This window comes from Convolutriloba macropyga, chromosome 7, assembly GCF_964194025.1.
Source record: "Convolutriloba macropyga chromosome 7, txConMacr16.3, whole genome shotgun sequence".
Classification (NCBI taxonomy): Eukaryota; Metazoa; Xenacoelomorpha; order Acoela; family Convolutidae; genus Convolutriloba; species Convolutriloba macropyga.
This window is the reverse complement of record NC_134474.1, coordinates 55,830,030-55,952,462: the sequence shown is the minus strand read 5'-3', so window position 1 is coordinate 55,952,462 and position 122,433 is coordinate 55,830,030. Positions and strand designations below refer to the sequence as shown.

General features: G+C 35.9%; 2 protein-coding genes across 2 annotated transcripts; both read left to right on the top strand.

Moving 5' to 3' along the window:
- The first annotated feature begins 23,087 nt into the window (after positions 1-23,087).
- LOC142342386 (ankyrin repeat domain-containing protein 16-like) lies at positions 23,088-24,914 on the top strand. The gene has a single exon (XM_075393701.1). It carries the CDS (start codon positions 23,599-23,601, stop codon positions 24,658-24,660), a length of 1,062 nt encoding a protein of 353 aa, XP_075249816.1. The 5' UTR covers positions 23,088-23,598; the 3' UTR covers positions 24,661-24,914.
- Positions 24,915-25,024: 110 nt separating this feature from the next.
- LOC142343171 (uncharacterized) lies at positions 25,025-116,398 on the top strand. Its single transcript, XM_075394872.1, has 11 exons — positions 25,025-25,267; positions 30,445-30,633; positions 44,656-45,143; positions 49,961-50,118; positions 50,661-50,785; positions 74,742-74,925; positions 91,428-91,618; positions 91,849-92,075; positions 107,019-107,199; positions 113,400-113,738; positions 114,232-116,398. Exons 1-11 carry the CDS (start codon positions 25,060-25,062, stop codon positions 116,181-116,183), a joined length of 4,242 nt encoding a protein of 1,413 aa, XP_075250987.1. The 5' UTR covers positions 25,025-25,059; the 3' UTR covers positions 116,184-116,398.
- Positions 116,399-122,433: the final 6,035 nt, after the last annotated feature.

Here is a 122,433-nt window from a genome sequence, read left to right as displayed (position 1 = left end):
ATCTCAATCTTTCATGTACAAAACGGAGAGCAATGATATTAACCCACGATGACGGAACATATTGTTAAATAGTCCTGCTGGAAAAAGATTTCCTGCTAACCATAAGTTTCTCCGAAATATTAGAAAGCAAGACACAGCTTGATGTGTGTTTGACAGAGCAACCACAACCTTGGATCAATTCAATCATTTAAACAAAATTAGGGCGCTCATAAGTTATCAAAAAATGTTCCAACCATGTTTCCTTTTCAGCAGTCATCACTTTTAGTAATACCACGGAGATCTTAAAATGGAAACTTAGATAGACATTCAAAACAATTGATTGGACTAATTTCAACCATAAGATTGATAAAAGTTCCCTTAAATTATATTTGCTATAGAATTGCGGATTTTTTCTTGCAGCAATGATGAGACTGGTTTAAATAGCTGTTTGACAAAAACGTAACAAAACTTACATCTTATCATGAGAACCTCTCATCTGGGTTTCAAAAGTTACTTCCCATCCAATTAAAGAGCTAACACTGACTTTATCAACAAAGGAAAATTCAGAAACATCTTGATAACCCGTGAGTTTACAACAATCTAAAGTGACGGCGACAAAACGTTAAACTTGAATTACAGACCAAACTAACTCTCCAAAATTTTTTAGAAAGAGACAGGTTTTGATCAAAGTTTTAAATAAAAAGTCATCACGTTCAAAAGTTGAAGCAAAAATCAGAATGAAATTGAAAGCTTTTACAGGTGAACCAAATGCACAAAAGTTGCTGATTACTAAAAAATGACTTAAAAATGAATTTTTGCCAAATAAAGAACAAAAGAAATCGATGACAAAGGCGTTCAGGTAACTGACGACCATGCTCAAACAAAAGTACAAGAAATTTTAATTTCCTAACTCATAACTGCAAATTATCTGACTGCAAACGAAAGAGTTCCTACAGGCAGGAAAAAAACCGGATAATTTTGGCCACACTGCCTACCAAGTACGAAATTCGGCTAATGCTATTATCACTACCTATGCTGAAAACTTCATAACCCCCATATACTCCAGAAAACATTTTCTGCCACAGGAAGAGCAAATGTTGAACATATTGTTCAAAAATCAAAAAGACCTGATAGACAAAAGTGTCTATAAGCAAAATTTGAATGTCAAAAATATTCGGTTAGTAAAAAGAGTATGATAACCAGATAAAAAGAGACTCTGAAATTGAATGGCAATTAATCCAATACCACAAAAAAAGAAACAAATATTCGAAATTAAATGTTCAAAATCTGATCTATATACAAAGACGTCGTTCATTGACAAATGCAAAAATGAATTTTGACTTGAAGTCTTAAACTTAACTGAAACCTAGTTTGTTTTGAACTACCCAGAAACGCCTTTTTTCATAAAACTGCACCATATTTTGAAAGGATCAAAGGTTTGATAATTGCTGTAAAACCTGGCAAAAATGTGTAAATATAGCTTTTAAAGTTCATCTTTAAACCAAACTTTTGAACGAATTGAAGAACGTAGACATTTTTAGTAGGAAAATGAATCTTGACAGCGCAAAAATAAAATTAGTTTTCAAATGCGATTCTCTGAAAGGAAGCACCTGCAGATGGGACCCTAAAAAACGTTTCAAATTCAAAATTTTTCGAGTTGACCGAGAAGAGATCTTATAATAAAGAAATCACCGAACCCCGAAATCTTCATCTTTCATATACAAAATGGAGAACAATGAAACTATCAGACGATGATAGAATTAAGTTTTTATTAGTACTGATGGAACAAAACTTCCCGCTAACACTAAATTTCTCTAATACATTAGGCAGCAAAACACAACTTGATGTGTGTTTGACAAATCAACATTAATTTTGGATCAATTCAATCACTGAAACAAAAAGTTAAGGCGCTTATACAACATAATCAAAAATGTTTCTAACCGTGTTTATGTTTGAGCAGTTATCAATTTTAGTAATACCACAGGAACCTTGATACGAAAATTTAGATACAAATACAAAACAATTGATTTGACTAAATTTAATCATAAAAGAGTCAAATTTCTCTTAAATCTTTTTTGCTATATTATTTTTTTCTTAACAAGCTTTTTGACAAAGAGTAACAGAATTTACATCTCATCATAAGAAGTTCTCACCTAGGGATCAAAATCCACTTCTCATCCAATAAAAGTGCTAATACTAACATTATCAACAAAGAAAATTTCACCAAAATCTTGATAACCAGTGAGATTACAACCATCTATGAAAACGTTGAAAAAACATCAATCTTGAATCACAGGCCAATTAATTAACAAAGTTTTTTCTCGGAAGCAACATATTTAGAGAAGCAATATACTTAGAGCATTAAGACGAGGGTTTGATCATTGTTCTAACTAAAAAATAACCACGTTCAAAAATTTAATCTAAAATCAGATAAAAATTGAAAAATTTACTAAGTAAACCAAATGCACCAAAATAGCTGATTTCAAAACAAAATTACCTACAAAATTGGCAAACTTAAGCCAAATAAAGAACAATTGAAGTCGGTGACAAGGACGTTCAGTTAAGAGCGGATCCAGCTCAACCGAAAAAATGAAAAGAAATTCTAAATTTCATTAATTATAACTGCAAATTATCTGAATGCAGCCGAAAAAGTTACTATGGGCAGGAAAAAAACCGGATAATTTAGAAAACACAGCCTATCAAGCTCAATATTCCACTAATGTTATTAACACTACCTATTCTGAAAACTTCATAACCACCATATACTTTTCTGCCACACGCGGAGCAAATGTTGAACATATGGTTCGCAAAACAAAAAAACCTGATAGACAAAATTGTTTACAAGCATAATTTGAAAATCAAAAATATTAAGTTAGTAAAAAGAGGATGATGACTGGATTGAAACAAACTCTGAAATTGAATAGCAATCAATCCAAGACCACAAAAAAATAAATTTTGGAAATTTTGATGATCACAACTTGATCCAATTACCAAACGATCTTCGTCGTCAACTGCAGTAATGAATTTTGACTTGAAATCTTGATCTTATCGGAAACCTGATTAGTTTTGAACGTACCCTGTAACGCCCTCTTTCATAAAAGTTTCATCATAGTTTGAGAGGATCAAAGGTTCGAGAATTTTTTTAGAACCTGGCTACGAATTGTAATAATAGCAATTAAAATTCAACTGAAAACCAAACTTTTGAACGAATTGGAGAACGTAGAATTTTTTTAGCGCTAAAACGAATCTTGAACAAAACAAGAAAAATTTTGCTTTGCAAAACAAATGTGTGAAAGTGAGCCCCTACAAATGTGACTATGTTAAATGCTTGGAATTTGCGATTTGAGTTAAAGTAGACCAGTTATTAATATAATCACAAAAAAACCAGAGATCTCAAGAGTTCATGTAGAAACTGGAGATCAATGATACTATTCGATGATGATAGAGACAATTGATTAATAGTCATCCTGGAAGACAACTACAGGCTTACGCTAAATTTCTTGAAAATATTAAGCAACAACACAAAACTTGATGTGTTTGTGACAGATTGATAGCAATTTTGCATCAATTAAATCATTGAAACAAAAACAGGTCTTATACAACAAAATCAAAAAATGTTCGCACCATATTGCCGTTTCAGAGGTCATTAATTTTAGTATTACCAAGGAAATAAGAAATTGAAACGTAATAACACAATCAAATCAATTGACGGGACTAAATTCAACCAACAGATAGTCAAAAATACCTTATATCTTTTGTGCTATGCTAATATGGGCTTTCTCCAACAGCAATGCTACGATTGCTTAACAAAGTGTATGACAAAAACGTAACAAATCTTGCATTTCTTCATAGGAAGCTCACACCTGTGTATAAGAATCCACTTCCCATCTAATACTACTTTTATCAACAAAGAAATTAGACAGAAGTTGAAAACTGTTTTGAGCAAACCAATAGAAACAAAACTGCTGCTCTGGACAAAAATTGAGCAAAAACTTTGACTAATTTAAGCCAAAAAAAATAAATGAAATTGATGACGAGGATGCTCATGCTTGAGCAAATCATGCTAAAACAAATGAGCGAGAATTTTTTTCCTAAACCATAACTGCAAACTATCTGACTGCAGACGAAATGTTACTACAGGCAGGACAAAAATCGGATAATTTTGGCTTCAAATACCATCGATTACGATAATATTCTATTGCTGTTACCGCTACCTAAGCTAAAACTACACGAACCCCATATGCATCAGCAAAGCTTCTCACGTACAAAAAGAAAATTTTAAAACTAAGGTTGTAAGAACAAAAAAAAACAGATTGACGAAGGTATTTACAGGAAAAGCTTGAATTTAAAAAATATTATTTTTTTTTAAAAAAATGATCTTTAATGGATTGAAATGAACCCTGAAAATAATTGACAATCAACCCACGACACCAAAAACAGATTGAAAATCCAAACTTTGAATTTTTGCTGCCTAATCGATTCGCCAACTATTTTTGTTGTCAAACGCAATAGTGTTTTTCAATTTATCATCTTAAGTCTGACAGAAACCTGGTTAACTTCTAATGTACCCAGTGATGCGCGCGTTCATTACTGTTTTGACAAATCTTAATAGAATCATATGAACGAGAATTGCTGTAAAACCAGACCTGGCGGAGAAAAAATTTTTAAAAATTATCTTAAGTCCAAAAGTCTCATTGAATTGGAGAAAGAAGATGATTTTCCGGTTGTACAATATAACCTAACCATCCTAATTAAAAAAGGAGCCGAAATTCCCATTGCACCATAAAGAGATCCCACCTGGGTAATAAAAATCCACTTCTCATACAATTAAATTGCTATTACTATTCCTCTTAACAATTATCCACAAATATCTTGATAACCAGCGAGAACAAGCAAATCTATAAAGACGGCAACAAAACATCAATCTTGAAGTACAGTCCAAAAATATGCTATGCCTTCTCTTGAAAGTGTTTGAAAAACTACTATTTGATAGTTTTCATAGAGCAGTAAATCATCTAAATTGGAATACCCACTAGGTTCGAATCACTAAATAGCAAAAAACGATCAATAGCTCTGAACAACAGTCTGAAAAATTTAGCAATCAAAAAGACGGAAAATTTAGAGAAGACATTAAACAGATTAATTGCGCCAAATATCACCTAAAAAGGACGACACACATCTAAACGTTGTAGCTCTTGGTGGTGTTTGCATAAACATAAAGCACAAAAACTTTCGAAATAAAATCAGCAGTACGAGCGACAAAACTTGTCATCCTCAAAAATACAATGTAAGGACGGTTTATTCGAGTGTGCTTGTTTTCAAGTTTAGAGCCAACTGTTCAAGTAAGGCACCAAAAAGTGAAATTTTTGCTACTTCTTTTGTCCGTAACAGAAGATGTTAGTATTGGTTCCGCAGTTTTTTTCCTTACAACAAATTTTCTATCAAGCGTTGCCACCAGTACCAGAAGTGGTTCCATAGGTTACGAACAACTTTACGTTAACGCTGATAGACTTTTGTTGTTATCACTACCTAAGCTGAAAAACTACACAAACCCATAAACAATTTTCTACCGAACAGAAAAATGTATGGTTGAAAGAACGAAAAAAACTCTATCAGTATTTTTTGTTCTTTCAACCATACACTCATTTTTGTGGGGTAGAAAACTGTATATGGGGTTCGTGTAGTTTTTCAGCTTAGCTAGTGATAACAGCAATAGTCTATAATCGTACTTGATAGGCATTTCGGCAAAATTATTCGGGTTTGATCATGTCTATGGAAACCATTTTGTCTTTATTCAGATACTTGAACGTTGCCTTTAACATTTAGAAAAAAGGGAATTCTTTACCTCTGTTTTGTTATAATCTGCTCGTGCACGAGCGGATTTATCATCACATTCTTTTATTCTTTGTTTTGCTTAAGATTGTCAATTTGTTGAGTTTTTTTTTTACGAACCCAGCTAATTTGAGTCTAATGGTTTCTTCAATTGCATTTTCAACTTCTGTTTGATTTTAGTTTAAATCATTGAACGTGAGGAAATCTTAACAAATCGGCAAAAATCACGTTTCTTGTTTTGTTTTACATTCTTATTGCAGATCAGAAATAGACGTTTTATGAATTGCATTACTACGTTAATGACCATTTCGTGCATTGGGGGCATAGTTTTGATTCAACAGACGCATTGAAGAGCAGCTTGATTTTTAGTGATTGGGATATTGAAATGGATGCTGATGCTCAAACATTCTCGAGGATAGTTGCTGTCTGAAACCTTATCGTTTCAACCCATTTCGGATTCTATTTGAAGCAAATTGTTTATTCATTTCTTCATTATTTATTGCAGTCAATTAACTGCTAAATAAATTTGGCACAAACACTGGTAGAGGTGGTTTTGGTTTTTGTTATTGTGTTTTGAGAGACCTATTGAACCAACGCTGTTATCAGTGTTAACGTAAATTTGTTGGTAACCTATGGAACCGGTTGCACTTCTGGTATCGGTGGAACCAAAACTAGTATCTTCTGTTACGGCAAGAGAAATAGGAAAAGATTCTCTTTGGGGCAGTACTGGAACAGTTGGCTCCAACTCTGAAAACAAGCACACTCCAACACAACCCACCACTTTTACATTGCATTTTTGAAAATGACAAATTTTGTCGCTTGTTCTGCTGAATTTATTTCGAAAATTTTTGTTCTTTATGTATATGCAAACAACACCAAAAGGAACAACGTTTAGATGTATGTCGTTGTTTTTAGGTGATATTTGGAGCAATATATCTCTTTACTGTCTCCTCTAAATTTCCTGTCTCTTTTTTTGTCAATTTTTCAGACTGTTCTTCATTTCTTTTGATCGTCTTTTTGCTATTTGTTGATTCAAATCTAGTGGGTTTTTCAATTCAGATGATTTAACGCAATATGGATATTATCATTTAGTAGTTTTTTCAAATACTTTCGAGAGAGAGAGAGAGAGAGAGAGAGCGTAGTGCTTTTTTGGTCGGTACTTCAGGATTGATGTTTTGTCGCCGTCTTTATAGATTTGCGTGTTCTTGCTGGTTATCAAGATAATTGTGGATTTTTTTGTTAAGAGGAATAACGATAGCAGTTTAATTGGATGAGATGTGGATTTTAATACCCAGGTGGGTTCTCCTTGTGATGCAATGGGAATTTCGGCTCCTTTTTTAATTAGGATGGTTAGGTTATATTGTACAATCGGAAAATCATCTTCTTTCTCCAATTCATTGAGAAATTTGGACTTAAGAAAATTTTTAAATATTGTTACTCTACCATGTCTGGTTTTATAGCAATGGTTATTCAAGGGATCTTTGTTGAAATATGTCAAAACTGTAAAAAAAAGCGCGCGTTACTGGATACGGTAGAATTTAACCAGTTTTCTGTTTGACTTAAGATTTCAAACTGAAATATACTATTGCGTTTGATTATAAAAATATTCTTGGCAAATCGGTTAGGCTGTAAGCATTCACAGATTGGAATTTCAATTCGTTTTTGGTGTCCTGGATTAATTGGGAGTTATTTTTAGGGGTTTTTTTCAATCCAATAATGACCCTCTCTTTTACTAATGTATTATTTAAATTCAACTTTTGCCTGTAAATACCTTCGTCATCAGGTTTTTTGTTCTTACAACCTTACTCTAAACATTTTCTCTTTTTATTTGCTTGAGAAAATTTGCTGATAAATATGAGTTTTTTGTAGTTTTTAGCTTAGATAGTGATAACAGCAATAGACGATTATCGTACTTGCTGAGCATTGAGGCCACAATTATTTGTTTTTTTTCCTGCCTGCAGGAACCTTTTTGTCTGCAGTCAGATAATCTGCAATTATTATTTAGGAAACTTGTATTACTATCAAATAGTAGTTTCTCAAACATTTCAAGAGACGGCATAGCATATTTTTGGTCTGTACTTCAAGATTGATGTTTTGTTGCCGTCTTTATAGATTTGCGTGTTCTCGCTGGTTATCAAGATATTTGTGGATTATTGTTTAGAGGAATAGTAAAAGCAATTTAATTGTATGAGAAGTGGATTTTTATTACCCAGGTGGGATCTCTTTATGGTGCAATGGGAATTTCGGCTCCTTTTTTAATTAGGATGCTTAGGTTATATTGTACAACCAGAAAATCATCTTTTTTCTCCAATTCATTGAGACTTTTGGACTTAAGATAATTTTTAAAAATTTTTACTCCGCCAGGTCTGGTTTTACAGCAATTCTCGTGCATATGATTCTATTAGGATTTGTCAAAACAGTAATGAACGCGCGCATCACTGGATACATTAGAAGTTAACCAGGCTTCTATCAGACTTAAGATGATAAATTGAAAAATACTATTGCGTTTGACAACAAAAATACTATTGCGTTCGCCAGTCTTGGCGACTCGATTAGGCAGCAAAAATTCAAAGTTTGGATTTTCAATCTGTTTGTGGTGTCGTGGGTTGATTGTCAATTATTTTCAGGGTTCATTTCTTCCATTAAAGATCATTTTTTAAAATAAAATAATATTTTTTAAATTCAAGCTTTTCCTGTAAATACCTTCGTCAATCTGTTTTTTTTTTGTTCTTGCAACCTTAGTTTTAACATTTTCTCTTTGTACGTGAAAAACTTTGCTGATGCATATGGGTTTCGTGTAGTTTTAGCTTAGGTAGCGGTAACAGCAATAGAAGATTATGGCAATCGATGGTTTTTGAGGCCAAAATTATCCGATTTTTGTCCTGCCTGTAGTAAATTTTTCGTCTGCAGTCAGGTAATTAGCAGTTATGATTTAGGAAAAAAATTCTCGTACAGCTCTGTTAGCATGATGTGCTCATGCATGAGCGTTTTCGTCATCCATTTCATTTATTCCTTAATTGGCTTGAGTTACTCAATTTGGTAGCTCATTATTTGTTGAGATCAGCAATTTTGGTTCTATTGGTTTCCGCACTAAAATTTTCAACTTCTGTCAAAATTTTAGCTTCAATATTTGAACGCGGTGAATTTCTGTTATTACATTGATCAAAAACGCGTCTCACTGCTCTAAATATATTATCAAATAGTTGCTTCTCTACTTTTTTGAGAGACAACTTTGTAAATTTATTGCTCTGTAAATCAAAATTGATGTTTTGTCGCCGTCTTTATAGACTGTAAATGTCTCGCTGGTTATAAAGATATTCGTGAAATTTTCTATTTTGATAAATGTATTAATGGCAAACTAATCAAATGGGGAGTGTTTTGATACCCAGGGTGGAGCTTCTCATGATGAGATGTAAGGTTTGTTATGTTTCCTTCAAACAACTTATTATACCGGTCGTACAATTGCTGCAAGAAAAATTTCACAAATATATACCAATTGTAATATAATATAAGGGAATTTTGGCCAATCTTTATCTCAATTTCAATCTTAATCTGTCAATGATTTCATTTGTTCTTTAATTGGCTGAAGTTTGTAAAGTCATTTTTTCGAGATCAGCATTTTTGTTTCGTTTGGTTTACTTGTTAAATTTTAAATTTCTGTGTTCTTCGTCAAATTTTTTTGAGAGAAACCTTTGTAAACTTATTGGTATGTAATTCAAGATTGATGATTCATTGCCTTCTTTATCGATTGGTGAAATCTCACTGGTTATCAAGATATTTTTGGAAATTTTCTTTGCTGATAACGTTAGTTTTAGCACTTTAATTGGATGAGAGGTGAATTTTGATACCCAGTTGGGAGCTTCTCATGATGAGATGTAAGTTCTGTTATTTTTTTGACACACAGTTTGTTAAAAAAATTAATATAGCAAAAACTATTTAATGAAAATTTGACTCTTTTATGATTGAATTTTGTCAAGTGAATTGTTTTGTATGTGTATCTAAATTTTCAATTCAAGGGTTCTCTGGTATTACTAATATTGATGACTGCTTAAACAAAACACAGTCAGAAAATTTTTTGATTCTGTTGTGTAAGCGCCCTTATTTTTTGTTTCAGTGATTGAATTTATCCAAAATTATTGTTGATTTAAGAAACACACATCAAGTTCTGTTTTGCTGCCTAATATATTAGAGACATTTAGTGTTAGCGGGAATTTCTGTTCCAGTAGTTCTAATAAACAATTAATTCTATCGTCGTTTGATAGTATCATTGTTCTCCATTTTGTATATGAAGGAGGGAGATTATTTTATTATAAGATCTCTTCTCGATCAGCTCGCAAAAATTCAGTTTTAAAACGTTTTTCAGGGTCCCATTTGAAGGGGCTTCATTTCAGAGCGTCGCATTTGAATACAAAATTTATTTATGTTCTGTCAAGATTCATTTTACTACTAAAAATGTCTAGGTTTTTTAATTCGTTCAATAGTTTGGTTTAAAGAGGAACTCTAAAAGCTATTATTACACATTTTTGCCAAGTTTCACAGCAATTCTCGAACCTTTGATCCTTTCCATATATGGTGCAGCTTTTAAGAAAAAAGGCGTTACTGAGTACGTTCGAAGCTAAATAGGTTTCAGTTAAGTTTAGGATTTCAAGTCAAAAGTCATTTTTGCATTTGTCAAAAAACACCGTCTTTGTATTAAATTTCAAGCTTTGAACATTAAATTTCGAACATTTGTTTCTTTTTTTGTGGTCTTGGATTGATTGCAATTCAATTTCTGAGTCTATTTTAATCTGTTTATCATACTCTTTTTACTAACCGAATATTTTTGACGTTCAAATTTTGCTGATAAACACTTTTGTTTATCAGTTTTTTTTTTTGATTTTTGAACAATATGTTTAACAGTTGCTCTTCCTGTGGCAGAAAATGTTTTCTCGGGTATATGGGGGTAATGAAGTTTTCAGCATAGGTAGTGATAACAGCATTAGCCAATTGTTCGTACTTGGTAGGCAGTGTGGCCAAAATTATCCGGTTTTTTTCCTGACTGTAGGAACTCTTTCGTCTGCAGTCGGATAATTTGCAGTTATGAGTTAGGAAATATAGAATTTCTTGTAATTTGGTTTGAGCATGATCCTCTCTTAATTCAACTTATTTGTCATCAATTTCATTTGATCTTTATTCGGCACTAATTAGAGATTATTTTAGCTCATTTTTTCTTGATCAGCAACTTTAGTGCATTTGGTTTGCCTGTAAAAATTTTTAACTTCTGTTTGGTTTTGGCTTCAACTTTTGAACGTGGTAATTTTTTATTTAAAACAATGATCAAAACCTCGTCTCACTGCTCTAAAAAGACTTTGAGAGACAGTTTTGTTTATTTTTTGGTCTTTAGTCCAATACTGATGTTTTGTCTCCGTAATTATAGGTTGTTGTAATCTCACGGGTTATCAAGAAATTTTTAAAATTTCGTTTGTCTATAAAGTTAGTAGTAGCTCTTTAATTGGATGGGAAGTAAATCTTGAAACCCTGGTGGGGGCTTCTCATGATGAGTTATAAGTTATTATTGTTACGGTTTCGTCAAACAGTTTGTTAAACCAGTCGCATCATTGCGGCAAGAAAAAGATCATAATGATATAGCAAAAACAATATGAGAGAATTTTGACTTTCTTATGGTTGAATTGAGTCATATCAATTGTTTTTAATGTGTACTTAAGTTTTCGTTTTGAGGTTTCCCTGGTATCACTAAAGTTGATGACTGCTTAAACATAAACACGGTCAGAAAATATTTTGATTATGTTGTATAAGTGCTCTAATTTTTTGTTTCAATGACTTAATTGATCAAATTAATATTGTTTCGACGACAAAAACACATTAAGCTCTGGATTGGGGCCTAATATATTGGAGAAACTTAGTGTTAGTTTGAAATTTTCTTCGAGGAGGACTATTAATTAGTTGTTTCGTTTTATCGTCGAATAATATCTTTGCTCTCCAATTTGTACATGAGAGATTGAGATCTCCAGTTCTTTGGGTGATTATATTTTTATTTGATCTAACTTTGATCTTTTCGCAAAATTCGTACGTTTTTCATGGTCCCATTTGTAGGAACTTCCCTTCAGAGAGAGGTATTTCCGAGCCAATTTATTTTTTTATTTTTTCAAGGTTCATTTTACTATTAAAAAATGTCTAGGTTCTCAAGTTATTTCAAAAATTTGCTTTTAAGTTGAATTATGAACGCTTTTACTGCCCCTACTTGTCAGGTTCTACAGCATTTCTCGTTCATTTTATCTTTGCAAAATATATTGAATTTTTTAAGACAGAGCGTGTTACTGGGTAAGTAAGAAACTCATCAGGTTTCTGTTAAATATAAGATGCCAAGTCAAAAACCATGAGTGCATTTGATAAATTAGATCGTCTTGGTAAATGAATCAGGCTGTGAACATTAAAACTAGAATTTTAGTTTTGTGTTTCTTGTATTGAATTGATAGCGAATCAAGTTCAGTGTCTATTTCAATCCAGTCATTTTCCTCTTTTCAACTAATTTATAACTAATTTTTCATTTTCATTTTCCACTTGTAAGCTTCTTCGTTTCTCAGTCTTTTTTCGATCTTTGATCATACGTTAAACATTTCTTCATCTTGCAGAAAAATTTTGCTGACTTATATTGGGTTTTTGTAGTTTTCAACGTACATAGTGATAGCAGCAGTAGTCAATTATTGTATTTGATAGGCACTGTGGCCAATCTTATTTGGTTCTCATCCCGCCTATTGGAAACTTGTTTTCGGTTGTCAGACAATTTCCAGTTAAACTTTAGGTGATTTAAAACTTCTTGTTCTGCTGTTTTGTCATGCTCTACTCTTGCACGAGCGTATCTGTCATCAGTATCAAATACTCAACCACTTTGCTGTATTTTCGAAACGAAGCAAACTCGAACACACCATGCTCACATTGTATGTTAGAAAATAGCTTTGGTTGTCGATCGTACCGTTGCTTTTCTTTCCACGAGTTCTGTTCTTTATTAGAGTGCAAACGCCCCTACGAGCTACAACGTTTAGATGCACATCGTTGCTTTTTAGGTGGTATTCGGAACCATATTTATCTATACTGTCTCTTCTAAAGTTCCAGTCGACTTTGTTTGCTAGCTTATACAAACCGTTACCGCTTTTGATCGTTTTTTGTTATCTATTGATTCACCTCTGATGGGTTTTGGAATATGCAAGGTTAAAAAATTGAGTTCTTCGGTGGCCTGTTTGTTCAGTGGAGGGCAGGAAACCTTCGAACAGATTTTTTCAACCAATGAACAACTCCTTAATATCCTACTGGCATGCTGGGTGTACGAACTGAGTAAGAGTTGAATTTTAAAAGTGTAGGTCACAACGAAATTACGTTAAAAAGAGTTGTTGAAAAAACTCCACAGTGAGGTTTTCAAAGGTTAAGCCAGTCGAAACTCACGCCAAGAAAGTCATTCAAATTCATTTGCACTATCAGGAATTTGAACTTTGTAAAGCTTTAATAACAATTTTTTGAGCACATTGTCGCTAGTTTTAAAAATCTGATTTCATTTCGTAATGAATTCCAATTTTTGACGTAGCATGGAAAAAAAGAGGTGACTAGAAAAGAACTTGAGATTATTTTTTAGAACAATCTTTCAGGGAAAATTTTGCAATTGGTAAAATCATCATCATTTTGAATACATTTTTTTCTCACCTGATATTTTCTGAAATAAAAAAATAAAATTGATCAATTTTCTGCTCAAACCCGATCACTTGGTCTCCTATTTTATTTTTAAGAGCCATTTATTTTAAGAGCAATAATAAATAGGTCTCCTATTTATTTTTAAGAGCAAAAGTTTTCAATTTGAGCGGAAAAACACTTTTTAAGACACCAGCTCAGCTGTTCTTCTAGAGAAGTCATCGTAGTATTTCTCATTGACCGAATAAAAAGAGCGGAGTAATTACGTTGCAACAAAAGAAATAAATGAATTAAAATTTCTAAGCTTGATGTAGGGAGTTGAGTACCAATTGAGTCTATAGTTTTTTATCCCCTGAGCCATCTCCGTTAACGTTTGTTTAATATCATTCATGAATCTGAGACTGCTGTCATTTGTTAGTCCTAGATATTTATAATCATTGCATTTTTGATTTTTTTATCTACTATTATTTTGTCGTTAGTTTTGTTTCTTTGATCATTGTGTTTGCTGAAACAAACAAACTCTGTTTTTGAGGAATTGAAAGTCAATTTGTGTTCTCTGAGGTAGTTTGCCTAATTAGGGATTTTTGATTCTATGGACTTTTTGCTATTTAAATTAATCCCGAGAGACCCAATACGGTTACTGGGGTACACCTCTGACGACTTTTATCCGGTTGGAGTAAATCGAATCTATTTTTACACGCTGAACTCTGTCAAACAGAAAATCTTTTAAACGTTTTGTGCATCGCTATCAAAGCCAATTATATTTAGTTATTCTATTAGTATATCATGAAATATGCAACCAAATGCTTTTGAGAGATCTAGACGTGCAATTTGGACAATAGTGTTTGAGTCAATACTTTTACGATCTGATTCTATGAAAGATAACAAAGCATCGGCTATGGAAACACTATTTCGAAAACCAATTTGCAGCGGATTCATCAATTCAAACCTTTGTATATGATTCGTTACATTGTGATGTAGTTGGTTGCATCCATCGGGTCAATCTTTTTGTAGATGGGGCTGATTTCCGCTTTTTGAAAAAGTATTTTTTAAAATGCATTCAATAATAATGTGAACAAGATTATCGTTTGACCATCTTTTATAGCTCAAGCAGAAACCGCATGGGGACATGATGGCTTTTGGGAACTCAACTCCCAGACAACATCATGAACTATTTTTTCTGTATCAAACTGAAAACTGAACGGTTTAATTATTTTGCTTCAGTTATTTTCGTGGGTGTATCGTGTTATATTCTTGACTATGAAAAATTGCCATGGTTAGAAAAAAACTATAATCCACTATTTCAAATTTGTTAGTTAGTAAGTCTTTGAACAAATTTTCAACGCAATTACAGTTGTGAAATTATTCTGTTTCCCTATAATTGAATTGTTGAAATTTCAGAGTTTTTTTTCAGTGTCCGGAGATTCAAAACAATACTTTGAATGTTCTGTCTTTTTAACATTTATTAAGTTTGATAGAGACTGTCGCTTTTTGTTATGAAAATTCCATTTGGTAGACTTTTTATTTCTCAGGTATGTCCTAAAGGCTTTTTATTCTCTTTGTAATACCGTTTTATATTCCTTGTCAAGTTATTCTGCTTTCAGCATGTTCTTGAGTTTGCGACATCGCATAATTTTTGATACAATTGAAGCGTGAGTTTTGAGTGCACGGCTAATATTTGATGTCAACATATTAAACAATACGGGAACATCATTGCAATGATAAATGAAGTGCTACGAGAAAAATGACAGGGCTTTCACGAAATCATTTGTATTGTACTGTTTTTTTTTGAACCAGTATATACTTTTCGCTTGGCATTTTATCAATTTAATATGAGTTACAACAACAAATGCTAAATGATCTGATTTGAATGACGTATCAAAAGAGTGTTGCCTGATTTCTTCTAGATTCAGCCAAAAAACAATCATTTTTAGATTCTGAGTTTTGTGCTAGTCTTGTGGGTTCAAGTACGTCAACAATTTGTAGACCATAAGGTGCTATGATGCTTTCCAAATTGTTTTTCTCACTTACGTTTAAACAGGTGAGGTTAAATTCACTCAGTACATGTACAGTGTTGCATTGTTCAAAAGCGAATTCTAAGTTGTCAGACAGTTCGCCCAGAAATTCTCTTGATGTTGTTTTGTGGGATTGTACGTTAGATTGATAAGCATTTTTCCAAATTTTTTGAAAAATTTTATAAACATTCAACCCAAACTGAGTCAAACACATTATCGTCAAACATCATTGAATCAGGTCTTTGTTTTTGTGGTAGTATCTTTGGAACAAATAGGGCCACACCTCCAACTTTTTTTTATCCTTTTGGAAGCGATCTTTTGGGAATAGTGCATGTGTGTCGTTTAAAACATTCCAAAGCTTAGAGCAATCTTTTCCAGCTAACCAAACTTCAGTTAGTGCAAAAACTGTGTGTTTCCCAAAATCCTGGAGGAGACATTTCAATGAGATTTTTTTCCTAACAATACTTTGCGTTCAAGTAGAAAGTTTTAACGTTTTTTGGACATATTTTTTGTCGCTAATATAGATTTGGAAGAAACTGTCAGTCCTGGATTTGACTCCACGTCACCACATGGCAAAAGATAAAATTGCATAATAAGACTTTGGAAGTCGGAGAAAATCAGATGCTTGGTCTCCTGAGTCTGCAGGAACAGAAATTTTGGCGATGACCTGAACGTGTGGGATCGCTTTGGATCTCCAACCGGCTTAGCTAGAAATTGAATGGCTTTGGATATACATATGGAAACAATAGTGGTACCGGCGATTGGTGATTCTTTCTTTGAGTGTCACGCGTACATAAAGAGAATACTAAAAGCCTTGGGCTTCAAGGTCAAAGATTTAGATTAAAAATTTATTAACTGGTTTATGGCTGACCCAAGTCTTATAGGTGTCAGGAAAACATAATACATTTGATAAAACAAAGCTCGGGCATCAAGCAATATGAGCGAAACTGACATATCATTATTGACTTGTTTAATTTATCACGGTGATAGACCCGATACTTGTTTCTGGCCAAAATAAAGATTTGTTCCTCGATTGCACACCAATCCTCATCCGTGTGAACCACTATCGACTCTTGATGTAAACGTTTGTGTGCATAACCTACTGACAAATTCTTCTTTGAAATTTCACAAAGTACCCCGCTCAATTAACAACACATAAGATATTGCGCGCAAGTTGTGGCTATTTTTGCTATCTTAATTAATCTGAAAATGAAAGTTTGCATGCGGGAACTCATTTAATAAGATTCTCGCAACATTTAGAACAACGTGTACATGTAGCAATCATGTATGTAAATTTTTATGAGTGGTCAGTGTGGCCTGACGTTCAATTCGTTTCATCTTTCTGAATTTTTCGTGTAGCCCAGTTTTACCAATGGGGCGTAAGTATTTAGCGAGGGGGCTCCGAATTCGTGAGGGCGGGCGAAGTGGTACAGACCCTCAGCTGATTTGTAATCGTGATTTAAAAAAGCAGATGAAAATTTCTGGAGGCGTTCTAGTCAACTTTTGAATATTATCTGTAAAATCACAAATTTAGCTAATGAAAGCGTAAGCAAAAGACGATTAACCGAATTATACTAGAATTATTTCTCTAGACATTATTCTGAAGCCAATTCTTGTACGTGGACCTTTGTGCAACTGCAATCCAGTACCGAAGTAAAGGAAACCAATTTGTCAAATTAAAATTACTTCCAAAACTTAAAACAAACATTTTCGAACTTTACGTTCATCGTCAGGATACAACTGTTTTACAACTTGTTAAAAGATAAAATGAATATGTATTTACATTTGTCTGAGACGACAACTAAAACAATTCTAGGAACTATTCTACAAAATCAATCTATTTACAACTCATATTTACATCTGTTATCAATTTATTCAAAAACATTCCTATTCCGGACTTTTCGATTTTGGCCATGTTCTTGTGTTTTTAGGGTTATGCCGAATTTGCCCAAACCATAAGCATCCCTCTTGTGGAGGTGTTGCAAATTTCGTTTTGTCGTGCACAAAATGTTTTTTGCCCTATGTATTCTCATCTAGTCGAAATTATGATATGAACCAATTTTTTAGCGTGAGTTCCCTCCCCCTATATTCATCGCGTGTGTTTAGTGCCGGCTTCAGCTTGCTGATATATATAGCTTCGATAATCATTAGGTTTTCTACTGTCCGACAGGCGTCCAGAATTTTACATTCAATGTCATTCGTGGCGCCACGACATTCAACCAGATGTTGACCCACCTGTGATTCCTTCTTTTGATGTTCTGTTGTCCTTGTGGTAACATGCCGGCTTGTTTGCCCAACATAGATGGATCCGCATCCATTACATTTAATCTCATATACCACGTGGGATTTCAGGTCTCTATCGAAAGATGATTTCAGGGTGGGGAGGCACGATCTTAAGTTCCGCGTTGTAAAAACTACTTGCAATTCGCATAGTTTCTTCAGTTTGCTTGCAAAGTTTTGAGTAAGGTTGCCTCTGTATTTCTGTATTGTAGAAAAATAGTTGGCTTATCAATTGATTTAGTCTTGCTTTTGGTGCTCTTTTGATGCTCTTTTGGTGTTGTTCTTGATGCTCTTTTGGTGTTGTTGTTGTTGTTGTTGTTGGGGATTTACAGTTTTCACTGAGGGGATTTTCGTCCCAGTCGTCGTCTTAGAAAATTGTCCTATTATTTCTGCAGATCTGACAGTCACAGCATAGATGCCAGTTACAGATGTTATTTTCGTCGAATCGCTCGTTTGCAAACTTCCACAAGAACTTTAAAACTCGATTTTTAAGGCCTTTTTTCGTATTAAATTCAATGTATTTTTCTATTGGATTTGCTAGTCTTCATGTACGGAAAAAGAAAGCATTTCTAGCGTTTTCAGTTCTGGTTTTCGGGAGCTTGAATAATTCATTTGTTCTCCTTTTTTCTGAATTTTGTTTCAGCATTGGTAAAAAGCTATCGTCTTCAGTCAATTTCGATAAAAGTAGAATGTCATTTAGTTGCATGAACATTGGTAGTGGTAGTGTTTTAAGAAGTCTCAGTTGATTTGGATACGGCATGACTTTTTGTCCAAGGATCCATTTGACTACTTTCGGATTTTTGCATGCAGAGCCATATAAGGGTACTCGCAAAATTAGTGACTTGTAGAGTGCGAGCTTGATCTCTTGTCTTCCTTGAAGAGCTATGTTTCGTCGAAGTAGGTAGAGTACTTTGTGCGCTTTTTCAGTTGTTCTTCGATGTGTGTCTTCCACGTCAAGTCATGGGAAACATAGGTGCCAAGATCTTTGATGACTTTGGATGACTCTAGTTTAGTGCCCATAAGCTCGTAATTTTGTGTTTGACCTCTTATGCTCAGCTTTGCACATTTTCCCATGGTTAATTTCATTTTATTTTCGTTTACCCACTGTTCAATACCATTGAGATCGTTTTGAACTTGCCAAAACGTTTTCTTCCCTGCAAGAATTTTTAGGTCATCTGCGAAGATAAATGGGTCAGTGAAAACTAACACATCAGGTAGGTCATCGATGAATATGCAAAACAGGAGTGGTCCGAGAAGAGAACCTTGGGGTACCCCACTTGTTACATCTAAAGTTTCCGATCTTGTGTTGTCTACCGAACGAATTGTTTCCTATTGTCTAAGTAGTCAATGATAATTTCTAATAGGCAACCTCCCACTCCAATATTTGCAACTTTTTGTAAAGCTCAAAATGCGGCACTTTGTCGAAAGCTTTGGAGAAATCTGTGTAGAACGCTACAATTTCAGTGCTTGATTCGCTATCGAGTGCGTCGCGAATTGATTTCAAGAAGGATAGCATATTTGTATTAACTGAGCGTTTTTTAACAAATCCAAGTTGGTGTTCTGTTAGGAATTTTTCGAAGTGAGCGTATAAAGCTGAACAAATGCATTTTTTAAAAACTTTACTGTCAATGTCTAAAAGAGAGACTGGTCGGTAATTTTCTACTTTCCGTCTGTCATCTTTTTTGTAGATTGGTGTCACAGTTGCAATTTTCCAGGAGTTTGGGATTTTTCTCAGTCGTTTTATCTGCTTGAAAAGTACATTTAAATTCTTACTTGTTTCGCGTGCTGTACGTTGGAAAAATGCAGGCGGTATGCCATTTGGGCCTCGCGACTTTGTGGCATCTAGCGAAAGAAGTATTTCGTAGATTGCTTTCTTTGAGATTTCGAAGTTTGTAATTTCAGGATTTCTCAATTTTACATCTTGTATACTGAAAGGAATTTTGGGTGAGAACACTGAGTGAAAGAAATCGTTCATCATGTTGACTTGCTCTTGCATTTTTGTGCTCTGTTGATTTTCTTTGATTTGTAATTTTGGAAGGCTGGGTGATTTTTTCAGGCTTTTCAAGTGTTTGAAGATTGTACCGGTATTTCTTGCACGCATGATTTTCTCCTGATATTCAATCCTGTCCAGTTCCAATGATTCTATCAATTGGTTTTCAAGTTTAAGAACTTCTTGTTTTCGATAACTAGCGGGTTTTTTTTGTCTTGATCCATTTGTCTGTCTTGTCGGTAAATGCAATAGTTATTTAGAAATAGTTCAGATGATGGAATGTTATCATTGAGCCAAGTTTCACATAGACAAATAACGTTGTAGTCTGAGTTTATTACAGCATTTGCAAAATTAATTCTCCTCTCTACGTTCACAAGGCTCCTTACGTTTAGTTGCAGAATGTTAACAAAACTTAGTCAGTTTGACTTGGTTTCTACGGAGGCAATTTCTACTTTCGCACCATCGTTGAATAGTTCTAAATTTCGAATTTTGAGTTTATCTCGAGGAACTCCTTCTGTCAACAGTTCTCTTCTCTTTTTCAGAATCAGGTTTTCTTTGAGGGCATCTTCTTTGCTGAGAGCTGGTAGCAGGTAAATATTTCTCTTTGCTAATTCCTCTCGATGTTCAATACTTTTGGCTAAGGCTAGCCTGTCTTCATGTTCGTTAGCGACCGTTACAAAAAAAAGAGTTCTTGGTTTCTTCCGTTCTCTCTTGAATTCACCTAGTCGTTTGAGTTCCTTCACTTCAGGCCTAACGCCTATTTCACTCAGTATTTCATTTACTTCGTCAGTTGTGGGGACAAGATTTTCAGTTTTTGTTTTGTTATGATCTTCAGGGATCGCTTGTATTCTGAAACTTTGTTCGATGTTGTCGACGCCTTTCTCTTTTTTAATTAACTTTCCAAGTTTCCTATCTGTCTCCTATGTGGATTCCACGGAGACCACGGCAGCATACGTTTTATCAACTTTTTTCACAAGTTGTTTTGATGGCGGTTTCCATCTTTTTGTCTACAAGCTCAGTCAATCTCTTTCCCATGTTTTTGAGTTGATTGCTAAAGTCAAAGTTTTCTATCTTCTCGGTCATGTTCGCCATTGTTCTGCATCTTATGAATTTATCTCGCTCGTTTTTGTCCACGCATTCATTGCAGAGAAGCATAATGTTGTTTCCAAGATCTATTATCCCGTTGAGGGAGGCCGAGGAAAGTCCTGTGCAAATTGTCGTCATGTGTATATGACAGTTGCAGGCAACGCATGTATATGTTTTCTCTTGTGCCTGTATTGGCTTGTTACAGGTCTTACAATTTTTTCCCATTTGTTTCATAAGCTCTGATCAATTCCAATTGAACTTAATCAGCAGGAGTTCCACAGAACTTACTACGTTGACTTAAAATTTTGATCAAGACCAATTGAACTTAATCAACAGGAATTTCACAAAATAATTTGATGAAGACTTAAATTTTTGATCGATTCCAACTGAACTGAATCAATAGGATTTTCACAAAAATTTTGAATATAAATTGCGATAGGGCCTAACAAAATCTAAACGATTTTGCTTAAATTGACGACTGGGACTGAAAACTGGTTTTGATCAATTCCAATTGAACTCAATCAATAGGAATTTACAAACCCAACCTAGTGCTAGACTTACTCAGACCTTTGGCTGCGTTTCGTTTCTTTTGCTTTTTCTTTCGTTGCTGTTGAGACGGGCTGTGTTTCTTTTTGATAATCGCTTTTAGGTTGTCGCCGTGATTTCGTACAATAGTTAGGGTTTTGATTTCGAGGTGTGGTGCGAGATGTAGTTGGCTGTAGCTGCCAACAAGTTCTTTGTCCCTTTGCTTTCGCCTCGAGAGAAGGTCCTTTACGATGTGTAGAACAGGTATTCCCGTTCCCTTCAGCTCTTTGTAAACGTCTGGTGCTCGTTCTTTTACGCAGTAAACTATTCCAACTACTTTATGCTTGATATTCTTAATTTCGTTCACAAGTTGTTCTGGGGTAAGTGGCTTTCTGGGATCTTTGCGGGGGCTTGTCACAGAGTTATTGATTAGATCGTGCCAAATAATCAACTGCTCGTTTTTCGGTATCAATCGAAGTCGTTTTCGAATATAGACTTATATTGAGCTCCTCGGTGAAGATTGTATCATGGCTTTGTGATCACTTGTCTGGATAATCGCTTCTTGATGTTTGTCCACCTCTCCAAGGAATGGTGAAGAGAACTTGCTCCAATAACAATTACCATTTACAAACAAGGGCCATCACGGCTGCCCTGAACAAACATTATAACTGAAACTATTTAATTGAAACTATTTAATTATTTAATTGAAACTATTTAATTAATTGTTCTTAATTTGTCTTTACCGCCACTTATTATCTTTTCTAGAGTCTGATTCACTATTTTTGAAGACCATTCCTCTGGATATTGATTTTTTTCCAGCAAGTTTTGTTCTTTTCAAGAGCCTGTTTGAAGGCCAACCATATAGGTTGCATTTAAAACCCTGTGAACCGCCCCTTGAATCACATTTTTCTTATGCTGAAGCGGTGCACAGCTGCGAAAATTCAGTATTAATCCAGTACAGAAGGTTAAATTAGCCAACCAATAAAGGGATGTCAACCCTAGTGCCAGGACACTAAAGCCTAAACAACTACTACTACTTAGCTTCCAAAGAATTTGCTCATTAAGCGGAACCGACCGCTTTGGAAATACCAGTGATCTTTGGAAATACCAATGAGATGTAACAAATTTGAAATATATTTTCATTCACTTTTACTTCTTTCAGTCGTACAATTTTTGGGTAAAATTGAACTGCTACCAGCACGTTGCGTTTTACTTGCACCTTGCGTTTTACTTGCACCAAACGGGACTTGATCGAATAGTGGAGAATTTTTGGAAAATTTCAAATTATGCATCGGTGCTGATGCATAATTTGTAATTTAATACCCCCCAGTGTTTTAATACCCCAGTTATGTTATATAGCACATAACTAATTAGAAATATTGCACGTGCTTCGGGGGGGGGGGGGCATAGCAGTTCTATGCCCACTAAGCGGGGGGGGGGGGGGCAGAATAGATGCCAAATTATGGTGGCAGCTTCTTGGTATTGATAAAACGGTGGAAGGATATAATTTCATTATGAAATTTAGCGGGCCTTTCCCTTTATAGCCCCCCTCAATGAAAATATAGCCCCCCCATCTTGGTATATTTACCATGATTTGGGGACTATAGGTTATTTGACCTCTAATCTGGGGGGCTATAATGGGTAAGACCCATTTTCCCATTTCGTCAATATGAACAAGTGCCATGTATGAACAAATGCTGCTTTAATCGCAACCTTCAATAGACAGCGATCTACTGGCGTTTTTGGGTTTTTTGAGTTATATTTTGCCGCTGGCTTCGTCTTTAATAGATCTGAAGTGCTTTTCTCGCGTAATTTTCTAAAATATGATGGCTTTGAGGTTTCAAGTGTTGAAAAGATTTAAAACTGATATTGAAAAGTTTAAAATTCTATTGTTCTTTATTGCCCCTATTGTTCCTTGTGAGCATCTGTAAGGAAAAAGTTCTGCCAGCGCAATCATTGTTACGGTGCTTACCAATTCAAAGGTCAAGAAGATTTGGAAAAGCTTTCATCATGGTCCTTTTTTGTGGTCTGCATCAGTAGATGATAATAGCTGAAGAAACATGGTGCATTCTTTGCAATATTAATGTTGAAACTATAACGGTTAAACATGTGTAGCAAAGCAGAAACTGAAAGCCATCAAGAATGTGCTGTTAATAGTTTTTAAACGCTAGAAAAAGAATTCAATGGTAATTCTAATAACCTTTTCAAAATATGTTGATTCAGATCTATGTAGATTTTAAAGAATTATCAATGAAATTAACGTCGCAGAAAGTGTTACAGCTCATAGCGCAACAGGGGAAGCACTGCGACGACGTACTTGCGCACGGTCAGACATGTCTTCACTTGGCATGCAGAGAAGGCGAAGTGTCTATTGTTGAATCCCTTTTGGGAACATACCATTCGAAGGCGTTGACTATTAAAGATCATGATGGGAAATGTCCATTGCACGAAGCTGTAATTTATAATAATATAGATTGTGTTAAAGTTCTTTTGAACTATGGATCGCCGGTAGATCCTCTTAAGAGAGCGGACTGGACGCCTTTGATGCATGCTTGTGAGAATGGAAATGTGGAAATATTTGAGGTATTATTAAACAATGGGGCTCGTGTTGACCTGTTGAATAAAGATGGATGGTCCTGTTTGCACTTAGCAACTAGAAATGGGTCATTGGCAATAGTCAAACGTGTAGTCGAACTCAGTTCTGACTTATGCCGCGGTCTTACGACTAACGGAAGAACTGCATTGCACTGTGCTGCTCTTCATGGAAGATTTGAAGTGTGTAATTTTTTTCTCCAATCCAAATTAATTGATGTGGAAATTAGTGATTCTTGCGGAACTACTGCTTTTTTAGACGCTATCAGCACAGATAGTGAAGATCTTATAGAACTTTTTAATAGCTTCTCAGCAAATATAAACGCTATCGACTCCAATGGAAATAATGCTGTCCACCTTGCTTGTCAGTTTGACTGTGCATCCTCTTTAGAAAAACTAGTTAAACTTGGGCTGAGCTTAGAAACAGCTTGCCTGTCGAAAAGCGCAAACACAGCAAGTCATTTCACTGTTTCATGTAATAGTTTCAAGTGTCTTGAACTGTTACGACAGACCAGACCTGAATTGTTTAATATTGTAAATGCGGAGGGATTTACTGCTTTAGATTTAGTTAATACTTCGCAAAGCCTGGACATTCTTCGTCAAACTTTTCCTTCTATTGAATTGTCTAAACCAAAGAATAAGTACAAATTAAATGAGTTTCTCAAGTATCAATTGTTTTAGTCTCAAAGCAAGGGATCTAGTTGTAAGCTCAGTGTAATTTAGTCGACGTATATACAGATTTTTAGTCGTTTTGAGCAAACATAACTGCTGCAAATTGAAAAGACAGAGGTTTAAGAATGTAGGGCTGTGACGAAGGTTAACGTTCATATAAACGAAGAAACCAGACTGCTAGAAATGTGAGAATTATCGTGCACTTAAGTGACTCTATTTTGAGAGAGAATAAGTTCTTGTGTTATGGGATACTATTGCTAGCCAAAATAGATCCAATAGATTTATGAAGTGCTTCATCCGTAAACTTAGCCTCTGAGTATCCGTTGTTATTTTAAGGGAGTCAGCTCTATAGTTTCACTGCATTTTCAGACTACCTAATGAAGTACAGATGCTGACGCGTAACAGGTGATGGGCCACCACGGGTCAAAAGAGCAGCAAGGTGGTGGAGGAGCAAATACACCAGATGGATCGTATTTCCAGAAGCAGAAGAGCAACAGTGCTGTGAGTGGATCTAAGAAGAATAAAAAGAACAAGCCTCCGCTCTCCTCAGCTGTCTCAGTCTCCTCCAATGACTCCTCGCTGGTGCCTGCATTTGTTATCGAGTCAGAAAACGACGGTAAGCGTTATTTCCATGCAATTTCCCTACAGTTTATATGAAGATGGTCGTAAAATTTTTTCGACGACACCGAAAATTAAATATTCCCATTATAGCTCCATTGTGGTATGTATACGCCGGGGGAGGGGCGGGGATGTGAGTTCTACGAGTTTTGCCCGTGGTTGGGCTGTAAGGGAAAAGACCCCGAAACACCTATCCTTTCTCGCGGCCACGGGGGCTAAAAGTAGGCTCATTCAGTTCTTCGTTACTAAAATATATTATAATTATTGATAGACGCAATGCTAGCGAGGCTAGTATTGGTATCATTGTTTTTTTTTACAATTAAAAAAATTTCAATTGTGTTTGCGGCTTCTTATGATCTGATTATCACACATTTTTTGAAACCAAATTGCAGTGATAATTTTGGTCACGCCGGAACACGAAGTGAAGGCGGCTCTCATGTTCTCAGCAGGCTATTAACGCTCTCCTATTTTTGTTTTATTTACTTCATTGAACAAAAGTTTGTTCAGCGATACCTCATTTTGCCGCTTTTTTAACATTATACATGAAATCTTCTCTAGGCTAGTTCTCTTCATTTTTATTCTAGTCAAAAGGATTTCAAACAGCAGTTGCTCAGCAAGGCAATTAAAAATAAATGGCGTCATAAAAACGAAATAAAGAATAGAATCGGGATAAACACGTAAAACCCAATTTTAGATGCCCGCTTCTTGAACTTCGTGTTTTAATTGTCATCTCGAATGGTAATTGCTTAATAGCCGCCCTCATCTTCTCAGCCGGCTATTATAGTGCTCCTATTTTTTTTTTACCTCGTCGAACTTTTCGCTTTACCCATTTTGCCGCTTTTTCGACATTTTGCGTGAAATCTTTTTGACTTCTCTAGGCTAGTTTCACTCTTCTGTCATTCTGCTCAAAGTCTTTTTAAACAGCAGCTGCTCAGCAAAGCAATTCAAAATGAAGAGAGTCAGTATAAAAAATCAAAGTCAAATAGAAACGGGATAAAACCCATAAAGCCCATTTTTAGATGCCCGGTACTTGAACTTTGTTACAATAAGTTTTAGTTACTATCTATAATGCTTATTGGTATTGACACTAGACCCTGTAGCCTCTCAGTGAGAGACAAGAGTATGTGCAATTACGAAATGACATCAAAATAAATCGCACTTAAAAATGTTTTTACACAAAAATCAAATTTTGTTGATATTTTCTTTTCTTTCAATCCCAATATAGTTATGGGAATCAACGGCGGCTATTTTCCGGCAATCTGCCGGGTATATCTTTGATACTAGCCTTTGTAGCCTCTCAACAAGAAGCAGGAGTATGTCTAACAGCAAAATGAATTCACAATAAATCACTCTTTATAAAAGTTTGTTTTCGTACATCAATCATTTTTTCCATTTCTTCTGTTCTGTTAATATTAAGCGGGGTTAAAACCAAATTCTGTCACTGTTTTTACTGGGTTGTCGCAGATTCCTCTTGATTCAAAACAGTTTTAGGTCAGTCTTTCACATAAAATTATTGTCAAATTCTTCTTTGATGATTTCATCAAAATGAAGCACTCCCTGATTTATTGGAAAGTTTTTCGTTTGAGAATGTTTTCAGAGTTGGAGCTTCCCAAGGTAATTAATTGGGATGATCTTAAGTCCCGGCTTAGTCATGAAAGCCCTTGGCATATTAATCAAGAGACGTCAAGCTAGGGCTGATTGTAGATCATAATCAGTCAAACCTGATTACTAGAAACATCAAAAATTCTATACAAATGATTCTATCGTCTATTTTTTATCATCATCGATTTATCTTCTCACAGATTTTATCATAAAATTTTTGTGCAGTGTCATCTAAAGCTGTTTTGTTGGTATCAGCTGCTGGAAAATTTTTAGTCTTCATATAGAATTTTGTTTCTGACCGATTTTACCGTTTGTCAAAATCATTAAAAAAGTGGACAATCGATAGAGGTGCATTTTTTACAGCATATAGTTAATGTTTGGAGCCTCCAACGTAAAGCTATTTTTACAGTTGATAGAGCAGAGACCAAATTCTTATTTAATGAGGAAAATAACTAGTTGGAAAATAACCCCACCCCAGTCTTCCGAATAGAAATCAACCCGCCCCATGGACGGAAATCCACTGAAATAAACCATACTAACATTGATCTTCGGTCGTGATAACTTGTTTGGTTTTAATAAGTCCCACGGGCAACTTAGGTTTGGCCATGGCCCGGGAGCCATTGCAAAAGAGCAGATATCCAGTAGTCAAATGGAGGTTCATTTCCTTGAGGGTTTTTTCCTATCTGAAAATGGGTGATTTTCGTGTTTTGTGAAACCGTCAAAGTTTTATTTTCATATTAGCAGGCTCCGATTAACTGTCCCTGCTGCTTTTGAAAATGCTAGAAAAACGTTTGTTACCATTTTGAGGATTGGTTGCTATTGAAAATTGATTCTATGCATGAATTTTTTTGATGGAGTCGTTAGTTTTAGATAGTTTTCAACTTTGTTGTCTTTGCTGTCTTCTGGTAAGTGTTTTCTCAGATTTATTAAATTTTCTCAGGGCCCTTTTTAATTCAAAAGCTAAACAACATTTTTTAAATTGCTCTCAAGCGAAATTTGTAGCATTTATATTAGTCGTGTGGTCTTTTCTTTTATGCTATGTTTTGGATTGCAGTGGAAAGTAAGTTTGTTGGGGTACTTATAGAACCGCTCCCAAGTCTTGTAGGGTTGAGCTCAACATTGAGCTGATACTTGTAACCCCACACGCTGCCCCAACTCCTTCTTATCCCGGGGCCCTCCGTTCCACCCCTAAAATTGAATTTTGTCTGTATTTTTAAAAAAACACTACTTTTATTAGTCCTTCAAATTTTTGTTGGTTCCTTCCTCTTGGATGTTTCTGATTTAGGTAAGATTAGTTTAGAGATTATATTTCGCGACTCTTTGAGTTGTTTTCGGTACTCTACTGCCTATGTGTTTTATGCTCTTTTCTGCCTGAAAGATTTCTGTGAGCATTTTGATTTTTCGTCCTCAGAAACATGACACAGATATAGCCGGTTCTTTTTGGCTCACCAGTTTCAAAGTATGTGATTTGGCGAAGCAGCTTAAGAGACATATATTCATGATATGAAATGCGGTTCTTTGAGTTTAGTTTGACCCCACCCACTCCACCAACCCTCACTACATCGCATTCCACCCGTAATCCCGAACACTCGCCCTCACCTGCGCTTCCAACCCTCTCCCTCCACCTCACACTCCCTCCTCAATTAAGCTAAAGCTAGCCTCCATGAGCCGCGCAGCTAGCTACTGTCGAAGCCAACTGCTCGCTAGTCGTTTGAGAGTAATTTGCCCGACGTTAATTGGTTATGTCAAGTATTTTGGCTCGAAGTTCCCTAAGTAGTAGTTAAAACATTCACGTGCTCATTTTAAAATGCCGAAAGTCTGCAGTGCCAGAGGTTAAAAGCCAGAAGTTGTTACTTATCCAGAAGTTGGATTTCGTTGACTTTCGTCATTTTAAAACGTGCGCGTTTCGTGTTTTAAGCATGGTTAAGTGACTCTGCAGAAGTCACTTCGAAATTCTGACTTAATATCTCGAACGGCTTCGCGGTTCTCAATAAACGCTAGAAGTTCTCAGTGACTTCAGGCAGAGTCACTTAACCATTACAACCGTTCACCTCGTCGCACAAAAGTAGTTTGGCTGAAATGATCGATGGTTTTTGGCGCATTTGAAGCGTTTTGTATTGAAGCCCGAAACCGTTTTTTTTCAGCGGAGATTCATCAGCAATTCGTTCTTACGTTTTTCATCAGACTGAAAATAGTTTCAGAGCTTACCGGGATTCATTTGAACCAAACATGCTTTTGCAGAAAAAACTGCTTTGGACGAGACTATACCGAAATTTTAAACATTAAGGCAATATTAAACACCGCAATTCTTCTTCTTTAACCGAGTATTCTACAACAAACTAATGGAAACCCCTAAAAGGTCTTGATGAAGTGAATTTTAAATTGTTTGTTATTGAATATAGTCCTATATCTAGACTACGCTTGCGTGTAATGAACAGCTTGATAATGAAAATGTTTCTGACGTATTTTAAACGATAATTTTATATTTTGTATTTGTATAATGTCGGGGGTTGCTGCAACCACTTTCGTGTGCGATTGTTAACTCATCTTCCTGTTATGAGGAACAAGTGTCATGGACACTAAATGAGTTTTTTAGGGCTATAAATCCATTTTCGTGAAACAGACCACGAAAGTTCTACCCTTGTAGTTACATTTGTTTGCGTTTATAGGTGTTTGTAACGACGGTTTGTAGGGATTCGTTACTAAAGGAAATGAAGCAGTACTTCTGAGCCATATGCTGATCACAGTATTGAAATTTGCTTCAAAGGCTGTTGATTATTAAAATGGATTATGTTCGAATATGATTTGAGCAAAATATTTACTAACTTTCGTTCACATTATTCAGATGTAACCAACTTTGAATGAAACAGTTCGGTTCCTACAATTGTTTTGTTTTACATTTCAAGATTATTCTTCGACTTTTATCATGAGAACATGAAAGATGCAGAAGCCAGGTAATCTATTTGAATAAGCTTATCTTGTCTTGTGTTGGTGACAGTTTTCAAATTCGCTTGTCGGTCGGTACGAAAATTTGCGAATAGTAATTTCCTCTTTGCTTGCTTAATTTTCATTGCAGAAAACTGACGCTAGTCGGCTTCCGGTATAAAAAATGGTACGCTTCCTTTGCTAATACTCGATGCACTCTCTACAGAACAAAATGTCTGTAAAAAAATTGCGAGTTAAATGCTCGTCTATCGTCTGTCTTACCGATCATTGAACTCGTGGGATAGTATTAGAGTGAAGGTTATTCAAACGTATCTACAAAGCTGTCGAGCAAATATTTGATGAACTGAACTGTTCGCCGATACATACGAAGTTATATTTTCCCCTGTAAAATCTTTAATTTGATTACCTGCTCGATACTAATGTTGATTTTGTCTTGTGAAGTCTTCTGAGATCATAAAGGGTGCTGAAATCTTTGGCATCATCTTAGTCTAAGATAAGATCAGTTACATTTTAAATAAAGCACTGTACTACTGACAAAAGAAATAAAAATTAGTAAATTGCTCCGGGAAGGGATAGATTACTGTGGAAAAAGTATTATGTTATGAGTTGTGTTGTTTCGTGTTTCAGTTGACTGTCGTGGCTTGACTCCCTGGTCATCGCGTGAGAACCTTCTCCAGTTCTCTTCCTCCTTCCAGTCAGAGCTCAACATTGGACCCAGTGGTCACCAGCAGCAACAAATCAATACCTCAGACAACATTCATGTCGCTCAATTCGACTACTCTACGCAGGCCAGCAACCAGCTATCATTTCACAAAGGTCAGTTTTTTGTTGGTTTTCATCATTTCCTAATGATTCTTCAAATTTAGTTTGACGAATGGTCAGAAGTGTAATAAAATGCTCTAAAATCGCGAACGGATTTGTTTGAATAAATTTACCTGCTGCTGTAGTTATCTAAGAATCTATTCACGTGATTGAAATGGCAATAAGCTGGATTCCATTTTCTTCGCAAAAAAGACACCAAGCGAAAAGGGCTGGTGACAACTGAGGCCTATAATCTTTTCGTAATCAATGTTAGTGTAGGTGCAAGTTGCAACTGAATTTGGCGGGTAATATTCTTCGATTTTTTTATCACTTCGCTGAGACCGACTCAGAGAAGAATATCTGGCATATATCATTATTATTTGATTTTATGAGATTCAAAAAATCTGTTCTTTTCAGTTGTCGTGCTTTTCAGTTTTTTTCAATATTTACAAATACTTTTTCAGGAGATATTCAACTGATTCATTAATCGTTATAATAGCGAAAGCTGAGTGGAGCTATTATTGGCCTTTCTTTTTTTAATGACTCGAAGAGGAGAGGAGTGTTGGTGTTTAATTGCTCTCAAACAAGTTTGCAGCAATTATATTAGTCCTGTCGGTCTTTTTAATGCGATTTTTCACTTGAGCGATTTTTCGTCTGATGCCTTTGACTTTTTGTCCTCAAAAAAGGGATAAGCAGGTAGCGCCCAGCGGGCATTAAGTGCTCTTAGAGACTTTCAGCTCTGTTCCAGCTCAAACTCTTTTTTAGACTTATACTTATTGTGTGAAGAGCGGTTCTTAGAGGTTGACAACCCCCCACACCACTGTTGCCCCCATCATCCCTCTATGCAACCCCCCCCCCCCCCCCCCGTGGATATCTACTGACAAACCACCGCTCGCTAAAAACACGCAAATTTATACTAATTTTCACAATTTTTTTCCTGTTTTTTGAAAATTTTTGTTATTTTCAATAGCCGCCCTCATCTTCTCAGCCGGCTATTATAGCGCTCCTATTTTTTTTACTTCGTCGAACTTTTTTTCGCTTTACCATTTTGCCGCTTTTTCGACATTTTGCGTGAAATCTTTTTGACTTCTCTAGGCTAGTTTCTCTCTTCTCTCATTCTGTTAAAAGTGAATTTGAACATCAGTTGCTCAGCAAAGCAATTCAAAATGAACAGAGTCAGTATGAAAAATTGAAGTCAGAAATAGAATCGGGATAAACCCATAAAGCCCAATTTTAGATGCCCGCTATTTGAACGTCGTTCCTATAAGTCTTAGTTACCATCCCTTATGCTTATTGGTACTTTTAGTAGCCCCTGTAGCCTCTCTCTAAGAAACAGAAGTATGTTCATTTACGAAATGCCATCAAAAATAAATCGGACTTAAAAATGTTTTTGTACAAAAATCGTTTTCAATATCTTCTATTCTTTCAATCCCAATCATGCTTATTGGAATCAACGGCGGCTATTTTCCGGCAATCTGCCGGGTATGTTTGAGTTTTTCAGCTTTAGGTTTCGAGGAGCCTGCTCTAGGTTTTCATAATAGGTTACTGATAATGGTTTCTATTGGTAATAGAATGGCTTCAACATTTTAACATTGTGAATTTAAGCATTTTTTTGACAGAACTTGAAATTTTTTCATTTTTTTGTCGTTTATTGTCATTATTCAAGCTTTTCTCTACCCAGGGGCAAGAAACCTCCTTAAGGGTTTGATAATGATTTACTAAAAGTTTTTTATTGGGCATGGATTATCTTTCAACTTTTTAATATCACAAATTTTTCATTCTTTAGATTTATCCGGCCTCAATAGCCAAGAACCTCCTCTAGGTATTGGCCATAGGTTACCATATATTTTCTAGATGTAATAGAATGTTTTTCAAGATTTTAACATTACGAAGCATTATTAATTTTTTTTAAATTTTTGGATGTAGTTTTTTGGATTTGTCATTCTTTTTTAGGTTTCTCCAGCTCCCAGAGCCAAGAAAACTCCTCTAGGGTTTGATAAATGGTTACTGCATAGTTTCCAGATGTAATGGTGTTTTTCAAGATTTTAATATCACCAATTCAAGCAATTTCAAAAAAAAATTCGAAAAAATGTTTGAATATTTTTTATTTTTCGTGCACCAGGGGCCCAGGGACGTCCTCAGAGGTTTGATAGTAAGCTGCTGCATAGTTTCTAGAGTTAAGGGAATGGTTATCAATATTTTAATGACTCAATTTATAGCATTTTTTTAATAAAATTTTAATTTAATAGAATTCGAATATTATTATCTGAAGATTACAATTATTGTTACGAATTTTAGCAAGATAGGGTTACATGACAGAAATCCAAAGAAAAAAATGTTTTTGAACATATTCTTCAATGCGTAATGCGGAAACTTTTTTGATTTTTGCACTTTCAGTATTTTTGTATATGATTTTATTACTAACAAGCATAGAAAATTGAGGTTGCAGAGTCGAATCTCATCATGGAAAATATGTCTAGCTCTCTCTCTCTCTCTGTTTTGCGTGGGATTTCTTTCCTTCTCTTTTTACGTTTTATCTCTCGCACACTCCTCTCTCTCTTTCTCCTTAGCTCTTTTGTTGATGCCTCACTTCAGCGGCTGTTGTGGCGGGATATCATCATCTATTATCCTAACCTCGCGACCCTTCAATCAAGCTAAAGCTTGCCTCACTAAACAGTGGCTAAGTACTGACGAAGGCAACTGCTCGCGGCTTGTCTGAGAGCAATTCGCCCGACAGTCGGTTATGTTCTAAAGGTTTTATTTCGAAGTATGATATGCTCAGGAGGTCTTTTGACCTATAATCAGAAGTGAGAACAATTTCTGCGTTGAACAAATTTTTACTGAGCGAGAGAAGTTTTTGTACATGCACTGCGTCTAGTGTATGACTTTTTAATTTGAATTTTCTCCGTATGGTTAATTTGTTTTTCTGGCTTTAAGTGCATTTGGTCCAATTGAGGCAGGAGTAGCATGTAATACTGTGAAGTTGATGATTACCGTGTTTTGAGAGCCCAAGGTGTTCAAATAAAATATCTGCTAAAAGGCAATAATAAGATTTCCAATTTTGGCTTTCTTAAATTCTTGAATTTTGAATCCTTGAATGGGCTGCTTTTTGTTAGTATTTGTGTTGTTGTATGTATATAAATGTATATAATAAGGTCATTTCTATGCGTTTCTTCATTGCATTTCAGAGTTATGGACGTGATGTTGTTTTCTTTTGATAAAATGTTAAATTTTTTTCTCGGTTTTCCTGGATTCTAGTTTGGCGCATTAAAGTAAGCCTCTTCATGAACCGCCAGGGGTTTAACAGTGTTATTTAGTGCTAGAAGTTCAATAAAATGTTGTTCTTTATTAGCATTTTAACAAGACTTCGGCAGAACATTTCCATTGGCTCTTTTTTATGTCTATGCGTTTTATTTAGATCGAAAGATGTATATTCTGTAACAAAAGCGCAAAAATAAAAACTTGAAAATCTGCAATGCCAAACGCGAGAAATTGTTCGGTTCTGTTGTGTATTGGAGATTTGGTTCTGATGTATAAAGAAGATTGATTGGAGAAGCGTAGTCTTTGGCGGTTTGATCTGTCTAAAGTTTTTGGCTGACGTTTGATATTGTCAGATTCCTACGCCAGTTTGGATGATTTTTTGTATGGTTCAATACTGAACGTTTTCAGTTTACACTTGTTTTTTCTTTTTTATTTCTGATCTATGGATAAGCAAGGAACAATTGGTGCCTGATAAACAAAAAATAGTTTTAAATATAGTAGCATTTACTTCTGTTCCTCCAAAAATTCAAAGTCATGCTCACTTCAAATTGTTTCTCTGTTCAATAATTTAGGCAATTATTCAAATAAATTGCGTTGGTGGAGTTAAATTCACTCATTGGATGGGTTTTTGTACATTCGCTTGAATAGTTAATTTCCTTTTAGTTTGTTCACAGACAATGTTCTGGCTCTTTTCATCCGTGCTTTCTATTTATCGTGATACCAAATAGATTGGGAATCTTTAAAATGAAACAATACCTTTTTATATATTGGCGCGTAAAAATTTTAAATGACAAATGAACAGATAAAGGCAAAGATAAGGAACCACGTTCACGAAGAAAAAAAGTTATAATGCATTTCGTTCCTTCGAATGAATTTTATTCTGGTTGCACGCAACTCGCTTAACTCTCAGAATGTTGTTTGCTAACTTTGGTTATGGGAGTTGTTGTCAATTGATGATTTCACAATAAGATTGAAAATTATTTGAGGTCAGCTTTACAGTAAAAAAGTCAAAATTGACTTATGTGTAAAATGTTCTTTTTAATAGCCGCCCTCATCTTCTCAGTCGGCAATTATAGGGCTCCTATTTTTTTTTACAATTCAAAGAATTTGAATTGTATTGGGGCGCTGTCTTTTTTTTTATTACGACTCGAAGAGGAGTATTGGAGAAGTCCTTTTTTACAATTCAAAGAATTTGAATTGTATTGGGGCGCTGTCTTTTTTATTACGACTCGAAGAGGAGTATTGGAGAAGTCCTTTTTTTAATCAATTTTTGGAGTGAATTTTGAAGCGGGAAATGAAACGCGTGAAAAAATTTGGAGTGATTTTGATGCTGAACAAAATTGAAGAGCGGAGCAAAAAGAAAGTGGTTTTTGTTCACACCGCTGTTTTTGAGAGAGCGAGAAATTGATGTAAATTTTTTCTAAGCGAGCGAAATTTTTTTGTTCACGTGCGGCATTTTAAAGCATTTTTTTTCATTTATTTTGATTAGGAGGTTTGGATATGATTTTGTTTTAATTTTAGGCTGGTTTCGGTAGTGGTTTGAAGGTTTCTGGAAATTCATATGAATTTTATGATTTTATGAATTCGGAGGTTTTTAATGTATTTTGCTGATTTTCGGGCTAATTTTTGAGTTGTTTTGACGATTATTTTGTTTTATCGGCTCAAATGGGTATTGAAGAAACCCCTTCTACTTGAGCAATTTTATGATAACAAATGGTTACAGTTTTGTGGGTAAGAATCATTTTCTGTTGAGAAATATGACAAAAAAATGGCGTAAATTGGAACTATTTTTCTAAATTTTTTGCAATTTTTCGTTTTTTTTTTCTGTTTTTAGCCAAGTTTCTTTGCCTATTATGACTTGCTTATTGTTTTGCAAGCATTTGGATACCCTATTGGCTGAAGGGAATTTTTCTTTGGGTTTGTATGTTTTTGAAATATTAAAAAATTTAGTAACTTTTTCCAGTTTTTCAGTGGAAGTTGTTTTTAAGAGCTCTTTTTTTCATACTTTTAGCCTAAGGTATTTTTTCAAAATTCACATAAGTGATTTTTGTAATTACTAATTGTTTTGATGAAGTTATTTTGGCAGAGATAGTTTTTTCGGGATCTCAATTTGTAACAAAATTTGATTAGATTTTTTATCATGTTTTAACAGATTTGATTTTATTGTTTTTACTTTTTTGTTTCATGACTTTGTTTCAAGATAATCATAAATAAATGAAGGCGCGTTTTGTGTGATGAGTAGTTGGATGGCGTTTAAATGGATTTTCACTTCGAGTCGTTTCCGGAATTCTTCCGGCTATGTTTTTAAGATCTGTTCACACATTTTCATGATTTTTGAAATCTAATTGGAGTAGTGATTTTGGTCACGCCGAAACAGGAAGTGGAGCGAAAAAGGGAGTGGTTTTGCGGCGTGAAATTGTTTCGCTCTTAATTTAACGTAGAGTGAGAAAACGGTGTTTGAACAAAATTTCGCTTTCTCGCTAGTGTTTTTTTGTTCACATGCGGCAATTTCACTTTGATTTTTACAGTTCGTTCGGTTTTTGGGTCGGATTTTGTTCTAAATGGTTTTCCTAATCCATTCATAGTCCGTTCTTGGTCTAGTTTTTCTGTTTAGTTTATGAAAATTATTTGAATTGTACGTCAGGACTTGTCCTGCTATGTTCTATGTTTCTTTTCGTCGAACAAAAAAATGTTTCGCTTTACCTCATTTTGCCGCTTTTTCAACTTTTTGCGTGAAATATTTTTGACTTCTCTAGGCTAGTTCCTCTCTTCTCTCATTCTGCTAAAAGTGATTTTTGAACATCAGTTGCTCAGCAAAGCAATTCAAAATGAATAGAGTCAGTATAAAAATTGAAGTCAGAAATAGAAACGGGATAAACCCATAAAGCCCAATTTTAGATGTCCGCCATTTGAACGTCGTTCCTATAATTCTTAGTTACCATCTCTAATGTTTATTGGTATTGATAGTAGCTCCTGTAGCCTCTCTCTAAGAAACAGAAGTACGTTATGTTCAACTACAAAATGCCATCAAAATAAATCGGACTTAAAAAATGTTCTTGTACAAAAATTTTTTTTTTCAGTATCTTCTATTCTTTCAATCCCAATCATGCTTATTGGTATCAACGGCGGCTATTTTCCGGCAATCTGCCGGGTATGTTTATTAGTTGCTCTCGAACGAAGTTTGTAGCAACTATTGTAAACGTGTTTGTCTTTTTTATGCAAACTTTTTACTTGACCGTTTTTGCGCTTTTTCGTAACTGACTTTTTCACAATTTCGTCCTTCATTTTTGATTTTTCTCTATTGCTCTTACTCCGAAGTAAAGATTGTTGCTAAAATAAAATCGACGGCAGCATAGCAACAAGAAGCACCTGATAGCCGAGTGGGCAGTGCTTCTGGTGAGAGATGGGGAATGTTTTGAATCCCGGCCTGGTTGATTTTTTTTTGAAACCAGGAACCCATGATTGCAACCCACGAAGAAAAATTTATGTAGGCTACAGCTCCTGAATTAATTTGCCTCGCCTGTCGTTCGAGAGCAATTCTTCCGACCTTAGTTGGTTAGTGTTTTTAGGTCCTACTATTCTCATTTTATATCGACACTACAGGTCCATGAAGATATCCAAGGTATTTTCTGGCAATCTGCCAACTATATTTTTGTTTTGTTAAAATAATGACTCTAGATAGTTGGTGGTTTTGTTTAATAGCTCTCAAATGAAAGTTTCAGCAATAATTTCTCTGATGCTGTGATTTCGGTGCTATTTAATGTCTGATGATTTTTTTCGGACCTGCACACAGACGACAGAAGTTTACTTTTTGCTGTCTTACTATTCGCGCGCATGTACAAAAACCTGTCCAATGAGTGAAATTGACTCCACGAATGCAATTTATTTGAATAATTGCCTAAATTATTGAACAGCGAAACATTTTGAAGTGAGCATGACTTTGAATTTTTGGATGAACAGAAGTAAACGCTACTATATTCAAAACTATTTTTTGTTTATCAGGCACCAATTGTTCCTTGCTTATCCATAGATCAGAAATAAAAAAGAAAAAACAAGTGTAAACTGAAAACGTTCAGGATTGAACCATACAAAAAATCATCCGAACTGGCGTAGGAATCTGACAATGTCAAACATCAGCCAAAAATTTTAGACTGATCAAACTAGCAAAGACTTCGCTTCTCTTATCGATCTCGTCTTAAAGATTCAAATCTGCGTTATTTACTTTCCGAACGAGAATATTAGGAATCATGAGAATGACAACTATTTAAGAGCTCCAATAAAAACCAAGTGAAAAAATCAAAGTTGCCAAACTGTATAGAATCAGAAAATGTTATAACAGAACATAACTGAGTATCAACATTGTATTTGGTATCAGTTTTGTTACAGAGGTCATCTTTCTATCAAAATAAAACGCTCAAAAATAATAAGTGACAAAATTGAAACCTTTTGCCAAAGTTTTGTTAAAATGCCAAAAAAGAACATTTTATTGAATTTTACCTAGCACTAAAGAACACTGTTAAACCACTGGCGGTTTGTGAAAAGGCCTACTTTACGCCAAACTAGAATCCTGAAAAACCAAGAAAAAATTTGTATCTTTTCATCATCGCGTCCATAACTCTGATGCAATGAGAAAACACTTAAAAAGGACCTGATTATAAAAGTTTTTATATATATTAAGAACAAAAAGCAGCCCATGCCAGAATACATAACACCAAAATTGGGCTTATTATTGTACTTTAGCGGATATTGTCTTTTAACACTGTCTTTAAAAATTCACGCCACAAAACCATCTACTTTTTTGCTCCACTACCGTTTGCGGCATTACCAATTTAAGTTCCTCAATTAGACCTCCAAAATCATGAAAATGAGTTGACAGGTCTTTTAAAAAGGATCCTTGAAAAAACTTCGAATTATAAAACATAGAAGGACAAATAGGCCTGGATTACAATCCAGAGAGCTCAATGATCTAATGACCTGACAATTATAATCTTTATAGCTACCTAAAACTAAGTATCAACAAAGCCTGTAATCATTTAAGCGCTAAATTGAGAATTTGAAACAAAAATCAAATACTATTTGGAATAACCATTAATAACAAAATTTTACCAAAATACTAGCAGGACGCTTTCTTAAAAAGAGTACAAAATAAAACAATATTGTGACAAGCCAAAAAGCAGGCAAAAACAAAAGTGGCAAACAAATTTGAAAGTCACGGGCGTCAGAGTGAGAGCCAAAAAATGCATGCAAAACATTTAAAATAACATAAAATACATACAGCCTGAATAGAAGTCATAGATTATCGTCAAGTAGTCTAATGAGTTAAAAAGGCATGATATAAATACAAATGAAGGCAATATTTACGAATACGCTTGAACATTTTGAAAAGATACGGCGTTTAACTCACTGAAACCGTTTGCTAAAGGTAAGAATCAACGAGATTAATCGCTAATACCACAATAAAAGCAACAAAAACAAGCAAGACTTAAATTTATTTTTTTTAAAATTATTTTTATGGATATACTGTCAAATTTATAAAAAGAATCAGTATGAACTCAAGCAACCAAATAGATTCACTTATGTCTTCTTAGCAACCAATGAAACCTGTCATTAATGAGAATAAGTAAGACGACATCAAAAAACAAACAATGAAACTTGCAGTTTTTCAAGTTTTTTTAAGAAATGTAATTTTTTCGAGTTTTGATGGGCTCATGGTCTACAAAACCTCCTCTAGAGTTTGATAATAGGTTACTGTATAGTTTTTTGTTGCAAAGGAAATGTTTTCAACATTTTAATATCATTAATTTTAGCAATTTTTTGTAAGTGTTATGAAAAAATTTGTTTTGTTTTTTTTAGTGGCCAATTAACCTCAAGGTGCTGCATAGTTTTGGGCGCAATGGACAAAGTTCGATTATTTTTTGAAATTTATTTTCATGTTCCTGATTCATTGACCTTTATAAATGAATGACATCCGTTAAGGCTTGAAATTGGGTTACTGGATAGCCCCAGGCACCTATGAAATGGTTCTGTAGAAAACTATTTGTTACATTTCATTAAAATTTGCTATTTTTTTCCTTCTCTTGATTTATCGATCTTTATGGGCCAATGAAACTTTTTATGTCTTGCAGATGAGTCACTAGACAGATTCCAGAGAATAAAATTGTTTTGTGTTTTTAATTATGCGAAATTGAGAAACTTTTAATTTTTCAATTTTTATTTCATGTTATTTTTCGCGATTTTGTCTATCAGTTTTGGCCAATAAACCACTTTCAAGGCTTGTGCGTGGCTGAATGATGTATTTATGGATCAAATTTGGCCTTCAGTGTAGAAGCTTCAAGAGTTTAAGGAATGATTATAATGTTGTTTTGTTTGTTTGATTATTTTAGTGTCTCAACTCTTGTGATTGTCTTTTTGGATTGCATTGTTCAATTGAATTGATTGTCAGGTACAGTAGTTGTAAGCTTTTCTTTCAATTCGTTGGATTGTAATTCAGGGCAATAAATGTTTTTTTTTTAAAATTTCGCTTGACTTTTTGATGACGATTTTCACGTTTGACTCATGACACACTCGCTGCTTCAACTGAATGGATTGTAATTTCTTTCACGCGTTGATTTACGCAATATTGCGAATACGGTCAATGTCAATAGAGCGAAATCAAAAGAAACGATATGAACCGATAAAACCCGGTCATTAGTTAATCAAAGTTCGAGAAGTTAAGCTCAAATTAACTTTAATAGCTTTTAGTTCTGAAGATGAATTATGTATAGTTTATGTAAAATGAACTAACCGTATTAGGATGACCGTAGACATAAAGGCTGACGAAGTTGTTGACGAACCAAAAATAACGGCAAATTTGCTGAGTTTATTTACCAAACACCAAAACTCACCATAATCTGATTTGTGATATTGTCATCGAGTTGAATTACTATTGGAATATGAATATGGTTAATAAGCGTGTTAGACGTGGGGCGAAAATTATGAAGGTGGTGGTAATTAGTACAGAGAATAAGTTGGCGGATAAGGAATTGAGGCGGCGGATTAAAGAATTGGATCGGGAGCGGTTGATACTAGTAAGCATGGAGCAAATAGCCCGCGGGCAACGGCTATTTGCTGCCAGGAGTAATGAAATGGTAACTGGGACGGAGTTGGAGGAGGAGATTATAAGTGAAATGATGGAGAGGGAGCAGACCAGGAGAAACTAAAACTAAACTTATATCTAGCTTCATCGTCATCATCATTGTATCTATTTTCATCATAATTATTGTTGTTTTATATATGTATATAGTCCTGATTTTATAATTTAATTTATTGTGGTTTTGGCTCCACTTTCCGTACGAGGTTAACGTGACCGAATCCTTCGTCATAACTTTCCCAGTGACCTTCTGGCTGTCCTGGTGAACTAACATAGATATAGATATTACTTGCGAGCGCTCGGGCAATCATCCGTAGGTCGGTCGAACTGAGCTCGGTAACATCTTCGGTCGAGTTACTAGAACGTACTCCATCGGGAAGGTCAAATAGGTAACGATTCGGTCCTGTTTGTCGCAAACGTTTCACCCAATCTTCGATAATCCCACCGGAATCGCGAAACCCAGTAAGTATGAGCGATAATGCTGAACATACGCAGTTGTAGGTGTAATGACTCGTACGTAAGGTCCTTACCTGAAACTGATTGACATCGAGAGAATCAGAATTGAAAGAAATGTAGCTAAGTGTTTTGTTAATAGGATATTTTAAATGATCGTGTTACATACTTTTGCAACACTCGGGAAAGTGGTATAGTTCCATCCAATTGGATTTCCAATTGCTTGCATATTCGCGCTACTCGGAGCCTGTTAATGTGAATCATAGGTCCGGTCTTACGAACCGCGATACGAAGTTGGCACTTTTTGCACTGTTTCACAATTCGCTGGCAAATCGGACGTAAACTTTCGACGTGGTACTTTCCGTACCGGATAGTGAATAGGCGAAGCTTCGTCCGGAAATGTCGTTCTTTGCAATTAAGAAGCTTTGAGGATGTCGTAGAGAGCTTTTTGTAGGGTAATATCTTGTTATACTCACTGACGTTCATTATAACTGAAATAATCTAGAGTTTTAGAAAATTCGTAATTTTGGCCAAATCTGAAAGTTTTTACAAGTTGGGACCGAAATTCTGTACACCCCCAACCCCGATTTTTTGAAACCGATATGGCTGAGCCGAGCTGGGGTCACCATCACCATAGGGCATCCCTAAGCTATTTACAAACCAGGATTGGTAGTGCCAGCTTTACCCAGTACGGAGCTTTTAACACTTGTGAGGGGAAAAAGTGATAATTTTGGGGTAAAATCCGAAATTCGCAATTTTCAAGTTTAATCAACGCTATTCATATTAGGGTGCAATAAGGCCCTGAGCCTACGCCTGGTTAGGTGGAAAACGAACCATACCCACCAAACGGCCTTATGTAAACAAAAGACCCGGAAACACATATTTGGTAGGTATCTAAGCATAAGTCGAGTTGTAGGCCATTTTGATTATTTTGGTAATTATTTGTGTACCTCTTGACTAGGCCGTAAGCCTGCAACCGCTTAAAGGATACTCAATCCCCACCCCAGGAATTACCCTATGTAAACAAACTGCCCGTAACGCCGGAAAATCTTGGAAATTGTATGTGTCGTAATTTGTATGTTAATTGGCGGCCATCTTGACTGACCTTAACAAGTGCGTTTAACACTTCACCATATTGCAGCATTTGTATTGCGGAATGTAAACAAAGTGGCCAATAGCATTGTAGAAAGCTGGATACTTGTTTCATAATGACGTTGTTTGTTTAAGCAAACAATTTGTTTGCTCAGCTTAGTATAAAAGCGGCTTACACTATAAGTGCAGCGCAGAAATTCTTAACCGTGAGTGAGTTAATAACCGATTGTTGGTGGATCTTACCCGCTGTGAATAGCGAGAGGCTCTTGTAATTGTTATTAGCGGCGCTCTGTGTTTTTGCCGGAGCGATTGAGCGAGAAGCTCTGAATAGTCGCTGTTATAGAGTGATAGTTATTTGGCAGAGTGTTGCCTGTTAGTTCGAGCGGTTAGCTCGGTTAGCGTTCTAGCGTGGTTCAAATCGCCAGGTGATTAGTTAGTTGTAGAGCGATTGCTCTGATAGTTTTCGAGTTACGGCGTTTATCGCGGGTATATAATCGAGCCGTGGGTTTATCGTTTCGCGGGATTTTTTGGTTGATTTGTACTTAAGGATTACTAGTCAGTACTCTGAGTAGTTTTTAAGTGTATGTTCGTTAGTGCTGTAGAATTGCTGTTACAGTTGTATAGCAATTGCTTGATTGTTGCTTATTTAGATTTATAATTACTAATACCTTGGTTGATTATTTATCTATGTATTTTGTTAATTGAATAGTTGCACTAACTGTTGTTTGAGCCGAAGAGAGCAAGTAAACGGGGTCATAAACAAGATCGAACCACCTAACAAAAACCTTTCGAGTTGTGAGATCTGGGCGCTAATTCCCGTTCTAGGTTGCCTAATAAAGTTCGGAATCTTACAGTTTATGAATCTAAATGAAACTTCACACCGAATAAGGAAGTAAAGTCTGTCAATTTTATCTCCTCTTTTTTCTTTCTCTATTTCAATACCGATGTGCGTCAACGGTGGCTATTTTCCGGCAATTTTGCTCTGAGAAGAAATTTTTACCGAAGTATGCAAAAGTAACCTCTAGTTAAGAGTTTTTCCGCTCAACTTCCTTTCGTTGCTTTTGAAAAAGGAAAAAAAAAACGATTATGATTTTTGCTAATTGAGGTGAAAAACTGTCCACTTTCTGAAATTTGATCATACTAATGAGATTTTACTGTGGTGATCAATCCTTATTTATGTAAGTAGCACAGGCTGTACTTTCCAAGGCATGATATAATTCTTTAATTATGGGCAATGTTTTTGGGTCTCATGTATCGCAGTCTATTTTTTCTGTCGATTTTTTACCCGATCCTGAGTACAAATGAGGCAGATAAAAGGTTTCATCGGGTTTGCAATAAGAGGGGTTTTAAAAGTGTTTTGTGACTGCTGGGTTGGTGGGGTTTGTCTGTGTGAAAATAAATACTTATAGAAACGTAGTGTTTTCAAAATGGGAAATATTTAAACATATGAGGTCCTTCAAACATTGACACTTTTACAATTTCCATTGTTTATTTTGAACTTTATTGCCTTGTATATTAAATATATATTCTACAATCGTTTTTTACAGGGTGAATGCAGAGTGCATTCTAATGTATTTGACGTATTTTTTGAAATTGAGTTCACCATCTGTTTGGCTCGATTTGAAGTTACCATTTCAATAGTTGAGCAATAATTTTAAAATTTTCCGTTCTTTGAAAGAGTTTAAACGTTGATTTACTATACGCGCGTAGATCTTGTTGTGGAACTGTTTCTTATCCCTTCCTGTAGAATGTGACCATCTTTATGTATTATTTTACACCTCTTATGCTATTTTTTTTTAATTTTAACGGCTCGTACCACGTCCTACTAACTTATATAAACAATTATCGTCTCAAAAACGTTATTTTGCTCTTATTCGTATCAAAATAAAAGATAGGCATTATTTGACTGAGAACACAAAGAATCTTTGAGGACCTATAAGAGTTGCGTTTCGTGAAGCTTGTGTTTCATGTACAGTAAACCTCTATCTACTTGAAACTAATTTTTCAAAGGCACATAGGGGAAGAAGTAAACAGTTCAACAATTTAACACAAATTGAATTCGTGCTGTTATCGTGTTACGATTTATGCTTCAATGTCTTCAGGGGATCTTTTGAAAGTGCTGGGCTATAATGAGACTGGGGAGTGGTGCGAAGCCCAACTAGTGCAATCTCAAAACCAATCACCAGACACAGTGCAACAACTACTAGGATGGGTACCCTTCAACTATATAGCCCCCGTGAACAGCAAGAGTACCCATTCCTGGTACCACGGACCTCTGAGTAAAATCGAAGCTGAACATCTACTTCTCAGCGGAGTGACCGGAAGTTTCCTGGTGCGGGAATCGGAAGGATCCTCTGGAACTTATACCATCTCATTACGTCACGACACACGAGTGTACCATTACAGAATTAATTATAATCAGAATGCGGCTATGTATTTTATATCGGAGGAGGCACAGTTTGAGACGCTTGAGAAGCTCATTCACCATCATTCGAAGTATACCTCGGGTCTGAGGAGTCTGCTCAAGTACCCGGCTGCCAAAAGGAAGCAAGCTCCGCCCCCAGTTTGGGCAACACCTCAAGACTCACAGGTAAGGTTATATGCAACTTCATCGCTAAAGACTTTGAAAATATGTTAAAGATCATCTTTAAAGGATCCAGAATGCTTAAGACATAATTCAACCTGTCTTTGCCAGCGTCTTAGAACAGATAGCAAGCAGCTGGCTTGAATTTTTAAATTTTCTTGCTATAGCTATCAAATGTGTTTCAAATTATAATTGTGACAACTTTTCAGTCTAAGAGTTGTAGTGCGTGATTGAGTCATAAGACTCTTGTTTGTCGTTATATTTGAGATAAAACGTTCTTTTTCATAACTAACATTATTGAGAAAAGTTTTGGTAGTTGAACGCGATACTTTCGATTGCAATTCAAGAGCTCGCTGTGTTGATTGATGCAATGCTAATTAGCAGCTACCTAATTTTTGTTATAAAATGGCATGAATTTACTAAACAGAAAAATGAAGCAAACATCTCGTTTACTTGTTTACACATTTAATTCTCATATCCGCAAAAATCTATTGAAGTTTTGTCCTCTTAACCATAATTTTAATGAAGTCTTCAGATAATTTCTGAATGCTCTCTTCATCTCTTTGGCTGCATTTTGCAGACTGAAGATGTTTTTTCTGCAGCACTGCCATAAAATTCGCCGCGTTTTGATAAATAATTGATGTTTGCCGTGAACTTGTTTGAACTGTGTGTTGATACATCGTGTGCTCGAATTTGAAAAATTCACTAGATCGATAGGACAAGCTAGAATTTAAAAGCATAGCAGTGGTCTGATATTTACACAATGTTAATTAAAAACGATACTTCATTGTATCCAAAATGTTTGCTAAAAATGTAGTTTTTCATGCTCGAATGCATTGTGGATCTTTGATCTGTTGTAAGTGACTTGATAAAATAAGCTTCATAAAAGTCGCCGCAGAAAGTAATTGATGAGTTTCTAATTAAGTCGAAAGATTGAGCTAAAAGTTGGGAGGTCGATGATACTTTGACAGTTTTAAATAAATTTCAGATCAAAAATAAAGAACACCTTTATAAGATTGACCACTGAAAATTTAAGTTTAGTAAAGAAGAACATTTACGAGTGCTAATTTTGTGAACTACTAAGCTTCAAAAACAAATTTCGGAAACTAAATTTTAATACAAGCTCAGCCAAAGACGATCTTATTATATAATCTTGTACAAAAACGAAAATGCTGTGATCTGCTGTGGATTGAAAAGTGACCGAAGATTCAAAGTGGGATTTTGTGAACTGTTAATATTTCAACGCTGTTTTTTATTAATAGCCGCACAGCGAGAGCTGGGGCTATTATTGGCCTTCTGTTGTTTTTTTTAATTCAAAGAACTTGAAAGTCAAATTGAAATTGGAGTAGTGATTTTGGTCACGCCGAAACAGGAAGTGGAGCGAAAAATCGAGTGGTTTTTCGGCGTAAATTTTTTTTTGCTCTAATTTTCAAGTAGAGCGAGAAAACGGTGTTTGAACAAAAATTCGCTTTCTCGCTGGTGGTTTTTTGTTCACATTCGGCAATTTCACTTTGATTTTTACTGTTTTCGAATTTTTGTATTGTGTTTTTCTAAATGGCTTTCCCAACCATTCGTAGTCCGTTCTAGTTCTACTTTTCTCCTCTTTAGTCAATGAAAATTCTTTGAATTGTACGGCAGGACTTGTCCTGCTATGTTTTTTTATTTTGTCAAGATTTTTACGACCATATGACGTCACAACCACTTCATTCTGCTTTTTGTTCAATCGTTTATGCAATTTCAACTGAAGCGAGTGATTTGATTTTTTTTTGAAATTGACTTTTATTTACTTTAATTCACAGAGATAAGGTCAAATGGGTGTGTGTCACTCGAAATGAAGGTTATTTGAGAGCAGCTAATAGAGGCAGCAAAAACTTATCCAGATTTTTAATAAAATATATCATATCAGCCTTCAATGAAATTTTTTTGGTCTGTCTTACTTTGTAATATCACGATTTTTTTTTGCAATTTTTTGATGAAACTTGCATTTTTTCAAATTTTCTGACTTTTAAATTTTTCTGGCCCCAGGTGACACGAAACCTCCTATAAGATTTGATAGTTTAATTAAAAATTTTTATTGGCCAACATTTTCAATATTTTAATGTCACAAATTTCAGCTTTTTTAAAATAAAGTTTGCAGTTTGTTTTTCAATTTTTGAAAAAAATTGTCATTTTTAGGCTTCTCCAGCCTCAAGGGCCAATGGACCTCCTCTAGGTTTTGATAATGGTTTACTGCACAGTTTTTAGTGGCAGAGAAAGAGTTCTCCAATTTTAATGTCACAAATTTTATTAGGTTTTTTCAAAATAAAGTTTTTTCAACAAAGTTCTTTCCGGCACCATAGGCCCCGGAACCTCCTCTAGGGTTTGATAATAAGTTACTGCAGTAGCTAGAGGTAATGGAATGGTTGTCAATATTTTTATAACAAGATTTTTAGAAATTTTTTGATAAAATTCAAATTCTTTTCAGGTTTCTGAAAATTTTTATGATCCGAATTTATCGAACTTTATGAGCCCATGATACTATTCAAGGCTTGAAATAGGGATTCTAGGATACTGAATAGTCTCTAGAGACAGTGAAACGGTTCTGAAGATATTAATATCACGGATTTTAGCAAGATTTTGTTAAAATTTGCAATTGTTTTTAATTTTTCTTTTTCTGAATTAAACGAGCTTTACTGGCCAACAAAACTTTTTCAAGTATTACAGAAGGGATACATGAAAGAACTCCAAAGAAAAAAATGTTTAAAAAATTGCGAAATTCGAAATGCTTAAATTTGCACTTCTTGAATCATTTTTCATATTTTCCGAGTTTAGTGAATGAAAAATCTCTTTCAAGGGTTATGCGTGAGTTAATGAGTGCATTGAATTGTATCATATTTGACCTTCCGTTTTAAAGCTTCAAGAGTTTTATCAATGTTTATTTTGTTTAGTTCGGTTATTTTAGTTTCTCAACTTTTGAGATTGTCTTTTTAGCTGGGATTGTTCAATTGATCTGCTGGCCGAGTTCAGTAGTTCTCAGTTTTTCATTCAATTCTTTGGATTGTATTTCAGGAGCTGTCCTGCTATGTTTTTTTTGCTTTGTTGTATTAAAATGTTTTTCTTTATCTTAGTTCACTGCTTGTTCAATATTTCTCTTGTTCAATGTTTTTGACTTATCGAGGCTAGTTTCACTCCTCTCATTCTGCCAAGTTTTTTTGGACAGCAGTTGCTCAGCAGAACAATTCTAAATGAACAGAGTCATTTTTAAACAAAGAAATCAGAAATAAAAACGGGATAAACCTATAAAGCCCAATTTTAGATGCCCGTTACTCAAACTTTGTTTTTAGTTACCTTGTCTACTGCTTATTAGTATTGATACTAGCCCATATGTCTCACCACGAAACAGGAATGTGTTCAGGATCGTGAGAAGTACTTCAGCGTTTGCTGAGTGATCATATATTATGTAATTTTAAGAAATGAAGTAAATATTTTAGTAGCTGCGATAGCTATGAAGAGCTATTTTTGGCCTTGTCTTGGTTTTTCTTTTGTCAATTTTTTATTAGGACTTTTTGACGCCACAATCGCTTCAACTCAGCTTTTATTAATTCACATAATTTTTGTACTGAATTCCGTTCGTGACCTCGCATTTAATTGGGTTGAGTATTTTTTGCATTCGCATGATCAGTTTTTTTTCACACGTGATGTACCTACCTTTAAAAATGACTTCTACGTTCGCTGAAATTGATTTTTGCGAACTGTATTACTGGAGGTAAGGTCAATTGAGGTTATCCTAAACTAACTGAAAGTTATACAACCGCAGTTTTACAGCAAATGAGTTAAATTCATTTACATACATCACAACAATTTGCATGACAACGTTCTTCTTTCTTTTTTCAAGTCTCATTCTTCATTTGTGTTTTCTTTGTGTACTTTGTAACTGAACACAGGTCTCTGAAGCTATCGTAACTATTTTCTGCAACCTGCAGTTTTGTTGATTTTAAGTTTTTGTCTCCAGGTTTTTTTTTTAATTGTTCATTAGTTTTTTCTCTGTCATGTAGGTAGTCAACAGTTGAACCCAGACAATATCAAAGTTTCTCGTGAACTGTTGTTACGATGTCGAATCTGTTAGGGAAAGAAATGTTCAATATATTTTTTAGCTTTTAATTGCTCTCGAACGAAGTTGGTAGCAATTATATTTGTCCTGTGGTCTTTTTTACGCAATTTTTTATTTCAGTGATTTTTAGTCTGACACTTTTCGTCTTAAAAAAAAACGGTATGAACTGGTTAGACCCAGAGGGCATTAAGTGGGCTGAGCAGCTCTCTGGGAGCCTTACGCCTTACTAATCTCTAAGTGTGCGATTCGCCAAAACGGTTTTAGGGAGACATCTTCATGGTGTGAAGGGAGGTTCTTAGTTTGACCCCCCAGTCACCCCCTCAGTAGAGGTCTTTCATTTTAGTGATTGTTTGGCCATTGTTTTAGTCATAATTATGTATCGGTTGTTCGTCTATCGAATGTTCTTATTTTGGTCGAGATCATTGTTACGGCCATATGATCGCGGGTTACGGCCTAAATTTTTTTGAGTCTCATCCTTTTCTTTTGTACGTTGAAACTACAAGTCTATGAATTTATCGCAGCTATTTTCTGGCAAGTAGCCAGCTATGTTTAGGTTCCTGTATTTTTTGCTATATGCCGCCCAATTTGAAAATGTCCTATTTTCAAATACTTCCGATAATCTCAATTTTAAATCCCATTCTTCATGAATATGATGAAATTATGAAAATTTGCTTTTCGTTCTCTCTAAAGTGTCATTTTCTGAAAACTTTTGAGCAAGAGGTGTTGTGTTCAGAGTGCAATAGGAAACAGTGGCAGTAGTGGCTCAGGTGGAACAAGTGCAGACTTGCAGAGTGTGAATGACCAGTGGGAGTTAGACAGGACAGAGATCCAGATCAAAGAGAGGCTTGGATCCGGACAATACGGTGACGTCTACCGTGCCGTCTGGACTAGGTTTGTTGGGCTTCTTACCCTCTCCGATATCTGAAGAGATAAATATATTTCCTGCCCGGCCGATATGAACAAGCTATTGCGCGATGCGATGTACACTGTTTCCATGAATTGCCTTTTAACAATATTACTTTACATTAGGATACAGTATCTCTTACCGATTTTGGAAAGTTTTATCTGATATATAGGCAATAATTAGTTTGAGATCAGAGCTAGAATCCTTGTAAAAAGTTCAGAATTTCCGAGATGAATATAGAAATGTTTGAATATTTTTCCCATTCTGGATATCTCAGATAATAAGAACCTAAAACATCAATCTCTACAGTCATCAGAATAGAATTGACTGTATAATGGAACTCTTTTCTTCAGAAAACCATATTTTTACTAGTGTTATTTTAGAGAGATATTTTTTATGGCCTGTACGAAATGGGGTTAGCCGGTAGAATAGATATGCACTGTTAGTGTGTTAAAATATCAGTTGGATTGTTGCATTTGACCAGGAAGAATTTTTCCTAAATAGAAATCACTAAACTTGTTGTCGATAGGTTCCAAGGTGGTGTGACGGTGGCAGTGAAGACACTAAGAGAGGGAACCTGCAGCATGGACGAGTTCATGCAAGAAGCGCAGATTATGAAGACGCTCAGACACGACAATCTTGTTCAGCTACTTGGTATGTACAATCTTTTTCATTTCGTAATTCAACTTTGTATTTTAGCCGATTGTTTGTGATTAATTGCTCTCGAAGTTTGAAGCAGTTATTTCAAACCTGTGTCTTTATGCAAAATCGTTGCTCGACCGTTTTGTACTATAATATTCTTTCGATTTCTTTCCCGATTGGTTTTTCTACGCTCGACTTGATTTTGCGTGACCTAAATTGCGCCCATTCAGAGAAATTGCATTGATAGCCCTTGACAACAAAACTTAGCAACCGCGACTATTACCTGCAACCGTCGGGTATATTTTTAATAGCCGCCCACATCTTCTCAGCCGGCTATTTTAGCGCTCCTATTTTTTTACAATTCAAAGAATTTGAATTGTATTGGGGCGCTGTCTTTTTTTTAATATCTGTTCTCTTTTTAATATCACTAGTGAGAAAAAATTATTTTCTCAATTAATTCATAGTCCATTCTAGGTCTAGTATTTCTGTTTAGTCAAAATTCTGCAAATGAAAATTCTTTGAATTGTACGTCAGGACTTGTCCTGCTATGTTTTTTTTACTTCGTCGAACTTTTTTTCGCTTTACCATTTTGCCGCTTTTTCAGCATTTTGCGTGAAATCTTTTTGACTTCTCTAGGCTAGTTTCTCTCTTCTCTCATTCTGCTAAAAGTGAATTTGAACATCAGTTGCTCAGCAAAGCAATTCAAAATGAAGAGTCAGAATAAAAAATTGAAGTCAGAAATAGAAACGGGATAAACCCATGAAGCCCAATTTTAGATGCCCGCTATTTGAACGTCGTTCCTATAAGTCTTAGTTACCATCCCTTGGTAACCATCTCTTGCTTATTGGTATTGATAGTAGCCCCTGTAGCCTCTCTCTATGAAACAGAAGTATGTTTAACTACGAAATGCCATCAAAATAAATCGGACTTAAATCGGATTTTCTTCAAAAATCTTTTCGATATCTTCTATTCTTTCAATCCCAATCATGCTTATTGGAATCAACGGCGGCTATTTTCCGGCAATCTGCCGGGTATGTTTGTATCATTAAATGAATTCCAAATTTGTAATAGCTCACACCACAAAGTTTGTAGCAATTACTGGGTCCTGACGATTAATAGCCGCCCTAATCTTCTCAGCTGGCTATTATAGCGCCCCTATTTTTTTGTACTTCGCTAGACAAAAAATTTTTGCTGTACCACATTGTACAGCTTTTTTTACCCTTATCGTTCTGACTTAGGCTAAAGGTTACTTCTCTTGAGCAAAAGGAGGCCTCTATTTGTCTTGAAATAGATTTTAAATCCTCATTTTAGCTTTAAGTGAGTGCAAAAGTGAAATAATGACCTATGCACTCTTAATCTTTTCTGAAACAAATTTTAAACAAAGTTTGTTGTCATCATCATCATCAGTCGTTCGCTTCTTCATATATCCAGGTTGAGTTCTTCAAGCCAGTCTATGGCGGTCTCCGTGAGGTGGCAAAGTTCTCCCATGCCTCCTGGTAGGTACGTTAGAGGGCACTCTTCCACGATGTGCTGGGAAGATGGTCTGCTCAGGCCACAGACACAGGTAGTGTTGTTCCAGTTGGACTTGAGCGCGCTAGTGCGGAGGCGGTTGAGCCGGCACCAAGACCTCCTGGGGAGCTTGTCCGAGGCCTTGTTGAAATCGACGGGGATTTCTTCGTTGAGTTGTTGCAATACCGTCTGCGGTTTCTTCGCGGGGAATTGGATTCTGCTCTTCAGCCGGGAGCGTCTTCTGGTATCGTCCACAAGGTGATTCAGAAGTTTGATGTTAGAATTCTGACATGTGCTCGCTCTAGCGTCAACAATGCTGTCACGCCTCTTGCGGGGATTCTCCATGTTGGACACGAGCGGGAGAAAATCTGTTTTCGTATTCATGGGGGTGCCGGAAACTATTCGCATGGCCTGGAACATCTTGCGGTCGACTTTGGGCGCATGCGCGGAGTTGTGCCAGACACTGCACGCGTAATCAGCCACTGACTGTACAAGAGCAAGCGAAGAGATGCGCAAGCTCCTTGGCTTAGTGCCCCAAGACTTGCCGGCAAGCATTCTAATGAGGTTCACACGTTTCTGGAGCTTCTCGGCCGTGTTAGTGCAGTGCTGGTTGTAGGTCAGAGACCTGTCAAGTTCAACCCCGAGGTATTTGAAGCTCGACTCCGCAGGGACCTTTTCCCCATTCAGGATGATATCCAGGTCGGGCTTGCGGGGACCCAGGTTGAAGAGAACCGACACACATTTTGAAGGATTGAGGCGGAGCTTCCACTTCCGGTAGTAGTCCGCTAAGGCATTAGCATCAGCTTGGAGGTCCGCCTGGACGGCGATTGTGGTTTTGCCTCTGGCGAGGAGGGCGCTGTCGTCTGCGTACATGTATTTGCTGCACCTGCTTGAAGGGGTATCATACGTGTAGCAGTTGAACAGTATAGGCGCTAGAACAGAGCCTTGTGGCAGGCCATTCCGTACCCTCCTCCATGTGGATTTGGTGTTGCCAGTGTGGACCCTGAAACTGCGGTTAGAAATCAGGTCTTGGATGACCTGAATGACGTGGACATCCGGGATCATCTTCGTGAGCTTGTAAGTGAGTCCGGTTATCCAGACAGTGTCATAGGCTGAAGAGAGATCGACAAAGACGGCACCTACAGAACTCTTAGCCTGGAAAGCGTCCTCGATCTCCTGGGTGATGTTCAGTACTTGGAGTTCAGTAGATCTGTGGGGTCGAAATCCAAACTGTTCATCTGGGAGGGCGCATTCGACAAAAGGAGAGATCCTTTTCATAACGACGCGTTCGTAGAGTTTGTATCCAAGGCTCAGAAGCGAGATTGGTCTGTAGCTTCTGACGTCGACTGGGTCTTTCTTTGGTTTCAAGACCGGTATAATTTTGGCTTTCCGCCAAATTTTTGGTATGCAGCGCAAATTGAAGCAGCGTTGGAGAAATTCAGTCAGCCAGCTAAGGGCGTTGGGTCCTAGGTTTTTCAGGAATTCCGGGAACATTTGGTCCAAGCCAGGTTGCTTGTTCTGCTTGATCTCTCGGATGGCGTCGATCACTTCCTGGGTTTGGATCTTACCGCTCAGCGAGATGTTTTCCTTCTTCTCTTCCCGAAAGGACTTCATGTGAGCTCGTATTTCGTGCTTCAGGGCAGGTTCGGTTCTGGGGATGCGAGATACATTTGCGAGCATAGTGGCGTACTCATTGGCGTTGACTGTGTTCACCGTCTTCGTTTGATGCCGGTTGTTGAGCTTGCGCATCAGTTGAAAAGCTTTACGAGAAGATCGGGTGAAGTCAGTCTTTTCTACCGTATCAATCCAGCGTTGTTCGCGGTCCTTGGAGAGTTCTGCGAGTAGCTTCTCGCCGGCCCTGCGTCTTTTGGCGTAGTCGTTAGCCTGCGTGGCCTCTTTGTACAAAGCAGCTTTGCTACTGTCCCAGCAGGGGATGTACTCCTTCCGTGCCCCTCTAGGGATGCTTCTTTTAGCAGCAGTGCGCATGAGTTGGCAGAACTCTTTCCAAGCTTCGGAGATGTCTCTGATCTTCACATTGCCGATGGACTTCTCGGTGATCTTCCGGAACTTGTCCCAGTTAGCCTTCCAGAAGTTCCATCGCGGCAGGTAGCTTGTGGGGAAACACTCGATCTGAGTTCCCAGGGTGGTGAGAATCGGGAAGTGCTGCGATTTGGGGAATTGACTGAGTACCTGGTAGTCTGTGTCGTCTCTGCTCCTGCTGATCACAAGGTCAGGGTGAGTGGATGTACCCCAAATGGCAGAGCGAAAGGTGTAGACAGAAGGTTGGTAGTGGACATGTAGGTCGGCCAGCTCCGTCCATTCCATCAGTCTTGTTCCATCCACTGAGTCTGTCTTGTATCCCCAAGCCGTGTGGGCACAGTTGAAATCGCCAATGTAGATTTCAGCTGTGGGGAGATCGTGTGGGTTCCATAGAGACGAGCTAGGTGGCCTGTACACATTGACCAGTTTTATCCCATGAATCTCAACACAGTGCCATTGCCATTGACTGGGGAGGGAGTTGCATATGCGCTTGTAGGGGATGTCCTTGCGGACCAGGGTGACTAGGCCAGCGCTACGGTTGGCAGTGTTCAGCGACTCAAAGGCTGCGTCGTAGTTGGGGATGCAGAAGCCTTCATGCTGTTTGTGGGTCTCTTGTAGAAATATGACATGTACTGCGTGCGTTTGAGCTATGTGCTTTATAACATCCTTCTTTGCATTTGTGAGACCTTCCACATTGAGCGAAAGAATTTTCAGGTTGTGGATTGAAGAATTTGCGGTTGAATTTGGATCATTGGTTTCCCCTAGCGGGTACTCACGGGGGGCACGACGTGAACGTTGATCCATTGCTCCCCGTTTGTTGTCAAATGAACAAACTCAGAAGTTTCGTATACGTCTAATCTGAAAACCAATTGGATTTTCAGAATTATTTATAAGTGTAATTGTAAGCAACCAAGTTTAACAAAAACACCAAATGAGTGAAAGACCAAATTTAGAAACTCAACAATTTAATGGCCTCAAAATTAATTGGCATCTCCAAAATTAAGTGGCTTTAATTATATATCTATGTTTAGCTATCAATTGAAAAAAGGATTTTAGATTACGATTTCCCTCAGTTTTGGATGATAAAGACTTTTAAAATGAGATTAAGGGGCTAAAAACAAAAAAAAGGTTTGAACTCAAATTTCTTTTTTATTTTAAATTTAGTTTCCAGTCTTAAAAACCTTTATTGCACTACTGAAGTCAATGCGATCTTTCATTACTCAGACAAACATACAGAAAAAACATCCAAAATCAAAACCCAAAACTATGATAAAGGATCTTGCTAGAACTTCGCGAGACTTCTCAGTTTTTAGGACTGAATAACAATCAAATATATAACACAAAAATGGTCAAAGTTTGTTCAAGCTAGATAATCACAAATCATGTCATGTGTGAGGATTTTCAGATTTGCTCTTGAAACTTACCAAACGCCTGTTTTAAGAAATTTTTAACATATCATAGACACCAACATATACAAAACTAAAAAAAATTGAAATCCCCCAATAAATCTTATGGTTTAAATTTTGAGTAACCAAACAGAACCTCACAGAAAATTTGAAACTAAAACTGACAAAAAACACGCACATACGTTTTAGCTTGAAGCATCTAGAAGCATCTAGAACCTCATGTTAATAAAAATAATTTTTAAGTCGACAAAACAATAGTGAGGGGATTTTTCATAATTAATTGCTCTCAAACGAAGTTTGTAGCAATTATATTAGTCCTGTCAGTCTTTTTATTAATGCAATTTTTCGTTTGACCAATTTTTCGTCTGATGCATTTGACTTTTCGTCCTCAAAAACGGGATAAACAGGTAGCGCCCAGCGGGCATTAAGTGCTCTTAGAGCCTTTCAGCTCACTAGTCTTCAAGTATGCGATTCACAGAATCTGTTTTTGAGACTTATACTTATGGTGTGAAGAGCGGTTCTTAGAGATTGACTCCCCGCCCCCCATTGTTGCAACTCCCTCAGCCTCCGGTGCACCCCACTCCCGCTGCGCTCACTCTTGCCCCTTCAGTTAAGCTAAAGCTAGCGTCAATAAAACGTGCCTAGCTACCGACGTAGCCAACCGCTGGCAGGTCGTTTGAGAGCAATTTGCCCGACGTTAGTCGGTTATGTTCTGTTATTTTAAAAACTTCTAAACCATCCGATGTCAAATGGAAACATTCAGAGTGTTTAATTATGCTTCCCTAGAAAGACAAATAGTCTTGTTGGCAATCAATTAATTACTAGAAGTCAAAATTTCTCAATTCTTTTCGAAATTAAATGTTGAGTGACTATTTTTTAATGTATTATTAACTATTAATAGAAATAGAGATAAAGATTCAGATTCGCTTCATTATTGCATTATGAGGACTTTATTAACTGCGATTTAAAGGCAAGACATCTAAAACGGCCAAATTTCAAAGTTCACTTAAATTCTTTTGGAAGCATGTAGTGTTCATTAGCTTTGAACTCAAATAAAAAACCTGAAGTTTGAACTCAAGCCAATAATAAGCTTCTCTTATTCCACAACTGAAATCAATCAAAACTGTTTTTGCACAGACTGCGACGAAATTACAGAAAGAAATTTGTAATAAAATTTCGAAATTCATAATTGCTCTCAAACGAAGTTTGTAGCAATTATATTAGTCCCGTCGGTCTTTTATTAATGCAATTTTTCGTTTGACCAATTTTTCGTCTGATGCATTTGACTTTTCGTCCTCAAAAACGGGATAAACAGGTAGCGCCCAGCGGGCATTAAGTGCTCTTAGAGCTTTTCAGCTCACTAGTCTTCAAGTATGCGATTCACAGAATCTGTTTTTGAGACTTATACTTATGGTGTGAAGAGCGGTTCTTAGAGATTGACTCCCCGCCCCCCATTGTTGCAACTCCCTCAGCCCCCGGTGCACCCCACTCCCGCTGCGCTCACTCTTGCCCCTTCAGTTAAGCTTAAGCTAGCCTCAATAAACCGTGCCTAGCTACTGACGTAGCCAACCGCTCGCCGGTCGTTTGAGAGCAGTTTGCCCGACGTTAGTCGGTTATGTTCTGTTATTTTAAAAACTTCTAAACCATCCGATGTCAAATGGAAACATTCAGAGTGTTTAATTATGCTTCCCTAGAAAGACAAATAGTCTTGTTGGCAATCAATTAATTACTACTAGAAGTCAAAATTTCTCAATTCTTTTCGAAATTAAATGTTGAGTGACTATTTTTTTATGTATTATTAACTATTAATAGAAATAGAGATAAAGATTCAGATTCGCTTCATTATTGCATTATGAGGACTTTAGTAACTGCGATTTAAAGGCAAGACATCTAAAACGGCCAAATTTCAAAGTTCACTTAAATTCTTTTTTGGAAGCATGTAGTGTTCATTAGCTTTGAACTCAAATAAAAAACCTGAAGTTTGAACTCAAGCCAATAATAAGCTTCTCTTATTCCACAACTGAAATCAATCAAAACTGTTTTTGCACAGACTGCGACGAAATTACAGAAAGAAATCTGTAATCAAATTTCGAAATTCATAATTGCTCTCAAACGAAGTTTGTAGCAATTATATTAGTCCCGTCGGTCTTTTATTAATGCAATTTTTCGTTTGACCAATTTTTCGTCTGATGCATTTGACTTTTCGTCCTCAAAAACGGGATAAACAGGTAGCGCCCAGCGGGCATTAAGTGCTCTTAGAGCTTTTCAGCTCACTAGTCTTCAAGTATGCGATTCACAGAATCTGTTTTTGAGACTTATACTTATGGTGTGAAGAGCGGTTCTTAGAGATTGACTCCCCGCCCCCCATTGTTGCAACTCCCTCAGCCCCCGGTGCACCCCACTCCCGCTGCGCTCACTCTTGCCCCTTCAGTTAAGCTTAAGCTAGCCTCAATAAACCGTGCCTAGCTACTGACGTAGCCAACCGCTCGCCGGTCGTTTGAGAGCAGTTTGCCCGACGTTAGTCGGTTATGTTCTGTTATTTTAAAAACTTCTAAACCATCCGATGTCAAATGGAAACATTCAGAGTGTTTAATTATGCTTCCCTAGAAAGACAAATAGTCTTGTTGGCAATCAATTAATTACTACTAGAAGTCAAAATTTCTCAATTCTTTTCGAAATTAAATGTTGAGTGACTATTTTTTTATGTATTATTAACTATTAATAGAAATAGAGATAAAGATTCAGATTCGCTTCATTATTGCATTATGAGGACTTTAGTAACTGCGATTTAAAGGCAAGACATCTAAAACGGCCAAATTTCAAAGTTCACTTAAATTCTTTTTTGGAAGCATGTAGTGTTCATTAGCTTTGAACTCAAATAAAAAACCTGAAGTTTGAACTCAAGCCAATAATAAGCTTCTCTTATTCCACAACTGAAATCAATCAAAACTGTTTTTGCACAGACTGCGACGAAATTACAGAAAGAAATCTGTAATCAAATTTCGAAATTCGAAAATTTTAATAAAAAAATAAATATTTTCAAAGTAATCAATGCAGTATACTTTAGGCTGAGAACTTTGTTTAGGTTTAGTTAGAATTTCAATAAGACCTGTCAGTATTGGGAGTCAGTAACAAAACAACATAGAGAACAGAACAATGGACAAAATATACCAAGTTTACATACTTTTAGTCTCAAAGTCAGCAATATTTTTAGTTGACAATTCAGACGAGAGCTTATGTTCCTAATTAAAACAAATGAGTGGAAATAAATGTACTTCCCAGGAATTTGCGAGAAAAAACCCAATACTGAAGTCCAATGTCCGCAAAAAACAAAACAAAAATGACAACAAACCAAAATTCTGGATCGAAATCTAAATCTGCTTTATTTTATGAAAGCTTTATTCTATTGTTCAGGATTTTTAAAACCTGCAGTTGTTGAAAATGGTGGCATTGTCGGGCAAAACATAAAAAATTGGACAATATCTGCAAAATGTGAACAAAATGAGGGTGAAAATTCAAATGCTCGAAAAGTCAGATGCTGAGCTGTCAACTTTTTTATTGCGTCCTCAACTTCTCTGTTACCATCTGTCACGTAAAACTCGCGTTTAACCAATTTTTTTGTTCTCTGACAATTTTTGGCTGAATTGCGTGCATAATGCCATTTCAAAAGTTGCGATAGCTCTGCAAAGCTATCGCAACTTTTTCTGGCAATCTGCCGCCTATGTTATAGCATGGCTTTAAAAAAAAACTTGCAAGCGGTATGCATGCAACCGCTTGAAAAGCTCTACACTTGGGAAAATTGAATAAATCAAATTGCTGAAGATGGAACTCCTGAAAAATGAATCTGCAAACCAACACTTAGCAATATTATGAATTTCAAGTGCTATAATTGAAATAAATTGTTTTTTATAATTTCAGGGTTTGTAGTTGATGATTTGAAACGCGTTCAACCTACGAGTATTCGATTGTTGGAAGAAATTAATCCCAATAATTTCTCCAATTGGCTGAGAGAAAATGTGCATTTTGAAGTTCTAAGATCCTTATTTCCCCTGAACATTCGTTTTTGTGAGATTTCAGTGAGATTGAGTTTTTGAGCAGGAATACCTTTATTGACGAGAATCAGTTGCCTGAGATCTAGACGATTTTGTACAGTTTATTTACGAAATCCTATTAGAAATTAGATCATTTGAGAATCTCAATACTTCAAGTTTATTTGAATGTAAGTTAGAGGTTTTGAAAGCCTGAATCTACTTTGCTTTGTGCCTGGGATAAGTTTAATAATTGGACAAAAGAGATTTCGGTAGAGATAAAAGTGAACTTGTGTTTGGCATAAATATAGGAGGAAAAGTGATGAGTTGGGGGAAATTCATAATATTGCAGTTTTCCTAACCTATTGTATATAATTATACCTCAAAAAGCTGCTTTTTCTTAAATGATAAAAGTTCAATTGAAAATTGTACGACAGAGAAACGAGAGCTCATGGCAATTGCCTGAAATAAAATCTACCCTTGATTTTATGCTCGCTGATATTTTTTGAAAAATTAATGGGTGCAAGCATTGTGGGCTGGCTTTTGTTTGACGCTAGGAAAACCAAAAATGCAGAGATCGTTGATATCAGTTATATAAATTTACTGTTATGTTTGTTCACCCTAATCATGCAACTAATAATTCACGAAAGCTGATGTTTTAATGCTATGCATATTGTCACAGCTAGGTTTAAGCTTACATAAACGCTGATAGCAAATTTAACTAATCGGTTGAATCTGATCATTGGTAACAAAATGAACCTTTGCTTGATGACTCCCTCTGTCTACGAAATCCGACCTTCAGCTAACAATAAAAGTCAAATTGAGATAATTCTAAATATGTACCACTGGTACCTTTGCTGCTCTTTTGTTTTCGTTTTATCATCGTGAGAATTGTATTATTGAAAGCTAAAGCTTCTAATTGCTTTAAACAAACTGAGCTACATGTATCAGATAATATTGCTTTTTATCAATTTAATTATAAATTACAAGTTGTAAATCTGAACGCGCAAATTGTCCGCATGATGATTATATCAGTTCTTAGCTAATTTTCGTTAGAATACTTTGAAAAAATTTCATGCATGAGAAAAAGCAAATTTTGAGAGCGGTGAAAAAGATTCACGAAGCCCTTATTAGTGACAATTCTTTCAGATTTTCTTATTTTTGCGGTAAGACCCGTTTTTTTGGCAACTTCAAGCCAAGCCATAAAATAGTGGAGAGGAAACAGCATGAGCTAAAAGTTCCAAACTTCCGGCATTTGTATTTTTGCCAGATCCCTCGCGACTCATATCAAAAGAGGATCAAAATTTTTTTCTTCAGGAGAAATGTTCTGAAAATGAAGAATTTCTTGAATTTTTCAATATTTATGTAATGGAAAAGTTGTATTTTTTATCGTTAAATTATACAGAAATGGCGGCTCAGAAATAATTGTTTTCCTTCAAGTTGGCTTTCTGGTAAAATTTGCCCAATCTTTTTTTGTTTTATGAATTTCTTTCCTTTCTGAGAAAATTTTGAAAAAGTAGCTGGGCCTTCGTTTCAGCAGTTTTTGCAAGTAGTTCAATTTTTTTGCAAAGTATTTCAAATGACTACTGATTCTGTTGCGAAATATATTTGCTTAGGTGAATTTACTACACCTGTATAATTTGGTCACATTGTCCTGGGAATTGTCAGATTTGTGGGTCAACTTAGTTCACTTCAAACGCTGAAGGGATTGGCAATTTGGTCGTAAACGTTTTAGTCTTGTATTTACATGCATTCGAGAAAGTCTAATTCACCACGTTTTGTTGAAACTACTTCTAATATAAACCCGATTGTTTGGATCAAAAAGTAATAATACGGCGGACAGATTGCAAATTTGATACAAGAAATTGTCGAAACATGAATATAAAATTTACGAAAAGAATAAAGGACGAGACCAAAGGTGAATGGAGATCTTTTAGGGTTTAATTTGACGGAATGGTAATTTTGAACAGGCTTCATATTGCGGATCTTATTAATGTTTCCTTGCTGCAATTCTGTTCATTTCAATCCGGATTTGATGTAATATTATATGCTGTAAATAAATCAATTTCACATAAAAAATGCGACTGAAGCGCGTGTGCCATGTCAAAATATAATAGTATAAGAAAAAAAAGACAATAGTCTGTGCACAAGATAAACCCAATGAGTAACTAGGCTTATAGGTTGGTGTGCTGTACGTTATTGTGTTAAAACTGAATGGACCAATGCTTCGAGGGTGTGTATATTTCATGCTCAGTTTGGTTTAGTTTTTGCAACATAAATAAATTCTAACCGGTATTGTTAAACGGTAGTGACTATTAAATTTTCCAGTCTTGGCTTCTCTTAGGAAGAAGTCATCCTTGAACATCCTTCATTAGTTTTTTTTAATCAAACGTGACTTTGTGCAGGAAGAGTAACTTTGCATTCATTAACAGTATGACTGCAGGATGACTGAGTTCAACATTAATTAAAGGTCAAGGAGTGTAGAGCAAATGCTAGAAGTTGAACAAATCCAAAAAAATGAAAGTAACTTATTAGGTTGTCTCGCGTCATTTTTTTTGCTTTTGGTTCTGTTGCGATCAGTTGCTCTCCTATCCAAAAAATAGATGCAGCTAAATATTGGTGGCGGTTTTGATCAATTTGCTCTCATCCAAAAATAGTTTTGCATTGTTATTGCTCTCGAACGAAGTTCGAAGTAATTATTGTAAATGATTTTTTGCTACATTTTTGCTAGACAGTGTTGTTCTAGAACATTCTTTGTTTTCAATTCTGGAGTGACTTTTTCACGCTTGACTTCTTGATTTATGCGTGACCTAAATTGCTTTTATTAAGAAATTAAGTCAATTAAGAAAAGTGATGGTATTATAAGCTATCACCAGGCTCTGATAGACGAGTTTATAATGATGCGATCTATTACACCGGAGGTAGGGGTTTCCAAGCCCTACTTGGTCGGAAGTTGCACCCATCAATTACCTAGGCTACAGCACTGTTTTAATTGAATTACCCCGGCTGTCGGTCGAGAGCACTTTGTCAGACATTGTTGGTTTATGTTTACTGGTGGCTATTTTCGCGACTAGTGGCAGTTTCTGAGGGCCACGAATTGAAGCGGACTGAGTTTTGTTCTATTTTTGCTCCATTTCGAAGGTGACTAGTGGAATGGAAAGTGGCGTTAGGTAAAGTCATCCAGCTCTTCCGAATTTTTTCAATTTCTTGACACTATTTAGAGCTCAAGTTTGTTCAGATATCGCAATTTGCAGCTTAAAAAATAAACTATTAGAGCAAAAATGCTGGCCAACGTGTAGATAGAGATACGCTAAAAACTGAAAATATTTTGAAACTCTATCCCGCAGATGGCTGACATCTTTAATGTCCAAATACTTACTCAAGGCTCTTACAGCTTACAAAAGAAATTTCAGTTATTTTTTGTCTTTTCCAATGTTTTGAAAATCTGATCTTTATTAATTTCAATTTAATTATTGTAACAGAATAATGATGCATATGAAAGATAATCGCCGTTTTTGGGTGAATATTTCAAACTTCAATTTTGTAAGTTTTGTGAAAAGATTTTCTTTAGCACTGATTTCTTTGCATAAATCAAATATTCATTTTATAAATCTCCTGTAAGTTACTATGGAATTTTTGATTGTCACTGTTACAAAACTTCCTTTCGTTTTGTGTTCATTCTTCCTGAGGTAAAATAAAAAAGCGAAGTTTTTAATTTTTGAAACTCATACTGAAAATCTATGAGGATTTTGCCTAGTTTTTCAAAAAAGTTACCCATCATTTGTGACCCATCATTGTCGACTGAAAACTATGAATTTAAAATATCTTTTAACTACATATTCTACAAAGTTACAGCTGTAAGTTATATTTAGTTTAATTTTTTTTATAACACACATTTTTAGTTGCTCGTACTGGATGCATCAACATTTTTGTGTTTCCCTCTTAGAACTATGGGGGACCCCCGTTTTTGCTCAAAATAAAGTGTTCTGAAATTTCTGTCCATTCGCATTTTACTTATACTAATAAGCAAAATGCGAAAGCAATTTTAATGAGCAAAATGTGGAAATCAAATCTCAAGAGAAGCATCAAATTCATAAATTGGCTGTCTTGCTTCGCAGCTTTTTCGAAAAACGTGGCTCGCTCCACCAAATCTATGAACTTTGTTAACTGTGATATAAAACTTGTTAAATCAAAAATATTAAACATTCGAACCCTTAAAACTAAGCACCGTTGAGGATTAAAAAACTCTTATAATCTAGCACTTAACAAAACAAAAATTACTTATAATTTAGTTAAGACTGAGCATCTGTGTTTTTTAAAATGTTGATAACTAAAAGTGAAATCCGTTGTAATTAAAAAAAAGTCACCATTGGTTCTAATTTCTGTTTCCTGCCGTTCCCGGTTTTTCCGTGGGGAAATGTGGAATCTTACTCAATCCTACCCATTCTTACAATCCCCAGTATTATCCCGGGATCTTTCCCATTTGTTTCCCCGTAACTCAATCAGGGAAAATCTGGGATCCTAATAAGATTTTTGGGATTCAGAGCAGTGGGACAGATAGAAAGCTTCCCATTTTGTTTACTTAAAAAATGCATTGTTTGTTGTCCCAATAATTTGGTAAGTTATTACTGTCGTGTGCCTGTTTTTTGTCGGACAATTGGCTGAATTGTTAATTTTCCCTCAAATGAAGTTTGTGGCAACTATATTAGTACAGCTCTGCTTTTTGTGCGATTTTTTCACTTGGCCGTTTTTCCGCCTGACGCTTCTCGAGAACAGTTTAAGAAAGTAAAGCCAGGAGGAGTTCAGCCGCCTCCCCCTCCTTTGTCGGCTCTTCCCACTCAACCGACACCCCCCTCACAACTACCCACACGTCCAGCTTTCTGGCATTTTAGAACCCCCTAGTCCAGCTCTCCAGACGCAACTCCCCCTCTCGGCTTGAGCCCCTGACATACCCAATCCTTTCATCCCACCCTTAACGCACGACGTAATGCAAGCATCCCTAAGCCCCTGCTTTTTTAAGCCGAATGTTTTTATTTCTCGTGTTCTGTAATATGGAATTATTGATGCTCACTGTTCCGATGCTTCCTTTCGTTTTCTACTCATTCTTCCTGAGGTAAAATAAGAACACAAAACATAGCAAAATTTTTAGTTTTTGAAACGTTTACTGCTACCGAAGCCAACTGCTTGCTGGTCGTTTGAGTGCAAATTGCGTGATATTAGTCTGTTATGTTTAATAGCCGCCCTCATCTTCTCAGCCGGCTATTATAGCGCTCCTATTTTTTTTTACTTCGTCGAATAAAAAAATGTTTCGCTTTACCTCATTTTGCCGCCTTTTCAACATTTTGCGTGAAATCTTTTTTACTTCTCTAGGCTACTTTCTCTCTTCTCTCATTCTGCTAAAAGTGCTTTTGAACATCAGTTGCTCAGCAAAGCAATTCAAAATGAACAGAGTCAGTATAAAAAATTGAAGTCAGAAATAGAAACGGGATAAACCCATAAAGCCCAATTTTAGATGCCCGCTATTTGAACGTCGTTCCTGTAAGTATTAGTTACCTCTCTCTAATGCTTATTGTTATTGATAGTAGCACCTGTAGCCTCTCTCTACGAAACAAAAGTATGTTCAACTACGAAATGCCATCAAAATAAATCGGACTTAAAAAAATGTTTTTGTACAAAAATCTTTTTTTTTTCAATATCTGTTATTTCAATCCCAATCATGCTTATTGGAATCAACGGCGGCTATTTTCCGGCAATCTGCCGGGTATGTTTAATAACCGCCTCCAGCCTCGCAACGTCGATTGTTTAGGCGTTCTCCTTGTACATAATTCAAAGGATTAGAATCGCATTGGTGCGATCTTAAAGATCTGTTCACACTTTTTGAATCTATTCTTGTCAATTAGAGGTCAAATTTGAGTGGGGATTGTTGTCACGCTGGATTACTATAAGGAGCGAAAAGCCAGTAGTTTTAAGTCGTAGCATTTTTTCAAACAGCTTTAAAGTGAAATGAGGAATTGATTTATAGTTTTTGCGATCAATTTTTTCCTGGCTAGCGTCAATTTGACTCTGTTTTTGCTGTTTTTCTCGTCATCTCTGGACAAATAAGTTTTGAGCCGTGATATGGTTTTTAATAATAATATTACGTTGCAGTTGTTTAAACAGTCCAAAAGGCAACTAATGGTTAATCAAGGCTTAGAGGATATTTGTCTTCATGAATCATTGGATTTTGCTTGTTTTTGTAGTTCTTTTTGTTGTTATTTAGTTTTTTAATAATCGAACTCAATAGCTCTCTATTGAGGTTTATTTTGATCTGATTTGAACTGAAATACAACGGTTTTAACGAATTTGACACTACTTGTGTTCAAAAAGTATTATCGTTTTTTTTTTTGAATTTATCGCTCTTTTATCGTTATTCTCATTTGGACAGATTTGTCTTGTTAGCAACTTGGAAACTGTTTTTGCTGGCTTTCTTTTCAGTCTTATTTTTGTGTATATAATAGTTTTCGTTCATAATTATCGGTTTTAGCTACTTTGACTTCACTTACTTTCAAATTTTTGAAGTTTTTTTTAAGGCTGAACTGCTTTCTTCTGGTTTTTTGTTCTGAAACTGAGCCCAATTAAAAATAAAGGCGCCCCATTTGCGACGTTTTAGGCATTAGTGAGGTATTCTCATTATTTCAGCTTCTTTTCTAAAATTGTCCGTGATTTTTTGAATTTACTAGTTCTTGTAGTTTTTGTTGTTCTTAGTGTGTCCAATGACAAATCTGTAGGCTCTCTCATGAGTCAGTTTTGATCCTGTTTAATTGTTTTTGTTCTTGGAGAATAGGTTTCTTGACTTTGGTACATTTTGGGTTTTTGTTTGGACATTTTTGTTTCTTAGTCCTCCATTTGTTTCCATTGAATAATTGAATTCTTTATGTGCTTTTTCTTATGGATAGTGCAATAGATGCTGAAGAGTTCAAGTTTTAATTGAGTTCTGCAATAACTTTATTGCCACTTTTTTCAGTGACATCATAAAAACAGGTTTTCCCCAATGTTTGTTGCCCTTTTAATTTGTCTCTCAGTGGTTTTAACAATGTTGACATTTGCTGCCTACATTGTGTAAAGGTTTGCCGACGTTGGTCATAATAGTTTCGGTGACCCTATTTCTCTAAAAGGGAAATGAATGAAATGAGTCAAGAGTTTTGTTGTTTACTTTGGTACTTGTGTTGTCTTGGTATATGATTTGTTTAATTGATCTCGAATGAAGTTTGAAGCAATTATTGTAAACGTGTTGGTCTTTTTCATGCAACATTTCTTCTTGTCTTCTTGATAATTTTTGATTTTTAGTCCTAGAACATTCTGTGGCTTCTCTAATGTCTTTTTCAAGCTTCACGTCGACACCCGCTCTAAATTAAATACCCTCCGCATGTTCGAGAGCAATTCATCCGACATTATTCGGTTTATATTCTAATATTCACAGAAAAACTTGCCCGAAGCCAGATAATTATTGTAGCTATTAGTTGAGGCTGTTCTTTTAAGAAGGTGGATAGTGTATTTGTCAACTGAATGTGTTTAATTGCTCTTGAACGAAGTTCATAGCAATTTTTGTAAACGTGTAGTCTTTTTTGAAATTTTTTGCTTGACCATTTGCGCTTTTCTTCTAGTAGATTCTTCGACTTCTCAGGTGACTTTTTCACGCTTTCGTTCTTCTTTTTTGAATGATCTCTATTGCTCTCATTCCGAATTAAAGCTTGTTGCTAATATAAAGTCGGTTGCAGCATTGCAGAAATAAGGGCCAAATAGCACAGTCAGCAGTGCATATGGTTATGAAGCGGGAGGTTAATGGTGCGAATCCCGGTGGGGTCAAATGTTTTTCCACCCGCCTGTCGTTCGAGAGCAATTCTTCCGACATTAGTCGGTTTATGTTTTAAATTCTTTCACTCATTGTATTACGCAATTTAGTGAATACTGTCAAGGTCAAAACAGCAAAATCAAAAACATGATACACCGATAACGCGCGGTCATTGAATCATATTGCATTAGTTATTATTAGCCCCCTCAGCTTCTGAGCCGGCTATTATAGAGCTCCTATTTTTTTTCGCTTTTCCTTAGTTCACAGCTTGTTCAACATTTTGCCTGAAATCTTTTGACTTATCTAGGCTAGTTTTACTTTTCTCTCATTCTGATAAAAGTGTTTTTAGACAGCAGTTGCTCCGCAAAGCAATTCAGAATGAACAAAGTTATCAAAAAAAAATCAGAAATAAAGGGGATAAACCCATAGAGCCCAATTTTAGATGCTCGTTACTCGAACTTTGTCCTTAGTTACCATCTCTAATGCTTATTGCTATTGATACTAGCCCCTGTGTTCTCTCACTACAAAACAGGAGTATTTTGAGCTCCAAATTGATATTAAAATAGTTCGCACTTTAAAATTGTGTACAAAAATCATCTTTTTAAATTAGTTTTTCTCTTCTTTCAATCCCAATCTTGGTTATGGGAATCAACGGCGGCTATTTTCCGGCAATCTGCCGGGTATATTCAAAGTTCATTGAAGCCTTTGCTATATTATTTTAGTATTACGCAATTGCCTTCATATTTGAAACTGAATTAAGTTGAAGTATAGTTTTAGAATCTAACTTTAACTGCACCCCAAATTAGAGCATTTTTGACACTTAGAAAAACGGTCACTTTCTGTGTCCTCTTTTTTGTTTTTCTCAATGTGCGTCAAGAGCGTTAACCGCGGCTGTTTTTCGGCAATATGCGGCTATGTTGTGTTTTCTGAACCACTCAATTTGTTTTCTGAACATCTAAAAAGGGCTTCCTGCTGAACAAGTCTGCTTCCATAGCGTCTAATTGGGAGGAAGCTATGAATTGCTCTTACGTAGTCATCATTATTAGCCGTCGTAGTTTCTTCGTCGGCTTTATTATTCTTTGGGTTCTGATTAAGATCTTGCTTTAGTATTTCTCTTTTTGCTACGGTATGTATTTGATCTATCATTGCTTGCGCACAGACAGAAATCCTTGTTAACCAGTTTTTGACAAATGTTCTTTTCGAATGATTTTTTTTTCAATTTAAATATCGATGAGCATTTAAATATCTACGTTCTGAATAGTCACCCACCCTCAAGTAATCATATATATAGAATTATAGAAATAATTAATTTTTTACCACTTTGTGCTGGCGTTGAAGTTAGAAATTACTAGAAGAAATTATTGTATTAGAAGCAAATACTACATCACGTCCATTTAGGCAACACACGCAAGACACTATTGCTTCCACTTTCATTTCTCAACTCAGTGTGATTAGGATAAAGTATTGTGGACTTTTGGTTACTTTCAGTTGTTTTCAGTAAGACTGCTTGGCTTACCACCAGAAGAATTTAAAGTAATATATTTTTAATAGCCGCGTCCTCAATTCCAGACGGCTATTATAGCGCTCCTGAATTTTTTTACAATTCAAAGAATTAGAATTGTATTGGGGCGCTGTCTTTTTTTACGACTCGAAGAGGAGTATTGGTTTTCTCGCGGTCTTTTTACGACTCGAAGAGGAGTATTGGTTTTCTTAAGGTTTCTTTTTTACCGGAAGTACTATTCGTTCAGACGCTGTTTTGACGTAAAAGCGTAAGTGAGTAAAATTGCCGTGTGAACTAATTTTTTTCTGAGTGAGAGAAGTTTTTTGGTCATGCGCTGCGTTTAGTGAATGACTTTTTGACTTTTAAAAGTGATTTTTGACTGACTGGCACATATAGATAACCGTTTTTAGCCGTTTTTTCGTCTTAGTGGCCCAATTTTTTGCTTGTAATTTGGTTCTTTGTAGACATCGGAAATTGATGCCACAGTGTTTTGCAGAGCCTAAAAATGCGTTTCGAGTTCAAAATTGACACATATTTATCGATGTATTAGTTATTTTTGGGTTTTTTTTTCTATTAATTTCCTCATTTTTGGATTTTTAAACGTCTTTTGTTAAAAGTCAGTTACTTCCTGTTGAAATATGGCAACTTCCTATTGATATTTCATATACTCAACGACTCTTTCTACCTCGATGAAATTTTAATTTATAAAATTGTACGTATGCTAATCCGATTTTGGTAGTTTTTTTTCCGATTTTTTTCAGTTTTTTTTTGGTTTCTAATTTGGTTTTAATTACTAGAAATAGTCTTTTTGTGCAACTAGGTTGGACTTTAATATCGTTCCAATAAAAATGTTTTTTGGAGTTAAGTTTTTGGAAAACAGTTAAAACTTTTTCATAAATGCAGTCTTAAAAGTTTGACCACTTTTTCATAAATGCAGTCTTAAAAGTTTGACCATTCTTTTTTGCAAATCGTTTCAATGTTTCGTAGGTTTGAATTCTGCTTATTCCTATTTTTTGTTCTCTTCAGGAGGATAGATCATTGTATCGGATGACTCGTTATCTGTTCTATTTCTCGAATGCTGAACAATTAAATGTATTCGTTTTTCTTGATTTTTTTAAATTTGATTTTTCACTTTAAAAAATCAAGATATATCTTTTTAATACGGTGTTCCTTACATTGTGCCCATATTCTTCGCATTATAGTTAGTATCATTCTATCGTTTTCCTGGCACTTAAATTTGTTTTCGGTATATTGATTTTTTCAGTTGTAAAAAATGAACGATTTCAGCTTTTTCTTAGAATTTCGTCATTTCTTTCGTGTGCAATTGATTTGATTCAACAAAAGGCAGTACTGAGAGTTTGATAGCAAGCTTCTTCGAAAATTTAGACTTATGTCTATTTACCGCAGCTTTCTTCCGGCCTTGGTAATAATTTGAACGATTTTTTGCCTTTGAATATTCTTCTGCTGCTTATGTCTTTTCTATGATCAATTTTATTTTTGATTTAGTATGAAATCACGTTGTATAGCTTATTCACAAGAAGGAACAGTATGTGTGTGTGTGTTGTTTTCTGTTTTTTTCGCAGTAATTTGAAGTGTAATTATGGGTTTTTTCTGATTCTTAAATTTGAGCTTTCTTTTTTGAAAAGATTTAACTTAGTTTCTAAGAATATTATCTGCCTTTTGCTTTCGCGATCTTTTTCATATTAGAATCATAAATTATTTTAGGGCTATTGATAACCTTGCCAGTTTTTTCAGACTATCAGGTTTTTGACCACTTTAATTATTTTGGATTTTTTAACGTTACCAAACGTTTTCAATAATATAAAATTTTGCTGCATTTTGTTTCTTGTTGACAGTGGTTTAAGTTTCACCGATTTTTAGAGCAGACCTAGAAAGGTAGTGAGTTAATGGTTTAATACAAAAGGTAGTGACTTCCGCTGCAATTGCGGTTTTGTGAGCAAAGTTTTGACGCTTCGAGTCGCTTCCGGAATTCTTCCGGCTATGTTTTTTTTACAGGAAGTACTTTTTGTTCAGGCGGTGTTTTGAGCTAATAGTGAAAGCGAGTAAATTTGTCGTGTGAACTAATTTTTTCTGAGCTAGAGAAGTTTTTTTGTTCATGCGCTACGTTCAGTGAATGATTTTTTGACTTTGAAAAGAGTTTTTGAGAGATTAGCTCATATAGATGACAGTGTTTAGCCGTTTTTTCGTGCTTTTGGCCCAAATTTTGCAAATTGTAACTTGATTTCTTGAAGTCGTAAATTTTGATCGATACCGCATAAAAATGCAGCCATCTGAAATTGATGCCACAAGGTTTTTGAGAGCTTGATGATGCGTTTAAGGTTCAAAATTGGCCCATTTTTCTCAATTTTTTGTCAATTTTTTTGGTTTTTTCACTAATTGCTTCATTTTCGGCTTTTTAAGCGGACTTTATTTTTACCAAATTAGTACATATGTTGACGTCTTTTTTAATTCCTGAATTGGATGCCTCTTTTGACGTACGTGAGGTGTTTTTGTTTTATAAAATTGTACACATACTAATACAATTTTGGCGGCTTTTGTCAATTTTTTTGTTTGTATTTTGAGTTTTTAACCATTAAAAGTCTTTTGGTGCTTCATCGTTTGTTTTGGCTTCGTTTTGTTGCTAATTGAGTTGTTTTTGGCCACAACTTTTAAATTCAGTGAAAGTTTTTATCATATTTTGAACAATTTTGTTTGCAAATTGTTCTACTGTTTCGCACTTGCGCTCGTTTCACTTCTTACTGAGACAGGGGGATGGCTATGTAATATTCTTAAACCTCGATTGCTTATTAACAAACAAAACCATATTTTCAATTTTTTCATTTTGAATTTTAATTAGATTTTCCGATTTAGTTTTGATTTTTCAGAAATTGCGAATTATTTTAAATCTTTATGACAATGTATGTGTTCTCCCTATTCTAGCATATTTCTACCATTTTCCTATGAATTATAGTTTGATTTGCCCCGCCTGCTTTTATAAATCTGAAAATAATTGATTTGAACTAATTTTTTTTGTCGTTTTCCTTTGAATTTTTTCCTTTGATTTGAACTAAAATTTTGTCATTTTCCAAAAGTCAAGTTTCCAAAAGTCAAGTTTTTTTTGCAGTTGATTTCATTCATTGTAATATGGTACTGAGGTTTTGAACAACTCTTTTTCGCGAATATTTTTAGGGCTTGGTTTTGGTAAAATACGATTTTTTTGGCGTCTGAATATTGTTCTGTCTCTTTAGTCTTTTTCATGATTAATTTCGATTTGATTAGTTTCATGGTCATTGTTTAGTTTTATTGCGTTCATTCTGATTTGAAGCCACAACTCTTGTTTTTAGTTAAAGCGACAAAGTTTCTTTAGTTACCAATACATATCTGTTTTTTGTTGTAAAATAGTGTTTCGATTGAGAGTTTACGAAAATTGAAAAATTTTGTAACAATTTCGGTCATTTCTTGCAGTATTCAACTTTTTCTAATAAATTAAAATTTTGGGAGCCTAATATGGCTTGATTTCTGACGCTGGCGTACTTTGATGTTTTCAATTGCCTAAGAAGAATCGGATTGCTTTATATGCAGGAGGAATGTAGTTTTTAGTTTAGTTGGTTTTATCTTCATTTTTTTTACGGAATTTTTGTTGTTCTTTGTAGTCATTTTGATATAAAACGATTAATTTGAAAGGTAATTCTTTCATGAAGGCGACTCTTTGAGTCGTTTCCGGATTTCTCCCGGCTATGTTTTTTTAAGATCTCTTCACACATTTTCATGATTTTTGAAGTCAAATTGGAGTAGGGATTTTGGTCACGCCGAAACAGGAAATGGAGCGAATAAGCGAGTGATTTTGCTGCGTGAATTTTTTTCGCTGTAATTTTAAGGTAGAGTGAAAAAACGGTGTTTGAACAAAAATTCGGTTTCTCGGTAGTGGTTTTTTGTTCACATGCGGCAATTTCACTCTGATTTTTACTCTTTTTCAATTTTTTGGATCGGATTTTTTCTAATTGGTTTTCCCAATCCTTTCACAGCTCATTCTAGACCTAGTTTTTTGTTTGAATTAAATTTTCATTTCTCGCTAGTGGTTTTTTGGTTCTTATGCGGCATTTTGACATTGATTTTCTGTTTTTTCCTATTTTTTATCTGATTTGTTTTTAAAATGTTTTTATCAGTTCACTTATGGTTTTTTGTTCACATGCGGCAATTTCACTCTGATTTTTACTCTTTTTCAATTTTTTGGATCGGATTTTTTCTAATTGGTTTTCCCAATCCTTTCACAGCTCATTCTAGACCTAGTTTTTTGTTTGAATTAAATTTTCATTTCTCGCTAGTGGTTTTTTGGTTCTTATGCGGCATTTTGACATTGATTTTCTGTTTTTTCCTATTTTTTATCTGATTTGTTTTTAAAATGTTTTTATCAGTTCACTTATATTCCATTCTAGGTCTAGTTTTTCTGTTTAGCCAATGAAAATTCTTTGAATTGTACGTCAGGACTTGTCCTTCTATGTTTTTTTACTTCGTCTAACAGATTGTTGTTTCGTCTTACCCTGACTTCTTGGAATTGACTTTTTCAATGACTTACCTCACTCAAAAAAATGACTTCTGAACTCACTTATAGAACTTTAAGTTTTCTGAACATTTACTTATTAAAGATTAATAATTTGCATCTAAGTAGTGCTAAACATATATGCCCTAATTCTTGATTATTGATCTTGAGTTTTTGATTTCGAATATTAATTTTTGGATCTTCTCCGTTTGTGCCCCCCGGTACGTTAAGCGCCCCCCAGTTACAGAGCACGTGCCATTACATAGTCAGTCATTATGTAAAAAGTATTGCACGTGCATCTGGGAGGTGCAAATAATATGCGCCCACTAAGCTGAGGGGGCACAGACGGAAAAGGTCCTAATTTTGAATAGCCCTATCAGGGCTTTTCCTTATAGAGCTTATGTGTCTCATAAAATGACAGTCCAAAGCTAACCCAAAAGTCTAGTGTTCTATTAAAGGACTCGTGGTCGATCTGTCTATCTTGTTTCTTTAGTTGTTTCAATTCAGGGAAGGCCCCAAGCGTCTATCGCGGCTATTTTCCGGCAATCTGCCGGCTATGTTTAAATGAGTATTTTTGTCATTTTCGAAAAACTGAAAATTAAAAAGGCAAAATGTTTTACAGATAACAATTTTCCAATTGTATCTGGAACGATAATATTTGATGTACTAGCTGTTTTAAAATGAATTGGAAATCGCGTCTACATAATTAATATCAAATTTTTGTTGCCGTTTCTCAAAAGAAAGTAGCATTAATTTTATGTACCAGCCCGTTTTTTTTCAGTTCGTTGTTCGTTATTTGGTTATATCCGTTTCCGTGGTGAAAATGGCAAAAAATGAAAGGTTTGAGGAAGATCTTAATTTGTGAAAAATTGTTAACGGATCCATCTAATGGATAATAGAGATTCAGTTGGCTAAGCAGATTTTAGTTCTTCTTAGGGCTAAAAGATTTCAAAATACTAAGTTTTACCGCGGATAAACTTTCAACCGTTCTGGGTATATCCAGCTATATTTTCAAATTGAAAAATCTAAGAAATCGACCGACTTGACTTTATTTGTCTCGTGGAGCCCAAAAATGCTCTGTCATGATATTATTTAATAAGCAATTTTATGCAGGCGTGTGTACACGTGAGATGCCGATCTACATAATAACAGAGTTCATGCCGAGAGGCAACCTGCTATCGTACGTGAGATCTCAAGAGTCACTCAGGAGGAGAGAGACACAGACAACCCTCATGTTCATGAGCAGTCAGATAGCCGCTGCTATGGCATACCTAGAGAGCATGAACTACATTCACAGGTCAGTACACAAGTTTCATTTAAAACACACGTTTACATTTTAAAATGCCGAAAGTCTGCAGTGCCAGAAGTTAAAATGCCCGAAGTTGCTACTTTCGTCATTTCACAACGGGCGCGTTTCGTGTTTTTAAGTAATGGTTAAGTGACTCTGCTTGAAATCACTGAGAACTTCTGGCGTTTATCGAGAACCGCGAAGCGATTCGAGATATTCAGCCAGAATGTCGAAGTGACTTCTGCAGTCACTTAACCATGCTTAAAACACGAAATGCGCACGTTATAAAATGACAGAAGTCAAAGGAATTCAACTTTTGGCTAAGCAGCAACTTCTGTCATTATAGCTGCGAAGTTGTAAGCTGAGAGGAGCTCTTGGTTTTTAATTGCTCTTGAACGAAGTTCATAGCAATTATTGTAAACGTGTGTCTTTTTTATGCAAAATTTTCGCTTGACAATTTTGACTTTTCGAGTGACTTTTACGCCCTGACTTTTTGCGTTTCGCGTGATTTAAAATTCTCTCTCACTCACAATTTCAAGCAGTTTAACTCAATTGGCGGTAATTTAATACTAAAAGTCAAATGAAAAGTGCGCTGAAACTGGTGTCATTTTTTAATAGCCGCCCTCATCTCAGCCGGCTATTATTGCGCTCGTATTTTTTTTTACTTCGTCAAACTTTTTTTCGCTTTACCATTTTGCCGCTTTTTCGACATTTTGCGTGAAATCTTTTTGACTTCTCTAGGCTAGTTTCTCTCTTCTCTCATTCTGCTAAAAGTGAATTTGAACATCAGTTGCTAAGCAAAGCAATTCAAAATGAACAGAGCCGGTATAAAAAATTGAAGTCAAAAATAGAAACGGGATAAACCCATAAAGCCCAATTTTAGATGCCCGCTATTTGAACGTCGTTCCTATAAGTCTTAGTTACCACCTCTAATGCTTATTGGTGTTGATAGTAGCCCCTGTAGCCTCTCTCTAAAAAACAGAAGTATGTTCAACTGCGAAATGCCATCAAAATAAATCGGACTGAAAAAATATTTTTGTACAAAAATCTTTTTTTTTTCAGTATATTCTATTCGTTCAATCCCAATCATGCTTATTGGAATCAACGGCGGCTATTTTCCGGCAATCTGCCGGGTATGTTTTACTTTAAATCTTAATAGAGGTATATGTTAACCTCTAATGTGGTTATTTGGAGCCCACTGTTGAACTTCTTAGTCCCATTTGGACTCCCCTCCCTCCTCCCCCCGGACTGAAGCAGGCTGCAATTGATTAGAGCTCCCACTAGTCGTTCGAGAGCAATTCTTCCGACGTTTAGTCGGTTATGTTTAAAATTCAAAGAATGTGAATTGTATTGGGGCGCTGTCTTTTTTTAAGATCTGTTCACACATTTTCATGATTTTTGGAGTCAAATTGGAGTAGTGATTTTCGTCACGCCGATACAGGAAGTCGGGCGAAAAGCGAGTGGTTTTGCGGCGTGAATTTTTTTTTCGCTCTATCTTTAAAGTAGAGATAGAAAACCGTGTTTGAACAAAAATTCGCTTTCTTGCTAGTGGTTATTTTTCACATGCGGCAATTTCACTTTGATTGTTACTTTTTTTTAATTGCTCTCAAACGAAGTTTGTAGCAATTATATTAGTCCTGTCGGTTTTTTATGCGACTTTTCGCTTGACCGATGTTTTGTCTGACGCTTTTGACTTTTCGTCCTCAAAAATGGGATAACAGGTAGCGCCCAGCGGGCATTAAGTGCTCATAGAGCATTTCAGCTCTATTTCAGCTCAAACTGTTTTGCAGACTTATACTTATGGATTTTAGCGCTCCCATTTTCCAATTTAAAGAATTTGAAATGTATTGGGGCGCTGTCTTTTTTTAAGATCTCTTCACACATTTTCATGATTTTTGAAGTCAAATTATGGTGGTGATTTTGCTCACGCTGAAACAGGAAGCAGAGCGAAAAAGCGAGTGGTTTTGCGGCGTGAAGTTTTTCAACTCTAATTTCAAAATAGAGTGAGAAAACGGTGTTTGAACAAAAATTCGCTTTCTCGCTAGTGGTTTTTTTTCAATTGCGGCAATTTCGCTTTGGTTTTTACTGTCTTTTCGACTTTTTGGATAGGATTTTTTTCGTAATGTTTTTCCCAATCGATGCATTATTCATTCTTGAACTAGTTATTAGTTTGAACCAAATATCCCTTTGTCGCTAGTGGATTTTTGTTCAAATGCAAAATTTTAACTTTGATTTTCTGTTTTTTTTTTAATTTGATCATCTGTTTTTTGGAAAGGGTTTTCGCATTTCACCTATAGTCCGTTCTAGGTCCAGTCTTTTGTTTTTTCAATGAAAATTCTTTGAATTGTACGTCAGGACTTGTTCTGTTGTTTTTTTTAAAGATCTGTTCACACATCTTCATTATTTTCGAAGTCAAATTGGAGTGATTTTGGTCACGTCAAAACAGGAAGTGGAGCGAAAAAGCGAGTGGTTTTGCGGCGTGAAATTTTTTCACTCTAATTTTAAATTAAAGTGAGAAAACGGTGTTTGTACAAAAGTTCGCTTTCTCGCTCGAAGTTTTTCTTTGCTAAAAGTCAATTAAGAATTGAGCTTGAGTTTGTTTCATTTTTTAGAATTAGCGTTGCTCTTTGTTTCCCTATATCCGCATCACATTATTAAAGTCAGCCGTGAAGTACCTGTTGTAAAGAATTGCGCTGGAATTAGTTTCTATTTTATACTAGTTATGTTCTAATATCATAGTCTAAGATGTTCTAGTAGATGTCTTAGTACTAAGATGCGTAGTGTTACCGGCTCCGCCTTCAAGCAACCTCCCTGCCTCAACTGAAGTTATTCAGGCTACTGGAGAATGGAACCCCCGGCTGTCGTTCGAGAGCAACTGATTTCACGTTTTTCAGTTATGTAGATGTTTCGTAACGTTGATCTTAGATATATCGACGTTCACAGATAGTCGGACCTTGTACCATTTTGAACGGATTCTATTCTAAGACGGAAAGCAGTGAAATTTATTCAAGTCTCTCCGTGAAGGAAGGCCCTAGAGTTCAATAATTTCATTTTCCTAGGTAGACTTGAAACCCTTTGTCGTACTCTTTTTCCAAGTCGTCTATATCTCTGTATGTCTGATTCATCAACGTTGTTGTTTTGTGTATTCGGGCAGAAAATTTATCTGATTTCGTGTGATTGGGCGTAGTTTTTGGGACTTCGACGATGGAAATGAGTGCAAAAATTTTATTCGCGTGAACCTGCACTGGAGTTCTAGCTTCCACAGTCTTTCGTCTGTAAAAACTAAGGCGCGATTTTGCGGTCTTGCGTTTGTTTTAATCGCGCCATCTTATCAAGGATAATGGTTTCAATCCAATGTAATTGAGGAACGAAAGAACTTTGTACGGAACTGGATTTGTTTTTAATAGCCGCCCCAGGTTCTCAGCCGGCTATTATAGCGCTCCTATTTTTTCCAATTCGAAGACTTTAAAATGTATTGGGGCGCTGACTTTTTCCAACTCAAAGAACTTGAATGGTATTGGGGCGCTGTCTTTTTTAAGATCTGTTCACAGATTTTCATGATTTTTGAAGTCAAATTGGAATGGTGATTTTGGTAACGCCGAAACATGAAGTGGAGCGATAAAGCGAGTGGTTTTGCGGCGTGAATTTTTTTCGCTCAAATTTTAAAGTAGAGTGAGAAAACGGTGTTTGAACAAAAATTTCCGTTCTCGCTAGTGGTTTTTTGTTCACAATCAAATTTCACTTTGATTTTTACTGTTTTTGCGATTTTTTGGATCGATTTTTTTTCTAAAAGGTTTTCCCAATCCATTCATAGTTTATTCTAGACCTAGTTTTTTGTTTGAACCAAACTCCCATTTCTCTCTAGTGGTTTTTTGTTCACATGCGGCAATTTCACTTTGATTTTTAACTGTTTTTTCTACTTTTTTTGAGCGGATTTTTTCGTTTGAAACAATTTTTTTCACTTGCGACTGTTTGACTTTTCCAGTTTTTTTTTTAATTTATTTTGATTTTTGGAAATGTTTTTCCCAATTCACTCATAGTCCGTGCTAGGTTTAGTGTTTGCTTAGTCAAGGAAAAATTTTTGAATTTTAATTCAGGACTTGTCCTGTTATGTTTTTTACTTCGTCGAATAATTTTTTTTTCGCTTTGCCTTAGTTCACAGCTTGTTCAACATTTTGCTTGAACTTTTTGACTTCTCGAGGCTGGTTTCACTCTTCTCTCATTCTACTAAAAGTATTTTTAGACAGCAGTTGCTCAGCAAAGCAATTCAAAATCAGCAGAGTCAGTATCAAAAGACGAAATCAGAAATAGAAACGGGATAAAACCATAAAGCCCAATTTTAGATGCCCTTTGGTCAAACTTTGTTCTTAGTTACCATCTCTAATGCTTATTGGTAGCTCTAATGGTATTGATACTAGCCCCTGTGCCGTCTCATTACGAAATAGGAGTTTGCTCAGCTCCAAAATGACATCAAAATAGTTCTCACTTAATATTGTTTGTGTACAAAAATCATTTGTTTCGTTATTTCTTCTCTTCTTTCAATCCCAATCTTGGTTATGGGAGTCAACGGCGGCTGTTTTCCATTCTGCCGGGTATGTTTCTCTGAAAACTATGAGTATGAGCTGGTTAGTGGTTAAAAATATTTTCGAAATATTTTCAACAAACCTATGCGGGCGTTTTTCAAGTCTTTAACATGGAATCGACCATATAATATTATGGCCGACAGTGAAGCTTTCAGAAAAGTATAAATTTTTTATGGAGGGAAGGATTTCAAAAACGGTTATGTTCATATCCCAAATGTTTGCCTGCGCCTTTAAATTTTGAACATATTTAAACTGGCGCCCTGAAATGTTCAACAAATTAATTTGCAGACAGACTATAAGAATATCTTGCAGACAGTACACTTTTGTTGGAATCCAAGCTTTATGATTGCTCTCGAACAAGTTGGAAGCAATTATAGTAAACTTGTGTCTTTTTAATTGTAAACTTTGTTGCGTCTTAATCTTTTGTCTCTTTTTTATGAAAATTATTTGCTTGACTGTTTTCGCTCTTTTGTCCGAGAACATTCTTGTGAACACTCAAGTGACCTTTTCACGCTTGACTTCTTGATTTTTTGAGTATTCTCAATTGCTATTTTTCCGAAATAAAGAGGCGATTCTAGGCGAGTCGCCATTTTAGTCATTTTTTGTTCCAGAATTGACGGCAATTTCTGCAAAAAGCATTCCTGTATCATGAGAGCGCAATCCCAAATATTGGATAGTATCATCCAGATAACCTTGACTTAGAAAACCAGCAAGTTCCTAAATGGATAACTTGAATAAGGGAGTGATAATTGGCTTTGAGATCATTCCTAATTTGACTGAGGCAGCGCTTAATCCTCCCCTCTACCTACTTACCTGTCTCGCTGTGGTTAAGTCTGTTGCGTAATACTTTTGTTAGCTATAGTGGCTGGAGCAAGTACAACTACCACTAGTATTAACAACAACCAGCGCTACTGCCTTCTGAAGGAAAATTACCTACCTACTCAATAATAATAAGTCAATTCAGATCATATTTGCTCTCTTCCTGTGAGGAAATCGACCGAAATAGAATACATTAATCACTCCAAATATTTTCCTTATTTCTCCTCAAATTCTTTCACTTGCCTCGATTTCACTTATTCCATGTTTGTATACTTTGTATATTGTTCATACATGCAAAGGTGTTGCAAAGGACTTAAGCAAACACGCGCGTAGGCTAAACACACACGGAGCTGCGAATATTTGCCGACAGGTGATTTAGCCGACAAGGAATCAATGCAAAAAAATTTGTCAAAATCTAATTCTGATTGGTTGAAAAATTGGATTTGTCAAAATACCACTGGGTCGTCTAGTCATTACAATAAGCGTGTGGTCGGGTTGTTGGCTTAAATTCTTATTTTTTGGTTGTCGTCTAATCCACCTGTCGGCCAAATCGGTGATCGCCAAAACACGCTCAAAGCAAAGCTTCCGTGCGTCGGAGTCTGCTTCTGCTAGTAGTTGTAGTTGTTCCATTTTTGCTGCCGAATGTTTAATTAGATAACTCATGCTAGTTTGACTATTAAACAATTGTGCAATGTTTATCACTGTAACGTCGGTTGTTTTAAGTAGAAGTGACAGTTACAGCGACAGTGATTAGCAGTGCGTCAGTGAGTAGCGTGTTGCACTAAGAATGAATTCTTTGTTAGTGACCTGGTCAGAAAGTGTCCTATTTTGGTTAATGAGAAAATGATGATTTGAGGTCATGCTTTCATTCTGGATTCACAAATAAAAGCCTATGGCATTGCTGCCTTCATGTTTTTAATCGCTCTAGAAGAAAAGCAATTATTATAAACGTTTGTCTTTTTATGCAAAATTTTTGCTTGACCGTTTTGACTTTCGAGTGACTTTTACGCCCTTGACTTTTTGCATTTCGCGTGATCTAAAATTTTCTCAATCACAATTTCAAGCAGCTGAACTCAATTGGTGCCAATTTAATATTAAAAGTAAAATGGTAAGTGCGCCGAAACTGTTGCCTTTTATTTCAATTCTTAATAGTGGTATATATTAACCTCTAATGAGGTTATTTGAAGCCCCTACTGAATTTTTAGTCGTATTAGGGCTACACCCCCCGCCATTAAAGCAGGCTGAAATTGATTAGAGCTCTCACTGGCCGTTCGAGAGTAATTCTTCCGACGTTAGTCGGTTATGTTTTATTACGGGTTTGATGTCGGAATCGCGACCATAATAATAATATAGTAATAATAATAATAAATATTATTATTATCGCAAATATTGTTGCAATCGACATGTAGCATTCATTAATTTCGATATAATTTGCGATGAATCTCGCCCCATGTTTTGGCGAAAGTGGTGTGGCTAGATAAAAATGCCATTAAGTCGGAGATTTTGGTTCAGATTGAAGGTCGTCGAGCCTTTAGCTTAAAGTACCTAGAATAGATGTCTTAATGAGCACGCGTTGATCTCTAAATGACTATCAAAGTAGTTATTAAATTGGATGTAATTTAATGTTGTGGAGAGTAGAGTACTTTGCTTTGGTTTGCAATGATTGTGCAAAGTAATCGAATCGGTTCATAAAGAGAAACCAGATTTCTGACAATGAAATCTGAAAGGTGTGTTTTCTTTTAAGTGCAATTTGATGACAGCTCAAATCATGTAAACCTTCAGCGTTGTAGGTATTGTTGAGCTATTTTTGGTAAAGTATAAATACTTAACCGCAGCTAGTTAAACTTAATTGCTTCTTAACGAGATGAATCCTAATAAATACAATAAATACATGAAATGCATAATTATACGTAGTGCATGAAAACGGAAAAAATGAAATTGGTTAATTATTAATAGCCGCACAGCGATAGCTGGGGCTATTATTGGCCTTCTTTTGGTTTTTTTACAATTCAAAGAATTTGAATTGTATTGGGGCGCTGTCTTTTTACGACTCGAAGAGGAGTATTGGAGAAGTCCTTTTTTTTAAATCAATTTTATTGGAGTGATTTTTGGAGCGGGAAATGAAACGCGTGAAAAAATTTGGAGTGATTTTGGCGCTGAACAAAAGTGAAGAGTGGAGCGAAAAGAGAGTGGTTTTTGTTCATACCGCTGTTTTTGAGAGAGCGAGAAATTGATGTGTGAAAAAATTTTCCCTAAGCGAGCAAAATTTTATTGTTCACGTGCGGCATTTTAAAGCAGTTTTTTTCATTTATTTTGGTTAATAGGTTTGGTTATGATTTTGTTTTAATTTTAGGCTGGTTTCGGCAGTGGTTTGAAGGTTTCTGGAAATTCATATGAGTTTTATGATAATTGGGAGGTTTTTAATGTATTTTGCTGATTTTCGGGCTAATTTTTGCGTTTTTTTGACGATTGTTTTGTTTTTCTGGCTCAAATGGGTATTGAAGAAACCCCTTCTACTTGAGCAATTTTATGACAACAATTGGTTACAGTTTTGTGGGTAAGAATCATTTTTTGTTGAGAAATATGACAAAAAATGGCGAAAATTGGAACTGTTTTTCTGAATTTTTTTTGCAGTTTTTCGTTCTTTTTTTCTGTTTTTAGCTAAGTTTCTTTGCCTATTATGACTTGCCTGTGGTTTTGCGAGCATCTGGATATCCTATTGGCTGAAGGGAATTTTTCTTTGGATTTATATGTTTTTGAAATATTAAAAAATTTAGTAACTTTTTCCAGTTTTTCAGTGAAAGTTGTTTTTAAGAGCTTTTTTTTCATAATTTAGCCTAAAGTATTTTTTTTTCAAAATTCACATAAGTGGTTTTTGTAAGTACTAGTTGTTTTGATGAAATTATTTTGTCAGAGATAGTTTTTTCGGGATCTCGATTTATAACAAAATTTGATCAGATTTTTTATCATATTTTAACAGATTTGATTTTATCGTTTTTACTTTTTTGAAGATCAAGATAATCTTTGTTTCAAGATATTCATAAATTATTGAATTGAACGTTTTGTTAGATGATTAGTTGGATGGCGTGTAAATGGATTTTCACTTCGAGTCGTTTCCGGAATTCTTCCGGCTATGTTTTTTTAAGATCTGTTCACACATTTTCATGATTTTTGAAGTCAAATTGGAGTAGTGATTTTGGTTACGCCGAAACAGGAAATAGAGCGAAGAAGCGAGTGGTTTTGCGGCGTGAATTTTTTTCGCTCTAATTTTAAAGTAGAGTGAGAAAATGGTGTTTGAACAAAAATTCGCTTTCTCGCTAGTGGTTTTTTGTTCACATGCGGCAATTTCACTTTGATTTTTACTGTTTTTTCGATTTTTTGGATCGGGTTTTTTCTAAATGGTTTTCTCAATCCATTAATAGCTCATTCTAGGCCCAGTTTTTTGTGTGAACCAAATTTTCATTTCTCGCTAGTGGTGTTTTGTTCACAAGCGGCATTTTGACACTAATTTTTTTTTAAATTTCTTATCTGATTTTTTTAGAAATGTTTTTCACAATTCACTCATAGTCCGTTATAACTCGTCTATTGTTTAGTCAATGAAAATTATTTGAATTGTACGTCAGGACTTGTCCTGCTATGTTTTTTTATTTCGTCATGATTTTTGTTACGACCATATGACGTCACAGCCACTTTTTGTTCATTCGTTCATGCAATTTCAACTGCATTGCATGTGTGACGTCATTTTTCGCTCTTTGTGGAGCGAGTTTTTTGTTCATGCGCGTGATTAAATTTTTGGTCACACTTGACTTACCTCACTCTCAAAAATGACTTCCTGACTTTGAAATTGACTTTTATTTACTTTTATTCAAAGAGATAAGGTCAAATGGGTGTGTGCCACTCTAAATGAAGGTTATTTGAGATCAGCTAATAAAGGCAGCAAAAACTTATACAGATTTTTAATCAAAATATAACAGATCAGCCTTCAAAAAAGACGATCTTTTTTGGTTTGTCCTACTGACTGTTTTTTTAATACTGCCGATCGACGAATCTATTGCGGCTATTTTCTGGCAATCTGCCAGCTATGTTTACAATCACTAGCTACATACACCTTTTAAAGACTAGATTCGAATTCTTATCAAATCTATCAAATTGAGTGTTCCTCAAGCTTCCAAAAATGAAAGTAAAAGTTTGCCTTGAAATTCATTTTAGAGCTACAATTCATAATTTCCTCACTGTAGTTTTTGCAGGCGCTTCTCTTAGCTTTTCGAGAAAGTGAAGTGAGTTTAATTCGGTTGTACTTTTACATTGATGCAATTGGTTGTAGCGTTCACTTGACGCAAACTAACGATTTCCTTCCAACTCAATATTAAAAGTGCTAAGTAATGTGTGGTTGCGAGCGCACAGTAATGTGTGTGCAATAATGTTCCGAGCGCGCTCAACCAGAATTTTGACTTAATTGTCTACCAAATGGAAAAGAGATAGAAAACTTTACGTATTATTTAAAAATCATTGATGTATTCATTTAAGAAATCGCAAACCACAAAACGAATTGAATAATGCCTTATTAGAGGTCTGATGATGACCACCACTAGAGAGACCAAGAGACAAGACAAACAACAAAATCAAATAAAACATCAAGCATTTATTGCGACAGAAACTCACTGTCTGTCAATTTAAAAAAACGTAATACCAAAGTCAAAGAGCATACGATAAAAACTAAACAAAACAAATTGACTTGCATTGCACAAGAGAAGATAGGGAACTTTATTTGGTATAATTAACATAAAGAATTAAATTTAAAAGGAGCAAAGTTAAAAAATACCTCTATACATTCTGAAAACAAACTCTCATATACTTCATGAGAACTATTAGTTACAAACTGAAATCATTCAGTACTTTTATTAACAGCCGCCCTCATCTTCTCAGCCGGCTATTATAGCGCTCCTATTTTTTACAATTCAAAGAATTTGAATTGTATTGGGGCGCTGTCTTTTTTTTAAGATCTGTTCACACATTTTCATGACTTTTGAAGTCAAATTGGAGTAGTGATTTTGGTTACGCCGAAACAGGAAATAGAGCGAAGAAGCGAGTGGTTTTGCGGCGTGAATTTTTTTCGCTCTAATTTTAAAGTAGAGTGAGAAAATGGTGTTTGAACAAAAATTCGCTTTCTCGCTAGTGGTTTTTTGTTCACATGCGGCAATTTCACTTTGATTTTTACTGTTTTTTTCAATTTTTTGGATCGGGTTTTTTCTAAATGGTTTTCTCAATCCATTCATAGTCCGTTCTATGTCTAGTTTTCTGTTTAGTCAATGAAAATTCTTTGAATTGTACGTCAGGACTTGTCCTGCTATGTTTTTTTACTTCGTCGAACAAAAAATGTTTCGATTTACCTCATTTTGCCGCTTTTTCAACATATTGCGTGAAATATTTTTGACTTCCCTAGGCCATTTTCTCTCTTCTCTCATTCTGCTAAAATTGATATTGAACATCAGTTGCTCAGCAAAGCAATTCAAAATGAACAGAGTCAGTAAAAAAAACTTGAAGTCAGAAATAGAAACGAGATAAACCCATAAAGCCCAATTTTAGATGCCCGCTATTTGAACGTCGTTCCTATAATTATTAGTTACCTCTCTCTAATGCTTATTGGTATTGATAGTAGCCCCTGTAGCCTCTCTCTAAGAAACAGAAGTATGTTCAACTAAGAAATGCCATCAAAATAAATCTGACTTAAAAAATGTTTTCGTACAAAAATCTTTTTTTTTTAATATCTATTCTTTCAATCCTAATCATGCTTATTGGAATCAAGGGCGGCTATTTTTCTGCGGGGTATGTTTTATATCTCCATAGAAATCCATTGAAACCTGTCATCGAAAATGTCATGCAAATACAACTACATATTTTTTGTGAGAAAACGTCGTGAATAAAATCAAAAGCTTCTTTCAACGTCCTTAGTGTAATATGAGACTTTTCATTAATGTGATAATCGGACAAGGCAGCAAGAAACGACGTCGAAATTTAAAAAAAGCTATGAAAACTCGAAGCTATGAAAATTTTCAAAATTAAAAAAGCTATGAAAACTCGTAGCATCACAGCCCAAAAAACCATGTAAATGATAAGACAGCAATGCAGACAATATTGTTGTTCACTTAAAACAGGATGCGATCTCTCTCTCTCTCTCTCTCTCTCTCCCTCTCTTTGCCGCGCCAACGCTACAAGGTGACAGAACTTAGATAAAAAGAGATACATCTCAAAAAACCATTTTGTTTTTAAAAGCAATTTTTCAAAAAGATTAAGTCAAAAAGATTAAGCTTTCAACTGGAAATTTAAAACAATACATTATTTTTTTTACTGCTGGGGAAGCCAATTAGACTTGTCCTTGCAGAGAATAAGTCAGAAGATTACAAAATAACAACGAATACGGACAGAACTCAGTTTCTTGAAAAAAAAAAACAATTACGCAAATGTAGTGAAGAAGCCGCGAGTTTTTCGTTGAAATTGTTTTGTATGTTCATTAGCCTTCATTTACTTGTGAGTTTGATTTGTCGATAATTGATCTTTGACTTTGCAATGATTCTGGTTTGTAATAACCAAAAAAAAACAAAGCAAAAAGTAAGTTTAGCGCCCCATTACAATCCGAATAATTTTTAAATTGTGAAATATCAGATTTAGACCACGTTTTTCTTGCTGTTATTGCTTGTCAATCAATTTTTTCAAGCTAATACCGAAATATCTAACTGCGAAGAAAAGTCAATATATAAAAATAAGTGATGGTTTTTAGATAATTGTCGAGTAGTATTAGCGAAAAACAGTTAGATCTCTACTGAAAGCACTAGATAGTGTCTTTAATAGCTGTTTAGATAGTTTTTTTAAAATTAACTAGACTGTGTCAAAAGACTACCAAGAAAACAACAAACGCTTGTAATTACATAGAAGATAATTACATAAAAATTTAAAGTACTCGCGGGGCCATAAAACCTTTTACTAAAAAAAGACACAATAATGATTCATTGGGCCTCATTTGAACACAAGTAGGATCTCACAACTTAATTTCTAAATTTAAAAGGCGTTCCTGTAATTGAGAGGAAAAAATGCAGGAATTTTTTGGAAAAGGTCAGATCCAAGATGCAATCAGAATATTTTTTCATCGCGAGACCCAAACTCGCCTTGCTATCGCTAAGCGGCTGTCAGAAAACGCCATTTTTCCAAGTAATTACGTAATAGATGTTTTGGCACACGAAAATTGTATCATAGTAGAGTTAAATGATGTATTTTTGACAATTCTCGATTTAATTCATTCTCGTAAGGCCGCCAAATTGTTAGTTTCAGAATTTTGTCTTAAGAACGGGGGGTATAAATAGACCTCAACCGAGGAAGCAAAGTTCGTGTCAGCCCTCTTTATGTCGGCACTGCCGATCAATTTGGACAAATTGGGCAAATGAAGTAATTTTGGTGCTATTTTTTGAAAAATTGCTAAATTAAAAAAATTTTGCCACGATTTTAGCGAAAAAAGTTGATTTAATTCAGAAGCTCTCTTTTATATTTAAGTCAGTGAGACGCTGGTTGGCACTTCTATCATTTTTTGCCAAATTGACAGTAATTTTGGCAAAAATTACAAAAAAATCTGAAAATAACGGAAGTGAGCCTAATATTACAAAAATAACTTTTGTAACTCCTTGAAGAAAAGTGGAATTGAGGAAAAATCTGATTTTGATTTTCTACGCTGGAAAAGCTTGCTAATGATACCACTCACGATGAATATATTGATCGGCGAAAAATGACTGAACAAGAAAAATCCGCATTGCTCTTTTTTTGTGACTACAGCCACTTTTTTTTGCGTCTGAAACTTTCACGTGGTACCATCATTGCAGCCAATATTGGTCAGGCTATGGTCAACCTGAAGTTATGATTAAATAAGAGCTCATCCTCACACAGACAGCTTCATGGAGGCAGCGGATTGAACTCTCAATCATTGGCGTGTGAACCATACACCTTACCTCTCGGTTATCACGCCACTAATGTGGGTCGGAACAATAATATTGGTTGTGATGTATAAACAACGTCATATCACTAAAAGTTTCTGTAAGAGTTTGGACTAAATATTTTAATTAAGGGCACGTGTACAAGGTTAACGAGAACCTGAAACTTTCCTTGGGCCTTCCTGAAAGGATCAATAATGAAGTTTTAGCTCGTTTCTAGAGATCTTAAGCATTGCGTCTCAAAAGCTCACTCTTGTACGGTAAATGACTTTTAGGAAGTCCAAATTAATTGAGATCTATTTTTCCTATCATAGATCTTTTTCGTGTTGAAGGCACAATCAAATGGCTATTTTGTCTTCCAGTTAATGTCTCGAATCAAATCTTAGGAGCAGCTAAACTGTTTATACCGATTGTAGCAAGTATTGACCACACAACTGAGTTTTTCCTCAAGTAGATTGAGCATTTTGGGTCCTGAATGTCAGAGCGGAGTGCTTACTGTAGACTAATTTGCAACCAAATCATTCAGAAACAGACAATTTAATTCACCGTAATGGTATGAAGTTGTACGTGAAAAGCAATTGACTGTAGCTATTTCTGTTACGTTTCTACTTGATATTAACTTCCATTTTTTAATAGCCGCCGTTAGCCTCTCAACGGGCATTATTTAGGCGCTCTCCTTCTTTTTCAATTCAAAGAGTTTGAAATGTATGGGGGCGCTCTTTTCTGAAAGATCTGTTCACACATTTTCATGAATTTTGACGTCAAATTGAAGCGATGATTTTGTTCACGCTGAAACAGGGATTGGAGTTTGATGCGAGTGGTTTTGCGGCGTGAACTTTTTTATTCTAATTTTCAAGTAGAGTGAGAAAACTGTGTGTAAAGAAAAAATCGCTTTCTCGATACTGGTTTTTTTTGTTCACATGCGGCATTTTCGCTTCGATTTCCTCTGTTTTTTCATGTTTAATAGATATGTTTGCTAAATGGTTTTCCCAATCCAGTCATAGTCTATTCAAGCTCTAGTTTTTTGTTTAGTCAATGAAAATTTTCTTTGAAATGTCTGTCAGGACTTGTCCTGTTGTTTTTTAATTCGTTTTAAATCACGTTTTTCGATTACGTTTTTCGTTTTCCATAAGTCACGATTTTCACCCTTGGCTTCTGAATTACCTCACTCACTGTTTCATTTGAATGGATTTTAGATTCTTTCGCGCATTGAATTACGCAATGTAGTGAATGCAGTAAAAAGAACAAAATCAAAAGAAACGGATAAAGCGCGGTCATTAGGTCATAGTGCATTAGGTTATCAAAGTTCATTAGAGCAATTGCTAGCTTATCTTAGTACTAAGCTTAATAGTTTCGAGTTTAGGAGCTGAATTAAGCATAGTTTACGAATCCAACTGAAACTACACCACCAATTAAAACTTTTGACACTGAAAAAAAACAGAAAATTGGGTCAAGTTTTCTCTTCTGTTTCCTGTTTCAATCCCAATTTGCATCAAGCGCGTCAACGGCGGCTATCTTCCGTCAATTGGTCGGCTATGTTTTAACTATGTGAACATCGGTTTTTGAGTTTTCTTCAGGTAATCAGCTAAACTCTTGCTGTGAAAACTTGCATTGTGGTCACCCTTCTTACTTTGACTACATCAAACCAGTTTCATTTTCGCTACGCATCGATTATTTAGCTTCATACGTTTGTTTTGGATCACTAGATTTTACTGCTTCGGATTTTCGTCTAAGGTTGGATTATAATAGATGATGAGATTTTCATCGGCGTATTGAATTATTTAACTGGCGTTATGGATGCCGCTACTTAGATCCTTTATAGAGCTGCGAAGCTATAAGCCGAACAATTTGTCTGACACATTTTAAAGCTTACCTCTTTCTAAATTACTCTTCGAAATCAATATTAGGGTGATTCAAATTAGTTAAAAATTTTTGAAGTTCAATAGAGCGCAACAATGGCTGTTACCAATGTAGAATCGCTACTAGTTGAATGTATTAGGTACTACTACTACTACTACTGAAATTCAATGGACACTATGTATTTTTCAAAAAATATATATCTTTTAATCATTTTTAATATACTAATCTTATAAATTAGTTTAATAAATTGCGTCAACGAATTCATAAAATCAGCTTTGTTTGTTATGTGCATTCATTCCTCTGCGGTCTTTAAGTCTATGTTTCAGCATCTATGTCGCAAATTTCTCTGCCATGCTTATAAAATTTGAACAATTATTGTCCTAGATTAGTTCCTTTGGAACTCCTCTGCCACATTCAAACAAAGCCTATGTTTTTTTACGAAAACTAGTTTCTTTCCTTTTCCTATCTTTATTATCTAGTTTCATCTTTATTTATCAAAATTGAAACGAAATTTCGGCAGATTTTTTATGTTCTCAGATTTCTTTTGAATTAAAAATTTGAAGTCAATCTTACATATCAATGTCTCCTTTGATGTAGCAAAAATCACTGCCAGATTTGTGGGGTTGTAAACGTGTTGGTCTTTTTTTCATGCAAATTTTTTGCTTGACCATTTTGCGCTTTTCTTCTGGAACATTCTTTGACTTCTCGAGTGACTTTTTCACGCTTTCGTTCTGCATTTTTGAGTGATCTGTATTGCTCTCACTCCGAAGTAAAGCTTGTTGCTAATATAAAGTCGGTTGAAGCATAGCAAAAACAAAGGCCTGATAGCCGAGTGGTCAGTGGAGCGGGTTATGGAACGGGAGGTCAGTGGTTGGAATCCCGGCGAGGTCAAATCTTTTTCCACCCGCCTGTCGTTCGAGAGCAATTCTTCCGACATTAGTCGGTTTATGTTTAGACTATTGTAGCTGCGTGACTTTTTTAATGCAAAATGCGTTTGCTTCACCGTTTTGATTTCACAGTTTTGAAAGTGCGCTCTAAATCAGAATTTAAAGTAGCGGGGCACATTCGCTGTCAGTTAACTCCTGTAAGTGAAATGTAAAGTGCTCCGATATTAGTTTCATTTTTCATTAAATCTTGTGGTGTTGTTAGTAGTGGTCTATAACTTCTAATACTGTTATTAGAAGTTCTTTATTAAACCCCCCGGCCCGGCTCCAAACCCTTTCCCCAATCTGAAGCAGGCCACAATAGAATCGAGTCCCGTGGTTTGTTTCAGAGATTTGGCAGCTCGTAACTGTCTCGTTGGAGATGGAGACATTGTGAAGGTGGCTGATTTCGGGCTCTCCCGTCTGATTGGGGAGGCAGAGGAGTGTTACCAGGCGAGGGAGGGTGCCAAATTTCCCATAAAGTGGACTGCTCCCGAGAGCCTGGCTTTCAACAAATTCTCCACCAAAAGTGACGTGTGGGGTAAGTGATCCTACTGTTATAAAGGAGTGTTTGTTTTCAGTCCACCTTTACATTAACAACTCGCTGGAAGGATTTTCTGCTAGAAATGACAGACATCAGAAGGTCAAAAATTAAAAAGACTAATTTCGATTATTCAAAATTTACGCTGATCATCGTGGCTTACTCTTAATATAAATTTTTGATGCATTGGAAGCTTAAATTTGGTTCATAATGCGAGTTATACTTTTCAGCGTTTGGAGTTCTTTTATGGGAGATAGCCTCAGGTGGCATGTCTCCATACCCCGGAGTGGAACTGTGTGGTCTGTACGAGTACCTCCAGCAGGGCAGTCGACTCAGCCAGCCCCTCGAGTGCCCTAATTCCCTCTACACCCTTATGAGGAAATGCTGGCAGTGGCTGCCCAGGGATCGCCCCTCGTTTGCTGAGATAAATTACCAACTGGCGTCCCTCTTGGACGAGGTTTGTCAACAGTTCGAGTACTTAATTGCTTGTGAACAAAGTTTGAACCAATTATGGTATTCGTTGGCAGTTTAGACTGACTTTTGCATTCTTGACTTTTTAATAGCCGCCCTCATCTATTCAGCCGGCTATTATAGCGCTCCTATTTTTTTACGACTCGAAGAGGAGTATTGGTTTTCTTAAGGTTTTTTTTTTTTTACCGGAAGTACTATTCGTTCAGACGATGTTTTGACCTAAAAGCGAAAGCGAGTAAAATTGCAGTGTGAACTAATTTTTTCTGAGCGAGAGAAGTTTTTTGATCATGCGCTGCGTTTAGTGAATGTCTTTCTGACATTGAAAAGTAGTTTTTGACTGAATGGCACATATAGATAACCGTTTTTAGCCGTTTTTTGGTCTAAGTGGCCTAATTTTTTTGCTTGTAATTTGGTTTTTTGTAGAAATAATTTTTAATCGATGCTATGTTGAAATGCAAACCCCGGAAATTGATAGCACAGTATTTTGCATAGCCTGAAATTGCGTTTCAGATGCGAAATTGGCACATATTTCTTGATTTTTTTGTTAATTTTTGGCTTTTTTTTCTATTAATTTCTTCATTTTTGGATCTTTTAGCTGTTTTTTTGTCAAAAATCAGTTAATATGGCAACTTCCCTTAGATAATTCATATACTCAATGCCTCTTTCTACCTCGATGTAATTTTGTTTCGTAAAATTGTACATTTGCTAATCCGATTTTCGTAGTTTTTTGCAATTTTTTTTTTCAGTTTTTTGTTTGTATTTTGCTTTCAATTACTAGAAATAGTTTTTTGGGGAACATGAGGGACTTTAATTTCGTTTCAATAAAAATTCAATCATTTTTTGGTGTTAAGTTTTTGAGAAAACAGATAAATTTTTTTCATAAATACAGTCTTAAATGTTTTTTGACCACTTTTTTGCAAAATGTTTCATTGTTTCGTATGTCTGAATTCTGCTTTTTCTTGTTTTATTCTGTTCAGCAAGCTGTATTTGTCTCGAATGACTCGTTGTCTTTTCTATGTCTCGAATGCTGATCAATGAAATGTACTCGTTTTGAATTTTTTAAATTTGATTTTTAACTTTCAAAAATCAAGAATTGGTCTTTTTGTTACGGTGTTCCTAACATTGTGTCCATATTCTTCTTATTCTCGTTTGTATCATTCTAGTTTTGTCCTGGCACCTAATTTTGTTTTCGTTAGATTGATTTTTTCAGTTGTTAAAAAATTGTATGAATTCAGCTTTTTCTTAGATCTTGGTTTCTTCGGTTTGCAATTGATTTATTTCAAAATAAGGCAGTACTGGGAGTTTGCTAGAAAGTCTTTTCCAACATTTCGACTTATTACTATTCATTGCAATTTTATTGCGGGCTTGGTATTGTTTTTAGACGATTGTTTGCCTTTGAATATTATTCTGTTGCTTTTGTTTTTCTATGATTAATTTAATTTTTGAATTAGTATGAAATCTTGTTGTCTAGCATATATACAACAAGGAAGAATCATGTATTATTTTTTGTCTTAATTGCCGTGATTAGAAATCTGATTGTAGTGGTTCTCTGATTCTTAAGTTTTAGCACTCTTTGAATAATTTTGACTTTCCTGTCTTTTTTGAAAAGTTTTTATCTGCCGTTTGCTTTCGCGATCTTTTTGAGATTAGAATCATTAATTATCTGAGGGCAATTGATGGCCCTGTCAGCTTTGTCAGGCTGTCAGTTTTTTGACCATCCTAATTATTTCAGACTTTTTTAACGTTATCAAACGTTTTCAAAAATAAAATTTTAATGCATTTTTTTCTCTTGGTGACAGTGGTTTAAATTTCACCGATTTTTAGATCAGACCCGTGGAGGTAATGAGTTAATGGTTTAATACAAAAGGTAATGGCTTCAGCTTTTTGTGAAGTTTTGGTGCTTCGAGTCGCTTCCGGAATTCTTCCGGCTATGTTTTTTTTTTTTTACTTCGTCGAATAAAAAAATGTTTCGCTTTACCTCATTTTGCCGCCTTTTCAACATTTTGCGTGAAATCTTTTTTACTTCTCTAGGCTAGTTTCTCTCTTCTCTCATTCTGCTAAAAGTGATTTTGAACATCAGTTGCGCAGCAAAGCAATTCAAAATGAACAGGGTCAGTATAAAAAATTGAAGTCAAAGTAGAAACGGGATAAACCCATAAAGCCCAATTTTAGATGCCCGCTATTTGAACGTCGTTCCTATAAGTCTTATTTACCATCTCTAATGCTTATTGTTATTGGTAGGAGCCCCTGTAGCCTGTCTCTAAGAAACAGAAGTATGTTCAACTACGAAATGCCTTCAAAATAAATCGGACTTAAAAAAATGTTTTTGTACAAAAATCTTTCTTTTTCAATATCTTCTGTTATTTCAATCCCAATCATGCTTATTGGAATCAACGGCGGCTATTTTCCGGCAATCTGCCGGGTATGTTTGAACTTTGTGTAATCTATATTTCTCATTTATAATTTAAAGCATATGAATTGAGCTGTAGAATTTTCAGCACTGAATTTTAATAAAATAGAACCAAATCCAGAAGACAATTCGATATTGTGTTTGTTACTCGAATTGAAACGTAAAACGACTGCTTGATTGTCGGTGTTTTATTGATCAGAAATGACTTCACCGAAAAATACGTTGGCCAGTGAATAGAATCTTGTCCGAATGGGTAGTTCTCTCGTTTAGGTCAATACTCTTCAGGGGCGATTTGAGGCGAAAAAGATCAAATTGATGTAATTAGTTGCTCTCGAGTTTGAAGCAATTATTGTAAAAGCGTGTCGTTTTATGCAAAATTTTTTCTTGTCCGTTTTATTCCGGGACATTCTTTTTCGAATGTCTTTCTCGCGCTTGACTGCTTGATTTTTGCTCTGATGTAGAATTTAAGTCTGCGTTGCAAAGATAAAGAACAATTTTTTGCATCCATGAAGTATAGTTTTTCATTGCTAAAACCCCTTCGAAATTAAATTACTCCGCCTGTCGTTCTAGAGCAATTGGTCCGACGGTAGGAGGTTTATGTTTAATAGCCATTATCATCCTCTAAACGGCTATTATTAAGACGCTCTCTTTTACAATTCAAAGAATTTGAATTACATTGGGGCGCTCTTTTTAGAGATCTGTTCAGATTGAAATCGAACTGGAGTAATGATTTTGGTCACGCCGAAACAAGAAGTAAAGCGAAAAACCAAGTATTTTTGCGGTGTTAATTTTTTTCTAATTTTAGAACAGAGTGAGAAGAAAACGGTGTTTGAATATAAATTGGCTTTCTTGGGTGATTTTTTGTTCACATGCGGCGATTTGAATTTTGTTTATAATGTTTTCGAGTTTTCATCGCTTTTTCCAATTATTTCTCCTAATCAATTCCCAGTCTTTTCCAGGTCTAGGATTTTGTTTTGTCGATAAAATTTCTTTGGATTGTAAGTCACGATTTGTCCTGCTAGGTCTTGCATTCTTTTCACCTTTCGACCTTGTTTTTTGTTTTACATAATTCTCGACTTTCACGTTTGACTTCTGATTTTTCTCACTCACTGTTTCAAATGAATGGAATTCAAATTCTTTCCTGCATTGAATTACGCATTGTAGTGAATACGGTCAAAGTCAAAAACCTAAAATAAAATCGGGGTAAATCGATAAAGCTCGTTCCTAGTTATTAGCTTATCGAATTTCTTTAGAGCGATTGCTGACTTGCATCTGTATGAAGCTCAATAGTAATCACTTTAGAGGCCGAACTAAATATATTTTTAGAATCTAACTGAAACTGCACACCAAATTAGAACACTTTGAAAGAAATTCTGTCAGTTTCTTTTTTCTGTTTCAATCATTGTGAGCGTCAAGGGGGTCGATGGCGGCTATTTACTCCTAATTTACAGGATCTATTTCTCTTCTTATGGCCGTGAACCCGCTAAACTAAGCGTTTGTTGAATTAAATATAAGCAAAGATTTGTTTTGCTGTCGTGGGTTTTTGCTGTCCAAATAATTTGGCTTGTATTGAGGAGCTGATTTGTTTTGAAAGATCTGCTCAAATATTTTTCCATTTTATCATGTCAACGCGCACTCATTGTAGTAAATAGAGGTATCCTTATTAATAGCCAGCCGCACAGCGATAGCTGGGGCTATTATTGGCCTTCTCTTGGTTTTTTTTTATTTCGTCGTCATGATTTTTGTTACGACCATATGACGTCACAGCCACTTTTTGTTCATTCGTACATGCAATTTCAACTGAATTGCATGTGTGACGTCATTTTTCGCTCTTAGGGGAGCGAGTTTTTTTGTTCATGCGCGTGATTAAATTTTTGGTCATACTTGACTTACCTCACTCTCAAAAATGACTTCCTCACTTTGAAATTGACTTTTATTTACTTTATTTCAAAGAGATAAGGTCAAATGGGTGTGTGTGACTCTAAATGAAGGTTATTTGAGATCAGCTAATAGAGGCAGCAATAACTTATACAGATTTTTAATCAAAATATAACAGCAGCCTTCAATGAAAAGACGAATTTGTTTGGTCTGTCTTTTTTACTGTTTTTTTTACTGCCGATCTACGAATCTATTGCGGCTATTTTCTGGCAATCTGCCAGCTATGTTTAAACAATTCTTAGAATTTGAATGGTATTAGAGCTGTTTTTGTTGAAGACCTGTTTACAAATTTTTAGTCAAATTTGTGTGTTGTCAAATTTATGTTGTAATTTTTTCACTCTAAAAAAGGAGGTGGAGTAAGAAAGAGTACTTTCAGGCGAGTGGTTTTTGAGGTCGAATTGTTTCTCACGTACGGCAAGTTGATCGCGATGTTCGCCGACTGGACTGCTCTCGTGATTTTTTTGGGCTAATGGTTTCCAATGGTCATACATGTGTTCGAATAAGGCATAGTTGTTAAATTGCTCTTGAACGAAGTTCATAGCAATTATTGTAAATGTGTGCGTTTTTTATGCAAATTTTTTGCTTGAAAATTTGCGCTTTTCTCCTAGAACATTCTTTGTCTTCTCAAGTGAATTCTTCACGCTTTCTTTCTTCATTTTTGAGTGATCTCTATTGCTCTCTATTGCTAGTATAAATTTGGTTGCAGAATAGCAAAATTAAGGGCCAAATAGCACAGTTGGTAAAGCATATGCTTATTAAGCGGGAGGTCAATGGTGCGAATCCCAGTGGGGTCAGTGTTTTTCCACCCGCCTGTCGTTCGAGAGCAAATCTTTGGACATTAGTCGATTTGTTTTTTTTTTCATCAAAGAGCTGTTAATGGTCTAGTCTATATGACTTAACCACGGTTTAATAAATTTTAAGTGATTTTTGGTTTTGCCCATTTTTACAGATCTCCTGCGTCTTGGTCTCATTATTTACTGGTCGAATTGGCTCTCTAATATGAGGCCTAATGGAATCGATATATTAGTTGCATTTGATATCGTGTGGTTTTAACTACTTCGTCACAATTTGTTTCCAACAACTTGAATCTTGCTCCGTTGTAGTTTTTTTGTTGTTGGTTTTTAATAGCAACACTCAGCTTCTCGGCAGGCTTTTATTGCGCTCCTTTTTATATTGTCGAATAAAAATTTCGCTTAACCTCATTTTGCCGCTTTTTCGACATTTTGCTTGAAATCTTTTTGACTTCTCTAGGCTTGTTTCATTCTTCCCTCATTCTGCTCAAAGTGTTATTAAACAGCAATTGCTCAGCATTGAGTCATAAAAAACGAAATCAAAAATAGAAAAAGGATAAATCCATTAACCTCAGTTTTAGATGCCGGCTACTTAAACGTTGTTCTTATATGTGATAGTTACTATCTCATTGATACTAGCCTCTTTATCCGCTAACTAAGGACCATGAGTATATCTAACTACGAAATGAATTAAAAGTTTTCGTGTTTTGAAAATGTTTTTGCACAAAAGTCAATGTTATTTCGTTTTCTGTTCTGCCAATCCCAATCGGGTTTATGGGTATCAAAAGCGGCTATTTTCCGGCAATCTGCCGGGTATTTTTTTGTTTTTGTGCATATAAGAATTCCGCTTCGAAGAATGTCATAGTTTTATATTCCAACAATGTTGATTGTCAGGTCCTTTGTGAAATCCTTTGTGAAGAAGGTTCTAGAGCCTTCTTTGACTTCAGGTGACGTTTTCACTTCTCTGCTTCATTTTTGAGTGATATCTTACTGTCCTTTAATTTGGAGACTGAGTTCGTCATATTTATCGAATCTAATGAAGCTGCGGACATATTTAGAACTCTTTTTGACACTTGAAAAAGGCTGTCTCTCGTTCAATCACAATGGGTCAGTGAGTTCAACGGCGGGTGTTTTCCGTAATATGTCGGCTGTTTATTGTCTGATAGCATTCTTTGTCTGACAGTTCGACGTATTGTCATGAAAAACGGGATGAACCGTTACAGCCCAGAGGTTATCAATTCGGGCAGCAGTTCTCTAAGACCCGTAGGCCTTTTTAGTCTCTAACCTTACAGTTCGCAGAGGAGACGTGAATTCATGGTGTTTGAAGCCTTTTTGTGGTTTAGACCCAGCTTAACTCCAACTCTGAAACACCTCACTGTAAGCCGAAGATACCACACAGCTATAGCTACGGCTGTTTTTGGCCTTTTCTCGATTTTTTTCCGTCAAGATTTTTGTTACGACTATGTGACGACAAACACTTCAAATCTACTTTTCATTTTTTCATGCAATTTCAACAGAATCGCGTGCGTTACGTCATTTTCACTCTTTTTGGAGCGAGTTTTGTTAATACGCGTCATGATGTTTTTGGTCACACGTGACTTGCTTTCGAAATTGACATCCTCGCTCTGAAATTGACTTTCAATTTCAAGAGATAAGCTCAAGTGTGTGGCTCACTTTACTTGAAGGTTATTTAATAGCAGCTATTAGAAGCAACAATAAGTTTAATAGGTCCTTAATAATAATTTAACATCTCAGGCTTTAGTTATAAAGAATTTTCTTTTCCTTGTTTATTTCTTTTGTCTTTTTGAGACTGCAGATCTACAAATCTATTGCGGCTATTTTCTGTTTTGGCTCGAATCAAGTTGCCCTCTCGTTCAGTTTCAAGCAGCTAAAATGGCAACGTTTTACTGATAAAAGTCAATTTGAAGAGCCACCAATGTTTATCACTTGAAACCCTACCCTACTAATAGCCTATATAATCTCTGATAACGACTTGACGCTCTTAGTAAACATATTGCCTGCTTCTATCACCCAACTTGGTGAAGCAGGATAAATAGAATTGAGCGCCTTTATCGTTTGAGAGCGATTCGTCTGACAGTAGTCGGTCGTTTAAGCTTTCAACTACACGACTGGTCTTTTTGTTTGAGTGAGGTCATTGGAAGATGTGGAAAAAACATCCAAACAAACTACTGATTAATTTTTTTTAATAGTAATTTTAACAGGAAGTTGTTCGCCTCAGCATGGAGAACGAGCAGAGCATACATTTTGCTCATAACTTTGTGTTAGCTGCTAAGCGTTTTGCTTTACGTAGCTTTTTTGCGATATCCTTGTTTTACAATTCAAAGTATTTAATTGGAACTGTCTTTGTTTAAGACCTGTCGAGATATTTTGAAGACTTCTTGTGCTTATGAGATTTGCGCTTCGATCAATGTCAGTTTTATATTCGAACAATGTTGGTTGTCAATTTGTGAAATCCTTTGTGATGAAGGTACTAGAACTTCCTTTGACTTGTCCTTCTCAAGTGACGTTTTCACTTCTCTGCTTCATTTTTGAGTGATAGCTCACTTTCATCGATTTTAGTGGCTGAGTTAATCATATTTGTCGAATCTAATGAAGCTGCGGACAAATTTAGAACACTTTTTTGACACTGATAAAAGGCTGTCTTTGTTTCAATCCCAATGGGTCAGTGGTTTCAACGGCGGGTGTTTTCCGTAATATGTCGGATGTTTTCAATCTACCGACTCGTTGTCTGATAGCTTTCTTTGTCTGACAGTTCGACTCTTTGTCCTCAAAAACGACGAACAGTTAGAGCCCAGAGGTCATCAAATCTATCAGCAGTTCTCGAAGACCGTTCAGCTTTACTAGTCTCTAACCATACAGTTCGCAGAGGAGACATGAATTCATGGTGTTTGGAGCCTTTTGGTGGTTTAGACCCAACTTAACTCCGACACTGCAACACCATACTCCAAGCTCAAGATACCTGCTGACGACGTCAACTACTTGGCTGTCGTTTGTGAGGAATTTGCTCCACATTAGTTGGTTATGTTTTGCTTTTTAATGGCCGCACAGCGGTAGCTGAGGCTATTTTTGGCCTTCTCTTGATTTTTTCGTCTATGTGACCACTATATGACGTTACAATCGTTTTTTGTTCATGCAATCTCAACTGAATTACGTGCGTGACATCATTTTTCACTCTTATTGGAGAGATTTTTTTTTGTTCATTCGCGTCATGAAATAATTGGTCACACGACTTACCTTGCTCTCGAAAATGACCTTGCTCTGAAATTGACGTTTTCTATTTAAAGAGATAAGGTCAAGTGTGTGCCACTGTATTTGAAGGTTGTTTAATTGCTTTTGAACGAAGTTCATAGCAATTATTGTATACGTGTATGTCTTTTTTATGCAAAATTTTTGCTTGAAAATTTTGACTTTTTGAGTGACTTTTACGCCCTTGACTTTTTGCGTTTCGCGTGATCTAAAATTCTCTCTCAATCACAATTTCAAGCAGCTGAATTCAATTGGCGGCAATTCAATATTACAAGTCAAATGAAAAGTGCGCCAAAACCAGTTTCATTTTTTTACTTTAAATCCTAATGGAGGGATATGTTAACCTCTAATGTGGTTATTTCAAGCCCACTATTGAACTTCTTAATCCCATTTAGGCTCCCCCTCCTCCCCCCCCCGCCGACTGAAGCACCCCCCCCCCGACTGAAGCAGGCTACAATTGATTAGAGCTCGTACTAGTCGTTCGTGAGCGATTCTTCCGACGTTTAGTCGGTTATGTTTAAGAGCAGCTGTTAGAAGTGGCAATAGATTTAGCAGATCCGTTTTTTTTGTTTAAAAAGTTTCTTTTTGTTTGTTTCTGCCAGATATGCGACTTCGTAAGGTTGTGGCTCGATTTAAGTTGCTGTCTCGTTCACAGTTTCAAGCTGCTCAAATGGCAACAGTTTACTAATAAACGTCTAATTGAAGAGGCGCCAATATTAGTATCACTTGAAACCTTACTAATAGCCTTATAAGCTCTGATAACATGATTTGAAGCTCATAGTAAACGTATTGCCTGCCTCTACCTCCCACCATGGCGAAGCAGGATAAATAGAATTGAGCGCGCTTATCGTTTGAGAGCGATTCGTGCGACCGTCGGTCGTTTAAGCTTTCAACTACACGACTTGACTTTTTGTTTGACGAGTGACGTCATTGGAAGATGTTGAAAAAACATCCAAAGAAACTACTGATTAAACTTTTTTTAATAGTAACTTGAGCAGGACATTGGTTGCCTGGGCATGAAGAGCATGCATTTTGCTACTAACAGTGTAGCTGCTTAGTTTTTTTTGCTTTACGCAGCTATATTACGGTACCCTTGTTAATTGCTCTTGAACGAAGTTCATAGCAATTATTAATAGCCCCCCTCATCTTCTCAGCCGGCTATTATAGCGCTCCTATTTTGTTTTTACGACTCGAAGAGGAGTATTGGAGAAGTCCTTTTTTTTAATCACTTTTATTGGAGTGATTTTTGAAGCGGGAAATGAAACGCGTGAAAAAATTTGGAGTGATTTTGGTGCTGGAGAAAAGTGAAGAGCGGAGCGAAAAGAGATTGGTTTTTGTTCATACAGCTGTTTTTGAGATAGCGAGAAATTGATATGTGAAAAAATTTTCTCTAAGCGAGCAAATTTTTTTGTTCACGTGCGGCATTTTAAAGCAGTTTTTATTTATTTTGGTTAAGAGGTTTACTCAAGATTTTGTTTTAATTTTAGGCTGGTTTCGGTAGTGCTTTGAAGGTTTTTGGAAATTCATGTGAATTTTATGATAATTCGGAGGTTTTTAATGTATTTTGCTGATTTTCGGGCTAATTTTTGCGTTTTTTTGACGATAATTTGTGCTACTGGCTCAAATGGATATTGAAGAAACCCCTTCTACTTGAGCAAATTTATGAAAACATTTGGTAACAGTTTTGTGGTAAGAATCATTTTTTTATGGAGAGATATGACAAAAAATTGGCGAAAATTGGAACTATTTTTCTTAATTTTTTGCTGTTTTTCGTTTTTTTCAGTTTTTAGCAAAGTATCTGAGCCTATTATGACTTGCCTATTGTTTTTCGAGCATCTGGATACCCTATTTGCTGATGGGAATTTTTCTTTAGATTTATATGCTTTTGAAATTTTAGAAACTTTGATAACTTTTTCCATTTTTTTAGTGAAAGTTGTTTTTAAGAGCTTGATTTTTGTTTCAAGATAACCATAAATTAGTGAAGGCACGTTTTGTTTGATGAGTAGTAGGATGGCTTTTAAATGGATTTTCACTTTGGTTCGTTTCCGGAATTTCTTCCGGCCATGTTTTTTACTTCGACAAACTTTTTTTCGCTTTACCCATTTTGCCGCTTTTCCGCCATTTTGCGTGAAATCTTTTTGACTCCTCTAGGCTAGTTTCACTCTTATGTCTTTCTGCTCAAAGTCCTTTTAAACAGCAGCTGCTCAGCAAAGCAATTCAAAATGAAGAGAGTCAGTATTAAAAAATCAAAGTCAGAAATAGAAACGTAGAAAATTCAGAAAATAGAAAAGTATGTTCAATTACGAAATGACATCAAAATAAATCGCACTTAAAAATGTTTTTATACAAAAAACATTTTTTGTTGATATTTTCTTTTCTTTCAATCCCAATAGAGTTATGAGAATCAACGGCGGCTGTTTTCCGTCAATCTGCCGGGTATGTTTGTAAACGAGCGTTTTTTTATGACTCGAAGAGGAGTATTGGTTTTCTTAAGGTGTTTACGACTCGAAGAGGAGTATTGATATTCTACAGGTTTTTAAGCAGAAAGCAAGTTTGTTCATGACTTGAATTTTGATTCATTTCTTTTCGAGCATTTACCTCCGTTTTTGATTGTTGACTTCTGTTTTCGAACATTGGACTTCAACTGTAGCTTCGTTTGTAATTAGAAATTGCTGGTAATGTTCAAGGTGAAGAGGTCATTTTGAGATTTTTTGTGCCTTTATGTCACCCCTAATTATCTAAACTACACCTCACAACCTCCCCACCAACTATCTACCCCCCCCCCCCACACACACACACGCACCTAACTCCCCCCCGCACCCCCCCCCCCAACTTACCCCCTCACGTACCCATACCTCCTCCCTTCACCTAGTTACCCCCACCCCACCCCACCCCCCCAACTACCCCAGCACTACCCACCTCCCCAACCTATCTACCCACCCACCCCACGTAGCTCCCTTCGGCACCTAAAAAATTGTCGACATTTTTAAAACACTTTAATGTGGTTTGTTGGGCTACTTTTGTTTTTTTCTCTTGTCTTTTTGGATGTTCTGATTTCGGTAAGGTTAGGCTAGAGATTATAATGCACGACGATTCGAGTTGTTTCCGGTATTTTACCGGCTATGTTTTTTTACCGGAAGTACTATTCGATCAGACGATGTTTTGACATAAAAGCGAAAGTGAGTAAAATTACCGTGTGATGTAATTTCTTCCGAGCGAGAGAAGTTTTTTGATCATGTGCTGCGTTTAGTGAATGAATTTTTGACACTGAAAAGTAGTTTTTGACTGAATCGCACATATAGATAACCCTTTTTTAGCCGTTTTTTGTCTGTGAACCAGTGTTATTGCTTGTTATTCATTTTTTCATTCGATGCTAACATGAATTTTAAACCTGGGAAATTGATACCACAATGTTTTGCAAAGCCTGAAAATGCGCTTGAAGTTCAAAATTGGCACATATTTCTTGATTTTTTAAGTTAATTTTTCGCTTTCCAATAATTTCTTCGTTTTTAGATCTTGCAGCCGTCTTTTTATCAAAATTCAGTTAATATGTCAACTTTTCTTTGATAATTCATATACTCAACGCCTTCTTCTACCTCCATGTAGTTTTGTTTTATAAAATTTTACATATGCTAATCCGATTTTGGTAGTTTTTTTTAGTTTTTCTCAGTTTTTTGTCTCTTTTTCGGTTTTAATTCTAATAGAGGTAGTATTTTTGGGTGACATGAGGGCCTTTATTTTCGATTCAATTAAAATTCAATCAGTTTTGGCGTTAAGTTTTTGAAAAACAGTTAATATTTTTCTCCATAAATGCAGTCTCAAAATTTTTTTGTCAATTTTGCAAAATGTTTCAATGTTTCGTATGTTTGAATTTTGCTTTTTCCTTTTTTTTTTCTGTTTAGGAGGATGGACCTTTGTCGCGGACGATTTGTTGTCTTTTCCATGTTTCGAATGCTGAACAATGAAATGTATTCGTTTTTCTTGATTTTTTTAATTTGATTTTTAACTTTCAAAAATCAAGAATGTCTTTTTGTTACGGTATTCCTTACATTGTGTCCATATTCTTTACATTCTAGTATGTATCATTCTAGTTTTGCCCTAGCACCTACATTTATATTCATTATATTGATTTTTTCAGTTGTTAAAAAATTGAATTATTTCAGCTTTTTCCTAGATTTTTGTCGTTTCTTTTGTTTGCATTTGAGTTCATTCAACATAAGGCCGTACTGAGAGTTTGCTAGGATGACTTTTCCAAATTTTCCAATTTTTACCTTTTATTGCATTTTTCTTCCGGCCTTAGTATTGTTGTTAAACGATTTTTGCCTTTGAATTTTATTCTGATGCTTGTCTTTCCTTTGGTTAATTTAAATTTTGAATTAGTATGAAATGTCTAGATTGTATACAAGAAGGAAGAAGTTTGAGTTGTTTTTGTCTGAATTGCAGTGATAAGAAATCTAATTGGAGTGGTTTTCTGATTCTTTAATTTGAGCATTCTTTTTTGAAAAGTTTAACTTAGCTCTAAGATTTTTTTCTGCCGTTTGCTTTCGCGATCTTTTTGAGATTAAAATCATGAATCATTTGAGGGCAATTGATAGCCCTTTCAGTTTTTTCAGCCTATCAGTGTTTTGACCATCCTACTTATTTCGGACTTTTTTAACGTTATCAAACGTTTTGCATAATATATTTTTTTTCGTCACTTTGTTGCTCTTGGTGACGGTGGTTTAAATTTCACGAATTTCTAGATCAGACCTGGGGAGGCATTGAGTTAATGGTTTATTACAAAAGGTAATGGCTTTAGCTGCATTTATGTTTTTTTTGTGAAGTTTTGACGCTTCGAGTCGCTTCCGGTATTCTTCCCGCTATGTTTTTTATGCAAATTTTTCGCTTGACAATTTTGCGTTTTTCGTCTAGAATATTCCTTGACTTCTCAAGTTACCTTTTACGCTTTCATTCATCATTTATGAGTGATCTCTGTTGCTCTCTTCGAAGTAAAGCTTGTTGCTAATATATAATCGGTTGCGTTTTGGGAAAAGATGTGACTCATAGCGCAGTGGTTAGTGAGGGTGGCTATTAATCGGGAGGTCAAGGGGTTCGAATCCCGTTGGGGGCAAGGTTTCTTGCACCAATAAAGAAAGGTTGATTTAGGGTACAGACCCTGAAATAAATTGCCTCGCCTGTCGTTCAAGAGCAATTCTTCCGACATTTGTCGTTTTATGTTTTTTTACAATTCAAAGTATTTAGTTGGAACTGTCTTTGTTTAAGACATGCATAGACATTTTGAAGACTTTCTGTGCTTATAAACTTTGCGCTTCGATAAATGTCATTGTTTTTTATTCGAACGATGTTGATTGTCAGGTCCTTTGTGAAATCCTTTGCGAAGAAGGTTCTAGAGCCTTCTTTGACTTCAGGTGACGTTTTCACTTCTCTGCTTCATTTTTGAGTGATATCTTAATGTCCTTTAATTTGGAGACTGGGTTCGTCATATTTATCGAATCTAATGAAGCTGCGGACAAATTCTGAACACTTTTTGACACTTGTTTTCTGGATGTCGTTATGGCTCAATAATAGGGGCTTCCATCTTTAGGCATCTGTTACTAGCAGTGCAATTATTATAAGACGTCAGTCCATTGCGCGTAATCTAACGAAGACTCCAAATTAATTTTTTGCCTCTAAACTATTTAAAGTCTGACAAGAAATGACACTGCTGCAGTTTCTCGTGAAAGGCCCATTCGAGTTGTGACATTTTAATCTATTCTGACTAGAACTCAAACAGTCTAATGGACTAGAACTGAAAAGCCTTGCGGTCGTTATGCGAGAAAAAGACATCCAAGTTCAAGTTATTTATAACTCTTTTTATACAGGTTGCCAATGAAAACTATCAGTTGCGCTCTGTAGTTAAATTCATATTCAAGAATGCTGAAATTAACATACTGGACAAGAGGTTGCAATTCGTTCAGAGTTTGTCGTTTTTCTGCTGGTGAACTGACATTTGTTTTTGGTCCTGACAGTGATCTGGTGTCAATGTTTTTTTCTTCGCTCTGCTGCCTCTAATAAAACTTATCATAAGTGTGGATTTTATCCCGACCTCAGTGCAAGTTATCCAATAGTCAAGGAAGAAGTTGCCGAAGCCTGGAAATTATTGAAGCTATTCGGCATCAAAACTTCTACTGGGATACGATATTTGTGTGGATTCATTGGTGGTGACGGTAGTCTTAAGTTTTTGTAGTATACTATACAATTTACACAAAGTATGTAATTGGCGAATAGTAATTGAATTTAAAATACAAGCGGCCCTTACCACAGACTTTGAGTTTTTCGATCTCATCTTATTAAAGCGGGAGAACAACATCTGTTCTGCTCATGTGATTAAGATCATAAAACGAAAAAAAGAGATTGCAGAGCTTTCAGGGGACATGAACAAATCATCTGACGATAAATTTAATTGAAATCCTAAAATGGACTGAAATAAAAACATGAATAATCTTAACCACGCGAATGAAATCAGTGAATCAACCATTTTCAGGTGAGGCAAGAGTTGGATGGACAGCAGGGAGCCACGCCCCAGAGTCCGGAGAAGACCCTGGACCAGCCCACATTGGCGCACGCTACATCTGCTCCTGGAGGCTCTGCTAGTGGTGGTGGAGGAGGTGGTGCGTCTAATGTTGACATCTCATCTGGTGCAATAAGTGACGACAGCTTTGAAGGTAAAATTTAAACTCGGATGAGCATATAATTCATTGCATTAGTAAAGCCTCCATGGTCTCCGAAAGGGACCAATTTTGTCATTCTTTTGTCTAAGCTCATTTCTTCGTACGGAAATGGTCCCAGTGAGCTGCATTATAGGTTTTCAAGTTGTTTGGACTATTTTGGTGTGTAAGCGGTTTGACAATTTTTGGCGTAAAGTGGGCGTTCTGTGATAAATTGAAACTTTTTAACTGCTTTGGTGGTTTCGGCTCGTATTTACTCGTTTTTAATTGCTCTAGAACGAAAGATGAGGCATTTTTTGTAAGCGTGTATAGTGGCTTTTTTGATGCAAAATTTTTGCCTGATCGTTTATGCTTTTGTTGTAGAACATTCTTTGACTTCTCTGGTGACATTTTCACGCTTCACTTCTTCCTTTTTGAGTAATTTCAATTCCTCTCATTGTTTATTGGTAACCTGAAAGCGATTGTGAGTGGTTGTGAGCGAAATTCGCCCGACGTTAGACGGCTATGTTCATATATTTTGTGGGTAAAATTTTTGTAGGCGTTTTTAAATTGTATTTTTAAGTCTTTCTTTTTATCTTTTTTAAATCTGTTCAGTAGGTAGTTAAAATATGTTTCTGTATAGTGAAAAGCTATCAGTTGATAAAATCAAAATTCTTCGATTTCATATGGACATATTGTTAGATTTATTGCTGGTAGATGCCATTTGTTTATTGATTTAATGCCTTTTATGGAATTTTTTGCTTTGTTTTCCACCTTAGTACTGTTTGAACAGTTTCAGCTTTCATTCTTATCTGTAGTTTCAGTTCTCATTTTTTAATACTTTTGTAAGCTGTGGTGGAGGAGGTGGTGCGTCTAATGTTGACATCTCATCTGGTGCAATAAGTGACGACAGCTTTGAAGGTAAAATTTAAACTCGGTTGAGCATATAATTCATTGCATTAGTAAAGCCTCCATGGTCTCCGAAAGGGACCAATTTTGTCATTCTTTTGTCTAAGCTCATTTCTTCGTACGGAAATGGTCCCAGTGAGCTGCATTATAGGTTTTCAAGTTGTTTGGACTATTTTGGTGTGTAAGCGGTTTGACAATTTTTGGCGTAAAGTGGGCGTTCTGTGATAAATTGAAACTTTTCAACTGCTTTGGTTGTTTCGGCTCGTATTTACTCGTTTTTAATTGCTCTAGAACGAAAGATGAGGCATTTATTGTAAGCGTGTATGCGTGTCTTTTTTGATGCAAAATTTTTGCCTGATCGTTTATGCTTTTGTTGTAGAACATTCTTTGACTTCTCTGGTGACATTTTCACGCTTCACTTCTTCCTTTTTGAGTAATTTCAATTCCTCTCATTGTTTATTGGTAACCTGAAAGCGATTGTGAGTGGTTGTGAGCGAAATTCGCCCGACGTTAGACGGCTATGTTCATATATTTTGTGGGTAAAATTTTTGTAGGCGTTTTTAAATTGTATTTTCAAGTCTTTCTTTTTATCTTTTTTAAATCTGTTCAGTAGGTAGTTAAAATATGTTTCTGTATAGTGAAAAGCTATCAGTTGATAAAATCAAAATTCTTCGATTTCATATGGACATATTGTTAGATTTATTGCTGGTAGAGGCCATTTGTTTATTGATTTGATGCCTTTTATGGAATTTTTTGCTTTGTTTTTCACCTTAGTACTGTTTGAACAGTTTCAGCTTTCATTCTTATCTGTAGTTTCAGTTCTCATTTTTTAATACTTTTGTAAGCCGTGAAAAAGAAGGTTTCCAGAATTTTCTATTGAGACGATAAGAGAATTTTTTTTCAGTTATGAGCAAAATTTTTATGCTGCTTTATTCTACGTTTTATGCTGGATCGCTAGTTTTGTTCAACTTGAGGATTTTTTCACCTATACTGTGCATACCAGTCTGAGCTAGAGGTTCTAGTGTGTCCGAAATTTGTGTTTTGATTAAAAATGAACAACGTTGGAAGGTGAAGTTCTGAGCAATGCTTCAACAGAATGACCGTCCGCTCAATCGAACAATGATATTCAAGTAAATTTTTTTCTGCAAATTCAACATGCTTTAAAGCTTACATCGATTAGGTAGTAATTATTCGCTCTCGAACGAATTTTGAAGCAATTGTTGTAAGCTTGTGTGACTTTATTTAATACAAATCGTTTACTTAGCGTTCTTGTGCTTTTATTCTAGAACATTCTTTGACTTGTTGAGCGACTGGAGTTCTTCGTTTTTAATTATTTGAGTGATCTAAGTTGCTCTCTGTCGGGAATTACTTTTTGTTAAATAGAATACTTTCAAGCGGCTATTATTTAGGCGCTCTCCTTTTTTTTAATTCGCTTTACCTTTTGATCACGTTTTTGGTTTTACAGAAGTCACGATTTTCAAGTTTGACTTCTGGCTTACTTCCCTCACTGTTTCAACTGAATGATTTTAAAGTTCTTTCATGCATTAAGGTACGCAATATAGTGAATACGGTCAAAGTCCCCGTCATTAAGTCCTTGAGAATTAGGTTATCAAAGTTGATTGGAGTGTTTGCTAGCTGATATCGGTATGAGCTTATTAGTTTTCAGTTTAGAAGCTATATTAATTATAGTTTTGGAATTAACTAAAACTGCACGTCATATTAGAGCAGTTTTGGACACTAAAAAAACAGAAAAAATTTCAGTCATTTATTATCTTCTTTTCTTCTTTTTCTGTTTCAATCCCGATCTGCATCAGGCGCATCAGCGGCTGTTTGTAATATAAAATGAGTGTGTGCAAAAATAGAAGATGTTTGTGTAAGTTAGTGGTCAATTGCTATCAAATGAAGTTTGTAACAATTATATTAGTCCTGTGCGATTTTTGTAATAATAAAACTTCTAATCTACACGCCCTGTAAATTAGATTACCCGCGGTTATTTTTCGAGAGCAGTTCATCCGACGTAGTAGGCTTATGTTGACTATTCGTCGTTAAGTAGCGTGCATTCAAGAGTTTCCAAGATTTTTTTGTTTTCCCAAGATCCATATATTGGTTACATTTTTAATAGCCGCGTCCTCAATTCTAGGCGGCTAAAAAATGACTCAAAAAATGACTTCTGAGCTCACTTATGAAACTTTAAATTTTATGAACATTTACTTATTAAAGGTCAATGGTGTGCATCTAAGTAGTGCCAAACATATGCACTAAATCTTGAAAATTAGAGTCCTGAGTTTTTGATTTCGAATATTAATTTTGGGATCTTTTCCGTTTGTGCCCCCCCCCCCCCCCAAAAAAAAAATATTGCACGTGCATCTAGGGGGTGCAAATAATATGCGCCCACTAAGCTGAAGGGGCACAAACGGAAAAGATCCTAATTTTTAAAAGACCTATTAGGGCTTTCTCCTTAAAAGAGCTTATGTGTCTCATAAAAATGACAGTCCGAAGCTTGCCCAAAAAGTCTAGTGGTCTTTTAAAGGACTGGTGGTCGATCTGTCTATTTTTTATTTCTATAGTTGTTTCAATTCATGTAACGCCACAAGCGTCTATTGTGGCTATTTTCCGGCAATCTGCCGGCTATGTTTGTTCTAGTTAAATATGAGTTTATATGCATTTTCAACTTGTTAATTGCTCTCAAACAAAGTTTGTAGCAATTTTTTTAGTACTGCTCTTTTTAGGAATTTTTGGTACGACCAATTGTTGTCTGATAGTTTTTTCTCATCAATTGGTTTCTCGTTACAACGGTATGAAAAGGTGACACGCAGAAGACATCGAGTTTCTGTGCTCTTTTCTTAGAACCTTACGCCTTACTAATTTCTAAGTATGCGATTCTCGGAAAATGTTGAGGAGCTCGTGCTCAACCCATTTACCCGCTCTTACCACTTACGATGACTACAACTCAACAGTCATTCGAGATTGTTTCGCCCGACGTGTGTTGATTGTTTTTAATAGCCGCTGTCAGCTTCTCAAAGGCCCTTATTTAGGCGCTCGAAATAATTTGGATGGTGTTGGTGCGCTGTCTTTTTTGAAGATCTGTTAATGCTTTGGTCGGCTTCTTCATGCCAATGAGAAGTCAAACTAGAGTGGCGATTTCATCCATGCTTGAGTAGTAAAAGAAGCGAAAACGCATTTAGATTTGAAACATGACTTTTTAGCTACATCTAAGTGTAATGATAGATTGGTGTTTGAACAATTGATCTTATTGCTCCAGTTTGCAATTCTTGAGTTTTTTCGAGGGGCAGCTAATGTTTTAATGACTTTGAAATTCTTTGTCATAAAATATTAAGGGATTTTTTTTAAAATTTTTGCTCTTAATTGTTCACAAATGTTTTGCTTTATAGCCGCCCTCAGCTTCTGAGCCTGGTATTATAGTGCTCATTTTTTCCTTTGTGAACAAATATTTGTTTTCCTCTACCTTTGTTCACAGCTTGTTCGACATTTTTGTTAAGTCTTTAGGTTAGTTTCTTTCTTCGCGCATTCTGCTCAAAGTGCTTTTAAAAAGCAGTTGCTCAGCAAAGCAATCTAAAGTGAACAGAACCTGTATAGAAAACAATCAAAATAGAAATGAGATAAACTCATAAAGCCCAATTTTAGATGCCCACTACTTGTACTTTGTTCTTTCAAGTCTTGTTTGTTTAACATCTCTAATGGGTTTTGGCCTTGATAGTAGCACCTGCATCATCTCATTAAGAAACAGTAGTATGCATAGCTGCGAAATCCAATCAAAATAGTTTACACTTCCAAAATTTTCTTGTACAAAAAATCAATTTTTATCATTATTTTTCTGTTCCTTTAATCTCAATCGGTGTTATTGGAATCAATGGCGGCAATCTGCCGAGTATGTGGATTTTTATTTTGTTCTCTTATCACTGATCATTATTGACAGGTCTCAAGAATTTGAATTGTATTGGGGCGCTGTCTTTTTTTTAAGATCTGTTCACACATTTTCATGATTTTTGAAGTCAAATTGGAGTAGTGATTTTGGTTACGCCGAAACAGGAAATAGAGCGAAGAAGCGAGTGGTTTTGCGGCGTGAATTTTTTTCGCTCTAATTTTAAAGTAGAGTGAGAAAACGGTGTTTGAACAAAAATTAGCTTTCTCGCTGGTGGTTTTCTGTTCACATGCGGCAATTTCACTTTGATTTTTACAGTTCTTTCGATTTTTTGGATCGGATTTTTTTTCTAAATGGTTTTCCCAATCCATTCATAGTCCGTTATTGGTCTAGTTTTCTGTTTAGTCAATGAAAATTCTTTGAATTGTACGTCAGGACTTGTCCTGCTATGTTTTTTATTCAATTCTTTGGATTGTATTTAGGACTTGTCCCGCTATGTTTTGTGATTCTCTTTTCCTATCGTTCACGTTTTTGCCGCAACAGTAGTTTATTTGACATTTAACTTTTGACTTTAACCACTAAGTGGTTCAAATGTTCAGTAGGTTTGCTAAACTTAACTCACAGTAATGCATTGTAGCAAATTAACGAATAGTATTGAATCTGGTTAGTGTCAGAAATGCAAAATTAAAGGAAATCGGATAAAGTTCTGCGCTAATAGCTTTCGGCTCTCCCTTTGAATCTTACAAAAATTAAAGACCCCAGTAGTGTATAAGAAAATTCGGTTTGTCGTATCTCTAAATCGGCGTCCTATAATGAGGCTGTTATGTCACATTGTCCTTGTATAAGCGATTTTTTCTGATTTAGAAAATGAAATAATATGACTCAACTACGGGCTTCAATTAGTAAGAACTGGCATAGAAAAGCAGGAAAAAATTAATTCTTTCGATGGTAAACATAGCGTGTTTATTTGGTATCTTAATTGTATGATCGCTTTTGTTTCGCATGCTGCCTTATTGAGTCTTAGACTCTTTTACTGCTATTCAAGACTGTCGGGGAATATATTTTCGGAGGATTATTTGTTAAAGTAATTTATGAAGATTTGATTGAACATTCCCCATGATTATAGGGGCGTATAGTGGCATAATTTTCATGTAAAACGATGATCAAGAATGAAGAATTTCAACGTTGATTATCAGTTGTCGCCACTTAAGTGTTTCAGTGTATCAATTTTGATCATCTTAATAAATTAATATAAGGCTGGTTGTGCTATTAAGCTGTCATTTACTGTCAATCATTTGCTGTGCATTTGAAGCTTCCTATCATAATAAGGTTGCACTTGGTATTTTTCAGTTCGCTGGTAGTATTTTGTGATTGTTGTCAGGGTACAATTATTGCCGATTAAAGCCAGTGTTGTGTTCCTTTGTAGGTGGAATAAGCTGTGGATCTCACACTCCCGACCTCGATTCACCAGAGGGCACTCTTGATCACGTGGGGAGAAGATCTACGTCAGGTGCTGGAAACGCCGGAACAGACTCTGACTCTGGTATCGGTGGAGGTAATTTTGGACACCAAATGTCTGGAAGTACACCTGATAGTGACACTGATAGCAACGCGAGATTGAGGCATGCTCTCTTCTCGAAGAAGAATGCTCCGGCTCCTCCAATGCGAACTTCTTCCTTCCAGATCAAAGAATCGCCGTCGTTCACAACTGGTGTTAATGTTCACTCAGATAGCACGAATTTAAAGACACTTCAAATTGACACAGGTTTGCGTTGCAATCTTGTAATAATTGAAACTACTTCTGTGATGAGAAAAAAAATATATTTTATTGCTTAGATTATCAGCAGTTGAAAACTAAAACTGATTAACTTAGAACAACTGTTTTAAAGATTGAAATGAGACTCGGAAATAGTTTTCTAACACTTAATTTGAATATTAAGTGTATTTTGTTTACTTTGAGGTACAAATTTGACCAAGTTGTCTGAAAAGTTTGGATGGCAAATTAAAGGGAGAGGGGATAGTTGAAAGCTAGTTGTGATTGTGAAAATCGTAACTTAATGCAAATATGTCAACCAAAAAAACAGAGATGCAATGTGTGAGTAATTTTTAGCAGTACAGAACTTGAAAGTTATTGCACATCGTTAATTATCGTTAAAGTACTGGAAAACCATTTGATTTTAATCGTAAAATTGATTCTGGATTCTCTGCGAAATCAAGCGAATGAAGGGAATGTGATCACTATTCAATTTTGTTTCCAGAAACTGGATCTTCACCGCTCGTGGGCAGACAGAATCCGCTCAGCAAGACCAGGATAGCCAGTCAAGTGTCCCCTAGCTCTTCGGATTCTCTTTCTACATTCAAACGACCATCCACAGGAGACGACTTAATTAACCAATCACAAAGCAGCACTAACGTACCAGAAGTTGGCGTTCCCGTAACCAGTTCTGAAATCAGATCGATGAAGACCATGTCTGTGTACCACCACAACCAGAGCTCCGATTCCGAAGACGATGTTATAGATCCGAACCAACTTTGGAAACCAAGTGGATTGCTTCAGAAAGCATCGTCCAATGCTGACATCAGTAACAATCCAGATTATGGTTTCAAAAATAAACCTTCTCCTAATCCGAGAGTTTATAGTTCCAGAGATATGTTGAGCCACCCAAATGCATCTGCGAATGCAGCGCAGAAGTCAGGCACTTCGTCATTTGGAACCTCAGCTATACAGAGTCAATCTGGTTCAACGTTTTCGACGTTTGGATCCTGCAGTGGGGGTGGCATGGTTCCGACAAGCATACCGACCGTTCCGAGTCAAATAGTGAGTCCGAACAAACCATTAACAGTAAAATTGCCGGCTTCTCAGCACGGGTACACATCCTCGGAAATAGTTCCACAGAACAAGTCAATCTCAACTTTCTCAAAATCGCCAGCTCCCTCTGTTGGTTTGTCGAATCCTAACGTCGCAGCTGCCAGTGGAGGCGGGGGTGGTGGTGACGGAATGTGGAAAGCGTCTATACCAGAGCCTCCAAAACAGTCAGCTCCTGCTCCAATATCACCGGTCAAAGTGACATCTCCAACAAGGGACTCAATTCCTGTCGCAATTCCCAAGCCAAAGCCAGCTCCTCCAACCACAGAGCGAACAGTCAGTAAACCCGCGCCCCCTCCCCAACAGGTCCAAGGTAATTTGGCACCCAATATACCTACCTCAGTGCCAAGTGCAGTTAATAAAGAATCTCCTAAAGGCCAAAGGAAGTTGGTTGTCTGCCCTCCTCCAAAACCTGCAATTTCCAAACCTCAACTTGAAGTCAACGAGCCCAAACCAACACCGCCAGTGGCCATCACAGCGCCAGTACCACCTGTTAAAACTCACTCCAGTAAGGCAAAAAACAAAGTTCCGAACTTGAATGATGATTTGATCTCTCCACCACCGCTAGTGCAGCAAGCCGAAAAAACTGTACAGCCGTCTGTCCCTCCGAAACCCACTGAAAAACCAGTAAGAAGTGCTTCTCCAGAGAGACGAAGCGAGAATTTGATCAAACCCTCTGCATTCAAAAAGGCTATCAAATCGCAAGAGATTTCAACCACTACAGGTGCTCAGTCTTCAACTTCTCAGAAGGTGAATGTCAAACACGGTCATTCGAAATCAACCATTGATGAAGGTGCTTTAAAGGACAAAGGAAAGTTGTCGAGCAATCTGAAAAAGCCACAGAATTTGGCTCCTGATGTTCAGCAGCATATGACGAGCTCAAAACCAGATTTGAGTACTGCGACAGATCCAGTATCGGAACTGAAGTCAGGAGTCTCGCTTAGACAGTCGGTTCGGAGACCACAGATTGCGACGCTTTCAGCCACAGAAACTGATATTTTTTCGGATGTCGATCTTGATACTTTGTTGAACATTCGAAAAGATATTGAAAAAAGTTTGAAAATAGCAGCTAAGTGGGACGACTTGAATTCGAAGGAGCTCTCTGTGTTGTGTGCTAAACTGCAGAGGTTTCACGAATGTTGTAAAAATTACAGTATGGTTGATTTGAAGGTGTTTTCGAGGCGCAAATTTACAGAGAGAGTGACCAACTTGGAGGGTAATATTGAGACGCTAAGGAAGTCTGCCAAATTGACGGAAGCTAGCAATGCAATTACGACGATGCTTCAAATTGTACTGAGCGTGGGTGAAATATTAAACTCAATTGAGAGTGGAGCCAAGTCCTAACTCGTGATTCAACTTTTTAACGACTTATTCTGGTAAGTTTTGGCCATTTTTTGTATATTGAGATTAATTTAACTAAGTTAAACAGAATATTTTATTTGAGCCTTTATTGCTAGTATGATTGGATCAGAAGTAAATTTGGATGAAATTTTTAACTTAAGTTATGTTGCCTCTTTCTAAATAATTTTGGCCTCTTGCACCACCCCTATACTTGGGAAGCCCTGTTCAAGGACCTTTTAAATTTTTGGGTCAGTTTGTTATGGACGGTTATTATCAAAATGTAGGACCCTCTTTGTTTAAATCACCAGTGGCAAGCTGAAGCGCGCTTTTTGAAATTTTTATGCATTAATGCTTTGTTATTTTTAGATGTATCGCTCTCGTAAAATGTAATTCTGGCAAAAATTTAAGCTTCAGCAATTCCTATTCCTTAGTTAGCTTGCTTTTAAGTTAAAGAAGGAGCCGCAGTAGGTCAGAAACTGATTGCATAAATTAGTTTGAAATTGTATCCTTGATAGCGACCCAGCGTCGTGGAAAGATTTTTGGGCTCAGTGGAGTATCGGCAGATAGTGTTCTCATATTTTTTTGTCGATTTGTCTAAGTCGAGAAATATGTCATGTGGAAAATGAGTGATTCGGTCAAATTGTTTGAAGAGATTGACAATCACAAAATTGAAAATCAAAGAGATTGGTTTTCCGCTCTTATCACATCTTTGAAAGACCAAGAAAAATTTTTGCTCATGAAGAGAATTTTCTGTTTCTTTGACAATTTCAAAGCAGTGTTTTTAAGTTTCCAATTTCTCAAGGTATTTCCTAAATGTTCTGACTATATTCAGAAATGAGGCGTTTTCTGTTAACTATGTTTTCAAATGGGTTTGGGTGGCAAAGATATTTTTAATGATTTCTTTATTTGATCAACTATTGTAACTCGTATATTCAATCAAAACACGGATATATCTAAAGATAATACAATCAAGCGAACATCCAGGCAGTACTACAACTGTATTTGTATGCACTCAATTTTTCTCGCTTGAGATCACATAAAAAAATCATGTGCCAACAGACGATTTTTCAGTTAAAAAGTGACACCCGAGAAAATTGCAGTTTACGTGATTTTTCGTGTGAAATCACACGAATCGCTCGAGTTGACGAAACTCTTCACGAGTTTTCATGTGATTCACACGAGTTTTCACCTGATTTCTCTTGTAAAATCACGATTTTTTATGTTAGCCCTCGCGATTTTTTGGGGGTTTTACACACCGATAATCATTACGCCACTATTGCGTTTCATAGGACCAAATTTTAAGATAACTGGTGCAGGTTTCTCACTTTTCATGGACATGATTTATAATAGAGGTTGAAAATAAAACACAAATCAGTAACGAATCATCAATTATCATTAAATCTTTTTCACAATTTTGAAAACCGAGGAAAAGGATTAGAATTAGATCACTGGCGCAAAGCATTTGAGTCAATGTTGTGGCCTCAATTGCAAAACAAAAGTGATAAAAGTCTTGAAGTTTTCTGTCCAATTTTAGTATACAATTAATGTTAGCGTTTCTCAAGCATTTTTAACATGACAAAGTTTAAAAAAAGACAGCAGAGAAAACTGAGTCACTATTGTGGCCGCAGGACGATTGATTTTAGAATCTGAAATCAAACTAGAAATAAAACCGGTCAAAAACAAAATTTATAACTCTCACTCAAAAGTTCAGCTTATTTTTCACCGGTGAGATGCACCAGATCACTCATGAACTCTTCGTCCAATGCATACCAAACAAAATAACTCTTCGCTGCTCGCGGAGACGCTTATTTAGGAGACCAATAGCTTCTTCATGGACTTGACTTTTCCTCCTGCTGATAGTTTGCATGATATAAGCCTCCTTTCCCAATGCTCTACAAAATTTCATGATAGCGATGATATGTTTTGCTATGCGTCCTATGGGCGTTTGGTCAGGCTCTCGCCGATGGGGATGCTGGCTTATGTCATTTCTTCCCAGCTGGATCCAAATTAATTCGGCAGTTGATTGCTCAATACTGTCTCGGAAATGACGGGCCAAGTCGTGAGCCTGAACGCCACATATACCAACAAATCAGACACTCGGTAAATTGCGCGCCTCCTTCTGCATCCGTACTACATGAGAGTCACCGATAATCATTGCGCCCTTAATGCGCTTCATAGGACCAAATTTTAAGCTAGGAGGTGCAGGTTTCTCACTTTTCATGGACATGGTCTGTAATAGGGGTTGGAAAATAACACAAAAATCCGTAGCGCATCATCAATTATCGTTAAACTTTCACAATTTTGAAAAGTGAGAAAGCGATTAGAATTTAATCACTGGCGCAAAGCATTTGAGTTTCTTTGTGGCCTCAATTGCAAAGCACAAGTGATAAAAAGTCAATAAGTTTTCTTTCTGATTTTGGCGTACGATTAATGTAAGCGTCTATCAAGCGTTTTTAACATGAAAAAGTAAAACCCAAAAGAAAGCAGAGAAAACAGGAGAAAACTGAGTCACTATTGTGGCCTCATTACGATAGATTTTCAAATCTGAAATCGAACTAGAAATAAAACCTGTCAAAAAACAAGTTTTCTTTCTGATTTTGGTACACTCTCAACTAGCCGTACAATAGGCATCACAAATGATTGTTCAAACATATTTCAACCGCTCTAAACATGTTAAATGAATATATATATATATATATATATATATATATATATATAATATATAACATATATATATATATACATTTATATATATATATATATATTATATATATATATATATATATATATATATATATATACAATGTTATTCATATATATATATATATATATATTATATATATATATATATATATATATATATATATATATATATATATATACATATAAAAAATTCAAGATTAATTAACCCCTAGAGAGAAGTTCCCCTAATATCCGGGGCTGAGTGGTCCCACTTTGACCCGTGGTGGGTGGTCCCAGTTCACACTTGTTGGCGTTTTCTAATACCCGGGGATGGGTGCACCCAGTTTTACCGCTGGCTCGGTTCCCATTGAACATTTGGGAAAAACTATTCAAATAAATCGCAAACTTCCGTATGAGATATCAACTTTTGTTCGAGGCAAGCTATAGCAAAAACTCGAAACGAAACGCAATGACCGGACCACATCCCCAGTATTAGGTGCACAAACAATGCCAAAGAGGGGCGTGCCAGAGGCGTCAACTACGGGGCAGGGGTGTGCACCTCATGGGGTGAAACGCACTCAACTTAGTATAGTAGTAATATATAAAGGTATGGCTACAAAGGTAGCCGAGTTCACCGTGAAGTAGGTGAACTAACTGTACGCAATATCTGTGTACAAGCATTTCATGCCTATAGTAACAGGCTACCACGATTAAAAAATTATAATAATGCTAACAAAATATAGCCATTCAGGGGAGCAGGGGGCTCATCTGATGAGTCAAAATTGAACCCCTCAATCGGAGAACATCCAATAAAATACATATGGGGTGGTTGCCCGGTAGTAATGGTGTTCAACGCGCCTATTCTTGCCGTCAATAATTTTGAACTTTTCACAACTAGAAACGCGAAATGTACCAGTCACTAAAAAGTCAAAATGCCCGTATATGCCGGTCAATTTCTCGAAAATGGCCGAAAGAAACAATACTAGACTTATACCAAATTAAAGCTTGGCTCAAGCTGGGTTGAACACAAAAAGATTCATCAGAATCGGTTCACTGTACAACGAGTTAATGCAACGTTAAGGTATCGTACCAAATTACCATAGTGGCAAAAAGGGGTGACGTTTCGCTTAAATTTTTCCCTAAAATGACAACTTTACCTCTGAAACTAGCTGGATTCAGTTAACACACATCCTAATAAGTAAAACTAGCCAGAAAACGTTGTCATACAAAAAAGTTTCAAAATCGGTTTACTCCACAACGAGTTATTGCAAAAATAAGGTACCGTTGCAAATGACCAGAAACATCATCTGCAGAGCTGAAATGTGCCATGTTAATGCGCCAACCAAATTAGAAATAATAACTAGACGGCTTTGCCATAACATAAGGAAGCTAACGCACCAATAAACAAGCTTTAAATTGCATTATAGGTGATGTGGCACAGCTATGTATGTACCGGTACCCTGCTTCACCAGGTCAAAAATGGGCTACCTGTCCCGGCCAATTTCTCAAAAACGGCTGATCGAAACTAAACGACTCCTATATCAAAACAAGGCTCAGCTCAAACTGGTTTTAAAAAAAAACTTTTATCAAAATCGGTTCACTGTACAACGAGTTATTGCAATGTTAAGGTACCGTACCAATTGACTGAGAAAGCGGAGTACTCCAGCTGCAGAGCCAAAATTCGGCCTCTGCACTTCGTAAAACGACATGAGAAATATATATGGGAGCACTCCCCTCATTCTGACGACGCTAAGAAGCTAAGGAATTATAACTTATAACTTAAATCAGCTGTTTTGTGGTACTGAAATTTTGGTACCCCAAACGACCAAAAAATGCAAATTCTCTCAAAATTTGGACATGAATAACTTTTTCCGGTTGTTGAATAGGAATGACAACCGAATATAGCCATCAAGAGGGGTTCAGTAGAAACAAAACGCGCATTCGCCAAAGCACTGAATTGTACCCAATTTTTTGGATATAAGCAAAGCCCGAGTTCTTGATAAAAACGCGCAAAACGGCTTGAAACATCACTTGCCGAGTGTTTCTGGACGCATGTTTAGTTCACTGCCGAGTGACTGGACAACGAACACCTCTGCCGCGAGATTGGAAGAAATTCCCACCTCGCCATAGGCCAGGGTGTTTTGTGTGTTTTGTAGAACAAACGGCATCTACAAAAAACCAAGTTTTCATGAAAAATGAAAAATTGCTGTTTTTTTTGCAAAACAATAATACAGATAGGTTTATGGTTTTGATCAAATAGCACAACATTTATTGATATTGAACCAGTACATTGAAGAAACTGTTACCTTTGCATCACAACTTGTTCAATTACAAAAATTTGCAAGTTTGAGCTCTAATAACTTTTTGGCCCGGCCAATTCAGATTAAAGATTGCATATGGAAATCACTGCATATGGAAATCACAATTGTGCTAGTGGCAACAAAACGTGCCTATAAGCGTTCAAATCCATTGAGTAGTGTTTGAGTAATCAGCAAAGAACTGAAACATACCCAAAATTTTTTGGTTTGAGCAAAGTCAGAGTTGTCGTAAAAACATGCAAAACGGCTTTAAAAAGCACTTGCCAAACGTTTTTCAGCGCCTATTCAACCCACTGACCGCTTGTTAGACAACGAATACCTATTTTGCGATCTGGGAAAAAATTGAACCTCGTCATAAAGGCCAGTGTCTTTTGTGTGTTTTGATGAAAAAAAATCAGCAGCTCAAAAAAATTCCGAAAACTATTTTTGGTAATTGACTCTTAAACTGATTTAAACCTAGGTTACAAATAGTCTATTGACCGCTAATAATCAGATTGCCTGACAACCTACAGTCAATACATAGGGATAAAAACAGTTTTTGTGAGATGATCTTTGAGGTGGTCCACTTTACGCCACTTTTTGCGATTTATTATATTTTCTCTACAACTATGCCTTGAAAAAGGGTTAGAAGATGACCAAATCAACAATGGCAACTTGTTATTGAGCATGGCTGAAGAGTTAGCAGTTGTAAGTCATCTTAGAGCACCAGTTGCTGATGTTGCTGTTTCGGCTTTTCACTCTGAATTGTAGTTCAATATGTTTTTAACAGGTTCTCCGTAAACATTCTAATGAAAACTTGTCAAAAAAACATTTTAATCAATTAATCCATACGTTTGCGTGCTTTCACTTAATAGGATCAAGTTGAAACGCTAGAATAACTTTTTCCTGCTTTTTGCAGATAAGAAACACGAGAAAAATTTCTATAGACAAATCAGAACGAAGTGATTTCTTTGTGTAAAACTTCAGTTCGTGGCTCTGGTCAGAGTAATTCACAAATATGAGTCTCAATGGCCGTTAATGGTTACAAACCAGCTTGCTTGACGACCTATGGCTAAAACATAGGGATAAAAACAGTTTTTGTGAGATGATCTTTTAGGTGGCCCACTTCACCCCACTTTTTGCGATTTATTATGTTTTCTCTACAACTATGCCTTGAAAAAGGGTTAGAAGATGAAGTCAACAATGGCAATTTGTTATGGATCTTAGCTAAAGAGTTAGCCGTTGTAAGTTATCTCAGAGCTCCATTTGCTTAA

Bases quoted from the DNA above. Each gene is read 5' to 3' on its own strand.
- LOC142342386 (XM_075393701.1), top strand. From the start codon at position 23,599: ATGTTGATTCAGATCTATGTAGATTTTAAAGAATTATCAATGAAATTA.
- LOC142343171 (XM_075394872.1), top strand. From the start codon at position 25,060: ATGGGCCACCACGGGTCAAAAGAGCAGCAAGGTGGTGGAGGAGCAAAT. The intron at 91,619-91,848 runs GTAAGTGATCCT...TATACTTTTCAG, and splicing joins CACCAAAAGTGACGTGTGGG to CGTTTGGAGTTCTTTTATGG. The intron at 92,076-107,018 runs GTTTGTCAACAG...AACCATTTTCAG, and splicing joins TGGCGTCCCTCTTGGACGAG to GTGAGGCAAGAGTTGGATGG.